The 144179-nt window shown below is 42.1% G+C and overlaps 4 protein-coding genes across 10 annotated transcripts; all 4 read right to left on the bottom strand.

Annotated features, from left to right (window-relative positions):
• Window positions 1–33803: 33803 nt before the first annotated feature.
• LOC118370574 (cytosolic non-specific dipeptidase-like) lies at window positions 33804–40445 on the bottom strand. The gene is made up of 3 exons (XM_035755624.2): window positions 40259–40445; window positions 36746–36893; window positions 33804–34667 (listed from the first exon to the last, which is right to left on the bottom strand). Exons 1-3 carry the CDS (start codon window positions 40443–40445, stop codon window positions 34601–34603), a joined length of 402 nt encoding a protein of 133 aa, XP_035611517.2. The 3' UTR covers window positions 33804–34600.
• An 8796-nt stretch (window positions 40446–49241) lies between these two features.
• Window positions 49242–54438, bottom strand: LOC127909056 (zona pellucida sperm-binding protein 4-like). Its single transcript, XM_052468935.1, has 12 exons — window positions 54033–54438; window positions 53840–53958; window positions 53528–53744; window positions 51721–51843; window positions 51470–51642; window positions 51282–51378; window positions 50827–50973; window positions 50526–50703; window positions 49824–49959; window positions 49588–49667; window positions 49375–49431; window positions 49242–49278 (listed from the first exon to the last, which is right to left on the bottom strand). Exons 1-12 carry the CDS (start codon window positions 54376–54378, stop codon window positions 49242–49244), a joined length of 1710 nt encoding a protein of 569 aa, XP_052324895.1. The 5' UTR covers window positions 54379–54438.
• Window positions 54439–67295: 12857 nt separating this feature from the next.
• On the bottom strand, window positions 67296–113761 carry LOC127909361 (zona pellucida sperm-binding protein 4-like). Of its 7 annotated transcripts, none has more exons than XM_052470317.1 (12): window positions 113375–113761; window positions 113182–113300; window positions 112870–113086; window positions 111104–111226; window positions 110853–111025; window positions 110663–110760; window positions 110207–110355; window positions 109906–110083; window positions 67929–68064; window positions 67696–67775; window positions 67484–67540; window positions 67296–67391 (listed from the first exon to the last, which is right to left on the bottom strand). In XM_052470317.1, exons 1-12 carry the CDS (start codon window positions 113718–113720, stop codon window positions 67355–67357), a joined length of 1713 nt encoding a protein of 570 aa, XP_052326277.1. In that variant the 5' UTR covers window positions 113721–113761; the 3' UTR covers window positions 67296–67354. The 7 variants fall into 7 exon arrangements, with proteins under 7 accessions (XP_052326277.1, XP_052326276.1, XP_052326280.1 ...); XM_052470316.1 differs by lacking the exon at window positions 109906–110083 and adding an exon at window positions 68631–68808; XM_052470320.1 differs by lacking the exons at window positions 109906–110083; window positions 110207–110355 and adding exons at window positions 68631–68808; window positions 68932–69080.
• Window positions 87710–92914, bottom strand: LOC118397674 (zona pellucida sperm-binding protein 4-like). The gene is made up of 12 exons (XM_052470322.1): window positions 92517–92914; window positions 92324–92442; window positions 92011–92227; window positions 90261–90383; window positions 90010–90182; window positions 89820–89917; window positions 89355–89503; window positions 89054–89231; window positions 88358–88493; window positions 88122–88201; window positions 87901–87957; window positions 87710–87805 (listed from the first exon to the last, which is right to left on the bottom strand). Exons 1-12 carry the CDS (start codon window positions 92860–92862, stop codon window positions 87769–87771), a joined length of 1713 nt encoding a protein of 570 aa, XP_052326282.1. The 5' UTR covers window positions 92863–92914; the 3' UTR covers window positions 87710–87768.
• Window positions 113762–144179: the final 30418 nt, after the last annotated feature.

The following is a 144179-nucleotide window of genomic DNA, read 5'->3' as shown; positions in this document are numbered from 1 at the left end:
CAGTATTATTTATTTTTTAACTCGAGATAATAACAATAATGAAAAGGAACAATATTGTTTAAAAAAAATCGAAACAGTCCTGTGTGTGTGTTTTGTTCTGGCCAGTGTCGTCAAGGCTACATCTCAGGCACAGAGAGGGAGAGAGAAAGAGAGGTCAAAGTTCAGTTGGGAGATAAATGGAACACTGTGAAAATCGAGCCAGGAATCTGTCTCACTGATCGAGACAGACAGACAGACTGAAAGTATTTCACGTTCACATTTACCATTTATAGAAACCTTTATCCACGTCACACATAATGTATTGGTGGTTTCAGAGTTTGTGCTGCTTTCAAGTGATGCATGTGAAGAGTAGTGTTGAAAATCATTGCACCCACTCTTTACCAATATATCAGACCATACATTTACAAGCACATTTAATAAAACAGTTTTTTAAACACATATACAGGAACATTTCTGTTCAGATGCTATGCTCGTATATGATGTTCAGTATTATGAATAGAGAATGTAAATATCCTGATACTCACATTATCAATGTATGTATCCAACCTTTTTTTTTAGGTCATGGGTCACAGAAATATGCACAAAAAACAAACATCAACACCTCAAGAAGGGTTCTGACAAATCTATTACATAGAACGCATATCAGATTGTGAGAAATAGTATATCCCTATGTTTGAGTCATCCTGTGAAATGCATACTGTCCAATGGATTTCCCTATAAGCCCATGGTCATGTGTTTCATTTATTTAATTGATTGAATGGTTAATTAAAATGAAGGGGGAGCATAGACAGTCATCTGTACTTTAACTACAGTCCAGACCTCTCAAGTCCGTTAGGTAGGGTCTATTAAACTATACAAGCTCCCGAGTGGCGCAGCCGTCTAAGGCACCGCATCTCACTGCTAGCGGCGTCACTACAGACCCTTGTTCGATCCCGGGCTGTATCACAACTGGACATGATCGGGAGTCCCATAGGGCGGAGCACAATTGGCTCAGCATCGTCAGGGTTTGGCCGGGGTAAGCCATCATTGTAAAATAAGAATTTGTTCTTAACTGACTTGCCTAGTTAAATAAAGGTTAAACATGTACATACACATCATTATCATCCCTGCTAATTCTACCCACCTACTCCTGTTTATTAGGCTAGCATTGGGGACTTCTTATGGTTTGGTCTTTGTCCTTATCGTAATTGCCCTCTCAGCATGGCTGTCCTCGTCTATGACAGCTAGTGGGCACTAGGCTACACCAGCGGAGGTCTCTAGGGGAGACCCAGACAGTGCGTGACCACCTCCACCACCCCACCAGGGACCCCGCAGCAGCTCCACCGTGGCCCAGTAAGAGTAGTGTCGGGAGGGACTCGAGACACCCTTGCTCCCGCTCTCCTGGATCTCTCTGGTTCATCAAACTACATTAGGAGATGGACTCTGGTGCAATGGTGTTAATCAGGGTGGATCTCAGTTTTAATTTATTTAAATGCATAAACCCCCCCAAAAAGTGTTTTCTATGCAGAAAATTATATTATATTCTAATCAATCAAATGAAATGAATTAGAAGAATGGGAATGACACCAAATGTCTTAAAATTATATTTATTTAAGTAATTACACATCTTAATTAATCTTTGCAGACTATTTCCAATTTCCACTGAAATATGTTATTCCCTTTTAGCTTATTCTTAAATGTATATATTTTCTAATTATATAATATGTAATTTCTGCTTTACCACTCTTAAATGTGCTTTTAAATGTGTGATGTCGATAGCTGTATAAAACTACTGTGAAAGTACCATTTTAGAGCACAGAAACACATATTGTAAAATAGACATCTAAGAAGACCTGATGTATGGTGTGTGTTTATTCAAAGTTTTATTTCCAATGTGTTCTATGTGAACTGTATTATCAAATCAGAATTCCCTCCAAGGGACAGACATAGACAGGTACTTGGGAAAGTAGCACGTACGTTTAAATTCCCCATGCTGCTTGAAAAGTCACTGGCGCCATCTACTGAGCACATTTGTCCAAATAAAATCCAATAACATCAAATCCACCACAACTTTCCTTAATTGGGAAATAATTGCATCTCTTTCTAAGGAGATCTCATTGCCATCCCCTTAACACTTATTTAACTTTTCCTTTTCCTTGAGAGAAAATAAAGGGGGGACTTAAATTAAGCCATGCTCTTGAAAGATGTTATTTTTCTGTGGCAAAAGAACATACATTTGTGCAAATACTGTGTCTCAATTAAGGAGAGGGAAGACAAAACTTGACCAATTATCCCATGGAAGAGTGGGAGTCTCTTGGGTTTGGGGGAAGCAGTGCTTCTCCACTTTCCACCAAAGTGTTATGGTGTGTTAACGCCTCAGCTACTGAACACATTGTAGGCCTAGGAGAGGAGCAAGGGGCCAGTGGAAGTGTGAAAGGAGGCCTAGTTTATGTGTGCTGGCTAGTATAGAAGCAGGTCATGCCAGGAATAAAACAGTAAAACTGTGTGGTAGAATGTTAGCCTTTCTGCTTTTCACGGCAAGTTTGAGAGCTTCTTGTGTTAATTAACCAAATTGCTTAAAAACATAAGCTGACCAGCGGAATTTATATTTAAGAATATGTTTAGATGTGAAGCAACATATCTTTTTTTTTTTTTTTTGTAATGTTTTTTTTTTCGCCCAATATTCTTTATTTTAGATTACCTCATACAATTAGAATGATTGTGAAGAACTACACAATTACAGCAGTTTTCTATTTTCAATGCACAATGTCCAATTGGCACTGGGGCTTGATGACAGAGTCTGGTCAGTCCTTTATAGCATTTAAACAGTCTTCTACATTTGTGTCTGCAAGAGGATTAAGGGTTGGGGTCCATGTTTTTAGTCCTAACTACCCATCTGAAGAGAGGACTCAAGCCTGCAGTTCAAAAATGGATTTAATCTATGTGGGTAAATGTAATCTTGACATATTTACAACTAAAACATCTACGGTATCAGACAACATAACTTTGCTTCTACATACATTTCCATCCCGATCATTTGGCTTTTGGAATAGATAAGGAATCAACCCACAACCACATACTACATTTTCTCTTCTTCACGCAAAGTGTCATTTAAAAAAATCTATTCTACTCCTCAACTGTTCAAGAGTCAGTGTGTGATGTAAGGAGGCAGTTTAGCAGAGTTAGGAGGTGTCCCCTCTCTAGTCTGCCTTGAATAACACAAAGTCATCTTTTTAAGGCTGTATCTGAGCTTTATCTTAGTCTGCTCATATCTATGCCCCAAGGGGCTTGTTTGTCCTTCGACCATACCCTTTGCCTCTGTCATATTCAGCTCCCCCATATTCTCTGGACCCTCTGATTCAAGAGGGCAGTGGTTCTATTGTATGTGGTCTTGGGCTGCAACAAAAGCCTGCACAACCAGTAGTACTCCAGGAGAAGGGTTGTCCACCCCTGATCAAGCCAATTTTATTTTTTTATTTAACCTTTATTTAACCTGGTAGGCTAGTTGAGAACACATTCTCATTTACAACTGCGACCTGGCCAAGATAAAGCATAGCAGTGTGAACAGACAACAACACAGAGTTACACATGGAGTAAACAATAAACAAGTCAATAACACAGTAGAAAAAAAGAGTCTATATACATTGTGTGCAAAAGGCATGAGGAGGTAGGCGAATAATTACAATTTATGCAGATTAACACTGGAGTGATAAATGATCAGATGGTCATGTGCAGGTAGAGATACTGGTGTGCAAAAGAGCAGAACAGTAAATAAAAAAAACAGTATGGGGATGAGGTAGGTAAAATGGGTGGGCTATTTACCGATGGACTATGTACAGCTGCAGCGATCTGTTAGCTGCTCAGATAGCAGATGTTTAAAGTTGGCGAGGGAGAGAAAAGTCTCCAACTTCAGCAATTTTTGAAATTCGTTCCAGTCACAGGCAGCAGAGAACTGGAAGGAAAGGCGGCCAAATTAGGTGTTGGCTTTAGGGATGATCAGTGAGATACACCTGCTGGAGCGCGTGCTAAGGGTGGGTGTTGCCATCGTGACCAGTGAACTGAGAGAAGGTGGAGCTTTACCTAGCATGGACTTGTAGATGACCTGGAGCCAGTGGGTCTGGTGACGAATATGTAGCGAGGACCAGCTGACTAGAGCATACAGGTCGCAGTGGTGGGTGGTATACGGTGCTTTAGTAACAAAACGGATGGCACTGTGAAAAACTGCATCCAGTTTGCTGAGTAGAGTATTGGAAGCTATTTTAGATGACATCGCCGAAGTCGAGGATCGGTAGGATAGTCAGTTTTACTAGGCTAAGTTTGGCGGCGTGAGTGAAGGAGGCTTTGTTGCGGAATAGAAAGCCAACTCTAGATTTGATTTTCGATTGGAGATGTTTGATATGAGTCTGGAAGGAGAGTTTACAGTCTAGCCAGACACCTAGGTACGTATAGATGTCCACATATTCTAGGTCGGAACCATCCAGGGTGGTGATGCTAGTCGGGCGTGCGGGTGCAGGCAGCGAACGATTGAAAAGCATGCATTTGGTTTTACTACCGTTTAAGAGCAGTTGGAGGCCACGGAAGGAGTGTTGTATGGCATTGAAGCTCGTTTGGAGGTTAGATAGCACAGTATCCAAGGGCCAGAAGTATACAGAATGGTGTTGCCTGCGTAGAGGTGGATCAGAGAATCGCCTGCAGCAAGAGCAACATCATTGATATATACAGAGAAAAGAGTCGGCCCGAGAATTGAACCCTGTGGCTCCCCCATAGAGACTGCCAGAGGACCGGACAACGAGCCCTCCGATTTGACACACTGAACTCATTATAAACAAGGCAGTCATTATAAAAACCGAGGCTACTGAGTCTGCCGATAAGAATATGGTGATTGACAGAGTCGAAAGCCTTGGCCAGGTAGATGAAGACAGCTGCACAGTACTGCACAATTTAAGCACTAACACCACTGAAGTAGAGTATATAAACCAGAGGGATAATGAAAGGGCTAGCATTATCAGTGGAGGAGGAGCAAGGTCCTTGGTCAAAAAGCTTTATTTTCATGTCATCTGACTAAGGCACTATTTCCAATTCCCAAGTGCCAGTGCCATTTAGCAAATTCCAGGCATTTACATTTGTTGGATGACATGAAAATAGAGCTCTTTTCCCACACTCACCAGTGGTGGGTTTGGCAGCAAAATTAAAGTGCATGAGCAGAAAATTACCCCATAACTACTGTAAAATATGGTGGTGGATCTTTGATGTTATGGGCCTATTTTGCTTCCACTGGTCATGGGGCTCTTGTTAAGGTCAATGGCATCATTAACTTTACCCAGTACCAGGACATTTTATCCAAAAACCTGGTTGACTCGGCCAGGAAGCTGAAACTAGTCTGCAAGTGGATTTTCCAGCGAGTCAATACGGAACATTTCAATAACTTTCTTCAAGTGCAGTTGTTTCTTCAAGTGCCTCATCGACTGGGAGGGGTACGGCCCAAGTTCTTCAAGTTTCTTCAAGTGCAGTTGCAAAAACCATCAAGCTCTATGATGAAACTGGCTCTCATGAGGACCGCCATAAGAATGGAAGACCCAGAGTTACTTTGTGCAGAGGGTAAGTTCATTAGAGTTAATTGCACCTCAGAAATTGCAGCCCGAATAAATTGTCACAGAGTTCAAGTAACAGACACATCTCAACATCAACTGTTCAGAGGATACTGTGTGAATCAGGCCTTCATGGTCGAATTGCTGCAAAGAAACCACTACTCAAGGACACCAATATGAAGAAGAGATTTGCTTGGGCCATGAAACGTGAGCAATGGACATTAGACCGGTGGAAATCTGTCCTTTGGTCTGATGAGTCCAAATTGTAGATTTTTGGTTCCAACCGCCGTGTCTTTGTGAAACGCAGAGTAGGTGAACGGATGATCTCTGTGTAGTTCCCACCGTGAAACATTGAGGAGGAGGTGTGATGGTGTGGGGGTGCTTTGCTGGTGACTCTGTCAGTGATTTATTGTGAATTCAAGCCACACTTAACCAGCATAGCTACCATAGCATTCTGCAGCAATACGACATCCAATCTGGTTTGCAATTAGTACCATTTGTTTTTCAACAGGACAATGACCCAACACACCTTCAGGCTGTGTCAGGGCTATTTGACCAAAAAGGAGAGTGATGCTGCTGCATATTACCTGGCCTCCACAATCACCTGACCTCCACCCAATTGAGATGGTTTGGGATGAGTCTGACTGCAGAGTGAAGGAAAAGCAGCCAACAAGTGCTCAGCATATGTGGGACCTCCTTCAAGACTGTTGGAAAAGCATTCAAGGTGAAGCTGGTTGAGAGAATGCCAAGAGTGTGCAAAGCTGTCATCAAGGCAAAGGGTTTGTTCAACACTTGTTTGGTTACTACATGATTCCAAATGTGTTATTTCATAGTTTTGATGTCTTCGCTATTATTTTACAATGTACAAATTAAAGTAATGGCATGTCGTTTCTCTTTGCTTATTTGAGCTGTTCTTGCCATAATATGGACTTGGTCTCTTATTAAATAGGGCTATATTCTGTATACAACCCCTACCGTATCACAACACAACTGATTGACTCAAACGCATTAAGGAGGAAAGAAATTCCACAAATTAACTTTAACCTGTTTGGGATAGGGGGCAGCATTTTCATTTGGATGAAAAGCATGCCCAGACTAAATTGCCTGCTACTCAGTCCCACTTGCTAATATATGCATATTATTAGTAGATTTGGATTGAAAACATTCTGAAGTTTCTAAAACAGTTTGAATGATGTATGTGAGTTTAACAGAACTCATGTGTCTATGGGGTCATATTTATCGAACAAATCAAACATTTATTGTGGAACTGGGATTCCTGGGAGTGCATTCTGATGAAGATCATCAAAGTGAATATTTTTTATGCTATTTCTGACTTCTGTTGACTCCAACATGGCGGATATCTGTATGGCTTGATTTGTTGTCTGAGAGCCGTATTCAGATTATTGCATGGTTTGCTTTTTCACTAAAGTTTTTTTGAAATCTGACACAGCAGTTGTATTAACCTCTTGAAGCTATGGGGGCGCTATTTCATTATTGGATTAAAAAAAACGTGTCTGTTTTAAGTGCAATATTTTGTCACAAAAAGATGCTCGACTATGCATATAATTGACAGCTTTGGAAAGAAAACACTCTGACGTTTCCAAAACTACAAAGATATTATCTGTGAGTGCCACAGAACTCATGCTACAGGCAAAACCAAGATGAAACTTCAAACAGGAAATGAGCAGAATTTTTTAGGCTCTGTTTTCCATTGTCTGTGAATGTGCCCTGAACGAACCTACGCTTTCTGACGTTTGCCCAAGGTGTCTGCAGCATTGTGACGTATTTGTAGGCATATCATTGGAAGATTGGCCATAAGAGACTACATTTACCAGGTGTCCGCCCGGTGTCCTTTGTCGAAATTGCTGCGTAATCTCCAAGCTGCACGCATTCATCCATGTGATTCAGGGGAGAGAGGAGACTTCCACGAAGGATATATCATTGAAGAGATATGTGAAAAACACCTTGAGGATTGATTCTAAACAACGTTTTCCATGTTTCAGTCGATATTATGGAGTTAATTTGGAAAAAAGTTTGGCGTTTTGATGACTGAATTATTATTATTTTTTGGGTAACCAAACATGACGCACAAAATGGAGCGATTTCTCCTAAACAAATCATCTTTCAGGAAAAACTGAACATTTGCTATCTAACTGAGAGTCTCCTCATTGAAAACATCTGAAGTGCTTCAAAGGTAAATTATTTTATTTGAATGCTTTTTCTGTTTTTTGTGAAAATGTTGCCTGCTGTATGCTAATGCTAAATGCTACGCTAGCTATCAATACTGTTACACAAATGCTTGTTTTGCTATGGTTGAGAAGCATATTTTTGAAAATCTGAGATGACAGTGTTGTTAACAAAAGGCTAAGCTTGAGAGCTAGCACATTTATTTCATTTCATTTGCGATTTTCATGAATAGTTAACGTTGTGTTATGCTAATGAGCTTGCGAATAGAATTACACTCCTGGATACAGGTTTTTCTCGTAGCTAAACGTGATGAACAAAACGGAGCGATTTCTCCTAAACAAATAATCTTTCAGGAAAAACTGAACATTTTCTATCTAACTGAGAGTCTCCTCATTGAAAACATCCGAAGTGCTTCAAAAGGTAAATGATTTTATTTGAATGCTTTTCTGGTTTTTGTGAAAATGTTGCCTGCTGAATGCTAATGCTAAATGCTACGCTAGCTATCAATACTGTTACACAAATGCTTGTTTTGCTATGGTTGAGAAGCATATTTTGAAAATCTGAGATGACAGTGTTGTTAACAAAAGGCTAAGCTTGAGAGCTAGCATATTTATTTCATTTCATTTGCGATTTTCATGAATAGTTAACGTTTCGTTATGGTAATGGAATTGAGGCTGTAGTCATGATCCCGGATCCGGGATGGCTCGACGCAAGAAGTTAAGGAGAAGTATATCTGTAATTCTGTGAATTGTATCTTATATTAAAGTTTATGATTACTATTTCTGTACATCAATGTGGCTCTCTGCAAAAATCACCAGATGTTTTGAAAGCAAAACATTATTGAACGTAACGCGCCAATGTAAATTGAGATTTTTGGATATAAATATGCACTTTATTGAACAAAACACACATGTATGGTGTAACATGTAGTCCTATGAGTGTCATCTGATGAAGATCATCAAAGGTTAGTGATTCGTTTGATCTCTATTTCTGCTTTTTTGTCTCTTTGGCTGGAAAAAATGGCTGTGTGTGTTTTTGTGACTTGGCTCTGACCTAACATAATCATATGTTGTGCTTTCACTGTAAAGCCTTTTTGAAATCGGACACGATGGGTAGATTAACAAGAAGTGCATCTTTAATTTGTTGTATTGCACTTGTTAATGTGAATTTAAAATGTAAATGACTTAAATGTTAATGTATTAAAGTTACATATTTCAAAAAAATATTTTTGAATTTCGCACTCTGCCTTTTCAGCGGAATGTTGTCGAGCATAAATTAACTTTTAACAAGGCACACCTGTTAATTGAAACGCATTTCAGGTGACTAACTCATGATGTCAGGGATCACCCGGTACTGCTGCTCATTCCGTTCACCAGCTCCGGAGGTCTACGTCACCGGCCTTCTAGGAGTCACTGAATTGGATTCATTACCACCAACCCCGGACTGTCTTGTCTCATTCCTACCTACCTCTCTGATTTGGTCCTGCCGTACATACCTACACGTACGCTACGGTCACAAGACGCAGGCCTCCTAATTGTCCCTAGAATTTCTAAGCAAACAGCTGGAGGCAGGGCTTTCTCCTATAGAGCTCCATTTTTATGGAACGGTCTGCCTACCCATGTCAGAGACGCAAACTCGGTCTCAACCTTTAAGTCTTTACTGAAGACTCATCTCTTCAGTGGGTCATATGATTGAGTGTAGTCTGGCCCAGGAGTGGGAAGGTGAACGGAAAGGCTCTGGAGCAACGAACCGCCCTTGCTGTCTCTGCCTGGCCGGTTCCCCTCTTTCCACTGGGATTCTCTGCCTCTAACCCTGTTACGAGGGCTGAGTCACTGGTTTTCTGGGGCTCTCTCATGCCGTCCCTGGGGGGGGTGCGTCACCTGGGTGGGTTGATTCACTGTTGTGGCCAGCCTGTCTGGGTTGGCGCCCCCCTTGGGTTGTACCGTGGCGGAGATCTTTGTGGGCTATACTCGGCCTTGTCTCAGGATGGTAAGTTGGTGGTTGAAGATATCCCTCTAGTGGTGTGGGGGCTGTGCTTTGGCAAAGTGGGTGGGGTTATATCCTTCCTGTTTGGCCCTGTCCGGGGTGTCCTCGGATGGGGCCACAGTGTCTCCTGACCCCTCCTGTCTCAGCCTCCAGTATTTATGCTGCAGTAGTTTATGTGTCGGGGGCTAGGGTCAGTTTGTTATATCTGGAGTACTTCTCCTGTCCTATTCGGTGTCCTGTGTGAATCTAAGTGTGCGTTCTCTAATTCTCTCCTTCTCTTTTTCTTTCTCTCTCTCGGAGGACCTGAGCCCTAGGACCATGCCCCAGGACTACCTGACATGATGACTCCTTGCTGTCCCCAGTCCACCTGACTGTGCTGCTGCTCCAGTTTCAACTGTTCTGCCTTATTATTATTCGACCATGCTGGTCATTTATGAACATCTTGGTCATGTTCTGTTATAATCTCTACCCGGCACAGCCAGAAGAGGACTGGCCACCCCACATAGCCCGGTTCCTCTCTAGGTTTCTTCCTAGGTTTTGGCCTTTCTAGGGAGTTTTTCCTAGCCACCGTGCTTTTACACCTGCATTGTTTGCTGTTTGGGGTTTTAGGCTGGGTTTCTGTACAGCACTTTGAGATATCAGCTGATGTACGAAGGGCTATATAAATACATTTGATTTGATTTGATTTGATTATGGACACCTGGCTCCCATTCCCCTTGATTAGTATGTGTATATGTGTGCCCTCTGTTCCCCATTGTCCTTGCCGATTATTTTCCCATGTCCGTTGATCTTGTGAGTACCTGTGCTCTGTTGTATCGGCTTTCGTGCTGTGTGTTACTGTGCGCTTATTATTACAGGTCTCATCATGTGTATTATTTAGAGGTTTACACCTCGCTGTTTTGTTTGGGTATATATATATACACACACACATTTACGTCGGGCTTCGTCCCACACACATATGTAACGTGTGTGTGTATATATATATGTGTGTGTGTATATATATATGTGTGTGTGTGTGTGTGTGTGTGTGTGTATATATATATATACACATACATACACACTCGTTTACATCGGGCTTCGTCCCCGCCGTTTTCATGGCATAGTTTATTTTTGGGTGGAGAAAGAAAAACCCCTATTGGGTATTCCTGCGCCGGTCTCTTATTATTATACAGCATGACAGAATAATCAACCCATCTAAGTGGAGACAGCGGGGAAGGCTGAGCTGGCGACCATCGTAGAGACAGTCCAGCATCACGAGGACTGTCTCTCCAAACCCGGCAGTGCTTTGGACAGCGTGCTGACAACCATCCTGCGTTTGGAGGGTAATGTGCAGTCCCTCCAGTCTCCATCACCGGTTCCGGCACCAACCCCCACACTACCACTACCTGCCTCCGTCCCATCTGAGCCGGTCCATGAAATACCCCTGTCCCTCCCCGAGGGCTTTGGCAGAGCTCAAGTGAGATGCAAGGGATTATTTCTGAAATGTGACCCGTACCTTGCGTGGAGCCCCAGATCGAGGGAGATTATCAGTGGTCTTGTATGTCTTCCATTTCCTAATAATTGCTCCCACAGTTGATTTCTTCAAACCAAGCTGCTTACCTATTGCAGATTCAGTCTTCCCAGCCTGGTGCAGGTCTACAATTTTGTTTCTGATGTCCTTTGACAGCTCTTTGGTCTTGGCCATAGTGGAGTTTGGAGTGTGACTGTTTGAGGTTGTGGACAGGTGTCTTTTATACTGATAACAAGTTCAAACAGGTGCCATTAATACAGGTAACGAGTGGAGGACAGAGGAGCCTCTTAAAGAAGAAGTTACAGGTCTGTCAGAGCCAGAAATATTGCTTGTTTGTAGGTGACCAAATACTTATTTTCCACCATAATTTGCAAATAAATGAACGTGATTTTCTGGAATTTTTTTCTCATTTTGTCTGTCATAGTTGAAGTGTACCTATGATAAATTACAGGCCTCATCTTTTTAAGTGGGAGAACTTGCACAATTGGTGGCTGACTAAATACTTTTTTGCCCCACTGTATATCTATATATTGTTTTGGGCTTCGTCCCCATCGTTTTCATGACGTACTTTATTTAAGGATGGAGACATTTTTAAAAACTATTACGTATTTGTGCACCAGTCTCCTATCCTTATACAGTGTGACACTGTTTAATAGAATGCCAAGAGTGTGCAAAACTGTCAAGGCAACAGGTGGCTACTTTGAAGAATCTCAAATATAAAATATATTTTCATTTGAACACTTCTTTTGGTTACTACATGATTCTGTGTGTGTTATTTCATAGTTTTGATTTCTTCACTTTCATTCTACAATATAGAATAGTAAAAAATAAACTGGAATCAGTAGGTGTCCAAACTTTTGATGCATTTATTTTTTAGTTCAGTATAATATGAGCACTCTATGGAGCGATTTGATTCTTGGGAGCAGGATCTCTGTTTTAAACTACAGACCCCCACAATTGTCATGGGACTCATCTGATGGTTACACGGTACCGGTAAAAAGAAACAAAGTATGGAAGTAGTTTTGTGCCAACAAATAAAAGGGGTTAAATATTTGTCCAAAAAAACATATTTCCTGAGCTTTTTTATATCTCCTAGACACTTCACACTTTTGAACAGTAAACATCCAGGATTATTGCTTTATTACACTACATGCTCGCAGAAACCTGGCCACCCACTTTCCTTCATGATACCCCATGATCATCCCTGCAAAGCCACCAGAAAATCCTGTCGGGCGGCAGGAAGTCTATTAAAAACTGCCAAAAGATACTAGGCCATTCTTGACAGCTCCTTTGCCTGTATGTCTGCAACTCTGTGTGCTGGCTGCTTTCCTGGCCTCGGTGTAGCGAGCCTTTTTAAATGGCCCCTGTGAATTCTAAAGAGGTCCTCCGCACTTGCCGTGCACTGGTATAAGATTGCCCCCCATGGCAGCTTGCTGAATGGATGCCTCTCTGTGTTAAGACAGACAGTATGGTTTCCGATTGGCTATTTGTCACCTGGATAGACACGTCATAACCTCTCTCCCCAGTGTCTTTGTCCTTATGTAAGTCTGTCTGACTCGGTCTTGAGATCTTTTGTCCCTTTCTGGCACTCTGTGGGTGTCTCTCTCGATCTACATTGGAGAATTGAATGCACACATTACGTACCTTGCATTTCTCTCCCACTAAATCATTCCCTTTTTCCACTTTGGTGAGCTTTTATTCCGCCATCAAATATGCATCCCATTAACTAAGTTAAATTACTCCCTGACTGCAGAACATTCTGTGCCGATAACTGTCAACACAAAATGCATGGCTGTGAACTTCTAACGAAGCGGGGCATCTCTTAAAACGTTGAGTTACAGCCTTCAAGAGCTCCGGGTCTATGGGCGAGCGTTCACCCACACTCCTATCCCATCCTCTCAACCAAGGCCTGGAATTAAGTGGAGGTTTCTTTTTCCTGTGCTTTTTTAACAAGACTGAACAATGGGCTGACATGCGCACCTGACAGGCAAGCAGTGCAATTTTAATTACATACCTTCCCCTCATCTTATAATTGCTGTTGTTAATCAGTCATTAACTTCTTCCTCCCCCTTCGGGGTTCACTTCCTCAATCTCCCCACCACACATTTCAGCGCAATACATTTCATTGCTCTTCCCCAGCCCCACTGCATCATTTCATATATTTTTTAAAGCTGTCATCTTTTCTTTTTTCACCCCCCAAACAGGGGGACTTTTGTTATTTGTTCTCTGAGGGGTTGACAGTAACAGGATTTTAATCATAACTTGCATTTAAACGATCCATCTCGGTTCTATCAAGACGGAAAGTAATTCAAGAAGGCGCGATAAGGGCGCAGGATGGGAGTCATTGTGCCCGGGTGATTGGCTAACATAAGTGCTGAATGATTCCACACAATGGTGATAGAGCTATAGGGGTCGTCTTCTCCCCACCCCTCCCACTCTTCTCTCCATAATTCCAACCTGTCCCGCACACAAGGAAACTCGATATGAGCGAGGATGCACCCGCGACAGACAGTTTATTTGTTTCTCAAAAAATCCCCCCACCACTAACACCCCCCCCCGTTGAAAAGAAACAGATGTTCTTTGGGAGCTGTCTCCAAGCAAGGCAAAACACTATTTACCTTATTCAGGGGATTCTTCACACTATATGATCAATGTGGCTGTAACGATCTAGCGTAACAGCGTATATGATTGTTCAACTGCCTCTTCTACTGACTGAGGCCCGTGCTTTTTGTGGCAAAGGTACTACTGCCTCCAGGTAGTGCTCAAGAAAAAGGTACTGCTAGGTAACACTTAACACCTGTAACGAGTGTTTAATACTTTTTACACAGATAACACTAAATTAACATGAGTTAATGCTGACATGAGTAACTCAACTCAAAAGTACACTGAGTGTACAAAACATTAGAAACACCTGCTCTTTCCATGACATAGACTGACCAGGTGAAAGTCATGATCCTTTATTGATGTCGCTTGTTAAATCCACTTTAATCCATGTAGATGAAGGGGAGGAGACAGGTTAAAGAAGGATTTTTAAGCCTTGAGACAATTGAGACATGGATTGTGTATGTATGTGCCATTCAGATGGTGAATGGTGAAGACAAAAGATGTCTTTGAACGGCGTATGGTAGTTGGTGCCAAGTGCACCAGTTTGAGTTTGTCAAGAACTGCAACACTGCTGGGTTTTTCACACTCAACAGTTTCCTGTGTGTATCAAGAATGGTCCACAACCCAAAGGACATCCAGCCAATTTGACACAACTGTGGGAAGCATTGGAGTCGACATGGGCCAGCATCTCAATGGAAAGATTTTAACACCTTGTAGAGTCCATGCCCCGATGAATTGAGGCTGTTCTGAGGGCTTAAGGGGGAGTGAAACTCAATATTTGGAAGGTGTTCCTAATGTTTTGTACAGTCAGTGATATATATATATATAACTACTCGAACATCCTGACATCCTGTTATGCAAATCACAAGTATTACTAAACAACACAGACTTAGAGAGAGAGGACATTAGTCATGGAGTGGTGGTGCTACAGATGGAGAGAGGAAACTTGAACTTCAAAGTCTACAAGAGTGAGTTGGCAAACTACAGCCAATAAACCAAAATGTTATTTTTGCTACGTTTAAAGTAAGGGTAATTTGAAGCGTGTATTAGTCTCGCCACTGTGATCCAAGAGTTACTTGAAGATAAATCAATGAAAATATCAACTTCCTTCTTGCTTTGCTTTAGTTCCACATTCTTTGAAATGCATTAACTCAGTTAAAGGATACAGATTAAAAATGTTATGAAACACACAAAGATATTTAGACTTTAATTTAACCCTGCGGCCCAATCCCAGACATCAAAGATTAGCTAGGAACACTAGAATAGAACTTTGTTGTCCATGTGCTATATGGACAATGTAATAACTCTTCAAGGAAAAAACTTTGAGGGGAACCAGGCTCAGAGGGAAGACCCATCCTCTTCTGGCTGTACCAGATTAAAGTTCAGAGTAACTTAGGATGTGAAATCCAGGTAACAGGAGGCAGGCAGTTGAACTATTAGGTCTGACTGAGAGTGAGTCACTGGTGTGTTAAGAGCGAAGTCATCCAGACTTCTCGAAGAGTGGCACACTCCATTACTTTAAATGCATTATGCATATTGTAATGGGATGAGCGAAAAACACGGCATTGTCACAGTGCCCCATCTTTCAGAACACATACTGTAGTGTTACAGAGAGAGGTTTGAAGCAATGTGCCATAACGTGTGGGGCCAATGTGCTTAATGTAGAAAGCTTCATAACCTATTACAATGGTTCCCAAAGTGAGGTCCATGGAGGTACTGCAGGGGGTCTGCAGCCAGATCACACAATTCATTTTATTTTTTATTTATAAAATAACATGTATTTATTTATTTTGTATTAATATTGCTAGCAACAGTTTAAACATATTTTTGACCAGGGATCTGTGGGAAAAGTTTAGAGGGTGCAATACAAAACAATGTAATATGCATCCATGGTTTATGTTCCCTTAGATGCACATGGATTTGGGAGGCTCATGGGGATATTGGTATCCACCGTCCTCCATCAATTATACTTTTTATCCAACTAAATTGTCCTTATATTCACTAAACAGTTGTTTTGAAAAGAAATGCAATGTAATTTCAGCTTTAAAACTGAAAAATTCTCTCTCTACCCCTTGGCAAAATGTGTAGAATTGCTAAAGCAAAATTGTGCTTTAAAACTGCAAAAATGTTCTCTCTGATGCCAGGAGGGAAAACTTAATGTTCTTTCCCAGGGGCCGAGACTTTATTAGAAGTAAAACGGTTTCTATGCTATTTTTAATCGCACTCTAAATGAGATGTGTTCTAATATTATGAGAGGGGCCCTGATTAATTTTGTATCACGAAAGGGGCCCCGACATAAAAGAGTTTGGGAATCCCTGACTTATTCCTTAGAGCTTGTCACGGGTGTCGTTGGAAGTAGACCAAAGTGCAGCGTGGTGAGCATACATTTTATTTTATTTGAAAACAACAAACGAAAGAAACAACCATGAAGCTATAGTGCCACAAACAAAGTTAACTACCCACACTGAAAGGAGGGAAAAAGGGCTACCTAAATATGATTCCCAATCAGAGACAACGATAGACAGCTGTCCCTGATTGAGAACTATACCCGGCCAAAACATAGAAATAAAGAAACCTAGAAAACAAAAAATAGAATGCCCACCCCACATCACACCCTGACCTAACCAAATAGAGAAATCAATCAATCAATCAAATTTATTTATAAAGCCCTTCTTACAGCAGCTGATGTCACAAAGTGCTGTACAGAAACCCAGCCTAAAACCCCAAACAGCAAGCAATGCAGATGTAGAAGCACGGTGGCTAAGAAAAACTCCCTAAAAAGGCCAGAACCTAGGAAGAAACCTAGAGAGGAACCAGGCTGAGGGGTGGCCAGTCCTCTTCTGGCTGTGCTGAGTGGAGATTATAACAGAACATGGCCAAGATGTTCAAATGTTCATAAATGACCAGTAGGGTCAAATAATAATAATCACAGTGGTTGTAGAGGGTGCCGGTCAGCACCTCAGGAGTAAATGTCAGTTGGCTTTTCATAGCCGATCATTCAGAGTATCTCTACCGCTCTTGGTGTCTCTAGAGAGTTGAAAACAGCAGGTCTGAGACAGGTAGCACGTCCGGTGAACAGGTCAGGGTTCCATAGCCATAGGCAGAACAGTTCAAACTGGAGCAGCAGCACGACCAGGTGGACTGGGGACAGCAAGGAGTCATCAGGTCAGGTAGTCCTAAGGCATGGTCCTATGTCTCAGGTCCTCGTTTATTCCTTGTCCATTTTCACACACTTTAGTTTGTTTCAGAAATAAAAAGGCTCTCTAAAGTCAGGGCGTGACAGAGCTGGCATTAGCTATGACATTACCATGAGACTAAATAACCCTATGGAGCTAAAGTCAAACAAGTACAGAAACACATATTATTGACTTGATCTTTACTGATTAGAATTTGATTTAGACCATCATTACAGATGGTGTACCACACATTCAGGGGTTAAAGTTTGGCAAGAGTTTTCTTTCTGTCATTCTATGACTAACAAAAAATCTTTAAAATATATATATCAACCTTAACTTCCCTTTTCACATCACACACTCGTCACGCCCTACCACAAACGTTCAATTACAATCAGTGAGCTTAGCTGATTCGCTGAGAGAACAGTAGTTAGCATGTGCCAAGTACAGTATGTGTCCCATGTGAGAGACGCTTTTGTGGCTAATGGAGTGATGGTGATTGGCGGCCACCTGTACTGTAAGTGCAGCAGGGGGGAAACGAATGGTGTTCTAGTTCTGAAGGAAAGTCTTCTAGGGTGCCCATGCAGGATTTCAGGAAAGGGAAAATACAGTAGGTTTGGAAAAATGTCCCCTGCTCAGTTTAGAGTTAGATGAAAGTTTGGTAACAGAGTTAGATGATATGAGAGTGAAAATTCTCTCTCTCTCTCCAAACTAAATCTGCATTCTATTCCAAGCTTGCAACATTTGGCTCTTGAGGAATCATACAGCGAGATACAGACAATGTTTAATTGTAACAGAAACTGTTTTATCATTGTGTAAGTTAACCTACTTTACATGTCGTCCTAGGGGGGACACAGACAAGAGCACCAGGGGCTGTGACTTATTGGGATGTCAAACAGTTGAATATAATGGATGCAAGCAGGAAAACCCATATGGTGAGTTATCATTGGAGCAGTTACGAGGGCATAAATTATTACGAGATACACTTTTCTCCCGTTCTCCCAAGAACTGCGATGAATATCAAAGCTACATCAAATTGTTCACACGATATAAGAGAAATGTTCAATGTACTGCTCCAGGGCATAATGCTGAGTTAGGCCAAGGGAAAAGTTCAGTGATTGTGAGATAATTTGAATTCTAACAAATCTTATAGCTCAATCGTATTTCCTCCAATTGGATAATAAAGAAGCTGAATAAGACAAATGGAAGGACTTATTTGTATTGCAGCCAGGAGGGGTCTTTTGTAGAGGACCTATCTTAGATAATGCATGCCACAAAGCTTATCATAATAATGACTTATTTATGCGATCTTCAATCAAATGAGTGTATGGTAAGGCATTCAAATGAGTATTTTGTCTTCATCATATAATGTTTCTCAAACATTAACACACTTACCCAAGTGTCTAACAACTCTTCACAAAATGTAACATATGATACCATATCACAAGCTGACAAAATATTTGCCCTGTCCTGAAATAACACCATGTTTGGTGCACGCAGGGGCACTTTTTCATTACCAATAGCATGTGTCTCATCTCTCTTTTTAAAACACGAGCAAGTGTCATCTGTTTCGGTCCTAATGAGCAAAAATGAAACGATCCCTTCCAAAGCCAAAAGTTAAAGCGTTATTAAAAACAGATGAGTAGGTTTACTAGTCAGAATGTAACCTCGTTTGTATGGATAAATTAATTATGTAAAAAAGGGTCTCATCTCCTTGCTGGATAAAAGTACATATTTAATATCTCCTTTAAAATATTCTGCAAAATGTAGCATTTTTAAGTATTTCCCAAGCCAAGGAATTTTGCTATTTTTAACAATTTGGTTCATGTGCTTGATTGACTTTGGATGTTGTTGGCTTTCAAAAATTCTGTGTTCGACAAAAACCTTGCTTGTTGTACTGTAACCCAGAAATAAACGGCAATAAGAGGCATTAATAATGCAGTCTGTTTCATGTTCATCCTTAAGCAGGATTCCAATGATACCGCTAATGCACATAATGATTAAGTGTAATTCCAATACCGAATGTGTTGTTCAAAATCTAACAGCCAATAATTTCATCTATTATATTTTGCCATTTAATTGCATGCTACCGACATCCTTTGACACACCATGAGGCCATAATTTACAATTAAATGGGCGCCGAGGATCATGGGAATGACATTTATAATCGTCTAACGGGGAGATTATAATGTAAAAATAGCCCGAAAGTAAAAATAGTTTCTGCTGTACTTTAAACTAGATTTCATTTGAGGATTATAAAATGGTACAGTGGAAGGTCCAAACAATATAGGCTGAGTTAAGTGGCGACTGCTCTGGGAGAAGAAGCTAGTGAGATGTGGCCCTTTGCTGTCAGGACTACGCTTCTCACACAGACACACACACACATTACAGACAATGCAGAATTGACGGTTTAATCTGAACAGGGCAAAGAAGAAGGGAGATATCAAATGCAGGCTTGAGTTGAGACGTACATCCTTTAGGCTTTAAAGATGCAGGGATATCACAATACATTTGAGATTAAGAGAGAGAAAAAAAAAAGACTATAAATTCATACGTTTAGAGAAAGTTTAAGAGTTGCATGGGGTCGTTAAGGCGCCCACTACATCCAACAACTCCCATGTTGGAGAGAGAGAGAGAGAGAGAGAGTAGAAGAAGAAGCCAAATGCAAATGAGAACTTCAATGACTCTACGAGGCTGTTTACGTGTGGTGTGTCCATATTAAACCAATGTTTCACAGAATTTCAAGACCTGATACATAATTTAACGAGTGCAGAGAAACACAGCGAGTGGGGAGGATCATTTGGGCTGCTGAGTACTCATGATGGAAGAGAAAAGAAATGTTCTCATTAAGTGGCTTTGGTCCAGTGTGAGTGGCCGTGCACCGTTGGAAGAGCCGTGCAAAAATCCCCATGCAGGCTTGTGTTTTCCCCCATTAAAGATGAAGGATAGGTTTAATATTTGCCTGCTGGCAGTTTGCTGTAGGTCGTCCCGCCAACTGTTTCTGCTACTTCTGCAGGTCATGTTGTTTTCAGCAACTTTATGGGCCTTTGATCAGACTCATATTTTGGAGAGATTTAATGAAAGGGAGAGTCATTCAATTCAGTGACACAAAATTCACTGGTCGACTTAGCCGTGGCAACCACAGCTAACACGGTTACTGTATTAACTGTCCTGGCATAGCTGTAGTGTGCTGGGCTTCGATCTGTGCTGGTTTGATTCAAGCTACCTGGGGTGGCAGGTAGCCTAGTGGTTAGAGTGTTGGGCCAATGTTGCTAGATCGAATCCCAGAGCTGACAAGGTAAAAATCTGTTGTTCTGCCCCTGAACAAGGCAGTTAACCCACTGTTCCTTGGCCGTCATTGTAAATACGAATTTGTTCTTACAACTGAATTGTCTAGTTAAATAAAGGTAAAATAAAAAAATACATTTACTGCATTGGTGTCAGAAGTGGAATATACATTACCGGTCAAAAGTTTCAGGACATGTACTCATTCAAGGATATTTCTTTATTTTTGGAACCATATAGTAACCAAAAAAAGTGTATTTTTATAAATATATTTGATATTCTTCAAATAACCACCCTTTGTCTTGATGACAGCTTTCCACACGCTTGGCATTCTATCAACCAGCTTCATGAGGTTGCATTTCAGTTAACAGGTGTGCCTTGTGAAAAGTTAATTTGTGGAATTTCTTTCCTTCTTAATGCATTTGAGCCAATCAGTTGTGTTGTGACAAGGTAGGGGGTATACAGAAGATAGCCCTATTTGATAAAATACCAAGTCCATATTACAGCAAGAACAGCTCAAATAAGCAAAGAGAAACAACAGTACATCATTACTTTAAGACATGAAGGTCAGTTAATAGAGAGAATTTTGAGAAGTTTCTTCAAGTGCAGTCGCAAAAACCATCAAGCCTATGATGAAACTGGCTCCATGAGGACCGCCACAGGAATGGAAGACCCACAGTTACCTCTGCTGCAGAGGATAAGTTCATTAGAGTTACCAGCCTCATGAATTTCAGCCCAAATAAATGCTTCACAGACTTCAAGTAACAGAAACATCTCAACATCAACTGTTCAGAGGAAACTGTGTGAATCAGGCCTTCATGGTTGAATTGCTGCAAAGAAACCACTACTAAATGACCCCAATAAAAAGAAGAGACCTGCTTGGGCCAAGAAACACGAGCAATGGACATTAGACTCAAGGGCGGTTAGAGCGGTTAGTGGTTAGAGCGTTGGGCCAGTAACCGAAAGATTGTTAGATCATATCCCCGAGCTGACAAGGTAAAAATCTGTCATTCTGCCCCTTAACAAGGCAGTTAGCCCACTGTTCCTAGGCCGTCATTGTAAATAAGAATTTGTTCTTAACTGACTTGCCTAGTTAAAAAAAAATAAAAAAATAGACCGGTGGAAATTTGTCTTTTGGTCTGGAGTCCAAATTTGCGATTTTTGGTTCTAACCACTGTGTCTTTGTGAGACGTGGTGTGGGTAAACGGATGATCTCCGCGTGTATTTCCCACCGGAAAACATGGAGGAGGAGGAGGAGTGATGTGGGGGTGCTTTTTTGGGGACACTGTCTGTGATGCATTCTGCAGCGATGCACCATTCCATCTGGTTTGGGCTTAGTGAGACTATCATTTGTTTTTCAACAGGACAATAACCCAAAACACACATCCAGGCTGTGTAAGGGCTATTTGACCAAGAAGGAGAGTGATGGAGTACTGCATCAGATGACCTGGCATCCACAATCCCCCGAACTTAACCCAATTGAGATGATTTGGGATGAGTCGGACCGCAGAGTGAAGGAAAAGCAGCCACCAGGTGCTCAGCATAAGTGCTCAGACTGTTGGAAAAGCATTCCAGGTGAAGATGGTTGAGAGAATGCCAAGAGTGTGCAAAGCTGTCATCAATGCAAAGGGGGAAGAATCTCAAATGTAAATATATTTTGATTTGTTGAACACTTTTTTGGTTACTTACATGATTCCATGTGTGTTATTTCGTAGTTTTGATGTCTTCACTATTATTCTACAATGTAGAAAATAGTACAAATAAAATTCTTGAATGAGTAGGTGTCCTAAAACTTTTGACCGGTTGTGTATTTAGCCTATTATTGTTAGAATTGGAATACCAGAGATGTTTCTATAGTATGTTCATGTCAGACGTGGGACAGTAAAAACGTCGCAACATTGGTGATAGAAATGGTATACTAACGTGGGATCAGAAGCATGCCTAAGAGGTCACTTGTGATAGGCTACATCAGATGAGGAAATGAAAATGTAAAAGAATGAAGGGATATGAACAGGTATATTTGATTGAAATACTCGTCACCTTTTTGAATCGCCACACCACATGGGGAATGATTGCACCACTCTTGATTTTCTGCCACAGAAATCAAGAAGCTCAGACGCTGAGAAGAAAAAAATCAAACATGAATTGGGTATATTTGAGTGGATATTAAATGTTATAACCAGGGGGAAAATCTCATGTTTGTAGGAAATACATCAGTTTCATTTGAGCCAAAGCTTGTCATGACAAGTGTTTGTCTACATTGACCTGATTTTACACTAGCACAACATCACTGTTTTCGTATTTTAGTTTCTAAACTGTGAGAAATTTGTCATATTCTCTTGATAACCCACACCAGTTACATTTTTGGCTGTTGTCAAATCCAACCACCATAGATTGTGTTGTGATTAGGGAACAGCTTTATCCCACAGATGGAGTACACTGATAAAGTCAGTACTAGTATAATCTGAAGCACATCAGCACCATACAATGGCCACCCATAGTCCTCCTCACTTTGATCTCCATTTTCTGCAGTTCATTAGTTGCCAGCTTCTCCAACTCAAGCCTGACCCAAATAAAGACTCCGACCTTTTGTCTTCTTCGCAGTTAGTCAGTCACTGGATGCTGCCTTTTATGAGAAGGGGGAGCATATGCCCAGTTATTGCACAAGTGATATGGTTCTACCAAGCTTCTGTTTTATTGAAACTGGTGGCATTGCTTTGCCTTTTCTAACTTGTGAACATTGTGATTGACTTGTGGAATGTAATTGTGTCTCTTCACCTACTGACACTGTATCTCAACTTAAGTTGTTGTTCAGCTCGTCCTCAATTCGTTGGGAGATCTGTCAGCTGCTTTTCAAATCTGATTTACCATTACTTAAATCTGCACTGCAATAAGAAAGTGAGCACCCTGACACTGATTTGGTAAATAGCTGAAGGATGGGGCTGGAGAAATGTAATGACTCTCAAATGCATAGACAGAGCTGTTGATGCAAGGATAGACCATCCCATGAGATCAAAATGATAGTTTTGAACCTTGTTTTGAGACTATATAGTGTATGTTACAAGTATATTGTTTACAATCAAAGGAGTAAAACAAGCCTATATTTTCACTACTGATGGGGTAAGATGATTGAACTAGGCACACTATTGCTTTCATTTATAAGTTACATTCTCCAAGAATCAATGGCTATATCAACCTGTCAAACTACATTATACAGTACTAATGAAGCAAAAGTAAATATCACACAAATTCTGCAGAGTTGAGTGATGTAGTAGGAAGGGACTTACAATAACCTCTCAGTTTAAAACTGAAGATAGTGACAATGAACACCCCTTACTCGTAGCGGACGTCTTCAGTGTTCTCCTCCTCTTCCTCGCATCCTCCACCTCTTCTCCGCCTCGCTCTCTAACTCTGCAAAGGCAGAATGCAAAAGGTCAGGATGGTGAGCATTAATCAGGTTTCCCACACCACTCCCCTCCGTAATTAAGACACTAATCACTCTGGTTTGGTTGTAGAGGTTTACGCCTAATTATTGTCATTAATAAATCAGATAGCCGGCGGCCTGTCAGGATGAGAGGGAGTGCGTTCCGAGCATGCCATCCATCACCAGGGGCAAAGAGACTCATTATCAGGCCACTGTCAGCTATCTGCTACTGGGTTAGCATGGCTAAGGATAAACCACAGGCCTAAGAGTGTCATGGCTGCCAACTAGTCTAGCCTAGCTCCTTGCTATTTGGGTAGTATGGCTAAAGATGAACCACAGGCCTGAGGATGTCATTGCTGCTAACTAGCCTGGAGCCCAGCTACTTGTTATTGGTGGTAGCATGGCTAAGGATGAACCACAGGGCTGAGAGGGTCATTGCTGCTTACTAGCAGCAAATCCTCAGACTGTACTAGCTTGGCATGACTAGACTCAGCTCTTGTCATTAGACTACAGAACCTAATAGGGCTAGGCGGAACTGACAATGTTAGCAAAGCCAGACTAGTCAATCATTAGCGGGCTATATGGCAAAGCATGATTGGGGCCTGCATAATACCAGTTTAGTTAAGGTGCTACACGAAAAGCAAAAATGTTTTAACAACAACGCAGACAATGCTAGGAGACATGCTGGAAGACAAACTCTTTCTGAGGAGAGCTGCGAGCATAGTGGACTGCTAATACATTTATGTACTGCGAGTACTTACTGCAAGTATGGAATGTGACAAATCAGATCCTGAAGCTCTAACCGAGAATGAATGGCAACTGTTGCCAGGACAACCACCTCTCCCTCAGTGTGAGCAAGACAAAGGAGCTGATCGTGGACTACAGGAAAAGGAGGGCCGAACAGGCCCCCATTAACATTGACAGGGCTGTCGAGAGTTTCAAGTTCCTTGGTGTCCACATCACCAACAAACTATCATGGTGCAAACACACCAAGACAGTCGTGAAGAGGTCACGACAACAACTTTTCCCCCTCGGGAGACTGAAAAGATTTAGCATGGGTCCTCAGATCCTCAAAAAGTCCTATAGCTGCACCATTGCCTGGTATGGCAACTGCTCGACATCCGACCGTAAGGCTCTACAGAGAGTAGTCCATGCAGCCCAGTATATCACTGGGGCCAAGCTTCCTGCCACCTAGGACCTATATAATACACTGTGTCAGAGGAAGGCTCCAGTCATCCATGTCATAGACTGTTTTCTCTGCTGCCGCATGGCAGGCAGTACCAGAGCACCAAGTCTAGAACCAAAAGGCTCCTTAACAGCTTCTACCCCTAAGCCATAAGACTGCTGAACAATGAATCAAATGGCCACCCAGACTATTTTAGCTACATTGAACCCCTCCCACCCCCCTTTTTTAATACTGCTGCTACTCGCTGTATATTATCTATACATAGTCACTTTACCCCTACCTACATGTACAAATGATCTCGACTAACCTGTACCCCCGCACATTGACTCGGTATTCGGCACGTGACAAATAGAATTTGATTAGAAGGGTCTAGAAAACCGGGTGTGTGTTTCACAGTTGAGTGGTGGGATCTGGAATACTGATCTATCTTCATTGTCAGATACTCCGACACACACATGCACACAGGCGCGCGCACACACACACACAGCGGGTCTAGCCCCCAGCATACGTCCCATGCTGGGACGCCTGCTTTCATTACACACGCCAAAGGGAGAGAGAGGAAAAGAAAGAGTAGAGAGAGACATTACAGCTCAGCCATCACATCTCATCAAATTAAGGAACTCCAATCCACTTAAATGAGTTCCGTGAAACTGAGATTGACCATTAATGCAGTGTCATGTTAAATTAATACTGTCATCTAAATTGGTGGTATGAATCTTTTAGGTTTGAAATTAGACCAAGAATGACTTATTCATTGCCTCGATTCCCCTCGGATGTAATCTCCATTAAATAGAAGTCCCTGCGTGCCATCTCGCCTACACAGATTGATACTAAGAGTGTTTAGAAGCAGCCAGTTCAAGATATTTGGTGGTTACACACTGAAAACCAAAACAGTAGATTATGTCAAATAAAATATCTTTGTGACCCCTAAAAGAAAGAAAAGAAAGAAACAGGGCATCAAAAAAAACAGCCAAATAGATACACCCCCCCCCCCCCTAATACCACCCAAGCCTTAAAGCGCATGCATCTCAGACTTGTATTTTTGCATATCTGTTATGTGCACATGCTCCAGTTCAGGGTGTAGCTACTTGCTAGCTCCACACTAACTAGCTCTGGTCCAGCGCTAGTGCGGACCAGAGCTACTAACTACACCCTGAACCAGAGCTAGCTAGTGTGGACCAGAGCTAGACCAGAGTTTTTATTTTTATTTTATTTCACCTTTATTTAACCAGGTAGGCTAGTTGAGAACATGTTCTCATTTACAACTGCGACCTGGCCAAGATAAGGCATAGCAGTGTGAACAGACAACAACACAGAGTTACACATGGAGTAAACAATAAACAAGTCAATAACACAGTAGAAAAAGAGTCTATATACATTGTGTGCAAAAGGCATGAGGAGGTAGGCAAATAATTACAATTTAGCAGATTAACACTGGAGTGATAAATGATCAGATGGTCATGTGCAGGTAGAGATACTGGTGTGCAAAAGAGCAGAAAAGTAAATAAATAAATACAGTATGGGGATGAGGTAGGTAAAATGGGTGGGCTATTTACCAATGGACTATGTACAGCTGCAGCGATCGGTTAGCTGCTCAGATAGCAGATGTTTAAAGTTGGTGAGGGAGATAAAAGTCTCCAACTTCAGCGATTTATGAAATTCGTTCCAGTCACAGGCAGCAGAGAACTGGGACCAGAGCTAGTTAGCTTCTAGCTATGCCCTGGACCAGAGTTAGTTCAGGCCAGAGCTGCTACCTATGCCCTGGACCAGAGCTAGTAACAAATTATAGCTCTGGTCCAGGGCATTAGAGCACTGCATGTGCACATACCAACTGTGACATAAAAATACAGTCTAAGACACAAGCGCATGCGCTTTGAGTTAGGCAGACCAGGTGGCCTGAGCACACAATCTGCAGCTGGATGCTTCTCATTGTTTGTGGGTGTTTGGGGTAGTTTGTGGGTGTTTGGGGTAGTTTGTGGGTGTTTGGGGTACCTGTTTGGGGTTGTTTGTGAGTGTTTGGGGTACCTGTTTGTGGGTGTATGGGGTACCTGTTTGTGGGTGTTTGGGGTACCTGTTTGTGGGTGTTTGGGGTACCTGTTTGTGGGTGTTTGGGGTACCTGTTTGTGGGTGTTTGGGGTACCTGTTTGGGGTTGTTTGTGGTCGATTGTTTGGGGATACTAGTAGGACCCATACATTGCAAATGTTTGTTAGCCTAAAACTAAGCATTGTGGTTTAATGTGGAAAGTAATAAAATCACGTTATGACATACAGTATGTGTACATAAAATATACAGTCAACCCTCAAGCCAAAGATGCATGTAAATAATTCACCACATAAATTCCAGTTTGCATTTTTTTTTTAATTAAAATTTAAAAGCATTTTGGCAACAGTCTGCTAGCCAATGCTCCCTCTCAAATGAGGCTTAAGATGTAACCTTTCCTATATCAGAGGAAGAATAATGGTGTATGAACACTTAACCTGTCCAAGTGTCTTGAATAGCATCTCTAATTGGCGCAGAGCTATTTTGTTTTAGATCCAACTGAATATATATTTAATGGAAAGCACACACACACACACACACACACACACACACACACACACACACACACACACACACACACACACACACACACACACACACACACACACACACACACACACACACACACACAAGTTAACTGTACTCAGCCTTCTGCATTGATTATTTAGAATTATTAGACTCTCTTTTGGGGATTTGGTATGCTTTTAGTGAGCTTTAACCCATTTACATGACTTATTGACTATAATTACAGCGAATTCTTAACGTAATGGACACATCAATTACACGTTGAACGTCTTGACTAGACATTACTTAGGGAATCCTAAATCCCTGACCATTAGTTTGGAAGCATTAATCTAGTTAATTTCCTTTCTTTAACTTTCATAACAAAACACTTTTACTGAAAAACATATACAAATAACTGAATTCTTATCAACAAAGGATATTTTAAACATATCAAGTAAGAATGACATTTTGTAATGAACCTGGTGTTGACAAAACAGACTAAACAGATTACCACTACCCCGCACTATCATTTTTCACATCTATGGGTCAGGCTGCCTTTGTTAAAGGGTGACCATTGTCATTAAAGGAGGGTGATGATGGTACTGTGGGGTTTCTAAACATATTTTAGGAGTTCTCACATGAATTGTAAACATTTTCATGGGTATGGGGAGGGGGGTCAACTAACTGTAAATATTGGCTACAGAGTAGTTCAATCTTAAAATAAAATGTAGGCAACTTGCATCACAACTTACATCACATTCCACAAATTAAATAGCATTGATCTAGATCAGTGGTTCCCAACCCTTTTCGGTTCCTGTACCACCAAGTATATTTTGCTTTACCCAGAGTACCCTTGAAGTACCCCCTCAAGTGCATTTTACCAGTATGCCTATAGTCTCATGAGTTTTTAAGTACTCCCTGTGGATAGGCCAAGAACCCCCAGGGTTCCTAGTACCCCTGGTTGGGAAACACTGACCTAGACAAGATTGCCTAGACTGGTAGGCCAATTGTTTTGAACACCAATTGGTGTAGCAATACCAATTCAATACTCGTACCAGCGGCCTACTCAAAATATTCCTGAAGTTTATTGTTCAGCTACTGATTGGGTCACAACACAACCCCTGGTAAACTCAAGGAAAACACACGGTTGTGTGTCACCCTCTGGTGCCCATAATGCATGACATCTAGTGGAAGCCCTAGGACGTGAATCTTCATTCATATCCCAATGGGATTTCAATAGGGAATGGGTTGAAAATATACCAACCTCAGATTTCTCACTTCCTGCTGGGCTGTTTTTGCTACATCTTCCAAATGCATATCCACGATAGTACCATAATTAGCCTACATGGGTACTTTGCAACCAGCGTTGGACAGTGTACTAACACAAAGTCATCTCTCATTAAACCATCAATTGCAACCAATACAATCTCGCCCTCTGGTGGTTATCATCGGTTTAAAGTACACCTTTTTTAGCAGACCAACAGTAGATTTAAAGAGTTACTGCCTTTAAAAAGCAACTAATCCCTTTTATTTAATGGCCAGTGGCAACGATGTAAGTCAGAAACAGTTATTCTAGAGTCTAAATTGACTACCAGGTGTAAATAGGATCATTTTGGTCATAAAGTCAGTCTCGTCTAAAAGGGAGTTTGGAACATCTGTGCGCCACATCGGGTAAATTAAGGCTGGGTTATGATTTGATGATGTCCATTTGCCCAGTAACATAGGGTGAAGAACTGCGGTGATTGTGCTCTATCCAATAGCATAGACAGTGAGACTGACTTTAGTGCAGTAGACAAATACTGCACCAAACATATTAGTTAGATGTAAAATTGTGCAAGTAAAACATACTAGGCCAAAACGGTGTACAGTATCAATACACCCAATCAATAAAGAGATACAGGCGTCCTTCCTCTCACCATGAGGCCAATGGTGAGTTTAAAACAGTCACAGAGTGTAATGGCTGTGATAGTTTTCTCCTAAGGTTGAATCAACAACATTGCAGTTACTGCACAATACTCACCTAACTGACAGAGTGACAAAAAGGAAGCCTGTACAGAATATTCCAAAACATACATCCTGTTTGCCATAATGCACTAAAGTAAAACTGCAAGAAATGTGGCAAATAAATTAACTTTATGTCCTGAAAACAAAGCGCTATGTTTGGGGAAAATCCAACAACACATCATTGAGTACCACTCTTCATATTTTCAAGCATGGTGGTGGCTGCATCATTTTATGGGTATACTCACCATCAGCAAGGACTAGGGAGTTTAGGACAAAAATAATCAGAATAGAGCTAAGCACAGGCTAAATCCTGGAGGAAAACCTGGTTCAGTCTGCTTTCCAACACACTGGGGGACAAATGCACTTTTCAGCAGGACAAATGCTTACGAAGACAACATTGAATTGTCCTGAGTGGCCTAGTTAGTTGACTTAAAATTAGCTTCAAAATATTTGTCAGGACTTGAAAATGGCTGTCTAGCAATGATCAACAACTAACTTGACAGTGCTTGAAGAATTTAAAAATAATAATGTGCCAATATTGTACAATACAGTTCCGCAAAGCCCTTAGAGACTTACCCAGAAAGACTCACAGCTGTAATTGCTGCCAAATGTGATTCTAATGTATTGACTCTTATGTAAATTTCACATTTCTGTGATCAAGGGGTATTGTATGCAGTCATTGTAAATAAGAATTTGTTCTTAACTGACTTGCCTAGTTAAATAAAAGTTCAATAAAAACATGTAAAATTAAAGAAATTGTGTGTAGATGGACAAGAAAATCAGATATTTAATCAATTTTGAAATCATGCTGTAACAACAAAATGTGAAATACGTCAAGGGGGTATGAATGCTTTCTGAAGGCGCTGCATTTTATTACCGGAAAACTCATGTTTGTGTAGCCAAATCTAATTACAGCTGGCCTAGAAAGCATGGGGGGATATCCCTTCACTGATCATATTTGAAATGTGTAACTAAATCAACCCAATTGTGAATGAGTTATGTACTTTTTTTATCAAATGTAGCCTAATAAAAGTTATTTCAAATGGCACATTATTTTACCATTTAAGATTAAACATTTGACTGAAGTATAGGCCTATTACTCATATTCTTATGCTGCATACATCTACTAGTATTTTACATTCATCAGTTATGGATGTTCCTGGTAGGTTGTTATTTCATTGGGGGCGGGAATAAACCTAGATAAAGAAAATTGCAGCGGTCTAGTATCAACATGAGATCAGCTAAATCACTGGTTGAGTCTTCTGGGTTTTACATTGCAATCGACTAATTTAGTACAACATTCATGTTCTCTCCCGTTAGTAGCGTTTTAAGAAAACCAGTGCTATGCGCATGCTCCCGGGCACGTTCAGCTTCTCCGTTGCAAGCGAACACATCTGAATAGTAATGTCTATGGCAATGCCACAAACGCAGGAGGCCTTGGGGAAGTGAGGACCTTGGTTCTCTTAGTTATACAAATATCATGACAGGTACTTCATTTTTTTCATTCTAAAACACTAGTTGGTAGAAATTGCCCCAAACCACTGGTCCAGGATCAGATTTCTCTCTACCTCCTAGTGGTCAAGGATGGGATTTGGGGCTGGTTAATCTGATCCTAGATTTGCAGGAGAAACTTCTATTTTAAGAAAAAAACGTGTGTTATGTTGCATCAACTTGGATAACTGATTGGATTATCCTACGTTTTTTTTTCTTCACCCAACGTTGAATTTAATTCCAATGATTTCACATTATTCGAAACTCTCACCCAAATGCAAATCAAAACAAAGACCTTGAAATGACATCTATGCCCAGTGGGATGCATCTGACCACCTGTCTACAACAGGACAACCCCACTGGTTACATGTCATTCCACTGGTCAGACACACACAGTGGTGTAAAGTACTTAAGTAAAAATACTTTAAAAAGTACTACTTAAGTCGTTTTTGGAGGTATCTGTACTTTACTGTTAATATTTTTGCAAACTTTACTTTACTACATTCTTAATTTTGGGGCTGCAATCCCGTTAACGGGATGGTATGACACCAGCCAGTGAAAGTGAAGGGCGCCAAATTCAAAACAACATAAATCTCATAATTACAATTCCTCAAACATACATGTATATGATACTGTTTTAAAGGTAATCTTGTTGTTAATCCCAACGCAGTGTCCGATTTCAAATATGTTTTTCAGTGAAAGCACCACAAACGATTATGTTAGGTCACCACCAAGCCAGAGAAAAAAAGACAGCCATTTTTCCAACCAAAGACAGGAGTCACAAAAAGCAGAGATATAAATTAATCCCTAACCTTTGATCTTCATTAGATGACACTCATAGGACTTCATGTTACACAATACATGTGTTGTTTGATAAAGTTCATATTTATATAAAAAAATCTGAGTTTACATTGGCGCATGACGTTCACTAGTTCCAAAAACATCCAGTGATTTTGCATAGCCACATCGATTCAACAGAAATACTCATCATAAATGTAGATGATAATAGAAGTTATACACATGGAATTACAGAAACTCTGCAACCGCTGTGTCAGATTTCAAAACTTTACGGAAAAAGCAAACCATGCAATCTGAGAGGGCGCTCAGAACAATAGTCAAATTAGCCGCCATGTTGGAGTCAACAGAAACCAGAAATTACATAAATATTCCCTTACCTTTGATTATCTTCATCAGAATGCACTCCCAGGAATCCCAAGTCCACAATAAATGCTTGATTTGTTCGATAATGTCCATTATTTATGTCCAATTAGCTACTTTTGTTAGCGCGTTTGATATCTTCGGACAAAAACTTCAAAAGGTTATATTACAGGTTGAAGAAACATTCCAAACTAAGTACAGAATCAATCATTAGGATGTTTTTATCAAAAATCTTCAATAAAGTTCCAACCGGAGAGTTCCTTTGTCTTGAGGAACGGAACGCAGGAAGATATCATGTGGTATGTGCATGACCGGGAAATGGCTCTCTGCCAGTAGTCTGACTCATTTCCCTCTTATTCAGTCCCATAACACAGTAGAAGCCTCATTCAAATGTTCATAGATGGTTGACATCTAGTGGAAGCCCTAGGACGTGAATCTTCATTCATATCCCAATGGGATTTCAATAGGGAATGGGTTGAAAATATACCAACCTCAGATTTCTCACTTCCTGTTTGGATTTCTTCAGGTTTTTGCCTGCCATATGAGTTCTGTTATACTCACCGACATCATTCAAACAGTTTTGGAAACTTGTGTTTTCTATCAAATACTACTAATAATATGCATATATTAGCAACAGACTGAGGAGCAGGCCGTTTACTCTGGACACCTTTCATCCAAGCTACTCAATAGTGCCCCTGCAGCCATAAGAAGTTAAAGACAATAATGTACTTTTGTATTCCATACATCTTCCCTGACACCCAAAAGTACTCGTTACATTTTGACAGGAAAAGGGTCCAATTCACACACTTATCAAGAGAACATCCCTGGTCATCCCTACTGCCTCTGATCTGGAGGACTCATTAAACACAAATGCTTCGTTTGTAAATTATGTCTGAGTGTTGGAGTGTACCCCTGACTAACCGTCAACAAAAAAAAAATGATGTTTGCATAATATAAGGAATTGGAAATGGTACATACTTTAACTTTTGATACTTAAGTACATTTGAGCAATTCAGTTTACTTTTGATACTTAAGTATAATTAAAACCAAATACTTTTAGACTTTCACTCAAGTAGTATTTTCCTGGGTGACTCACTTTTACTTGGGTCATTTGCTATTAACGTATCTTTAATTTTACTCAAGTATGATAATTGAGTACTTTTTCCACCCCTGCACGCACACACAAAATCAACCAAGGGCACATCCTGTAGCTTGGGTAGGAACATCAACCACATTGTCACTCCTAGGTTCAAACCTTAACCGATCCCTCCACTGTCCTTAGGCCCCTGTTGACTCCCCGTCATGATGACTGTCAAATAAAGGGCCAAAAGGAGGAGTGATCGGTTTGGGATTGAGCCTCAGCCCACTGGACAGACATTTCATTGATATGACGTGGAAACGTTAATTTAAAAAAAAAAAAGAATCACTCTCCCTGAAGCTAGGCTAGTGCGCAAAACCTGCAAATTCAGACAAACAAAAAGGTGTAATGGGTTCACACTCAAAAAACAACGTTGGCTCAACCAGTGTGCCAAGTGGGAAGGGTCATTGTCACATTACACTTGTAAAACCGTAGAAAATAAAGCCGAAATCACATTTGAAACGTATTGATTCGGTTCTCTTTGGCATGATGTGGGAATTCAAGATATTGAAGAATGATAAAAGACAGACTCATGTTATGATTTATTGAATATATTGGCTTGTGACAAGGGAGAAATTAGTTGCATACAAGTCAAGTCAAGCGCCAGTTAAGAGAACCCTGAATGGATAAATCAAGAAGCAATTTTGTATACTGTAATATTCAACATTATGCAAAAGTATTGAGTTATTGTCATCACTTCAAACACTTCCAAATGCATCCAATATCTGCAGATGTCTATGGCTATGTCCTGTGTGTATTTCTCTGTTCTACTCATGTTAAGACATGCAGTGTTCTGCTTCATAAATGATTACCCATAATATTTATAACAGGAATAAAATAGGAGTTGAAGATGGTGTACTTTTTCCCATAAGTTGGAGGTTTCCCAAACAAGCTAACATCTTAAGATAGAAAATAGTCAGGTATAAAATAATCTCCAAGTCCCCCAAATGGAGGAAATGAGTGTGTATTCTGTAGGTGTACTGTTGTCTGTTAGCACATTCATAAATACACCACAACATGGACGTGTAATGGGGTATACTGTTCACGCTTCCTTCGAGTTTGGTTTAGATCTTGTCTAGAACACTCCGATTCAGTAGATGACGCTATACGATGGCGCATCTACAGTACAATAATCAATACTTATATTATTTTCCTCTACTTATCTTCTTGATGGAAGACAAAATTACAAATGACTAAGGAAGATCTTCAAGGCTCCATTTTGCTGTACAGCAGCAGCAGTTCATGGAAAACATTATGCAACTTGCATTGGATAGAAAACTAAACAGTTCGGTCCACAGTTCGAGGTAGAAGGACACATCTCACTCAGGTCTGGCTAGTTCATTTACTCCAACAGGGAGACCTCGTGGAAGTATGCGCCGAGCATCTTGATGCCCTGGATGTAGTTTGTCCTGAAAGTAAAACAGACATATATTCATATACATTTACATAGATGTGTACATCACTGAATTAAACAAGACATACCATTGATCCAGTGTTTTCCACAACCACATGGACTAGCCAGCCAAATTGAAAATGTATTAAAAAGCTGTGTAATATAATTTAGCAATGCAAGTCATTACTCTATTCTTTAGAATTGCATTGTATTAATTGCATACATTTTTGTTTCTAAAGTATGTCATTGAGAAGCTTTGAAAAAAGGACACTGCCCCTTCAAAACAAACGTTCCAAACGAGACATCGAAATGGCTACAATAGGCTAGCCAAGAGGAACGGCAGCCAGCATATTGCTAGTATGTCCACTATTGAAGGTTTACTTTTGTAAATCACTTTCCTTGAAAGAAATAAGTTCAGCGAGAATGTTGATAGGGGCTTCTTTTGGCTCTGGACAGCTTGTGTGTGCTATGGGAATGCATCAACTCATGTACTGCTCCAGAAGTTGTGATTGCGGCAGCGTGGTGGTGCTTGATTGATCGGCCTATCATATTGCTCAAATACAAATAGCATGACATATACTCATGTAGTCTTCTAATGGTAGACTGCGACAGAGCAGGAAAATGTTGAACTGGAATTCAAAAATGCGCTGAAAAGTTACTGATGAGATCTACTGGACGGACATGGTTTTTACTGGACCCAAGCCAGAGTTAAAATGTGGAGCCCTGCACGCGATAGAAAATAAGTGAATGTGCCAGAAAACAATAGACTAAGTGGATTTTGACTCATCATTACCACGTTATACGGGCCTTGCAAATTCATGACCGTATAAAAAAATGTGACTGCAACCACAGTGTACACAACATACACACCCAGGTACCAAGAGGCGGGACAGACAGCAGACTCAAACCAGCAGTGTTGCCCTGTCATTCTTCACTTTGACAAGCACCGGTCTGATCGATAGATCACAAGAAGATACATATCTTTCATTGTAGAGGGATAAGGCTCGGCAGACATTGATTAGAGAATTAAAAAGTAGCCTAGTTAATTTGAGTGGAAAATGTATCTGGCTGAAAACGAGTCTGTAAATCATCTGAATAAGCCGACGATAGTGGAAAACACTGTAGATTACATGGAGATGCTAATAACAATAATATTTAGGTGGGTGCTTATATTTCACACATGTACAAGTGCGTATTTTAATGGGAAATGTGTTTTTGCATATTCCAAATCCCCCTGAGACACCCTCAGAAAGTAGGGTCATGGCCAGGAGAAATGTGGGTTAAGTGCCTTGCTCAAGGGCACGTTGGCAGATGTTTTACCTCGTTGGCTCTGGGATTTGAACTAGCAACCTTTCGGTTACTGGCTCAATGCTCTATATCAAATCAAAGTATTAGTATGTACATGTAGGTATGGTTAAAGTGACTATGCATATATGATGAACAGAGAGTAGCAGTAGCGTAAAAAGAGGGGTTGTCGGGTGGTGGGGACAATGCAAATAGTCCGGGTAACCATTTGGTTATCTGTTAAGGAGTCTTATGGCTTGGGGGTAACATAATTTTTTTTGTCCTATTCTTGGCACTCAGGTACCGCTTGCCATGCAGTAGTAGAGAAAACAGTCTATGACTGGGGTTGCTGGGGTCTTTGGCAATTTTTAGGGCCTTCCTCCGACACCGCCGGGGGTAGAGGTCCTTGATGGCAGGCAGCTTTGCCCCAGTGATGTACTGGGCCGTACGCACTACCCTCTGAAGTGCCTTGCGGTCGGAGGCCGAGCAATTGCCATACCAGGCAGTGATGCAACCGGTCAGGATGGCTAGGCTACCTAGTGCTTATAGTTCTGATACGTTGTTGAGGTTTATAGAAATGTGTTGACAATAGAGCAGTGTTCTTAAATACAGTTCCTGGGGGAATCACCAGGTGAGCAAGTTTGTGTTGCAGCCCAGCAGTGACACACCTGATTTAACTGAGTTAAGTGTTAGTTATGGCTCAGAGTCAAGTCCAGGACCTCAGCGTGTGGTGTATGCGTGTCAAATCTTGCACGTTGTCCCATGGTAAACATTCCAGACATAGAAAAAAATGCATTTGTGGAAGTCTACCTGTTGAATTTCTCGTTCTGGGAGTGTGCTCCGTCGTCAGACGAGCCCATGGGCAGCAGCATGACGTTGCGGCCGATGGCTTCCTGGAAGGTCAGGGTGGCTGGGATGCTGCAGCCTTCCCGCGTCAGGTCAGGCTCCACACCGAAAACTGTGGAAAAGAGGGAAAGACAGACATTATTGCTCAACATGTTATTATAAATATTTAAGTAAGACCAGTGTGTGTGAGAGAGAGAGAGAGAGAGAGTTTGCCTGTGTCCACACACCGGTCTTCATGGCCTTTCTACCAGCCATGTAATGGGGATGGTTAAAGTCGGACACCCAGGCTTCGGCCCCGTGTACACCTTGAGCTTGTTGGGACTCTAGTTCAGCAAACTTCTTATCCAGGTGGCCAGTAACGTTGATGGGAGAGATATATATATATATATTAAACATGTTTTGACCTTCATATTAAAGTCTCATTGAGATAAAATATTATATAAACAGTAATGAAAAGAAAATACACATTCAGATTGGGGCGGCAGGTAGCCTAGTGGATAGAGTGTTGGGCCAGTAACCCAAAGTTTGCTGAATCGAATACCTGAGCTGACAAGGTAAAAAAAAAAAAATCAGTAATTCTGCCCCTGAACAAGGCAGTTAACCCACTGTTCCTAGGCCATCGTTGAAAATAAGAATTTGTTCTTAACTGACTTGCCTACTAAATAAAAAATGTAAAAAAAATGGAATCGGGAATTTCTGTGTATGGCAAATGTGCTGAGCGATCAATGCTTTTTGAAGATGGTTCGATTATATTATATAAAAAAACAAAAAAACTACAATTTTTTTTCAAGATTAAATGAACTGTGGGTTGAATGCTAACAGAATAAAAAATATATATTTTTAAAAGTCCCATGATGGTAGTGAATGCCCGTTACTGCCTTAAGTCAAAGACTTACAGTTGAAGTTTATATAAACTTAGGTCGAAGTCATTAACTAATTTTTCAACCACTCCACATATATTTCTTGTTAAAAAAGTTTGGCAAGTCGGTTAGAACATCTACTTTGTGCATGACAAGTAATTTCGCCAACAATTGTTTACAGACAGATTACTTCACTGTGTCACAATTCCAGTCGGTCAGAACTTTACATACACTAAGTTGACTGTACCTTTAAACAGCTTGGAAAATTCCAGAAAATTATGTCATGGCTTTAGAAGCTTCTGATCGGCTAATTGACATAATTTGCGTCAATTGGAGGTGTACCTGTGGATGTATTTCAAGGCCACCTTCAAACTCAGTGCCTCGGAGACACCTGAAACCCCACCTCTTTAAGGAATACCTAGGATAGGATAAAGTAATCCTTCTCCCCCTTAAAAGATTTAGATGCACTATTGTAAAGTGGCTGTTCCACTGGATGTCATAAGGTGAATGCACCAATTTGTAAGTCGCTCTGGATAAGAGCGTCTGCTAAATGACTTAAATGTAAATGTAAATGTAGTGCCTCTTTGCTTGACATCATGGGAAAATCAAAAGAAATCAGCCAAGACCTCAGAATGTTTTTGTTGTTGACCTCCACAAGTCTGGTTCATCCTTGGGAGCAATTTCCAAACGCCTGAAGGTACCACATTCATCTGTACAAACAATAGTATGCAAGTATAAACACCATGGGATCATGCAGCCATCATACAGATCAGGTAGGAGATGCGTTCGGTCTTCTAGAGATGAACGTACTTTGGTGCGAAAAGTACAAATCAATCCCAGAACAGCAAAGGACCTTGTGAAGATGCTGGAGGAAACAGTTACAAAAGTATCTATATCCACAGTAAAACGAGCTCATCCAGGATGGCACATCAATACGAGCTGTGGAAAGAAGGTTTGCTGTGTCTGTCAGCGTATTGTCCAGAGCATGGAGGCGCTACCAGGAGACAGGCCAGTACATCAGGAGACGTGGAGGAGGCCGTAGGAGGGCAACAACCCAGCAGCAGGACCGCTACCTCTGCCTTTGTGCAAGGAGGGGCAGGAGGAGCACTGCCAGAGCCCTGCAAAATGACCTCAGGCATGCCACAAATGTGCATGTGTCTGCTCAAATGGTCAGAAACAGACTCCATGAGGGTGGTATGAGGGCCCGACGTCCACAGGTGAGGGTTGTGCTTACAGCCCAACACCGTGCAGGACGTTTGGCATTTGCCAGAGAACACCAAGATTGGCAAATTCGCCACTGGTGCCCTGTGCTCTTCACAGATGAAAGCAGGCGAGATGAGATCCTCAGACCCCTTGTGAGACCATATGCTGGTGCGGTTGGCCCTGGGTTCCTCCTTATGCAAGACAATGCTAGACCTCATGTGGCTAGAGTGTGTCAGCAGTTCCTGCAAGAGGAATGCATTGATGCTATGGACTGGCCCGCCCGTTCCCCAGACCTGATTCCAATCGAGCACATCTGGGACATCATGTCTTGCTCCATCCACCAACGCCACGTTGCACCACAGACTGTCCAGGAGTTGGCGGATGCTTTAGTCCAGGTCTGGGAGGAGATCCCTCAGGAGACCATCCGCCACCTCATCAGGAGCATGCCCAGGTGTTGTAGGGAGGTCATACAGGCACGGAGGCCACACACTACTGAGCCTCATTTTGACTTGTTTAAGGACATTACATCAAAGTTGGATCAGCCTGTAGTGTGGTTTTCCACTTTAATTTTGAGTGTGACTCCAAATCCAGACCTCCATGGGTTGATACATTTGATAATTTGTGTGATTTTGTTGTCAGCACATTCAACTATGTAATGAAAAAAGTATTCAATAAGAGTATTTCATTCATACAGATGAACAAGGGGCAGATTGACATGTGTTATTTTAGTGTTCCCTTTATTTTTTTGAGCAGTGTTTATATATATATTTTTTTATCTTACCTTTATAGGCAAGTCAGTTAAGAACAAATTCTTATTTTCAATGACAGCCGAGGAACAGTGGGTTAACTGCCTTGTTCAGGGGCAGATTGACAGATTTGTACCTTGTCAGCTCAGTGATTCGAACTTGCAACCTTTCAGCTGCTAGTCCAACGCTCGGACCACTAGGCTACCCTGCCGCCCCATTTTACAGACAGGTGATTGATTGCTGGACCATTGAGGAAAGCTTAAATTATGGGCAAGCCATGCCTTCATAGCTCTTTTACACCTTGCATACATTGTGTCCTGTAGCTTTCAAAGACAAGCAAAATTATTAAAAGGTGTGCCACACACACACAACTGCAGTCTGTTAGCAGATTTGATTTTTGATTCAGTAATCATACAGCATGATGTCATGTCGGAATGGTTTTTGATAAAAATAAAATAAAACAATGCGATAAGCCTATATTTCACAAGTAAAGAACCAACAGAAATCATGACACCTATAAGCTGATGCAAGGAGAAATGCAAATCAGAAACATACTTCCCCCCCAAAAAAGAGAACACTGAATCATCAAGTCCAAATCTCAATGTTGGCATGGATTTTGATATTTCAGCACTGTTCTCTTTTAGGTGCTTTGAAATAGCTGCTCTCACCATCTTTCTCCACCAGTGTGAAGGGCTCTGTGTCCCAACCGTCGCCGATTGCGGCTGGCTTAGACATCCAGGTGGCCGTAGATGCACACTGTCTTCTTGCCCGGGTCAGAGCCCAAGCAGACAAGGACGATGGGGGGCAAGGGGATCTCCTCTCCAGAGGGAAGCTGAAGGGGACAAATATAAACATGGGGTCCTTCTGTAGCTCAGTTGGTAGAGCATGGCGCTTGTAACGCCAGGGTAGTGGGTTCAATCCCCGGGACCACCCATACGTAGAATGTATGCACACATGACTGTAAGTCGCTTTGGATAAAAGCGTCTGCTAAATGGCATATATTACATATATTACATAAAAAGGGTTTCATTCTCAAAGGTGTAAAAATCCATATTTTCATCTTCTCCTTCATTGCACCGACATGAAAGAAATGACCAGGTAAAAGAAGGGAAGGAGACAGATGTTCAAGAACCAGTGATACAGCAACACCGTCAGGGTTGAAGGAGATGAAGGGGGTCTGAGTCCAGTCAGAGGATCGGCAGCAGTGTTCTTTCCTGGAAGCCTCTCATGCTCCACAGGGGTGAAGAGGACTAAGTGAGTAAAGACCCTAGGGTAAATGATTTACATCAATGAAAGTCAAGGGAGCAGTTGCATTTCATTTGATGGGCTGCAGTTTAATTCAAAATGTTAGTGCTGTGATAAAGTATTTGCCCCTTTATCCATTCTCTACTTTTGAATATTTTTGATAATGAATGTTAGATCTTCAACCAAAACCTAATATTGGATAAAGGAAACCTGAGTGAACAAATAACAATTACATACTTATTTCATTTATTTCATAAACAAAGTTATGCAACACCCACGCCCCTGTGTGAAAAAGTAATTGGCCCATTACACTCAATACCTGGTTGTGCCCCACCTTCAGCTGGAATGACGCCAACAAAACTCTTCCTGTAGTTGTTGATCAATCTCTCGTCGTTGTGGAGGAATTTTGTCCCACTCTTCCAAGCAGAACTGCTTTAACTCAGCGACATTTGTAGGTTTTCAAGCATGAACTGCTCGTTTCAAATCCTGCCACAACATCTCAATTGAGATTAGGTCTGGACATTGACTAGGCCATTCCAAAACTTTACATTTGTTGCATTTTAGCCATTTTCATGTTGACTTGATTGTCTTGTCTTGCTGCATGACACAGCTGCACTTCAGCTCACAGACAGATGGCCTGATATTCTCCTGTAGAATTATCTGATACAGAGAAGAATTCATGGTTCCTTCTATTAAGGCAAGTTGTTCAGGTCCTGAGGCAGCACAGCATCCCCAAACCATCACACTACCACCAGCATGCTTGACTGTTGGTATAAGGTTCTTATTTTGGAATGCAGTGTTTGGTTATCGCCAGGCATAATGGGACCCATGTCAGTGTTTGAAACAATCTATGCAGACAATATAGCTGGGAAACAAGTACTGATTGATACAAATGATAACGCCACATATTGAAAATACAAGTAAGACCAAGTAGCCCTAAAGTGCAACACTAATAGATAACAAATATCTATACAAAAACAAATCTCTTCATGCTTTCTGCTCATGTTTAATGTTGCTTAAAGCCTATCTATTCAAAGCTGTGCTTGTAGTGATGTGTCAAGATGCAGTCAGTGGTAGTGGCTGTTCTCCACACAGAATGTTGACTGTGGCACACAATTCATACCTAGACCATAACATATAATCTACCCCTTCCTGATTTAAGAACCAAGAAGAAAAATTCTTTAAAGGCCCACTGCAGTCAACAACTTTATTTTCCTGTGATTTTTATGTGTTTACACACTGAGGTTGGAATAATACTGTGAAAATGTGAAAATTATGATATTGCCATTTTCGTGTAAGAGCGGTTTGAAAAGACCGCCTGAAATTTCGTCCCGTTCTGGTGGGATGGAGATTTGACCTGCCAGGTGACATCACCACTACTTAATAGACCAATAAGAATGAGAGGGTTCCAAACCGCTCTGCCAACAACTTGTTTCCAGGTTTCTCCTCCCCAATCAGACCGCTTCCAGACAGTTTTAGCAAAATTCTTGCTTGAGAAATTGCTCTTTACTAAATATTCCATGTTTGTTTATTTTAATTGAAAACCATTACAGAAAGGTACTTAATTGTTACCCAGAAATGATTTGATATGGAGATAAAAACAGATGCATTGGACCTTGGGTTGGCTAAGTGCTTTGCTCAAGGTCAGGAGATAAGGCTACAGCTATCTCTTATTTCCAGACTTCTCGCTGCCTAGTGGTTAGAACATTGGGCAAGTAACCGAAAGGTTGCTGGATCGAATCCCTGTGCTGACAAGGTAAAAATCTGTCATTCTGCCCCTGAGCAAGGCAGTTAACCCACTGTTCCCCAAAATCAAATCAGTTCATATAGCCCTTTGTACATCATCTGATATCTGAAAGTGCTGTACAGAAACCCAGCCTAAAACCCCAAACAGCAAGCAATGCAGGTGTAGAAGCACAGTGGTTAGGAAAAACTCCCTAGAAAGGCCAAAACCTAAGAAGAAACCTAGAGAGGAACCAGGCTATGAGGGGCGGCCAGTCCTCTTCTGGCTGTGCCGGGTGGAGATTATAACAGAACATGGCCAAAATGTTCATAAATAACCAGCATGGTCAAATAATAATAATAATAATCACAGTAGTTGTCGAGCGTGCAGCAAGTCAGCACCTCCGGAGTAAATGTGAGTTGGCTTTTCATTGCCGATCATTAAAAGTATCTCTACCACTCCTGCTGTCTCTAAAGAGTTGAAAACAGCAGGTCTGGGAGAGGTAGCATGTCCGGTGAACAGGTCAGGAGGAGTGCCTTAATCAACATCCTGATGGTTGTCCAGGTCACTCTATGCATGAATTTCCACAACAATTTACAGGGGAGGCAGGTAGCCTAGTGGTTAGAGCTTTGGGCCAGTAACCGAAAACATGCTGAATCTAATTCCCAAGCTGAACAAGGCAGTTAACCCACTGTTCCATGTGTTCTTAATCTTGGAACCACCCATCCCGTATCCGGGATAATTGTCATCAGATACGCTAAATAGCATAGCGCAACGGTCAAATAATCTTACTAGAAAATATTAATATTCATGAAATCACAAGTGAAATATAGCGAAACACAGCTTAGCCTTTTGTTAATCACCCTGTCGTCTCAGATTTTGAAATTATGCTTTACAGCGAAAACAATACAAGCGCTTGGGTAAGTTTATCGCTATATAACAAAACATTACGTACACCTAGCGGCAGGTAACTTGGTCAAGAAAATCAGAAAAGCAATCAAATTAATCGTTTACCTTTGATGATCTTCAGATGTTTTCACTCACGAGACTCCCAGTTAGACTGCAAATGTTGCTTTTGTTCCATAAAATATATTTTTATATCCAAATACCTCCGTTAGTTTGATGCGTTATGCCCAGGAATCCACCGGAAAGTGGTCACGACAACACAGACAAAAATTCCAAAGTCTATCCATAATATCGACAGAAACATGGCAAACGTTTTTTATAATCAATCCTCAAGGTGTTTTTCAAATATCTATTCGATATTATAACAACCAGGACAGTTTCACTACGACCGGGAGGAAAAATGGCTGCCTCTCTGTTTTGCGCAAATATCACACTGAGAGCCAACAACTGACCACTTACGCAATGTGGACGTTTACACATTCTTACAAATAAAGGCCTGAAACTACATCTAAAGACTGTAGACACCTTAGGGAAGCCACAGAAAAAGGAATCTGGTTGATATCCCTGCCAATGGTCAATAGGGATGCATAGGAACATAGAGCTTTCAAAATAAGAGTCACTTCCTGATTGGATTTCTCAGGCTTTCACCTGCAATATCAGTTCTGTTATACTCAGACAATATTTTCACAGTTTCGGAAACTTGTGTTTTCTATCCTAAGCTGTCAATTATATGCATATTCTAGCATCTGGTCCTGAGAAATAGGCTGTTTACTTCGGGAACGTTATTTTTCCAAAGATAAATAGTGCCCCCTAGCATCAAGAGATTAACTGAATTGCCAAGTTAAAAGGTTCAATTTTTAAAAAAATGTAACTAATAGGACACATTCAGATCGGTATTTGTTTAGTGATGGGGGGGGAGGAAATTGTTACATATTGGGATATTTTTTGCACAAGTTGACTATACCTGCATCCAAATGCCAGTATTTTCCCTTCATAGCTGGTTCTCCATCTTTTTAAATATGGAGCAAATTTGTTTTTTAGCACCATGACTGATCAGAACTAGTTCTCGTGGCTCGCTCGTCCCTCTGCAGCAGACATATGGTGAGCAATATGCTTGGAACGTCAAATACCAATATAAATCACAGTATCGAATAGCAATACATATATAACCGTGAGAATCGCAATACATATCGTATTGACACCTAAGTATAGTTATAATATATTGTGAGGTCCCTGCTCTATACTTGTTCTTCAAGTGTATTAATAGGAAAACCCACAAGCACATGACTGTTATTGTGGCAAGGAAGTGAAGTCTTAGGCACTCAATCTAATCCAAATACCCTGGGGTCCTATTTTATGTGCTGGTGTTTGTTACCCAGCCTGGTCTAATAGACCAGATGAAGCATAACATATATGAATTGTAATTTGTAACATACACGAAATGGGTGATGGACATCCACAAATTAATACATACCATACAAAACGTAACATATCATACTATATAAAGTTCCGGATTTATGCACAGAATAACATGAAATGCTCTGAGACTAGGTTGAGCTACCATGTCAGTTCTTGCTACTCTTGTGACCTAAAAGGGTTGGAGAAGTGAAAGCAATAGCCTAGGCATGTCAGGCTAGGATTTTATCAAGTCCTTCTGAATCTGAGATGGAACAAAAGTCGCAGAAAATTGAGGTTGTGGTGGCAGCTACATTTGGGTGTGGGAGAACAGTTACAGGGTGTGTTAAGTGGTGATGTCCCATCCTTTCAGGTTGTTGGCATGAAGTAGGAATAAATAGTGGAGTAGGGTAGTGTTATTTTTAGTTTGTGAGTTGTGTTATGGTAGGGTATTTGTTTATTTATTCTTTCAAGCATAGTATAAGGGAGTTGTTCTCCAGTCTAGTAGGAGGCTGTAATGCAACATATTGGATGCCAACCACTGTTAAAAACTCATGAAAGAACAATTTGGGTAAACCTGAAAGAACTGTCCTGACAATGGTTAAGTGGTTTCTCTCATCAACACAAACTCGATGATGGAGCATCTATTATCTACATGGTGACATTCAACCATACGTGTCAACCAGAATATAGCAAAGAGGATTCAAAACAAGGAGATGAATTTAACGAACGTTAGAAACTCAGCTCCAGCCGATGCCAGCATCAGGAGTAAACTGGACACGACATTTAACGCTTTTTTCTTTATATAAACTAGTTCATTGCATCTGCCGTGGAGCCCAGTTTCATAATATTACCACCTGTTTGCCGTAATTTTAGTTATGGTGAAAAAAAAAGCCTTATTTTAGTGCATTTTTCACCCTGCCAGCTCCTATTGGTTCATTTGAGCACCAACTTGCCTTCTGAACAACGTTCTATTCCCAGCCCACTGTTGTCACAATGCCCGCTTCGCTATTGTTGGTAATAAGATATGTCCTCGTTAGACTTTTGCTTAACTCAAGTATCGTATTAACAAAGTTACAGCTAGTCTGTGAGCACGCCACTGTTCGCCTAGGTACACATTATGACCAATAGTGCTAATGATAGCTGGTTCATGGCCATTAAAAAAAATTCTGGTCATGGTTAACCATATTTACTTTCAGAAAAGGTGTAAACCTAAACAAAACGCATGTCCCTGTCCTTTTACAAGATGTAGCCGATTTAAACTGCCAGGAGATGTTTGGGTTTTGGACAATTTGATGTTTCTAAATAGCTGCTGGTTAATTTGATGTGGGTCAAACCCTAATTCGTGGGTAGGGTAGCCTAGAACACCTGTTGTAATGTTAGGAAATACCATTATAGTACAACAGCATTTTGATGATATGGGGGTAATCAAAAATAATTGCATAGGTTAACATGTTTAGTTATTTTATATGTATAATTGCAAGGCAGAACACCTGATAAACAAGCTTCATTTACATTTTTTAAATGTGGTTTGAACTGGGTGTGACCAAGTAACCTATGTGAAAGTCCAGCAAATGGCTGGGATAGGTGGGGCAGGTTTGAGACTGATCTCAGGAATTAATAAGAAAATTAGTTTCTCAGCTGCTTCACTGTCTTTATGTGAATTAACTTATTTGCTAAATATTTCCAATAGATGGCAGCATAAGACCACGAAGCATCAGTTATAGGCTTTGCAGCAATGTGATTGACATAAAATAGCATGCAACCAAAGACTGTCCCATGATTTTCTAAAATGGTCACTCACTACTTTACAGGTAACTATCTCTTATTAGGCCCGTGTTGCTTTTGGGAGAGAAGGAGAAAAAAACCCAGCCAAATAGACAGGTGGGCTAACAACCCTAGTAGACATGCATGATAAACAAACGTGCTTCTTTTAACAATAAAACTGGCCTTCTTTAGAGTAGTTGAGGATCTGGAGCATCAGCATTTGTGGATTCGATTACAGCCTCAAAATGTCCAGAGACAAAGAGCTTTTCTGAAACTCGTCAGTATTGTTCTGAGAAATTGCCAAGAAACTGAAGAGCTCATACAACGCTGTGTACTACTCCCTTCATAGAACAGCAAACTGTCTAACCAGAATAGAAAGAGTGGGAGGGCCCGGTCAACAAGTACATTAGTGTGTCTAGTTTGAGAGAGAGAGAGAGACACCTCAAGACAACTTCATTCAATATTACCTGCAAAAGTCTGAACGCCAACAGTGAGGCGACTCCGGGGTGCTGGCCTTCAAGGCAGAGTTCTTTTGCCCATCTTAATCTTTATTGGCCAGTTAGAGATATGGCTCTCTTTGCAACTCTGCCTAAAAGGCCAGCATCCCGCAGGCGCCTCTCCACCGACATTGAGACCCGTGTTGTACAGGTACTATTTAATGAAGCTGCCAGTTGAGGATATGTGAGGCTTCTGTTTTTGGCATTAATACATGTCACAGTTTGCAAATGTAAAATATTGAGTTTAAAGCCCCATACAAACACGGTCTCTTGGTTTAAGGCAGTAGCCTTCATTTCTCAGAACAAGAAGACTGGCGAGTTTGTGAAGAAAGGTCTTTGACATTGAGCCTGTAATCAAACCCACAAATGCTGACGCTCAACTAGTCTAAAGGCCAGTTTTAGTGAATCTTTAAATCAGAACAGTTTGCAATTGTTAGCACAGCTGAAAGGGTTTAATGATCAAGTAGCTGATCCAAGTTTAGCATTTAAAAAAACGCTAACGTGCCTCTAGATATTCTATAAATAAAAAAAAAAGCCATTTCCAGCAGTCATTTACAAAGTCTACACTGTATTTCAACGGACAAGTGCTTTGCTTTAAAAAACGTGGACAATTAAGTGACCCCAAACTTGCCACCCTGGCATCTTTTTCTGTCAATGCGATTTGGAAATGTGAAGCTGAAACAAATGAATTTCCACAGGCAAAACGGACTATTTCATAAAAATGTGCTTTGGTCTTCATCTAAGGCTAGCAGTGTGGTTAAATCAAGTCGCTTGAAGAAATGGGCAGGGTTTGTGACTGAGGTAACCTAAATCACCCCATTTGCAGGTTCACAAGCACCTCTGCCATATGCACAAATGTCCCAATGCTGAGGGAGTGAAAGTTATTACTTATGTAGGGGGGCTAATTAGTCAATGACCAAGCAAGGCTGCAGGCTCAAGCAAAGCGCTATCCCAACACTCATCCCAATATGTTTGGAGTTTGACAATATTCATACAAAATAATTGAAAGGTGTGCATAATTACGACACATGCGTGTCTGAGACTTCACACAAATTCTCCCAATTTTATATGTGTTCCAAGCTATAAACAAGTTACAAATTGGGGTGCATGAATTGCATCATCGAAGTCCAGTATTCCCAAGTTCATCGTTTAGTGATCACCGCGCCACTGAAAGTCAACTTCGGAATTGTCAGCAACACATGACAACGGCAATTTAGTAGGGTCTGGTTTTGGGACTCATCGTGAGCTTCTTGGTCCATTTGAAGTATTGTTTGTGTGCAGGTGTGACGCAACGTCACCAGGGGTGTCTTCCTTTAGACAAATAGCATCCCAAAACAAGCTTTTACTCAACCTGAAAAAAGTTAGAACCAGAATCGTCGATTGGACAAAGACAGGTTCGCCCCTCCTAGTGAATACACCCCTGAATGTCCAATAGATGGTTATTTGCTAATGTTATACATTGAGTAAATGGTTTGTTGCTAAACATTTCACAACTGTTTGCTAAGGTCTTTGTATAATGACTACACCCCAAGCCAGCAAGGGCTGTCAAAAGCTACTGAAGTTAAATGAACATGAGCTGACGGGAGGCACTGCCTTGGACAGGTCCTCGTTTCCCCAAAACATCTTAAGGCTAAATGTATTAGTATCCTATGGTTAATGTGAATTTAGTCTTAAGCTGCTTTCAGGAAACCGTATCCAGAGAGTCACTAAGCACAGAAAACCCAGACCGGGAATGATTAGCATTGTTGACAGTGCCTTGGTATAATGTCCTTGAAAACAGACAAATCCCTCAAGGCTGCGTCAAAATGCACACAGAAGTCTGTCACCAAACAGCCAAGTCAACACAAGACATACATTTGTGATGACACCTGCCATATGCACAATTTTACCAAAGCTGAATGACAAGGGTGTAGAGGCTACAGTAATTAGTTACGTGGCCCAAGTCAGGTACGCTGCAGAGCAAACCAGTATACCAGAAACTGTTAGTGTACAATTTCACAAAATAGGTTAAAAAGCAGACCTAAGTCTCATTACAATAAATACAACTCAGTTAAATAGGCAAGATTTAAAAAAATATTTAATATGCATTAGTCAAATTACCACATTTCTTTAGCATGTTCAAGCATCAGATGTGTCACCCTGTAGATTGTCAGACCTGGAAAAACAAAAACAGGCGTGAAAGCTAGAAGTGCTCCTATTTAATTAAGCAAGTTACTTTCAAATCTGGGAACAAAAGATATGCAAGACTCACCTTTTATTTAAAGCAGCACTCTTCTCAGTTATTTTATCTAGAGCACATGTAGTAGATCTGGTGGGGAGAAATTAAGTGAGATTAAATTCTAACTAAACAATTAATGTGACAAAATGTAAAGAAATGAAGGCCAACTACAGTTCACTTTTCTGGTACATCAGTCACAATACACCAATCCAGGGAATCAAGATGCAAGTCCCCAGTCTTCCTCACCTCCTAATTCCATCAAAACAGCGCTCTTCACACGTTTTTTCTGTGGGCATACACACTTCAGTAGAGCACATGAAGTAGATCTGTTGAGGAGGAATGAAGTGAGATTCAATACCAACTAAACATGTTTGACTTTGTGCAGCTCAAAAATATAAAAGTTGCACACAATAGAAAGAGCTTTTTGAAAGCCTCATTCACCAATCAAGGTGTGAATCCCAGTCCACATTCTGCTTCCTCACCTCCTCATCCAGATACTTGTTGGTCTGTTGATCCATGAACTGGAATGCTTGGACCATGAAGCGACGCTGGTGGCGGTTCTGGGGCAGGTTGCTGAATTTAAGGATGGAGACATTGGGGTCCTGAGGGTTGGCACACCTAGAAGTGAGAAATTGATAGAGAACTCAATGACAACTTCCTCTTGGCAGCGCAAGGCCCTCAAACTAGAAGGCTCTGGAACTCATAGGGTAAGAGTTGAATACCCTTGGTATAAGGAGTTGTCACAAAATGGCTGTCATGCTTTGGCTACGGAAAGGGCAAAGTTTAGACACAAAGGGATCCTTTAGGATTTTGGCAATGAGGCCCTTTATCTACTTTTGATAGAGATGAACTTATATAACATTTGTCTGCCCCTATAGCCAATATGAAGGAAGTGATTGATAGTGTCATTAGCCAAAGCTAGCAGATACCTAGTCTTCATTGTGCCAAATCTGGTTAGAAAATTCTGCATACAAAAACTGCATACAGACAAACGGAGCCACAAATTGGCCCGACTCTGGGTAAGTACATAAAGGGACTCATTGCCAAAATTAAGAGAACATTGGAGTCCATCCATCTCAGCCTCTAATAAAAGCCAATGGCTGTTCAAGAGCAAGGTTGCCCACCAATATGTAATCTACAGTACGTTAGGCAAATCAGTCACACAAAGTCATTGCAGTGCTTACCCTTCGTGAATGAGCACCAGAACGTTCTTAGCAGAGCGGGGATAAGCCAGACAGTAGTTGACCAAAAGCGTCGCCTCTGGATTTGGAGAAGTCAGACGAACTTCTAGATACACAAGTTTACCCAGGAAGAGACGCAGGGGCTGATGGTGCCGTTTGAGGTACTTGGTATAGGTTTTGTCTGGTGGCGTAGGTAAAAGAGCAATTTAAGCATTGGGCTTGTCAGCAATATAAAGTATCCGCAACAAATGGGACAGTAACCATTATGTTCTGGCCATTGCGTGTTTACATGTCAGCCAGATACCTTCAGCAATCCTGAGTTCGACACCAAACAGTCCCTTGGATGTCACCTTTGAAGGGAATGTTACACTGGGGCTTTTCACCATGTAGCCCACACTTGCCACTGTTGGCACGGTACCCAGCGTTTTAGGGTAGCGGCACTCAACCATGACTCTAGAGACGAACATAAGGGGGGACTAGTCAATCTCAGCAGGTGCATTTAATGATTCCTCAATTAGTGAGATTAAATTACATTCTGAAAGTGCCAAGTACTCGTGGCATTTGCAACAGCAATGTTTGATGTTATACACTTCGAGCTTCTTAACTGGTGAATCAGCTCAATATATAGGAACACTAGGACAGAGCAAAGACAGAAATCTAGAAGGTGTAGACAGAGATGTTCATTAAACACCAAACTGAAGAACCTGTCCAATAAGCAATGCCCATTTTGTTTGTTGCAAAATGTGACATCTGAATTACCTGCGGGGTTGTCTCTGGATATTACGCCATACTTCAGGTTAAGGGTTCGAACGGCCGTCTGTACCTCTGCTGTGTAGATCACGGTATTGCCAATTTCCTAATTAAGATCAAAACAAAAAGTAATTGTGTGGATCAACAAGAACCGCACCAGGAGGATTCCAGAAGCCGTAATATTCTTGTCCACTTACATATGAGCGAGTTCCACATTCAGTGACTGAGAACTTGAAGACGACAAACTTATCAGTGACAATGACCGGGCCACAGCGAGACTTCCCAGCAACCACAGGTTTGGTGGGAGTCACAGGGAAAGTAGTGAGGTTATGGTGAACGGCAAAGATAAACTGATGGTCTGCAGTGCACTCTGGGGAGGGAGAGCGGTACACATCAGTCCTCACTATTCAAAGCCAAACATCATCTTGCCCCGTGAAAGAGTATTTACCATCCATCGGGTAGAAGCAGGCGGAAGTTGCCGAATCCACACAGCAACCCATCACCAAACACTGGGAAGACGAGATTCCAGTGAAACCACAAGCCAAGTGCTGGTTCTGGGGAATACTGCAGCCTGAAATACAAAAAAAACATTGGAAGTAAGGATCAGTAGCCAATGAAATATACTTCAGAAAAAAAAGTTACATGTAGTGTCAGTCCCATGTTTCATGAGCTGAAAGCACACACACAATTGTTCCATTTGTGAAGAAAGCTAATTCTGTGCACAATTGTGTTTACATCCCTGTTAGTCATTATTTATCATTTGCCAAGATATTTCATCCACCTGAGGCACAGCAAGAAGTTTATTGGGTTGTGCCGTGGCAGAGATCTTTGTAGCCTATACTCGGCCTTGTCTCAGGATGGTAAGTTGGTGGTTGAAGATATCCCTCGTGGTGTGGGGGCTGTGCTTTGGCAAAGTGGGTAGGGTTATATCCTTCCAGTTTGGCCCTGTCCGGGGTGTCATCGAATGGGGCCAGTGTCTCCTGACCCCTCCTGTCTCAGCCTCCAGTATTTATGCTGCAGTAGTGTGTGTCGGGGGCTAGGGTCAGTTTGCTATATCTGGAGTACTTCTCCTGTCCTATCCAGTGTCCTGTGTGAATGTAAGTATGCTCTCTTTCTCAGGACCCGAGTCCTAGGACCATGCCTCAGGTCATCCTGACGTGACTCTTGCTGTCCCCAGTCCACCTGGCCGTGCTGCTGCTCCAGTTGCAACTGTTCTGCCTGTGATTATTATTTGACCATGCTGGTCATTTATGAACATCTTGGCCATGTTCTGTTATAATCTCCACCCGGCACAGCCAGAAGAGGACTAGCCACCCCACATAGCCTGGCTACTCTCTAGGTTTTGGCCATTCCAGGGAATTTTTCCTAGCCACTGTGCTGCTACACCTGTACTGCTTGCTGCTTGGGGACTTAGGCTGGGTTTCTGTACAGCACTTTGATATATCAGATGATGTACGAAGGGCTATATAAATACATTTGATTTATTAAATAGCATGATCGATATACAGGTGCACCTTGTGCTGGGTACAAAAAAATGTGCAGTTCTGTCACAACACAATGCCACAGCTGTCTCATGTTCAGGGAGCATGCAATTGGCATGCTGACTGCAGAAATGTTCATTACTCTATCATAAGCCACCTCAATTTTAAAGAATTAGGCAGTGTGCAAACCAGCCTCACAACTGCAGACCAGGTTTAACCATGCCAGCCCAGGACCTCCACATCCAGCTTCTTTACCTGTGGGATCGTATGAGACCAGCCACCCAGACAGCTGATGAAAGTAAGGAGTATTTGTAAAAAGCCCTGGTGGGTAAAAACCTTCCTCAGAGTCACTGGAGAGGCAGGCTCAGCCAGTGGGCCTATACCCTCCCATTGGCTGTGCCCCTGTCCAGTCACGTGCAATCCATAGACTAGGTAGGACCTAAAGTACATCAATTTCAATTGACTGATCACCATATGAACTGTAACTCAGTAAAGTCGGTGCATTTGTTTGTTCACTAATAGCTATAAACTCAATGACCAGTGGATAGAAGTCCATCTGAGCACTGGAGTAGATACCAGTTTCAATAGCACCTCTGAACTGGTCAAAATGACCAGGTCTCCAAAAAGCATATCAAGAACAAGTTAATTAGAATGTTCTTAGGAGCATTGTTAAAAATGTCACAAAATGCTCCTTTACCGACTGCCTCAGACCACAATAACAGCATATATTGATGCTTATCCAAAGAAATACAATAAACATTTCATGAGACTCACCAGGATATTTGGTGGTATTTTGAGCGCTGGGATTGCGAGGGGTGGGATTAAGACACTTTGAAGGAGGCCCACCACGGGCATTGCGAAGACCATTAGAGAGGGGCAGGTGGTCGGTTGAGGACAACGAGGATTTGGGGCTAGCCGCACAGGACACTGTAGAAACATTCATTATGCCAGCTTCATTGACATACAACACCATCAAGGTGTACCGCCCAGCCTGCAGTCAGTGTGGCAAAAAATGTACAAGCATTCCAATGACACATTTACACCATTTAAATGTATAATTTAAAATTGGAAAGGCAAAAACCCTACTTGACGACTAATGAGGCAGCCTGAAAAGCGGACAGTTAAGGCGTTCTGATATTGTCCTCGATTTAAGGAGTATCCACACGATTCCGGGGCGTCAAGAACAGAGAGCATACTGTTGGGTCCTGTAGGGACATTTAAAAAGTGAGCAAAGTAGCCAAATTGCATTTGATGATCTTTAAACCTATAAATAACTTACCCAAAATCTTGACTTCACTCATTGGACCAGCTGGCAGTGTTACTTTAAACTCATCCTCACCGCACAGAACCGCTAAACTGACTGGGGCAGCTTCGGTAACGGATACCCACTTTTTTGCATCTGATACCTCCTCGAATTGCACCTGGAATCCACGGTCGGCGTTAAGATCGACATTGGCGGGGTCTCCAAGTTGCACTACTGCCTTGTCTTTGGTATAATTCTCCTCTGTGTCAAGGTTGTGGTGGGCAAAGGTTGCCTCTTCGGAAACGCGCTCCCATCCCGCTGCAGGCAATGCAAAGCAAAGCCAAACCGGGAAAAAAAGCAGTGCGCTCCTTTGCCAAGTCATGGTTTCATACAATGCCTCACCGAATGCTGAAAAAACGGTATGACAGCTGAGGTATCTCCTAGGTATATATAGGAAGTATTTGAAATTGGCTGCACCTTTCTACCAATTGGAACAACGTTACTCTCCATCAAAACATACGTTCTCACAAGGTAAACGGTAACATCTGGAGTAAATAATCTATTACCTGCCACTATGTTTGCGTTTACACAGGCAGCTCAATTCTGATAATTTTTCCACTGATCACATGAGATATTTTCAAATCAAAATATTTTTCAGAGCTGATCTGATTGGTCAAAAGATCAATTAGTAAAGAAAGATCAGAATTTGGCTGCCCAGGGCCCAGTTCGAATAATAGGTTTGAGTGCTTTAGAGCAGCATTCTTTCTTCCTCCCTCTGAATAGTAATAATAAACAATGATCCTAACGTGATTAGACAGGTGAATGCAAGGGATAGCGCCATCCCAAAGCTTTCACTGTCCAGGATTGTCTGTACAGTGCCATGTATATTTTTAATATTGAATGTTTTCAGATCTTCAACCAAAACCTAATATTAGATCAAGGGAACCCGATGGAAAAAATAACACAACAATTACATACTTATTTCATTTATTTCATAAACAAAGTTATTCAACACCCAACGCCCTTGTGTAAAAATGTAATTGACCCCTTACACTCAATAACTGGTTGTGCCCCACCTTCAGCTGGAATGACTCCAACAAAACGCTTCCTGTAGTTGTTGATCAGTCTCTCACGTCGCTTTAGAGGAATTTTGCTGCTGCAGCTCAGTGACATTTGAAGGTTTTCAAGAATGAACTGCTCATTTCAAGAACTGGCACAATATTTCAATTGGGATAAGGTCTGGACTTGTACTTGGCCATTCCAATATTCAAATTTGTTGCTTTTTAGCCATTTTCATTTAGATTTGATTGTGTGTTTTGGAGAATGGCCTTCCTTGCATGACCCAGCTACGCTTCAGTTTCAGCTCACAGACAGATGGCCTGACATTCTCCAGCAGAATGATATGATACAGAGCAGAATTCATGGTTCCTTCTATTAAGGCTAGTCGTCCCGGTCCGAAGGCAGCAAAGCATCCCTAAACCATCACACCACCACCATACCACCACCATGCTTGACTGTTGGTATGAGGTTCTTACTGTAGAATGCATTGTTTGGTTTTCACCACATATAATGTACACTGCCTTCGGAAAGTATTCAGACCCCTTGACTTTTCCACATTTAGTTAGGTTACAGTTTTTATCATCATTCTACATACATTACCCCATAATGACAAAGCAAAAACTGAATTTTAGAAACATTTACACAAGTATTCAGGCCATTTACAAAGTATTTTCACAAATCACCTTTGGCAGCAATTACAGCCTCAAATGTTCTTAGGTATGACGCTAAAAGCTTTGCACACCTGTATTGGGGAGTTTCTCCCATTCTTCTCTGCAGATCCTCTCAAGCGCTATCAGGTTGGATGGGAAGCGTTGCGGCACAAATTTTCAGGTCTCTCCAGAGATGTTCAATCAGGTTCAAGTCCGGTCTCTGGCTGGGCCACTCAAGGACATTCAGACGTGTCACGAATCCACTCCTGCGTTGTCTTAGCTGTGTTCTTAGGGTCGTTGTGAACCTTGACCCCAGTCTGAGGTCCTGAGAGCTCTGAAGCAGGTTTTCATCAAGGATCTCCCTGCACTTTGCTCCGTTCATCTTTGCCTCAATCCTGACTAGTCTCCCAATCTCGACTGCTGATGAATATCCCCACAGCATGATGCTGCCACCACCATGCTTCACTGTAACGATGTTGCCAGAGAATCTTGTTTCTCATGGTCTGAAAGTCTTTTGGTGCCTTTTGGCAAACTCCAAGCATGCTGTCATGTGCCTTTTACTGCAGTGTGGCTTCTGTCTGGCCTCACTAACATAAAGGCCTGATTGGTGGAATGCTGTAGAGATGTGTGTCCTTCTGGAAGGTTCTACAACCTCCACAGAGGAACTCTAGAGCTCTGTCAGAGTGACCATCGGGTTCATGGTCACCTCCCTGACCAAGGCCCTTCTCCCCCGATTGCTGTTTGGCTGAGCGGCAAGCTCTCGGAAGAGTCTTGGTGGTTCCAGACTTCTTCCATTTAAGAATGATAGAGGCCACTGTGTTCTTGGGGACCTTCAATGCTGCAGAAATGTTTTAGTACCCTTCCCCAGATCTGTCTCTCGACACAATCCTGTCTCAGAGCTCTAAGGAGAATTCCTTCGACCTCATGGTTTAGTTTTTGCTCTGACATGCATTGTAAACTGTGGAACCTTATATAGAATCTTGTCCAATCAATTGCATTTCACACAGGTTGTCTCCAATCAATTTGTAGAAACATTTCTGTCACGCCCTGGTCTAAGTATTTTGTGTTTTTCTTCATGTATTGGGTCAGGCCAGGGTGTGGCATGGAGTTTTTGTATTGTGGTGTGGTTTGTCTTGGGGTTTTGGTGTGTATGGATTTGGGATTGTAGCTAGTGGGGTTATCTAGCAAAGTCTATGGCTGTCTGGAGTGGTTCTCAATCAGAGGCAGGTGCTTATCGTTGTCTCTGATTGGGAACCATATTTAGGCAGCCATATTCTTTGAGTTTGTCGTGGGTGATTGTCCTTAGTGTCCTTAGTCTGTGTTAGTTTGCACCAGTTAAGGCTGTTTCGGTTTTCACTACGTTTATTGTTTTGTAGAGTTTGTGTTTTGGATTCGTGTTACGTTGTGTAAATAAACATGGATCACAATATACGCGCTGCAGTTTGGTCCGACTCTCCTTCACCATTAGAAAACCGTGACAATTTCAAGGATGATCAATGGAAACAGGATGCACCTGAACTCAATTTTGAGTCTCAAAGCAAAGGGTCTGAATACTTATGCAAATGTGATATTTTTATTTTATACATTCGTGACCAAAAGTTGAGAATGACACAAATATACATTTTCACAAAATCTGTTGCCTCAGTTTGTATGATGGCAATTTGCATATACTCCAGAATGTTATGAAGAGTGATTAGATGAATTGCAATTAATTGCAAAGTCCCTCTTTGCCATGCAAATGAACTGAATCCCCCAAAACATTTCCAATGCATTTCAGCCCTGCTGCCAAAGGACCAGCTGACATCATGCCAGCGATTCTCTCGTTAACCTGTTACTCCTACCCCCTACTTTTTCGAACATTCTGTTAAAAATCGCGCAAAATTTCAGCGCCCTGCTACTCATGCCAGGAATATAGTATATGCATATGATTAGTATGTGTGGATAGAAAACACTCAGACGTTTATAAAAATGGTTAAATCAGGGCTGTGACTATAACAGAACGTGCGTTTCATCGAAAAGCGCAGGAAAATTTGATCACTGAAAATGCGAAAATATATCCATGCGCTACTAGAACCCATTGTTGAATGTGAACCACATTAAATGGGGCCGAGGTTGCAATACCTACAGCTTCCACACGATGTCAACAGTCTTGTCATTTGCCTACGATTTGTTTCTTGGTCAAACGGACACAAGGTAGCGCCTTTCTTCCGGTCTCCGACCGGATATTTTGGTTGAGATTTACCCGGACATAATTTCCAAACGTACAGCTATAGAATATACATCGCCCCATGATCAATTTGATTATTAACGTTTACTAATACCTAAAATTGGATTACAAAAGTATTTCGAAGTGTTTTGTGAAAGTTTATTGTCGACTTTTTTAATTTAAAAAAATGACGTTGTCACGCCTTGGTCTTAGGATTTTGTGTTTTCTTTAATTATTTGTTCAGGCCAGGGTGTGACATGGGGTTATTGTATTGTCGTATTGGGGTTTTTGTAGGCATTGGGATTGTGGTTGATTAGGGGTGTGTCTAGTATAGGCTTGGCTGCCTGAGGCGGTTCTCAATCAGAGTCAGGTGATTCTCGTTGACTCTAATTGGGAACCGTATTTAGGTAGCCTGGGTTTCACTGTGTATTTCGTGGGTGATTGTTCCTGTCTCTGTGTAGTTTCACCAGATAGGCTGTAATTATGTTTCACGTTCCGTTTTGTTGTTTTGTATTTGTATAAGTTATTTCATGTACCGCGATTCATTCATTAAAGACATGAGTAACCACCACGCTGCATTTCGGTCCGACTCTCTTTCAACAAACGAAGAACGCCGTTACAGTTATGTTATAAAACGCAATTTTTTTCCTTGATCAGTCTTCATAGATGATATCTAGGCTATATATGGACCGATTTAATCGAAAAAAAGACCCAATAGTGATGTTTATGGGACATCTAGGAGTGCCAACAAAGAAGATGGTCAAAAGTAATGAATGTTTTATGTTTTATTTGTGCGTTTTGTGTAGCGCCGACTATGCTAATTATTTTGTTTACGTCCCCTGCGGGTCTTTTGGGGTGTTACATGCTATCAGATAATAGCTTCTCATGCTTTCGCCGAAAAGTATTTAAAAAATCTGACTTGTTGCCTGGATTCACAACGAGTGTAGCTTTAATTCAGTACCCTGCATGTGTATTTTAATGAACGTTTGAGTTTTAACGAGTGCTATTAGCATTTAGCGTAGCGCATTTGCATTTCCAGATGTCTAGATGGGACGCCTGCGTGTCGGGTAGGAGCAAGAGGTTAACACAGGTGTGAGTGTTGACGAGGACAGGGCAGGAGATCACTCTGTCATGCTGATGGAGTTCTAATAACAGACTGGAAGCTTCAAAAGGAGGGTGGTGCTTGGAATCAATGTTCTTCCTCTGTTAATCATGGTTACCTGCAAGGAAACACCTGCCGTCATCATTGCTTTGCACAAAAGGGCTTCACAGGCGAGGATATTGCTGCCAGTAAGATTGCACCTAATTCAACCATTTATCGGATCATCAAGAACTTCAAGGAGAGCGGTTCAATTGTTTTGAAGAATGCTTCAGGGAGCCCAAGAAAGTCCAGCAAGCAAAAGGACCGTCTCCTAAAGTTGATTCAGCTGCGGGATCGGGGCACCACCAGTACAGAGCTTGCTCAGGAATGGCAGCAGGCAGGTGTGAGTGCATCTGCACGCACAGTGAGGCAAAGACTTTTGGAGGACGGCCTGGTGTCAAGAAGGGCTACAAAGAAGCCACTTCTCTCCAGGAAAAACATCAGGAACAGACTGATATTCTGCAAAAGGTACAGAGATTGGACTGCTGAGGACTGGGGTAAAGTCATTTTCTCTGACAAATCCCCTTAAGGGCATCTGGAAAAAAGCTTGCCCACAGAAGACAAGGTGAGCGCTACTATCAGTCCTGTGTCATGCCAACATATCCTCCGAGAGCATCTTCTCCCAACCATCCAGGAACAGTTTGGTGACGAACAATGCCTTTTCCAGTATGATGGAGCACCTTGCCATAAGGAAAAGGTGATAATTAAGCGGCTCGGGGAACAAAACATTGATATTTTGGGTCCATGGCCAGGATACTCCCCAGACCTTAATCCCATTGAGAACTTGTGGTCAATCCTCAAGAGGCGGGTGGTCAAACAAAAATCCACAAATTCTGACAAACTTCAAGCATTGATTATGCAAGAATTGGCTGCCATCAGTCAGGATGTGGCCCAGAAGTTAATTGACAGCATGCCAGGGCAAATTTCAGAGGTCTTGAAAAAGAAGGGTCAAAACTGCAAATATTGACTCTTTGCATCAACTTCATGTAATTGTCAAGAAAAGCCTTTGATACTTATGAAGTGCTTGTCATTATACTTCAGCATCCGATAGTAACATCTGTCAAAAATATCTAAAGACACTGAAGCAGCAAACTTTGTAGAAATAAATATGTGTCATTCTCAATTTTGGCCACGACTGTACATTTGCAATAATTAAACGGTTTTGATTTGTCATTATGGGCTATTGTGTGTAGATCAATGAGAAACCTCCCTCCTGTCCAGCGTTGCAGCGCTCCCTCCTGTCCAGCGCTGCCTCCCTCCTGTCCAGCGCTGCCGGAGCCTTCCTCTCCAGCGCTGCCGGAGCCTTCCTCTCCAGCGCTGCCGGAGCCTTCCTCTCCAGCGCTGCCGGAGCCTTCCTCTCCAGCGCTGCCGGAGCCTTCCTCTCCAGCGCTGCCGGAGCCTTCCTCTCCAGCGCTGCCGGAGCCTTCCTCTCCAGCGCTGCCGGAGCCTTCCTCTCCAGCGCTGCCGGAGCCTCCCTCCTGTCCAGCGCTGCCGGAGCCTCACTCCTGTCCAGCGCTCCCTCACTCCTGTCCAGCGCTGCCGGAGCCTCCCGCCTGTCCAGCGCTGCCGGAGCCTCCCGCCTGTCCAGCGCTGCCGGAGCCTCCCGCCTGTCCAGCGCTGCCGGAGCCTCCCGCCTGTCCAGCGCTGCCGGAGCCTCCCGCCTGTCCAGCGCTGCCGGAGCCCCTCAGCCCGGAGGCGCCGGAGCCCCTCAGCCCGGAGGCGCCAGAGCCCCTCAGCCCAGAGGCGCCAGAACTGCCAGAGCCCCCGCTCCTCTGTCCCGAGCTGCCAGAGCCCCCGCCCCTCTGTCCCGAGCTGCCAGAGGCCCCACCCCTCTGTCCCGAGCTGCCAGAATTTCCTCCCCTCTGTCCCGAGCTGCCACCCCTTTGTCCCGAGCTGCCGCCCCTCTGTCCAGTGGGGTCATTTAGTAGGGTCGCTGTGGTTAGGAGGCCACGGAAGCGGACAAGGTGGTGGACTAAGACTACGGTGAAGTGGGGGCCACGTCCAGCACCAGAGCCGCCACCGTGGACAGATGCCCACCCAGACCCTCCCCAATAGGTTTTGCGGCCGGAGTCCGCACCTGGGGGGGGGTTTCTTTGTATGTTTGTATGTTTTGTTTGGTTAGGGTGTGATCTGAGTGGGCATTCTGTTACATGACTAGTTTGTCTATTTCTATGTTTGGCCTGATATGGTTCTCAATCAGAGGCAGGTGTTAGTCATTGTCTCTGATTGGGAACCATATTTAGGTAGCCTGTTTGGTGTTGGGGTTTGTGGGTGATTGTTCCTGTCTCTGTGTTTGCACCAGATAGGGCTGTTTTGGGTTTTCACATTTCTTGTTTTGTTAGTTTGTTCATGTGTCTTTATAAATTAAACATGAATAGAAACCACGCTGCATTTTGGTCCGCCTCTCCTTCACCGCAAGAAAACCGTTACACTGTCAAAAATTTCTAGACACTGAAGCAGCAAACTTTGTGGAAATAAATGTGTCATTCTCAATTTTGGGGAATTTTGATTTGTCATTATGAGCTATTGTGTGTAGATTGATGAGGAACAATGTTATTTGATCAATTTTAGAATAAGGCTGTAATGTAACTTTATATACATTTTGAAGATCCTTAGGGACCTTAATTGAGTGACGAGTTTCCTCTTGATTTTGTTAAGGACAACATCCTCTGTGGGGACATGAGTTTTGAGATGGAACATCAGTGTAATGTAAACCACCACTGTCCCAAATCTTTGAAAAAATGGAGTTTGTCAATTTGAGATTGTTTAAAAAATAAAAATATTTGCAATGATTTTATGACAACCTTCCAGATGTTGACCTAGTTGTCACTTTTGTAGGAAAATATGTTGGACATTTTCAGATTTGTGGAAGGAATCCTCCCTCTCGGTGTAGCTGTTGTGGAAACTAACTGTTAATGTTGGATTTGCTGAAGAGGAGGTTGGGGTGGTATGGTCATTTGCTGTTGTAGGTTTTAGATAAACTCTCAGGTGTTTGTTGTAGTTGTTTGAGAGAAGGTTGTTGGAGTGTCAGAGAGAGTATTAGATTTCTCAATTTGCCATATAGTTGCCAGTGTAAACTTTGCATTGGATGAAGTTGTTGAGGCAGTTTTTGTGAACACTTGAGGAGCATTTGACGTCAATGTCAACACTTCAGTTGTGGTGCTGATAGTAGCTGTATTGCGTGTGGCTGTGGAACTGCCAATTGTACTCGGAAATGTTGATCTTGTTGAAGAGTATTTGTTGTCCCCTGCTGTTATAATTCCAGATGTTGGCCTCGTTGTCAATGTTGTAGGAACATATGTTGTGAGAGTTTGTGGAGGTGGAAGCCCTAACTTTGGTTGTTCTTACTACTGGAGCAGTAGAGGAAATTATGGTATATGTTTCAGCAGGGTTTGGAAAATTTGCCTGTGCAATGATGGTTGTTAGTAGATCAGAACTAGTTCTCATGGCTCGCTCGTCCCTCTGCAGCAGACATATGGTGAGCAATATGCTTGGAACGTCAAATACCAATATAAATCACAGTATCGAATAGCAATACATATAGAACCGTGAGAATCGCAATACATATCGTATTGACACCTAAGTATAGTTATAATATATTGTGAGGTCCCTGCTCTATACTTGTTCTTCAAGTGTATTAATAGGAAAACCCACAAGCACATGACTGTTATTGTGGCAAGGAAGTGAAGTCTTAGGCACTCAATCTAATCCAAATACCCTGGGGTCCTATTTTATGTGCTGGTGTTTGCTACCCAGCCTGGTCTAATAGGCCAGATGAAGCATAACATATATGAATTGTAATTTGTAACATACACGAAATGGGTGATGGACATCCACAAATTAATACATACCATACAAAACGTAACATATCATACTATATAAAGTTCCGGATTTATGCACAGAATAACATGAAATGCTCTGAGACTAGGTTGAGCTACCATGTCAGTTCTTGCTACTCTTGTGACCTAAAAGGGTTGGAGAAGTGAAAGCAATAGCCTAGGCATGTCAGGCTAGGATTTTATCAAGTCCTTCTGAATCTGAGATGGAACAAAAGTCGCAGAAAATTGAGGTTGTGGTGGCAGCTACATTTGGGTGTGGGAGAAGAGTTACAGGGTGTGTTAAGTGGTGATGTCCCATCCTTTCAGGTTGTTGGCATGAAGTAGGAATAAATAGTGGAGTAGGGTAGTGTTATTTTTAGTTTGTGAGTTGTGTTATGGTAGGGTATTTGTTTATTTATTCTTTCAAGCATAGTATAAGGGAGTTGTTCTCCAGTCTAGTAGGAGGCTGTAATGCAACATATTGGATGCCAACCACTGTTAAAAACTCATGAAAGAACAATTTGGGTAAACCTGAAAGAACTGTCCTGACAATGGTTTCAAGTGGTTTCTCTCATCAACACAAATTCAATGATGGAGCATCTATTATCTACAAGGTGACATTCAACCATACGTGTCAACCAGAATATAGCAAAGAGGATTCAAAACAAGGAGATGAATTTAACGAACGTTAGAAACTCGGCTCCAGCCGATGCCAGCATCAGGAGTAAACTGGACACATGACATTTAACGCTTTTTTCCTGATATAAACTAGTTCATTGCATCTGCCGTGGAGCCCAGTTTCATAATATTACCATCTGTTTGCCGTAATTTGAGTTATTGTTGAAAAAAAGGCCTTATTTTAGTGCATTTTTCACCCTGCCAGCTCCTATTGGTTCATTTGAGCACCAACTTGCCTTCTGAACAACATTCTATTCCCAGCCAACTGTTCTGTCACAATGCCCGCTTCGCTATCGTTGGTAATAAGATATGCCCTCGTTAGACTCTTTTGCGTAACTCAAGTAACGTATTAACAAAGTAACAGCTAGTTAGTTGGTGAGCACGTTCACTGTTCACCTAGGTACACATTATGACCAATAGTGCTAATGATGGCTGGTTCATGGCCATTAAAACATTAAACTTTTTCTGGTCATGGATAACCATACTTACTTTCAGAAAAGGTGTAAACCTAAACAAAACGCATGTCCCTGTCCTTTTACAAGATGTAGCCGATTTAAACTGCCAGGAGATGTTTGGGTTTTGGACAATTTGATGTTTCTAAATAGCTGCTGGTTAATTTGATGTGGGTCAAACCCCAATTCGTGGGTAGGGTAGCCTAGAACACCTGTTGTAATGTTAGTAAATACCATTATAGTACAACAGCATTTTGATGATGGGGGGGGGTTAATCAAAAATAATTGCATAGGTTAACATGTTTAGTTATTTTATATGTATAATTGCAAGGCAGAACACCTGATAAACAAGCTTCATTTACATTTTTTAAATGTGGTTTGAACTGGGTGTGACCAAGTAACCTATGTGAAAGTCCAGCAAATGGCTGGGATAGGTGGGGCAGGTTTGAGACTGATCTCAGGAATTAATAAGAAAATTAGTTTCTCAGCTGCTTCACTGTCTTTATGTGAATTAACTTATTTGCTAAATATTTCCAATAGATGGCAGCATAAGACCACGCAACATCAGTTATAGGCTTTGCAGCAATATGAGTGACATAAAATAGCATGCAACCAAAGACTGTCCCATGATTTTCTAAAATGGTCACTCACTACTTTACAGGTAACTATCTCTTATTAGGCCCGTGTTGCTTTTGGTAGAGAAGATGGAGAAAAAAAACAGCCAAATAGACAGGTGGGCTAACAACCCTAGTAGACATGCATTATAAACAAACTTGCTTCTTTTAACAATAAAACTGGCCTTCTTTAGAGTAGTTGAGGATCTGGAGCATCAGCATTTGTGGGTTCGATTACAGCCTCAAAATGTCCAGAGACAAAGAGCTTTTCTGAAACTCGTCAGTCTATTCTTCTGAGAAATTGCCAAGAAACTGAAGAGCTCATACAACGCTGTGTACTACTCCCTTCATAGAACAGCAAACTGTCTAACCAGAATAGAAAGAGTGGGAGGCCCCGGTCAACAAGTACATTAGTGTGTCTAGTTTGAGAGAGAGAAACACTCAAGTCAACTGGCAGCTTCATTCAATATTACCTGCAAAAGTCTGAACGCCAACAGTGAGGTGACTCCGGGGTGCTGGCCTTCAAGGCAGAGTTCTTTTTTGTGCAGTTCTTTTGCCCATCTTAATCTTTATTGCCCAGTTAGAAAGTTGCAAAGAGAGCCATCTCTGCCTAAAAGGCCAGCATCCCGCAGTCGCCTCTCCACCGACATTGAGACCCGTGTTTTGCAGGTACTATTTAATGAAGCTGCCAGTTGAGGATATGTGAGGCTTCTGTTTTTGGCATTAATACATGTCACATAGTTTGCAAATGTAAAACATTGAGTTTAAAGCCCCATACAAACACGGTCTCTTGGTTTAAGGCAGTAGCCTTCATTTCTCAGAACAAGAAGACTGGCGAGTTTGTGTAGAAAGGTCTTTGACATTGAGCCTGTAACCAAACCCACAAATGCTGACACTCAACTAGTCTAAAGGCCAGTTTTAGTGCATCTTTAAATCAGAACAGTTTGCAATTGTTAGCACAGCTGAAAGGGTTTAATGATCAAGTAGCTGATCCAAGTTTAGCATTTAAAAAAAAAAAACGCTAATGTGCCTCTACATATTCTATTAATTTAAAAAAGCTGTTTCCAGCAACAGTCATTTACAACGTCTACACTGTATTTCAACAGACAAGTGCTTTGCTTTAAAAAACGTGGACAATTAAGTGACCCCAAACTTCTGAATGGTAGTATACATTTAAAATATGTTGGTAGTTGAGGGGTTATAGTTACGAGAGGAAAGACTAGATTGTAAACTGATTCAAATTCAAAAACGCCACCCTGGCATCTTTTGCTGTCGATATGATTTGGAAATGTGAAGCTGAAACACAAATCAATTTCCACAGGCAAAATGGGCTATTTCATAAAATGTGCTTTGGTCTTCATTTAAGGCTAGCAGTGTGGTTAAATCAAGTCGCTTGAAGAAACGGGCAGGGTTTGTGACTGGGGAAACCTAAATCACCCCATTTGCAGGTTCACAAGCACCTCTGCCATATGCACAAATGTCCCAATGCTGAGGGAGTGAAAGTTATTACTTATGTAGGGGGATAATTAGTCAATGACCAAGCAAGGCTGCAGGCTCAAGCAAAGCGCTATCCCAACACTCATCCCAATATGTTTGGAGTTTGACAATATTCATAAAAAATAATTGAAAGGTGTGCATAATTACGACACATGCGTGTCTGAGACTTCACACAAATTCTCCCAATTTTAGATGTGTTCCAAGCTATAAACAAGTTACAAATTGGGGTGCATGAATTGCATCATTGAAGTCTGTGTATTCCCAAGTTCATCGTTTAGTGATCACCGCGCCACTGAAAGTCAACTTCGGAATTGTCAGCAACACATGACAACGGCAATTTAGTAGGGTCTGGTTTTGGGACTCATCGTGAGCTTCTTGGTCCATTAGAAGTATTGTTTGTGTGCAGGTGTGACGCAACGTCACCAGGGGTGTCTTCCTTTTAGACAAATAGCATCCCAAAACAAGCGTTTACTCAACCTGAAAAAGTTAGAACCAGAATTGTCGATTGGACAAAGTCATGTTCGCCCCTCCTAGTGAATACACCCCTGAATGTCCAATAGATGGTTATTTGCTAATGTTATACATTGAGTAAATGGTTTGTTGCTAAACATTTCACAACTGTTTGCTAAAGTCTTTGTATAATGAATACACCCCAATCCAGCAAGGGCTGTCAAAAGCTACTGGAAGTTAAATGAACATGAGCTGACGGGAGGCACTGCCTTGGACAGGTCCTCGTTTCCCCAAAACATCTTAAGGCTAAATGTATTAGTATCCTATGGTTAATGTGAATTTAGTCTTAAGCTGCTTTCAGGAAACCGTATCCAGAGAGTCACTAAGCACAGAAAACCCAGACCGGGAATGATTAGCATTGTTGACAGTGCCTTGGTATAATGTCCTTGAAAACAGACAAATCCCTCCAGGCTGCGTCAAAATGCACACAGAAGTCTGTCACCAAACAGCCAAGTCAACACAAGACATACATTTGTGATGACACCTGCCATACGCACAATTTTACCAAAGCTGACAATTACAAGGGTGTAGAGGCTACAGTAATTAGTTACGTGGCCCAAGTCAGGTACGCTGCAGAGCAAACCAGTATACCAGAAACTGTTAGTGTACAATTTCACAAAATGGGTTAAAAGCAGACTTGAGTCTCATTAATAAATACAACTCAGTTAAATAGGCAAGATTTAAAAAAATATTTAATATGCATTAGTCAAATTACCACATTTCTTTAGCATGTTCAAGCATCAGATTTGTCACCCTGTAGATTGTCAGACCTGGGAAAACAAAAACAGGCGTGAAAGCTAGAAGTGCTCCTATTTAAGAAAGTTACTTTCAAATCTGGGAACAAAAGATATGCAAGACTCACCTTTTATTTAAAGCAGCACTCTTCTCAGTTATTTTATCTAGAGCACATGTAGTAGATCTGGTGGGAGAAATTAAGTGAGATTAAATACTAACTAAACAATTAATGTGACAAAATGTAAAGAAATGAAAGCCAACTACAGTTCACTTTTCTGGTACATCAGTCACAATACACCAATCCAGGGAATCAAGATGCAAGTCCCCAGTCTTCCTCACCTCCTAATTCCATCAAAACAGCGCTCTTCACACATTTTTTCTGTGGGCATACACACTTCAGTAGAGCACATGAAGTAGATCTGTGAGGAGGAATGAAGTGAGATTCAATACCAACTAAACATGTTTGACTGTGCAGCTCAAAAATATAAAAGTTGCACACAATAGAAAGAGCTTTTTGAAAGCCTCATTCACCAATCAAGGTGTGAATCCCAGTCCACATTCTGCTTCCTCACCTCCTCATCCAGATACTTGTTGGTCTGTTGATCCATGAACTGGAATGCTTGGACCATGAAGCGACGCTGGTGGCGGTTCTGGGGCAGGTTGCTGAATTTAAGGATGGAGACATTGGGGTCCTGAGGGTTGGCACACCTAGAAGTGAGAAATTGATAGAGAACTCAATGACAACTTCCTCTTGGCAGCGCAAGGCCCTCAAACTAGAAGGCTCTGGAACTCATAGGGTAAGAGTTGAATACCCTTGGTATAAGGAGTTGTCACAAAATGGCTGTCATGCTTTGGCTACGGAAAGGGCAAAGTTCAGACACAAAGGGATCCTTTAGGATTTTGGCAATGAGGCCCTTTATCTACTTTTGATAGAGATGAACTTAAATACCATTTGTCTGCCCCTATGGCCAATATGAAGAAAGTGATTGATAGTGTCATTAGCCAAAGCTAGCAGATACCTAGTCTTCATTGTGCCAAATCTGGTTAGAAAATTCTGCATACAAAAACTGCATACAGACAAACGGAGCCACAAATTGGCCCGACTCTGGGTAAGTACATAAAGGGACTCATTGCCAAAATTAAGAGAACATTGGAGTCCATCCATCTCAGCCTCTAATAAAAGCCAATGGCTGTTCAAGAGCAAGGTTGCCCACCAATATGTAATCTACAGTACGTTAGGCAAATCAGTCACACAAAGTCATTGCAGTGCTTACCCTTCGTGAATGAGCACCAGAACGTTCTTGGCAGAGCGGGGATAAGCCAGACAGTAGTTGACCAAAAGTGTCGCCTCTGGATTTGGAGAAGTCAGACGAACTTCTAGATACACAAGTTTACCCAGGAAGAGACGCAGGGGCTGATGGTGCCGTTTGAGGTACTTGGTATAGGTTTTGTCTGGTGGCGTAGGTAAAAGAGCAATTTAAGCATTGGGCTTGTCAGCAATATAAAGTATCCGCAACAAATGGGACAGTAACCATTATGTTCTGGCCATTGCGTGTTTACATGTCAGCCAGATACCTTCAGCAATCCTGAGTTCGACACCAAACAGTCCCTTGGATGTCACCTTTGAAGGGAATGTTACACTGGGGCTTTTCACCATGTAGCCCACACTTGCCACTGTTGGCACGGTACCCAGCGTTTTAGGGTAGCGGCACTCAACCATGACTCTAGAGACGAACATAAGGGGGGACTAGTCAATCTCAGCAGGTGCATTTAATGATTCCTCAATTAGTGAGATTAAATTACATTCTGAAAGTGCCAAGTATTCGTGGCATTTGCAACAGCAATGTTTGAAGTTACACTTAGAGCTTCTTAACTGGTGAATCAGCTCAATATATAGGAACACTAGGACAGAGGAATATAGCAAAGACAGAAATCTAGAAGGTGTAGACATTGAGATGTTCATTAAACACCAAACTGAAGAACCTGTCCAATAAGCAATGCCCATTTTGTTTGTTGCAAAATGTGACATCTTAATTACCTGCGGGGTTGTCTCTGGATATTACGCCATACTTCAGGTTAAGGGTTCGAACGGCCGTCTGTACCTCTGCTGTGTAGATCACGGTATTGCCAATTTCCTAATTAAGATCAAAACAATAAAGTAATTGTGTGGATCAACAAGAACCGCACCAGGAGGATTCCAGAAGCCGTAATATTCTTGTCCACTTACATATGAGCGAGTTCCACATTCAGTGACTGAGAACTTGAAGACGACAAACTTATCAGTGACAATGACCGGGCCACAGCGAGACTTCCCAGCAACCACAGGTTTGGTGGGAGTCACAGGGAAAGTAGTGAGGTTATGGTGAACGGCAAAGATAAACTGATGGTCTGCAGTGCACTCTGGGGAGGGAGAGCGGTACACATCAGTCCTCACTATTCAAAGCCAAACATCATCTTGCCCCGTGAAAGAGTATTTACCATCCATCGGGTAGAAGCAGGCGGAAGTTGCCGAATCCACACAGCAACCCATCACCAAACACTGGGAAGACGAGATTCCAGTGAAACCACAAGCCAAGTGCTGGTTCTGGGGAATACTGCAGCCTAAAATACAAAAACATTGAAAGTAAGGATCAGTAGCCAATGAATTATACTTCAGAAAAAAAGTTACATGTAGTGTCAGTCCCATGTTTCATGAGCTGAAAGCACACACACAATTGTTCCATTTGTGAAGAAAGCTAATTCTGTGCACAATTGTGTTTACATCCCTGTTAGTCATTATTTATCCTTTGCCAAGAGCAAGAAGCTTATTGGGTTGTGCCGTGGCAGAGATCTTTGTGGCCTATACTCGGCCTTGTCTCAGGATGGTAAGTTGGTGGTTGAAGATATCCCTCGTGGTGTGGGGACTGTGCTTTGGCAAAGTGGGTAGGGTTATATCCTTCCAGTTTGGCCCTGTCCGGCGGTGTCATCGGATGGGGCCAGTGTCTCCTGACCCCTCCTGTCTCAGCCTCCAGTATTTATGCTGCAGTAGTGTGTGTCGGGGGCTAGGGTCAGTTTGCTATATCTGGAGTACTTCTCCTGTCCTATCCAGTGTCCTGTGTGAATGTAAGTATACTCTTTCTCAGGACCTGAGTCCTAGGACCATGCCTCAAGACTACCTGACATGACTCCTTGCTGCTGCTCCAGTTGCAACTGTTCTGCCTGTGATTATTATTTGACCATGCTGGTCATTTATGAACATCTTGGCCATGTTCTGTTATAATCTCCACCGGGCACAGCCAGAAGAGGACTAGCCACCCCACATAGCCTGGCTACTCTCTAGGTTTTGGGAATTTTTCCTAGCCACTGTGCTGCTACACCTGTATTGCTTGCTGCTTGGGGTTTTAGGCTGGGTTTCTGTACAGCACTTTGATATATCAGATGATGTACGAAGGGCTATATAAATACATTTGATTTACTAAATAGCATGATCGATATACAGGTGCACCTTGTGCTGGGTACAAAAAAATGTGTAGTTCTGTCACAACACAATGCCACAGATGTCTCATGTTCAGGGAGCATGCAATTGGCATGCTGACTGCAGAAATGTTCATTACTCTATCATAAGCCACCTCCATTTTAAAGAATTAGGCAGTGTGCAAACCAGCCTCACAACTGCAGACCAGGTTTAACCATGCCAGCCCAGGACCTCCACATCCAGCTTCTTTACCTGTGGGATCGTATGAGACCAGCCACCCAGACAGCTGATGAAAGTAAGGAGTATTTGTAAGAAAGCACTGGTGGGTAAAAACCTTCCTCAGAGTCACTGGAGAGCTAGGCTCAGCCAGTGGGCCTATATCCTCCCATTGGCTGTGCCCCTGTCCAGTCACGTGCAATCCATAGACTAGGACCTAAAGTACAGCAATTTCAATTGACTGATCACAATATGAACTGTAACTCAGTAAAGTCGGTGCATGTATGTTTGTTCACTAATAGCTATAAACTCAATGACCAGTGGATAGAAGGCCATCTGAGCACTGGAGTAGGTACCAGTTTCAATAGCACCTCTGAACTGGTCAAAATGACCAGGTCTCCAAAAAGCATATCAAGAACAAGTTAATTTGAATGTTCTTAGGAGCATTGTTAAAAATGTCACAAAATGCTCCTTTACCGACTGCCTCAGACCACAATAACAGCATATATTGATGCTTATCCAAAGAAATACAATAAACATTTCATGAGACTCACCAGGATATTTGGTGGCATTTTGAGCGCTGGGATTGCGAGGGGTGGGATTAAGACACTTTGAAGGAGGCCCTCCATGGGCATTGCGAAGACCATTAGAGAGGGGCAGGTGGTCGGTTGAGGACAACGAGGATTTGGGGCTAGCCGCACAGGACACTGTAGAAACATCCATTATGCCAGCTTCATTGACATACAACACCATCAAGGTGTACCGCCCAGCCTGCAGTCAGTGTGGCAAAAAATGTACAAGCATTCCAATGACACATTTACACCATTTAAATGTATCATTTAAAATTGGAAAGGCAAAACCCTACTTGACGACTAATGAGGCAGCCTGAAAAGCGGACAGTTAAGGCGTTCTGATATTGTCCTCGATTTAAGGAGTATCCACAGGATTCCGGGGCGTCAAGAACAGAGAGCATACTGTTGGGTCCTGTAGAGAATTTAAAAAGTGAGCAAAGTAGCCAAATTTCATTTGATGATCTTTAAACCTATAAATAACTTACCCAAAATCTTGACTTCACTCATTGGACCAGCTGGCAGTGTTACTTTAAACTCATCCTCACCGCACAGAACCGCTAAACTGACTGGGGCAGCTTCGGTAACGGATACCCACTTTTTGCATCTGATACCTCCTCGAATTGCACCTGGAATCCACGGTCGGTGTTAAGATCGACATTGGCGGTGTCTCCAAGTTGCACTACAGCCTTGTCTTTGGTATAATTCTCCTCTGTGTCAAGGTTGTGGTGGGCAAAGGTTGCCTCTTCGGAAACGCGCTCCCATCCCGCTGCAGGCAATGCAAAGCAAAGCCAAACCGGGAAAAAAAGCAGTGCGCTCCTTTGCCAAGTCATGGTTTCATACAATGCCTCACCGAATGCTGAAAAAACGGTATGACAGCTGAGGTATCTCCAAGATATATATAGGAAGTATTTGCAATTGGCTGCACCTTTCTACCAATTGGAACAACGTTACTCTCCATCAGAATATACGTTCTCACAAGGTAAACGGTAACATCTGGAGTAAATAATCTATTACCTGCCACTATGTTTGCGTTTACACAGGCAGCTCAATTCTGATAATTATTCCACTGATCACATTAGATATTTTAAAATCAAAATATTTTTCAGAGCTGATCTGATTGGTCAAAAGATCAATTAGTAAAAAAAGATCAGAATTTGGCTGCCCAGGGCCCAGTTCGAATATTAGGTTTGAGTGCTTCAGAGCGGCATTCTTTCTTCCTCCCTCTGAATAGTAATAATACACAATGATCCTAACGTGATTAGACAGGTGAATGCAAGGGATAGCGCCATCCCAAAGCTTTCACTGTCCAGGATTGTCTGTACAGTGCCATGCATATTTTTGATATTGAATGTTTTCAGATCTTCAACCAAAACCTAATATTAGATAAAGGGAACCCGATGGAAAAAATAACACAATTACATACTTATTTCATTTATTTCATAAACAAAGTTATGCAACACCCAACGCCCTTGTGTAAAAATGTAATTGACCCCTTACACTCAATAACTGGTTGTGCCCCACCTTCAGCTGGAGTGACTCCAACAAAACGCTTCCTGTAGTTGTTGATCAGTCTCTTACGTCGCTTTAGAGGAATTTTGCTGCTGCAGCTCAGTGACATTTGAAGGTTTTCAAGAATTAACTGCTCATTTCAAGAACTGGCACAATATTTCAATTGGGATAAGGTCTGGACTTGTACTCGGCCATTCCAATATTCAAATTTGTTGCTTTTTAGCCATTTTCATTTAGATTTGATTGTGTGTTTTGGAGAATGGCCTTCCTTGCATGACACAGCTACGCTTCAGTTTCAGCTCACAGACAGATGGCCTGACATTCTCCTGCAGAATGATATGATACAGAGCAGAATTCATGGTTCCTTCTATTAAGGCTAGTCGTCCCGGTCCGAAGGCAGCAAAGCATCCCTAAACAATCACACCACCACCATACCACCACCGTGCTTGACTGTTGGTATGAGGTTCTTACTGTAGAATGCATTGTTTGGTTTTCGCCACATATAATGTACACTGCCTTCGGAAAGTATTCAGACCCCTTGACTTTTTCCACATTTTGTTAGGTTACAGTTTTTATCATCATTCTACACACATTACCCCATAATGACAAAGCAAAAACTGAATTTTAGAAACATTTACACAAGTATTCAGGCCATTTACAAAGTATTTTCACAAATCACCTTTGGCAGCAATTACAGCCTCAAATGTTCTTAGGTATGACGCTAAAAGCTTTGCACACCTGTATTGGGGAGTTTCTCCCATTCTTCTCTGCAGATCCTCTCAAGCGCTATCAGGTTGGATGGGAAGCGTTGCGGCACAAATTTTCAGGTCTCTCCAGAGATGTTCAATCAGGTTCAAGTCCGGTCTCTGGCTGGGCCACTCAAGGACATTCAGACGTGTCACGAATCCACTCCTGCGTTGTCTTAGCTGTGTGCTTAGGGTCGTTGTGAACCTTGACCCCAGTCTGAGGTCCTGAGAGCTCTGAAGCAGGTTTTCATCAAGGATCTCCCTGCACTTTGCTCCATTCATCTTTGCCTCAATCCTGACTAGTCTCCCAATCTCGACTGCTGATGAATATCCCCACAGCATGATGCTGCCACCACCATGCTTCACTGTAACGATGTTGCCAGAGAATCTTGTTTCTCATGGTCTGAAAGTCTTTTGGTGCCTTTTGGCAAACTCCAAGCATGCTGTCATGTGCCTTTTACTGCAGTGTGGCTTCTGTCTGGCCTCACTAACATAAAGGCCTGATTGGTGGAATGCTGTAGAGATGTGTGTCCTTCTGGAAGGTTCTACCACCTCCACAGAGGAACTCTAGAGCTCTGTCAGAGTGACCATCGGGTTCATGGTCACCTCCCTGACCAAGGCCCTTCTCCCCCGATTGCTGTTTGGCTGAGCGGCAAGCTCTCGGAAGAGTCTTGGTGGTTCCAGACTTCTTCCATTTAAGAATGATAGAGGCCACTGTGTTCTTGGGGACCTTCAATGCTGCAGAAATGTTTTAGTACCCTTCCCCAGATCTGTCTCTCGACACAATCCTGTCTCAGAGCTCTAAGGAGAATTCCTTCGACCTCATGGTTTAGTTTTTGCTCTGACATGCATTGTAAACTGTGGAACCTTATATAGAATCTTGTCCAATCAATTGCATTTCACACAGGTTGTCTCCAATCAATTTGTAGAAACATTTCTGTCACGCCCTGGTCTAAGTATTTTGTGTTTTTCTTCATGTATTGGGTCAGGCCAGGGTGTGGCATGGAGTTTTTGTATTGTGGTGTGGTTTGTCTTGGGGTTTTGGTGTGTATGGATTTGGGATTGTAGCTAGTGGGGTTATCTAGCAAAGTCTATGGCTGTCTGGAGTGGTTCTCAATCAGAGGCAGGTGCTTATCGTTGTCTCTGATTGGGAACCATATTTAGCAGCCATATTCTTTGAGTTTGTTGTGGGTGATTGTCCTTAGTCTGTGTTAGTTTGCACCAGTTAAGGCTGTTTCGGTTTTCACTACGTTTATTGTTTTGTAGAGTTTGTGTTTTGGATTCGTGTTACGTTGTGTAAATAAACATGGATCACAATATACGCGCTGCAGTTTGGTCCGACTCTCCTTCACCATTAGAAAACCGTGACAATTTCAAGGATGATCAATGGAAACAGGATGCACCTGAACTCAATTTTGAGTCTCAAAGCAAAGGGTCTGAATACTTATGCAAATGTGATATTTTTTATTTTATACATTCGTGACCAAAAGTTGAGAATGACACAAATATACATTTTCACAAAATCTGTTGCCTCAGTTTGTATGATGGCAATTTGCATATACTCCAGAATGTTATGAAGAGTGATTAGATGAATTGCAATTAATTGCAAAGTCCCTCTTTGCCATGCATATGAACTGAATCCCCCAAAAACATTTCCAATGCATTTCAGCCCTGCCGCCAAAGGACCAGCTGACATCATGCCAGCGATTCTCTCGTTAACCTGTTACTCCTACCCCCTACTTTTTCGAACATTCTGTTAAAAATCGCGCAACATTTCAGCGCCCTGCTACTCATGCCAGGAATATAGTATATGCATATGATTAGTATGTGTGGATAGAAAACACTCAGACGTTTATAAAAATGGTTAAATCAGGGCTGTGACTATAACAGAACGTGCGTTTCATCGAAAAGCGCAGGAAAATTTGATCACTGAAAATGCGAAAATATATCCATGCGCTACTAGAACCCATTGTTGAATGTGAACCACATTAAATGGGGCCGAGGTTGCAATACCTACAGCTTCCACACGATGTCAACAGTCTTGTCATTTGCCTACGATTTGTTTCTTGGTCAAACGGACACAAGGTAGCGCCTTTCTTCCGGTCTCCGACCGGATATTTTGGTTGAGATTTACCCGGACATAATTTCCAAACGTACAGCTATAGAATATACATCGCCTCGTGATCAATTTGCTTATTAACGTTTACTAATACCTAAAGTTGCATTACAAAAGTATTTCAAAGTGTTTTGTGAAAGTTTATCGTCAACTTTTTTAATTTTAAAAAAGGACGTTACTGTCACGCCTTGGTCTTAGTATTTTGTGTTTTCTTTAATTATTTGTTCAGGCCAGGGTGTGACATGGGGTTATTGTATTGTCGTATTGGGGTTTTTGTAGGCATTGGGATTGTGGTTGATTAGGGGTTTGTCTCGTATAGGCTTGGCTGCCTGAGGCGGTTCTCAATCAGAGTCAGGTGATTCTTGTTGTCTCTGATGGGGAATCGTATTTAGGTAGCCTGGGTTTCACTTTGTATTTCGTGGGTGATTGTTTCTGTCTCTGTGTAGTTTCACCAGATAGGCTGTAATTAGGTTTCACGTTCCCGTTTTGTTGTTTTGTATTTGTATCAGTTATTTCATGTACCGCGATTCATTCATTAAAGACATGAGTAACCACCACGCTGCATTTCGGTCCGACTCTCTTTCAACAAACAGGCTATATATGGACCGATTTAATCGAAAAAAGACCCAATAGTGATGTTTATGGGACATCTAGGAGTGCCAACAAAGAAGATGGTCAAAAGTAATGAATGTTTTATATTTTATTTGTGCGTTTTGTGTAGCGCCGACTATGCAAATTATTTTGTTTACGTCCCCTGCGGGTCTTTTGGGGTGTTACATGCTATCAGATAATAGCTTCTCATGCTTTCGCCGAAAAGCATTTAAAAAATCTGACTTGTTGCCTGGATTCACAACGAGTGTAGCTTTAATTCAGTACCCTGCATGTGTATTTTAATGAACGTTTGAGTTTTAACGAGTGCTATTAGCATTTAGCGTAGCACATTTGCATTTCCAGATGTCTAGATGGGACGCCTGCGTGTCGGGTAGGAGCAAGAGGTTAACACAGGTGTGAGTGTTGACGAGGACAAGGCTGGAGATCACTCTGTCATGCTTATTGAGTTCGAATAACAGACTTGAAGCTTCAAAAGGAGGGTGGTGCTTGGAATCAATGTTCTTCCTCTGTTAATCATGGTTACCTGCAAGGAAACACCTGCGTCATCATTGCTTTGCACAAAAAGGGCTTCACAGGCGAGGATATTGCTGCCAGTAAGATTGCACCTAATTCAACCATTTATCGGATCATCAAGAACTTCAAGGAGAGCGGTTCAATTGTTTTGAAGAAGGCTTCAGGGAGCCCAAGAAAGTCCAGCAAGCAAAAGGACCGTCTCCTAAAGTTGATTCAGCTGCGGGATCGGGGCACCACCAGTACAGAGCTTGCTCAGGAATGGCAGCAGGCAGGTGTGAGTGCATCTGCACGCACAGTGAGGCAAAGACTTTTGGAGGACGGCCTGGTGTCAAGAAGGGCTACAAAGAAGCCACTTCTCTCCAGGAAAAACATCAGGAACAGACTGATATTCTGCAAAAGGTACAGAGATTGGACTGCTGAGGACTGGGGTAAAGTCATTTTCTCTGACAAATCCCCTTAAGGGCATCTGGAAAAAAGCTTGCCCCACAGAGAAGACAAGGTGAGCGCTACTATCAGTCCTGTGTCATGCCAACATATCCTCCGAGAGCATCTTCTCCCAACCATCCAGGAACAGTTTGGTGACGAACAATGCCTTTTCCAGTATGATGGAGCACCTTGCCATAAGGAAAAGGTGATAATTAAGCGGCTCGGGGAACAAAACATTGATATTTTGGGTCCATGGCCAGGATACTCCCCAGACCTTAATCCCATTGAGAACTTGTGGTCAATCCTCAAGAGGCGGGTGGTCAAACAAAAATCCACAAATTCTGACAAACTTCAAGCATTGATTATGCAAGAATTGGCTGCATCAGTCAGGATGTGGCCAGGGTTAAATTGACAATGATATACCAGGGCAAATTTCAGGGTCTTGAAAAAGAAGGATCAAAACTGCAAATATTGACTCTTTGCATCAACTAATGTAATTGTCAATAAAAGCCTTTGATACTTATGAGTGTAATATTATGCTTCAGCGTCCGATGGTAAGCATCTGTCAAAAATAATCTACAAAGACACTGGGCAGCAAACTTTGTAGGGAAATAAATATGTGTCATTCTCAATTTTGGCCACGACTGTACATTTGCAATAATTAAACGTTTTTGATTTGTCATTATGGGCTATTGTGTGTAGATCAATGTGAGAAACCTCTCCCTCCTGTCCAGCGTTGAACTCCTCCTGTCAGCGCTGCGGAGCCTCCACTCCTGTCCAGCGCTGCCGAGGAGCCACTCCCTCCTGTCCAGCGCTGCCCGAACCTCACTCCTGAATCCAGCGCTGCCGGAGCCTCACTCCTAACCAGCGCTGACCTCCCTCCTGTCCAGCTGCGAGACACCTCACTCCTGTCCAGCGCTGCCGGGCCTCCTGTCAGCGCTGCCGGAGACCTCACTCCTGTCCAGGCGCTGCCGGAGTCTCACTCCTGTCAGCGCTGCGGAACCTCCCTCCTCTCCAGCGCTGCTGGACCTCCTCTGTCAGGCGCTGCCGGAACCTCACTCCGCAATCCAGGCGCTGCCGGACTCTCACTCTGTCCAGCTGCCAGGACCTCACTCCTGTCAGGCCTGTCCAGCGCTGCCGGAGCCTCCCGCCTGTCCAGCGCTGCCGGAGCCTCCCGCCTGTCCAGCGCTGCCGGAGCCACTCAGCCCAGAGGCGCCGGAGCCCCTCAGCCCGGAGGCGCCAGAGCCCCTCAGCCCAGAGGCGCCAGAACTGCCAGAGCCCCCGCTCCTCTGTCCCGAGCTGCCAGAGCCCCCGCCCCTCTGTCCCGAGCTGCCAGAGGCCCCACCCCTCTGTCCCGAGCTGCCAGAATTTCCTCCCCTCTGTCCCGAGCTGCCACCCCTTTGTCCCGAGCTGCCGCCCCTCTGTCCAGTGGGGTCATTTAGTAGGGTCGCTGTGGTTAGGAGGCCACGGAAGCGGACAAGGTGGTGGACTAAGACTATGGTGAAGTGGGGGCCACGTCCAGCACCAGAGCCGCCACCGTGGACAGATGCCCACCCAGACCCTCCCCAATAGGTTTTGCGGCCGGAGTCCGCACCTGGGGGGTTTCTTTGTATGTTTGTATGTTTTGTTTGGTTAGGGTGTGATCTGAGTGGGCATTCTATGTTACATGACTAGTTTGTCTATTTCTATGTTTGGCCTGATATGGTTCTCAATCAGAGGCAGGTGTTAGTCATTGTCTCTGATTGGGAACCATATTTAGGTAGCCTGTTTGGTGTTGGGGTTTGTGGGTGATTGTTCCTGTCTCTGTGTTTGCACCAGATAGGGCTGTTTTGGGTTTTCACATTTCTTGTTTTGTTAGTTTGTTCATGTGTCTTTATAAATTAAACATGAATAGAAACCACGCTGCATTTTGGTCCGCCTCTCCTTCACCGCAAGAAAACCGTTACACTGTCAAAAATTTCTAGACACTGAAGCAGCAAACTTTGTGGAAATAAATGTGTCATTCTCAATTTTGGGGAATTTTGATTTGTCATTATGAGCTATTGTGTGTAGATTGATGAGGAACAATGTTATTTGATCAATTTTAGAATAAGGCTGTAATGTAACTTTATATACATTTTGAAGATCCTTAGGGACCTTAATTGAGTGGCAGGTTTCTCTTGATTGTGTTAAGGACAACATCCTCTGTGGGGACATGAGTTTTGAGATGGAACATCAGTGTAATGTAAACCACCACTGTCCCAAATCTTTGAAAAAATGGAGTTTGTCAATTTGAGATTGTTTAAAAAATAAAAATATTTGCAATGATTTTATGACAACCTTCCAGATGTTGACCTAGTTGTCACTTTTGTAGGAAAATATGTTGGACATTTTCAGATTTGTGGAAGGAATCCTCCCTCTCGGTGTAGCTGTTGTGGAAACTAACTGTTAATGTTGGATTTGCTGAAGAGGAGGTTGGGGTGGTATGGTCATTTGCTGTTGTAGGTTTTAGATAAACTCTCAGGTGTTTGTTGTAGTTGTTTGAGAGAAGGTTGTTGGAGTGTCAGAGAGAGTATTAGATTTCTCAATTTGCCATATAGTTGCCAGTGTAAACTTTGCATTGGATGAAGTTGTTGAGGCAGTTGCAAATGTGATATTTTTTATTTTATACAGTCGTGACCAAAAGTTGAGAATGACACAAATATACATTTTCACAAAATCTGTTGCCTCAGTTTGTATGGCGGCAGTTTGCATATACTCCAGAATGTTATGAAGAGTGATCAGATGAATTGCAATTAATTGCAAAGTCCCTCTTTGCCATGCAAATGAAGTGAATCCCCCAAAAACATTTCCAATGCATTTCAGCCCTGCCGCCAAAGGACCAACTGACATCATGCCAGCGATTCTCTCGTTAACACAGGTGTGAGTGTTGATGAGGACAAGGCTGGAGATCACTCTGTCATGCTTATTGAGTTCGAATAACAGACTAGAAGCTTCAAAAGGAGGGTGGTGCTTGGAATCAATGTTCTTCCTCTGTTAATCATGGCTACCTGCAAGGAAACACGTGCCGTCATCATTGCTTTGCACAAAAAGGGCTTCACAGGCAAGAATATTGCTGCCAGTAAGATTGCACCTAAAACAACCATTTATCGGATCATCAAGAACTTCAAGGAGAGCGGTTCAATTGTTTTGAAGAAGGCTTCAGGGAGCCCAAGAAAGTCAAGCAAGCGCAAGGACCGTCTCCTAAAGTTGATTCAGCTGCGGGATCGGGGCACCACCAGTGCAGAGCTTGCTCAGGAATGGCAGCAGGCAGGTGTGAGTGCATCTGCACGCACAGTGAGGCAAAGACTTCTGGAGGATGGCCTGGTGTCAAGAAGGGCAGCAAAGAAGCCACTTCTCTCCAGGAAAAACATCAGGGACAGACTGATATTCTGCAAAAGGTACAGAGATTGGACTGCTGAGGACTGGGGTAAAGTCATTTTCTCTGATGAATCCCCTTTGGGGTATCTGGAAAAAAGCTTGCCGTCAGAAGACAAGGTGAGCGCTACTATCAGTCCTGTGTCATGCCAACAGTAAAGCATCATGAGACCATTCATGTGTGGGGTTGTTTCTCAGCCAAGGGAATGGTCTCACTCACAATTTTGCCTAAGAACACAGCCATGAATAAAGAATGGTACCAACATATCCTCCGAGAGCATCTTCTCCCAACCATCCAGGAACAGTTTGGTGACGAACAATGCCTTTTCCAGTATGATGGAGCACCTTGCCATAAGGAAAAGGTGATAATTAAGCGGCTCGGGAACAAAACATCGATATTTTGGGTCCATGGCCAGGATACTCCCCAGACCTTAATCCCATTGAGAACTTGTGGTCAATCCTCAAGAGGTGGGTGGCCAAACAAAAATCCACAAATTCTGACAAACTTCAAGCATTGATTATGCAAGAATTGGCTGCCATCTGTCAGGATGTGGCCCAGAAGTTAATTGACAGCATGCCAGGGCAGATTTCAGAGGTCTTGAAAAAGAAGGGTCAAAACCGCAAATATTGACTCTTTGCATCAACTTCATGTAATTGTCAATAAAAGCCTTTGATACTTATGAAGTGCTTGTAATTATACTTCAGCATTCCATAGTAACATCTGTCAAAAATATCTAAAGACACTGAAGCAGCAAACTTTGTGGAAATAAATATGTGTCATTCTCAATTTTGGCAGTGATGGTGTGATAACTGTTACAGACTTTGTTATTGTTGTAACAGTTGTAATATTTGTTGTGGTGATAGGAAACATTGTTTTTGTTGGAGCTGCTGTTGTCACATAAGAAAATGTAGATGTCTAGTAGATGTCGGAGTACTTTATACACTGGAGGAAGTTGTTGAACCAGTCATGAGAACTAAAGCAGCATTTGGTGTTGTTGTCGGCCCTTCAGTTCCTGTACTGAAAGTAGTTGCGTTTGATGTGGTTGTTGATCTTTCAAAGGTTGATATACAGTGAGCACCATACTTCATTGAAGAGTGACCATTTTTATTGTTATTTTGGTTCTGTACTCTAGCACTTTGAGTTTGAAAGGATACAATAACAATGAAGGTGAGGTGCAAACTGTCAGATTTAATTTTAGAGTATTTTTATACATATTGGAGGAACCGTTAAGAAATGACAGCACCTTTTGTTCATGGTCCCCGCATTTTATGGTACTACAAGTATTTGTTGAATTGGCTTCACAGATGTGTGTCGTTAGGCAGGTGTATTCATTTGTGTCGTTAGTGAATGCAGGAGAGCTGTTGATGAACAGTATTGATTCTAGACTTTGCTATTGCCTTTAGAGGTTGTTGTTGGGGTGTGACAACATGAGGAAGACAGCAGGTCTTCAGGTGTCGATGCAAATAAACTGTCCGTCATAAGGCTCAGAAATGAAACTCAATCAATCGGGAACATTGCAAAAACCCTGGGCATGCCCAAGTTAACAGTTTGGTTCATCATTAACAAGAAAAAAACAACCGGTGAACTCAATTATGTCAAAGAACCCAGTAGACTGAGGAAGACCACTGCAGTGGATGACCGGAGAGTACTCTCTATGGTGAAGAAAACCCCCCTGACAACACCCCAACAGATCAAAAACACTCTGCTGGGTGCAGGTGTAAATGTGTCAAAGTCTACCATACGTAGAAGACTACACCAGCAGGACCACAGAGGGTACACTACAAGATACAAACCACTGATAAGCCTGAAGAACAGAAAGGCGAGATTACAGTTTGCTAAAAAGCACCTACAAAGCACCTAAAAGAGCCCCATGAAGTATTGTGGACAGATGAGACAAAGATTAACATGTACCAGAAAGAGGAAAGTGTGGGGAAAAAAAAGACATGCCCACGATCCAAAGCATACCGCCCACGATCCAAAGCATACCACCTCACCCGTGAAACATGGTGGAGGGGGTGTTATGGCTTGGGCCTGTATGGCTGCCAGTGGAACAGGCTCACTACAGAAATATTTTATCTGCTCAGATAAAACCAAATGCCTCCAAACTCATTGAACGGCACTTCAGCATGTAACAAGACAATAACCCTAGGGGGGGAGGGGGGGGGGGACCATGTACAAAATCTTCTATAATTTCTAAACGGTTCATCCGATATGTATGAAAATACCCTCAAATTAAATCTGACAGTTTGCACTTCACCCTCATTGTTATTGTATCCTTTCAAACTCAAAGTGCTAGAGTATAGAACCAAAATAACAAAAACAAGGTCACTGTCCAATGAATTATGGTGCGCACTGTAGTTGAGCCAGTATTTGTTGTGAGCTGAGTTACTTCTGCTGTTGTACTTCCAGATGTTGACCTAGTTGTCACTTTTGTAGGAAAATATGTTGGACATTTTCAGATTTGTGGAAGGAATCCTCCCTCTCGGTGTAGCTGTTGTGGAAACTAACTGTTAATGTTGGATTTGCTGAAGAGGTTGGGGTGGTATGGTCATTTGCTGTTGTAGGTTTTAGATAAACTCTCAGGTGTTTGTTGTAGTTGTTTGAGAGAAGGTTGTTGGAGTGTCAGAGAGAGTATTAGATTTCTCAATTTGCCATATAGTTGCCAGTGTAAACTTAGCATTGGATGAAGTTGTTGAGGCAGTTTTTGTGAACACTTGAGGAGCATTTGACGTCAATGTCAACACTTCAGTTGTGGTGCTGATAGTAGCTGTATTGCGTGTGGCTGTGGAACTGCCAATTGTACTCGGAAATGTTGATCTTGTTGAAGAGTATTTGTTGTCCCCTGCTGTTATAATTCCAGATGTTGGCCTCGTTGTCAATGTTGTAGGAACATATGTTGTGAGAGTTTGTGGAGGTGGAAGCCCTAACTTTGGTTGTTCTTACTACTGGAGCAGTAGAGGAAATTATGGTATATGTTTCAGCAGGGTTTGTAGAAGAACATTTGCCTGTGCAATGATGGTTGTTAGTAGATCAGAACTAGTTCTCATGGCTCGCTCGTCCCTCTGCAGCAGACATAATATGGTGAGCAATATGCTTGGAACGTCAAATACCAATATAAATCACAGTATCGAATAGCAATACATATAGAACCGTGAGAATCGCAATACATATCGTATTGACACCTAAGTATAGTTATAATATATTGTGAGGTCCCTGCTCTATACTTGTTCTTCAAGTTTATTAATAGGAAAACCCACAAGCACATGACTGTTATTGTGGCAAGGAAGTGAAGTCTTAGGCACTCAATCTAATCCAAATACCCTGGGGTCCTATTTTATGTGCTGGTGTTTGTTACCCAGCCTGGTCTAATAGACCAGATGAAGCACAACATATATGAATTGTAATTTGTAACATGTACGAAATGGGTGATGGACATCCACAAATTAATACATACCATACAAAACGTAACATATCATACTATATAAAGTTCCGGATTTATGCACAGAATAACATGATCTTGATCCAAATCAGTCAGGTTTCAAGACTAGTCATTCAACTGAGACTGCGCTTCTCTGTATCACGGAGGCGCTCCGCACTGCTAAAGCTAACTCTCTCTCCTCTGCTCTCATCCTTCTAGACCTATCGGCTGCCTTCGATACTGTGAACCATCAGATCCTCCTCTCCACCCTCTCCGAGTTGGGCATCTCCGGCGCGGCCCACGCTTGGATTGCGTCCTACCTGACAGGTCGCTCCTACCAGGTGGTGTGGCGAGAATCTGTCTCCTCATCACGCGCTCTCACCACTGGTGTCCCCCAGGGCTCTGTTCTAGGCCCTCTCCTATTTTTGCTATACACCAAGTCACTTGGCTCTGTCATAACCTCACATGGTCTCTCCTATCATTGCTATGCAGACGACACACAATTAATCTTCTCCTTTCCCCCTTCTGATGACCAGGTGGCGAATCGCATCTCTGCATGTCTGGCAGACATATCAGTGTGGATGACGGATCACCACCTCAAGCTGAACCTCGGCAAGACGGAGCTGCTCTTCCTCCCGGGAAGGACTGCCCGTTCCATGATCTCGCCATCACGGTTGACAACTCCATTGTGTCCTCCTCCCAGAGCGCTAAGAACCTTGGCGTGATCCTGGACAACACCCTGTCGTTCTCAACTAACATCAAGGCGGTGGCCCGTTCCTGTAGGTTCATGCTCTACAACATCCGCAGAGTACGACCCTGCCTCACACAGGAAGCGGCGCAGGTCCTAATCCAGGCACTTGTCATCTCCCGTCTGGATTACTGCAACTCGCTGTTGGCTGGGCTCCCTGCCTGTGCCATTAAACCCCTACAACTCATCCAGAACGCCGCAGCCCGTCTGGTGTTCAACCTTCCCAAGTTCTCTCACGTCACCCCGCTCCTCCGCTCTCTCCACTGGCTTCCAGCTCGCATCCGCTACAAGACCATGGTGCTTGCCTACGGAGCTGTGAGGGGAACAGCACCTCAGTACCTCCAGGCTCTGATCAGGCCCTACACCCAAACAAGGGCACTGCGTTCATCCACCTCTGGCCTGCTCGCCTCCCTACCACTGAGGAAGTACAGTTCCCGCTCAGCCCAGTCAAAACTGTTCGCTGCTCTGGCCCCCCAATGGTGGAACAAACTCCCTCACGACGCCAGGACAGCGGAGTCAATCACCACCTTCCGGAGACACCTGAAACCCCACCTATTTAAGGAATACCTTCTGTAGCTCAGTTGGTAGAGCATGGCGCTTGTAACGCCAGGGTAGTGGGTTCGATCCCCGGGACCACCCATACGTAGAATGTATGCACACATGACTGTAAGTCGCTTTGGATAAAAGCGTCTGCTAAATGGCATATATTATTACCTAGGATAGGATAAGTAAACCTTCTCTTGGTTTAAAGCAGTAGCCTTCATTTCTCAGAACAAGAAGACTGGAGAGTTTGTGAAGAAAGGTCTTTGACATTGAGCCTGTAATCAAACCCACAAATGCTGACGCTCAACTAGTCTAAAGGCCAGTTTTAGTTAATCTTTAAATCAGAACAGTTTGCAATTGTTAGCACAGCTGAAAGGGTTTAATGATCAAGTAGCTGATCCAAATTTAGCATTTTAAAAAACGTTAACGTGCCTCTAGATATTCTATTAATTTAAAAAAGCCGTTTCCAGCAGTCATTTACAAAGTCTACACTGTATTTCAACGGACAAGTGCTTTGCTTTAAAAAAAACGTGGACAATTAAGTGACCCCAAACTTCTGAATGGTAGTATACATTTAAAATATGTTGGTAGTTGAGGGGTTATAGTTACGAGAGGAAAGACTAGATTGTAAACGGATTAAAATTCAAAAACGCCACCCTGGCATCTTTTGCTGTCGATACGATTTGGAAATGTGAAGCTGAAACACAAATCAATTTCCACAGGCAAAAATGGGCTATTTCATAAAATGTGCTTTGGTCTTCATCTAAGGCTAGCAGTGTGGTTAAATCAAGTCGCTTGAAGAAATGGGCAGGGTTTGTGACTGAGGTAACCTAAATCGCCCCATTTGCAGGTTCACAAGCACCTCTGCCATATGCACAAATGTCCCAATGCTGAGGGAGTGAAAGTTATTACTTATGTAGGGGGCTAATTAGTCAATGACCAAGCAAGGCTGCAGGCTCAAGCAAAGCGCTATCCCAACACTCATCCCAATATGTTTGGAGTTTGACAATATTCATACAAAATAATTGAAAGTTGTGCATAATGACAAAACATGCGTGTCTAAGACTTCACACAAATTCTCCCAATTTTAGATGTCTTCCAAGCTATAAACAAGTTACAAATTGGGGTGCATGAATTGCATCATTGAAGTCTGTGTATTCCCAAGTTCATCGTTTAGTGATCACCGCGCCACTGAAAGTCAACTTCGGAATTGTCAGCAACACATGACAACGGCAATTTAGTAGGGTCTGGTTTTGGGACTCATCGTGAGCTTCTTGGTCCATTTGAAGTATTGTTTGTGTGCAGGTGTGAGGCAACGTCACCAGGGGTGTCTTCCTTTAGACAAATAGCATCCCAAAACAAGTGTTTACTCAACCTGAAAAAGTTAGAACCAGAATTGTCGATTGGACAAAGACAGGTTCGCCCCTCCTAGTGAATACACCCCTGAATGTCCAATAGATGGTTATTTGCTAATGTTATACATTGAGTAAATGGTTTGTTGCTAAACATTTCACAACTGTTTGCTAAGGTCTTTGTATAATGACTACACCCCAATCCAGCAAGGGCTGTCAAAAGCTACTGAAGTTAAATGAACATTAGCTGACGGGAGGCACTGCCTTGGACAGGTCCTCATTTCCCCAAAACATCTTAAGGCTAAATGTATTAGTATCCTATGGTTAATGTGAATTTAGTCTTAAGCTGCTTTCAGGAAACCGTATCCAGAGAGTCACTAAGCACAGAAAACCCAGACCGGGAATGATTAGCATTGTTGACAGTGCCTTGGTATAATGTCCTTGAAAACAGACAAATCCCTCAAGGCTGCGTCAAAATGCACACAGAAGTCTGTCACCAAACAGCCAAGTCACCACAAGACATACATTTGTGATGACACCTGCCATACGCACAATTTTACCAAAGCTGAATGACAAGGGTGTAGAGGCTACAGTAATTAGTTACGTGGCCCAAGTCAGGTACGCTGCAGAGCAAACCAGTATACCAGAAACTGTTAGTGTACAATTTCACAAAATAGGTTATAAAGCAGACCTAACACTCATTACAAATAAATACAACTCAGTTAAATAGGCAAGATTTAAAAAAATATTTAATATGCATTAGTCAAATTACCACATTTCTTTAGCATGTTCAAGCATCAGATTTGTCACCCTGTAGATTGTCAGACCTGGAAAACAAAAACAGGCGTGAAAGCTAGAAGTGCTCCTATTTAATTAAGCAAGTTACTTTCAAATCTGGGAACAAAAGATATGCAAGACTCACCTTTTATTTAAAGCAGCACTCTTCTCAGTTATTTTATCTACAGCACATGTAGTAGATCTGGTGGGGAGAAATTAAGTGAGATTAAATTCTAACTAAACAATTAATGTGACAAAATGTAAAGAAATGAAGGCCAACTACAGTTCACTTTTCTGGTACATCAGTCACCATGTGACAATACACCAATCCAGGGAATCAAGATGCAAGTCCCCAGTCTTCCTCACCTCCTAATTCCATCAAAACAGCGCTCTTCACACGTTTTTTCTGTGGGCATACACACTTCAGTAGAGCACATGAAGTAGATCTGTTGAGGAGGAATGAAGTGAGATTCAATACCAACTAAACATGTTTGACTTTGTGCAGCTCAAAAATATAAAAGTTGCACACAATAGAAAGAGCTTTTTGAAAGCCTCATTCACCAATCAAGGTGTGAATCCCAGTCCACATTCTGCTTCCTCACCTCCTCATCCAGATACTTGTTGGTCTGTTGATCCATGAACTGGAATGCTTGGACCATGAAGCGACGCTGGTGGCGGTTCTGGGGCAGGTTGCTGAATTTAAGGATGGAGACATTGGGGTCCTGAGGGTTGGCACACCTAGAAGTGAGAAATTGATAGAGAACTCAATGACAACTTCCTCTTGGCAGCACAAGGCCCTCAAACTAGAAGGCTCTGGAACTCATAGGGTAAGAGTTGAATACCCTTGGTATAAGGAGTTGTCACAAAATGGCTGTCATGCTTTGGCTACGGAAAGGGCAAAGTTTAGACACAAAGGGATCCTTTAGGATTTTGGCAATGAGGCCCTTTATCTACTTTTGATAGAGATGAACTTATATACCATTTGTCTGCCCCTATGGCCAATATGAAGGAAGTGATTGATAGTGTCATTAGCCAAAGCTAGCAGATACCTAGTCTTCACTGTGCCAAATCTGGTTAGAGAATTCCTTCAACTGCATACAGACAAACGGAGCCACAAATTGACCCGACTCTGGGTAAGTACATAAAGGGACTCATTGCCAAAATTAAGAGAACATTGGAGTCCATCCATCTCAGCCTCTAATAAAAGCCAATGGCTGTTCAAGAGCAAGGTTGCCCACCAATATGTAATCTACAGTACGTTAGGCAAATCAGTCACACCAAGTCATTGCAGTGCTTACCCTTCGTGAATGAGCACCAGAACGTTCTTGGCAGAGCGGGGATAAGCCAGACAGTAGTTGACCAAAAGTGTCGCCTCTGGATTTGGAGAAGTCAGACGAACTTCTAGATACACAAGTTTACCCAGGAAGAGACGCAGGGGCTGATGGTGCCGTTTGAGGTACTTGGTATAGGTTTTGTCTGGTGGGGTAGGTAAAAGAGCAATTTAAGCATTGGGCTTGTCAGCAATATAAAGTATCCGCAACAAATGGGACAGTAACCATTATGTTCTGGCCATTGCGTGTTTACATGTCAGCCAGATACCTTCAGCAATCCTGAGTTCGACACCAAACAGTCCCTTGGATGTCACCTTTGAAGGGAATGTTACACTGGGGCTTTTCACCATGTAGCCCACACTCGCCACTGTTGGCACGGTACCCAGCGTTTTAGGGTAGCGGCACTCAACCATGACTCTAGAGACGAACATAAGGGGGGACTAGTCAAACTCAGCAGGTACATTTAATGATTCCTCAATTAGTGAGATCAAATTACATTCTGAAAGTGCCAAGTATTCGTGGCATTTGCAACAGCAATGTTTGAAGTTATACACTTAGAGCTTCTTAACTGGTGAATCAGCTCAATATATAGGAACACTAGGACAGAGGAATATAGCAAAGACAGAAATCTAGAAGGTGTAGACATTGAGATGTTCATTAAACACCAAACTGAAGAACCTGTCCAATAAGGAATGCCCATTTTGTTTGTTGCAAAATGTGACATCTGAATTACCTGCGGGGGTTGTCTCTGGATATTACGCCATACTTCAGGTTAAGGGTTCGAACGGCCGTCTGTACCTCTGCTGTGTAGATCACGGTATTGCCAATTTCCTAATTAAGATCAAAACAATAAAGTAATTGTGTGGATCAACAAGAACCGCACCAGGAGGATTCCAGAAGCCGTAATATTCTTGTCCACTTACATATGAGCGAGTTCCACATTCAGTGACTGAGAACTTGAAGACGACAAACTTATCAGTGACAATGACCGGGCCACAGCGAGACTTCCCAGCAACCACAGGTTTGGTGGGAGTCACAGGGAAAGTAGTGAGGTTATGGTGAACGGCAAAGATAAACTGATGGTCTGCAGTGCACTCTGGGGAGGGAGAGCGGTACACATCAGTCCTCACTATTCAAAGCCAAACATCATCTTGCCCCGTGAAAGAGTATTTACCATCCATCGGGTAGAAGCAGGCGGAAGTTGCCGAATCCACACAGCAACCCATCACCAAACACTGGGAAGACGAGATTCCAGTGAAACCACAAGCCAAGTGCTGGTTCTGGGGAATACTGCAGCCTGAAATACAAAAAAACATTGGAAGTAAGGATCAGTAGCCAATGAATTATACTTCAGAAAAAAAAGTTACATGTAGTGTCAGTCCCATGTTTCATGAGCTGAAAGCACACACACAATTGTTCCATTTGTGAAGAAAGCTAATTCTGTGCACAATTGTGTTTACATCCCTGTTAGTCATTATTTATCCTTTGCCAAGAGCAAGAAGCTTATTGGGTTGTGCCGTGGCAGAGATCTTTGTGGCCTATACTCGGCCTTGTCTCAGGATGGTAAGTTGGTGGTTGAAGATATCCCTCGTGGTGTGGGGACTGTGCTTTGGCAAAGTGGGTAGGGTTATATCCTTCCAGTTTGGCCCTGTCCGGCGGTGTCATCGGATGGGGCCAGTGTCTCCTGACCCCTCCTGTCTCAGCCTCCAGTATTTATGCTGCAGTAGTGTGTCGGGGGCTAGGGTCAGTTTGCTATATCTGGAGTACTTCTCCTGTCCTATCCGGTGTCCTGTGTGAATGTAAGTATACTCTCTTTCTCAGGACCTGAGTCCTAGGACCATGCCTCAAGACTACCTGACATGACTCCTTGCTGCTGCTCCAGTTGCAACTGTTCTGCCTGTGATTATTATTTGACCATGCTGGTCATTTATGAACATCTTGGCCATGTTCTGTTATAATCTCCACCGGGCACAGCCAGAAGAGGACTAGCCACCCGACATAGCCTGGCTACTCTCTAGGTTTTGGGAATTTTTCCTAGCCACTGTGCTGCTACACCTGTATTGCTTGCTGCTTGGGGTTTTAGGCTGGGTTTCTGTACAGCACTTTGATATATCAGATGATGTACGAAGGGCTATATAAATACATTTGATTTACTAAATACCATGATCGATATACAGGTGCACCTTGTGCTGGGTACAAAAAAAATGTGTAGTTCTGTCACAACACAATGCCACAGATGTCTCATGTTCAGGGAGCATGCAATTGGCATGCTGACTGCAGAAATGTTCATTACTCTATCATAAGCCACCTCCATTTTAAAGAATTAGGCAGTGTGCAAACCAGCCTCACAACTGCAGACCAGGTTTAACCATGCCTGCCCAGGACCTCCACATCCAGCTTCTTTACCTGTGGGATCGTATGAGACCAGCCACCCAGACAGCTGATGAAAGTAAGGAGTATTTGTAAGAAAGCACTGGTGGGTAAAAACCTTCCTCAGAGTCACTGGAGAGCTAGGCTCAGCCAGTGGGCCTATATCCTCCCATTGGCTGTGCCCCTGTCCAGTCACGTGCAATCCATAGACTAGGACCTAAAGTACAGCAATTTCAATTGACTGATCACCATATGAACTGTAACTCAGTAAAGTCGGTGCATGTATGTTTGTTCACTAATAGCTATAAACTCAATGACCAGTGGATAGAAGTCCATCTGAGCACTGGAGTAGGTACCAGTTTCAATAGCACCTCTGAACTGGTCAAAATGACCAGGTCTCCAAAAAGCATATCAAGAACAAGTTAATTAGAATGTTCTTAGGAGCATTGTTAAAAATGTCACAAAATGCTCCTTTACCGACTGCCTCAGACCACAATAACAGCATATATTGATGCTTATCCAAAGAAATACAATAAACATTTCATGAGACTCACCAGGATATTTGGTGGCATTTTGAGCGCTGGGATTGCGAGGGGTGGGATTAAGACACTTTGAAGGAGGCCCTCCATGGGCATTGCGAAGACCATTAGAGAGGGGCAGGTGGTCGGTTGAGGACAACGAGGATTTGGGGCTAGCCGCACAGGACACTGTAGAAACATCCATTATGCCAGCTTCATTGACATACAACACCATCAAGGTGTACCGCCCAGCCTGCAGTCAGTGTGGCAAAAAATGTACAAGCATTCCAATGACACATTTACACCATTTAAAATGTATAATTTAAAATTGGAAAGGCAAAAACCCTACTTGACGACTAATGAGGCAGCCTGAAAAGCGGACAGTTAAGGCGTTCTGATATTGTCCTCGATTTAAGGAGTATCCACACGATTCCGGGGCGTCAAGAACAGAGAGTATACTGTTGGGTCCTGTAGAGAAATTTAAAAAGTGAGCAAAGTAGCCAAATTTCATTTGATGATCTTTAAACCTATAAATAACTTACCCAAAATCTTGACTTCACTCATTGGACCAGCTGGCAGTGTTACTTTAAACTCATCCTCACCGCACAGAACCGCTAAACTGACTGGGGCAGCTTCGGTAACGGATACCCACTTTTTTGCATCTGATACCTCCTCGAATTGCACCTGGAATCCACGGTCGGAGTTAAGATCGACATTGGCGGGGTCTCCAAGTTGCACTACAGCCTTGTCTTTGGTATAATTCTCCTCTGTGTCAAGGTTGTGGTGGGCAAAGGTTGCCTCTTCGGAAACGCGCTCCCATCCCGCTGCAGGCAATGCAAAGCAAAGCCAAACCGGGAAAAAAAGCAGTGCGCTCCTTTGCCAAGTCATGGTTTCATACAATGCCTCACCGAATGCTGAAAAACGGTATGACAGCTGAGGTATCTCCAAGGTATATATAGGAAGTATTTGCAATTGGCTGCACCTTTCTACCAATTGGAACAACGTTACTCTCCATGAGAATATACGTTCTCACAAGGTAAACGGTAACATCTGGAGTAAATAATCTATTACCTGCCACTATGTTTGCGTTTACACAGACAGCTCAATTCTGATAATTATTCCACTGATCACATTAGACATTTTCAAATCAAAATATTTTTCAGAGCTGATCTGATTGGTCAAAAGATAAATTAGTAAAAAAATATCAGAATTTGGCTGCCCAGGGCCCAGTTCGAATATTAGGTTTGAGTGCTTTAGAGCAGCATTCTTTCTTCCTCCCTCTGAATAGTAATAATACACAATGATCCTAACGTGATTAGACAGGTGAATGCAAGGGATAGCGCCATCCCAAAGCTTTCACTGTCCAGGATTGTCTGTACAGTGCCATGCATATTTTTGATATTGAATGTTATCAGATCTTCAACCAAAACCTAATATTAGATCAAGGGAACCCGATGGAAAAAATAACACAACAATTACATACTTATTTCATTTATTTCATAAACAAAGTTATGCAACACCCAACGCCCTTGTGTAAAAATGTAATTGACCCCTTACACTCAATAACTGGTTGTGCCTCACCTTCAGCTGGAATGACTCCAACAAAACGCTTCCTGTAGTTGTTGATCAGTCTCTCACTTCGCTTTAGAGGAATTTTGCTGCTGCAGCTCAGTGACATTTGAAGGTTTTCAAGAATGAACTGCTCATTTCAAGAACTGGCACAATATTTCAATTGGGATAAGGTCTGGACTTTTACTCCGCCATTCCAATATTCAAATTTGTTGCTTTTTAGGCATTTCCATGTAGATTTGATTGTGTGTTTTGGAGAATGGCCTTGCTTGCATGACCCAGCTGCGCTTCAGTTTCAGCTCACAGACAGATGGCCTGACATTCTCCAGCAGAATGATATGATACAGAGCAGAATTCATGGTTCCTTCTATTAAGGCTAGTCGTCCCGGTCCGAAGGCAGCAAAGCATCCCTAAACAATCACACCACCACCATACCACCACCATGCTTGACTGTTGGTATGAGGTTCTTACTGTAGAATGCAGTGTTTGGTTTTCGCCACATATAATGTACACTGCCTTCGGTAAGTATTCAGACCCCTTGAATTTTTCCACATTTTGTTAGGTTACAGTTATCATCATTCTACACACATTACCCCATAATGACAAAGCAAAAACTGAATTTTGGAAACATTTACACAAGTATTCAGACCATTTACAAAGTACTTTCACAAAGCACCTTTGGCAGCAATTACAGCCTCAAGTTTTCTTAGGTATGACACTAAAAGCTTTGCACACCTGTATTGGGGAGTTTCTCCCATTCTTCTCTGCAGATCCTCTCAAGCGCTGTCAGGTTGGATGGGAAGCGTTGCTGCACAAATTTTCAGGTCTCTCCAGAGATGTTCAATCAGGTTCAAGTCCGGTCTCTGGCTGGGCCACTCAAGGACATTCAGACGTGTCACGAATCCACTCCTGCGTTGTCTTAGCTGTGTGCTTAGGGTCGTTGTGAACCTTGACCCCAGTCTGAGGTCGTGAGAGCTCTGAAGCAGGTTTTCATCAAGGATCTATCTGCACTTTGCTCCGTTCATCTTTGCCTCAATTCCGACTAGTCTCCCAGTCTCTACTGCTGATGAACATCCACACACCATGCTTCACTGTAACGATGTTACTTATACTTATGCAAATGTGATATTTTTTATTTTATACAGTCGTGACCAAAAGTTGAGAATGACACAAATATACATTTTCACAAAATCTGTTGCCTCAGTTTGTATGGCGGCAGTTTGCATATACTCCAGAATGTTATGAAGAGTGATCAGATGAATTGCAATTAATTGCAAAGTCCCTCTTTGCCATGCAAATGAAGTGAATCCCCCAAAAACATTTCCAATGCATTTCAGCCCTGCCGCCAAAGGACCAACTGACATCATGCCAGCGATTCTCTCGTTAACACAGGTGTGAGTGTTGATGAGGACAAGGCTGGAGATCACTCTGTCATGCTTATTGAGTTCGAATAACAGACTAGAAGCTTCAAAAGGAGGGTGGTGCTTGGAATCAATGTTCTTCCTCTGTTAATCATGGCTACCTGCAAGGAAACACGTGCCGTCATCATTGCTTTGCACAAAAAGGGCTTCACAGGCAAGAATATTGCTGCCAGTAAGATTGCACCTAAAACAACCATTTATCGGATCATCAAGAACTTCAAGGAGAGCGGTTCAATTGTTTTGAAGAAGGCTTCAGGGAGCCCAAGAAAGTCAAGCAAGCGCAAGGACCGTCTCCTAAAGTTGATTCAGCTGCGGGATCGGGGCACCACCAGTGCAGAGCTTGCTCAGGAATGGCAGCAGGCAGGTGTGAGTGCATCTGCACGCACAGTGAGGCAAAGACTTCTGGAGGATGGCCTGGTGTCAAGAAGGGCAGCAAAGAAGCCACTTCTCTCCAGGAAAAACATCAGGGACAGACTGATATTCTGCAAAAGGTACAGAGATTGGACTGCTGAGGACTGGGGTAAAGTCATTTTCTCTGATGAATCCCCTTTGGGGTATCTGGAAAAAAGCTTGCCGTCAGAAGACAAGGTGAGCGCTACTATCAGTCCTGTGTCATGCCAACAGTAAAGCATCATGAGACCATTCATGTGTGGGGTTGTTTCTCAGCCAAGGGAATGGTCTCACTCACAATTTTGCCTAAGAACACAGCCATGAATAAAGAATGGTACCAACATATCCTCCGAGAGCATCTTCTCCCAACCATCCAGGAACAGTTTGGTGACGAACAATGCCTTTTCCAGTATGATGGAGCACCTTGCCATAAGGAAAAGGTGATAATTAAGCGGCTCGGGGAACAAAACATCGATATTTTGGGTCCATGGCCAGGATACTCCCCAGACCTTAATCCCATTGAGAACTTGTGGTCAATCCTCAAGAGGTGGGTGGCCAAACAAAAATCCACAAATTCTGACAAACTTCAAGCATTGATTATGCAAGAATTGGCTGCCATCTGTCAGGATGTGGCCCAGAAGTTAATTGACAGCATGCCAGGGCAGATTTCAGAGGTCTTGAAAAAGAAGGGTCAAAACCGCAAATATTGACTCTTTGCATCAACTTCATGTAATTGTCAATAAAAGCCTTTGATACTTATGAAGTGCTTGTAATTATACTTCAGCATTCCATAGTAACATCTGTCAAAAATATCTAAAGACACTGAAGCAGCAAACTTTGTGGAAATAAATATGTGTCATTCTCAATTTCGGCCACGACTGTACATTTGCAAGAATTAAACGGTTTTTGATTTGTCATTATGGGCTATTGTGTGTAGATCAATGAGAAACCTCCCTTCTGTCCAGCGCTGCCGGAGCCTCCCTCCTGTCCAGCGCTGCCGGAGCCTCCCTCCTCTCCAGCGCTGCCGGAGCCTCCCTCCTGTCCAGAGCTGCCGGAGCCTCCCTCCTGTCCAGCGCTGCCGGAGCCTCCCGCCTGGCCAGCGCTGCCGGAGCCTCCCGCCTGTCCAGCGCTGCCGGAGCCTCCCGCCTGTCCAGCGCTGCCGGAGCCTCCCGCCCGTCCAGCGCTGCCGTAGCCCCCCGCCTGACCGGCGCTGCCGGAGCCCCTCTGCGCAGAGGAGCCGAAGCCCCTCAGCGCCGAGGCGCCGGAGCCCCTCAGCGCAGAGGCGCCGGAGCCCCTCAGCCCAGAGGCCCCGGAGCCCCTCAGCCCAGAGGCGCCGGAGCCCCTCAGCCCAGAGGCGCCGGAGCCCCTCAGCGCAGAGGCGCCGGAGCCCCTCAGCCCAGAGGCGCCAGAGCTGCCAGAGCCCCCTCCCCTCTGTCCCGAGCTGCCAGAGCCCCCGCCCCTCTGTCCCGAGCTGTCAGAGCCCCCGCCCCTCTGTCCCGAGCTGCCAGAGCTTCCGCCCCTCTGTCCCGAGCTGCCGCCCCTCTGTCCAGTGGGGTCATTTAGTAGGGTCGCCGTGGTTAGGAGCCCACGGAAGCGGACAAGGTGGTGGACTAAGACTATGGTGAAGTGGGGGCAACGTCCAGCACCAGAGCCGCCACTGTGGACAGATGCCCACCCAGACCCTCCCCAATAGGTTCAGGTTTTGCGGTTGGAGGGGGGTACTGTCACACCCTGACCGTAGTTTGCTTTGTATGTTTGTATGTTTTATTTGGTCAGGGTGTGATCTGAGTGGGCATTCTATGTTACATGTCTAGTTTGTCTATTTCTATGTTTGGCCTGATATGGTTCTTAATCAGAGGCAGGTGTTAGTCATTGTCTCTGATTGGGAACCATATTTATGTAGCCTGTTTGGTGTTGGGGTTTGTGGGTGATTGTTCCTGTCTCTGTGTTTGCTCCAGATTGGGCTGTTTTGGGTTTTCACATTTCTTGTTTTGTTAGTTTGTTCATGTGTCTTTATAAATTAAACATGAATAGAAACCACGCTGCATTTTGGTCTGCCTCTCCTTCACCGCAAGAAAACCGTTACACTGTCAAAAATATCTAAAGACACTGAAGCAGCAAACTTTGTGGAAATAAATATGTGTCATTCTCAATTTCGGCCACGACTGTACATTTGCAAGAATTAAACGGTTTTTGATTTGTCGTTATGGGCTATTGTGTGTATATTTATGAGGAACAATTTTATTTGATCAATTTTAGAATATGGCTGTAATGTAACAAAATGTGGAAAAAGGGAAGAAGTCTGAATAATTTCCCGAATGCACTTTATATACATTTTGAAAATCCTTAGGGTCCTTAATTGAGTGACGAGTTGCCTCTTGATTTTGTTAAGGACAACATCCTCTGTGGGGACATGAGTTTTGAGATGGAACATCAGTGTAATGTAAACTACCACTGTCCCAAATCTTCGAAAAAATGGAGGACGTCAATTTGAGATTGTTTGTTTAAAAAATATATATTATATATTTGCAATGATTTTATGACAAAAGTTTATGACAAACTTCCAACAAACTTCCAGCATTTGGTGTGGTTGTCGGCCCTTCAGTTCTTGTACTGAAAGTAGTTGCGTTTGATGTGATTGTTGATCTTTCAAAGGTTGATATACAGTGAGCACCATAATTCATTGAAGAGTGACCATTTTTATTGTTATTTTGGTTCTATACTCTAGCACTTTGGGTTTGAAATGATACAATAACAATGAAGGTGAGGTGCAAACTGTCAGCTTTAATTTTAGAGTATTTTCATACATATCGGATGAACCGTTTAGAAATTATAGAAGATTTTGTACATGGTCCCCCCCATTTTCGGGCATCAAAAAACATTGGACAGTTTAACATAATGTAGAATAAAGTAATCATTGTAGTTACATTTGCAGTTGTTGCCGAGGTAGGAGCTAAAGTACTGGTCGTCATAATATGAACTGCAGTTGTCGTAGTAGAAGCTACAGTTGTGGTTGTCATAATAGGTGCAGCAGGCATTGTTGTGGTAGTACAGGTATTGTTGTGGAGCTACAGTTGTTGTTGCATATGTAGGAGTCGCAGTCATTGTAGTGGTAGTAGTCGCTGCAGTTGTTGTCGTACTAGGATCTGCAGAAGTGGTTGTGGTAGTAGGAGCTGCAGTTGTATTTTTTGTTGTATGAGCTACAGTTGTCGTAGAAAGGATGCAATGTGGTTATCGTAGTAGGAGGACCTGCATTTGTAATAATTGTTATAGGAGCGGAAGTAGAAGTTACATTAGTAGGAGCTGCAGTTGTTGTTTTGGTAGTAGAAACTGTGGTAGAGGTTGTTGTAGTGGGAGCTGCAGTCATTGTTGTGGTAGTAGGAGCTGGGACCGAGAGACTGAAAAACAGCTTCTATCTCAAGGCCATCAGACTGTTAAACAGCCACCACTAACATTGAGTGGCTGCTGCCAATACACTGTCATTGACACTGACCCAACTCCAGCCACTTTAATAATGGGAATTGATGGGAAATGATGTAAATATATCACTAGCCACTTTTAACAATGCTACCTTATATAATGTTACTTACCCTACATTATTCATCTCATATGCATACGTATATACTGTACTCTACATAATCGACTGCATCCTTATGTAATACATGTATCACTAGCCACTTTAACTATGCCACTTTGTTTACTTTGTCTACATACTCATCTCATATGTATATACTGTACTCGATACCATCTACTGTATGCTGCTCTGTACCATCACTCATTCATATATCCTTATGTACATATTCCTTATCCCCTTACACTGTGTATAAGACAGTAGTTTTGGAATTGTTAGTTAGATTACTTGTTGGTTATCACTGCATTGTCGGAACTAGAAGCACAAGCATTTCGCTACACTCGCATTAACATCTGCTAACCATGTGTATGTGACAAATAAAATTTGATTTGATTTGAAGTGGTGGCCGTCTTACAAGTGGTTGTCGTAATAGGAGTGGTGTTTGTTGTTGATAGAGCTGCTGTTCTTATGATAGTAGGAGCTGCAGTTGTTGTAGGAGCTGTTGTCATTGTTTTGGTAGTAGGAGCAGCATTTGTCATTGCAGGAGCTGCAGACATTGTTGTGATAGTAAAGGCTGCAGTTGTCATAGGAGCTGCAGTTGTTGTGGTACTAGAAGCTGCAGTTGTGGTTGATGGAGCTGCAGTCGTTATCGTGGTAGTAGGATCTACAGTTGTGCTTGTCATTGTAGGAGCTGCAGTCGTGGTAGTAGGACCTGCAGTTGTGGTCATTTGTTTTAGGAGCTGCAGTTGTTGTCGTAGAAGAGGCTTCAGTTATAGTTGTCATATATATTTTAATTGTTTTATTTATTTAACTAGGCAAGTCAGTTAAGAACAAATTCTTATTTAGAATGGCGGCCTACACCGGCCAAATCCGGACGACGCTGGGCCAAATGTGCGTCGCCCTGTGGGACTCCCAATCACAGCCGGTTGTGATACAGCCTGGATTCGAACCAGGGCATCTGTAGTGACTCCTCAAGCACTGAGGACCTGCAATGGTTATTCTTGTTTTAGGAGCTACAGCCGTTGTTGTCGTAGTAGCTGTCTGTCTCTCCGATATTTGCAACATTGTTTCAGTATTCAAATTCCATCTCCTGCTGTCCCATAGTAATGAACCAGTCGGGATGAGACAGACATGCAGGCAGGATTTCTCAACCAGTCAAAATCTTGAATCAGCTGGCATCTTTTTTATGGATATATACAAACAAATTGAAATGGAAAAAAGTCAAATTAAACACAGCTAATTTGCAGTCTTTCCAGCTTCAGTTTGAAGTGATTGTGTTACTGTAGGTGTGTTGTTGGCTAGCTCCTCTGACATGACTGTAGGTTAGCCATAGTTGGCTAGCTTGCAAGCAAGGGATAAGAACATTGCCAGACAGTATGGCAATGGAACATTTAGAATGAACGACTGGGTAAAGTCCATAGATACAGAACAAAAACACTGAATGGCTAGGTTGCGTCTCTAGCAGCCCTATATTTGTGTCGGGATGTTAAATGACGAGACAGAGGCACTGATGCGAGTAACCAGTCTTTTTCAGTACAGCCGGGTGTCTCAAGCACACTGGTAAAAACACTGGAGTTGCAGTAATTAACATTTACCAACAGATGGCATCACTGTGCCATCTTACACCCATAACATCTTCCCTTTTATAAAATAGGACAGAAGCTGTCAATTCACTAACAAAACAGACCATAGTAATAATTTCCAACATGAACAGTTTAGGTTTTTTTTTTCTTCTCTTCAAGTAACAACTTTATCAAAATGTGTTGTCACTTCACTTTTATCACGGTCTGTCAACAATCCCTAATCGGAAACTTACAAATTAATTATTTTTGATGGCTGGGACAGACGCCCGCAGCATGAAAAGACAGGGGGCTTGTCTGCGAGGACTGCAGATTCTCGCACAGGCGTGTCACCTGACTGTCTAAGGGGAGTATTGATGGGCGAGGGAGCGGCCGACCTGTGATCCCCTGGCTCTTCGCCCACTGCCTCATGCCCCATGTGACCATCAGAGTTCTGAGTAGTAGTTGTAGGAGGACCTGCATTTGTGGTAATTGTTATAGGAGCGGAAGTAGAAGTAACATTAGTAGGAGCTGCAGTTGTCATTGTAGGAGTTGTTTTGGTAGTAGAAACTGTGGTAGAGGTTGTTGTAGTTGGAGCTGCAGTCATTGTTGTGGTAGTAGAAGCTGCAATTGTGATATACCAGCAGGTATATCTCAATGGTCACCCCCAAAGCCAATTCTTCCTTTGACCGCCTCTCCTTCCAATTCTATGCTGCCAATGACTGGAACGAACTGCTGGAGACTTACCTCCCTCACAAGCTTTAAGCACCAGCTGTCAGAGCAACTCACAGAACCTGTACATGCCTTCATAGCTCTTTTACACCTTCCATACCGTGTGTCCTGTAGCTTTCATAGAGCAGCGAAATTATTAAAAGGTGTGTCACACACAACTGCAGTCTGTTGGCAGATTGGATTTTTGATTCAGTAACCATGCAGCATGACGTCATGTAGGAATAGTTTTTGATAAAAAAATATAAAATTATAAAACTAGAACAATGACATAAGCCTATATTTCACAAGTCAAGAACCAACAGACACCTATAAACTGATGCAAGGAGAAATGCAAATCAGAAACATACTTCCCCCAAAAAAAGAGAACACTGAATCATCAAGTCCAAATCTCAATGTTGGCATGGATTTTGATATTTCAGCACTGTTCTCTTTTAGGTGCTTTGAAATAGCTGCTCTCACCATCTTTCTCCACCAGTGTGAAGGGCTCTGTGTCCCAACCGTCGCCGATTGCGGCTGGCTTGGACATCCAGGTGGCCGTAGATGCACACTGTCTTCTTGCCCGGGTCAGAGCCCAAGCAGACAAGGACGATGGGGGGCAAGGGGATCTCCTCTCCAGAGGGAAGCTGAAGGGGACAAATATAAAAAGGGTTTAATTCTCAAAGGTGTAAAAATCCATATTTTCATCTTCTCCTTCATTGCACCGACATGAAAGAAATGACCAGGTAAAAGAAGGGAAGGAGACAGATGTTCAAGAACCAGTGATACAGCAACGCCGTCAGGGTTGAAGGAGATGAAGGGGGTCTGAGTCCAGTCAGAGGATCGGCAGTAGTGTTCTTTCCTGGAAGCCTCTCATGCTCCACAGGGGTGAAGAGGACTAAGTGAGTGAAGACCCTAGGGTAAATGATTTACATCAATGAAAGTCAAGGGAGCAGTTGGATTTCATTTGATGGGCTGCAGTTTAATTCAAAATGTTAGTGCTGTGATAAAGTATTTGCCCCTTTATTCATTCTCTACTTTTGAATATTTTTGATAATGAATGTTAGATCTTGAACCAAAACCTAATATTGGATAAAGGAAACCTGAGTGAACAAATAACAATTACATACTTATTTCATTTATTTCATAAACAAAGTTATGCAACACCCACGCCCCTGTGTGAAAAAGTAATTGGCCCATTACACTCAATACCTGGTTGTGCCCCACCTTCAGCTGGAATGACGCCAACAAAACTCTTCCTGTAGTTGTTGATCAATCTCTCGTCGTTGTGGAGGAATTTTGTCCCACTCTTCCAAGCAGAACTGCTTTAACTCAGCGACATTTGTAGGTTTTCAAGCATGAACTGCTCGTTTCAAGTCCTGCCACAACATCTCAATTGAGATTAGGTCTGGACATTGACTAGGCCATTCCAAAACCTTACATTTGTTGCATTTTAGCCATTTTCATGTTGACTTGATTGTCTTGTCTTGCTGCATGACACAGCTGCACTTCAGCTCACAGACAGATGGCCTGATATTCTCCTGTAGAATTATCTGATACAGAGAAGAATTCATGGTTCCTTCTATTAAGGCAAGTTGTTCAGGTCCTGAGGCAGCACAGCATCCCCAAACCATCACACTACCACCAGCATGCTTGACTGTTGGTATAAGGTTCTTATTTTGGAATGTAGTGTTTGGTTATCGCCAGGCATAATGGGACCCATGTCGGTGTTTGAAACAATCTATGCAGACAATATAGCTGGGAAACAAGTACTGATTGAAACAAATGATAACGCCACATATTTAAAATACAAGTAAGACCAAGTAGTCCTAAAGTGCAACACTAATACATAACAAATATCTATACAAAAATAAATCTCTTCATGCTTTCTGCTCATGTTTAATGTTGCTTAAAGCCTATCTATTCAAAGCTGTGCTTGTAGTCATGTGTCAAGATGCAGTCAGTGGTAGTGGCTGTTCTCCACACAGAATGTTGACTGTGGCACACAATTCATACCTCGACCATAACATATAATCTACCCCTTTCTGATTTAAGAACCAAGAAGAAAAATTCTTAAAAGGCCCACTGCAGTAAACAACTTTATTTTTATGTGTTTACACACTATGAGGTTGGAATAATACTGTGAAAATTATGACATTGCCCTTTTCGTGTAAGAGCGGTTTGAAAAGACCGCCTGAAATTTCAGCCCGTTCTGGTGGGATGGAGATTTGACCTGCCATGTGACATCACCACTACTTAATAGACCAATAAGAATGAGAGGGTTCCAAACCACTCTGCCAACAACTTGTTTCCAGGTTTCTCCTCCCCAATCAGACCGCTTCCAGACAGTTTTAGCAAAATTCTTGCTTGAGAAATTGCTCTTTACTAAATATTCCATGTTTGTTTATTTTAATTGAAAACCATTACAGAAAGGTACTTAATTGTTACCCAGAAATGATTTGATATGGAGATAAAAACAGATGCATTGGACCTTGGGTTGGCTAAGTGCTTTGCTCAAGGTCAGGAGATAAGGCTACAGCTATCTCTTATTTCCAGGCTTCTCGCTGCCTAGTGGTTAGAACATTGGGCAAGTAACCGAAAGGTTGCTGGATCGAATCCCTGTGCTGACAAGGTAAAAATCTGTCATTCTGCCCCTGAGCAAGGCAGTTAACCCACTGTTCCCCAAAATAAAATCAGTTCATATAGCCCTTTGTACATCATCTGATATCTGAAAGTGCTGTACAGAAACCCAGCCTAAAACCCCAAACAGCAAGCAATGCAGGTGTAGAAGCACAGTGGTTAGGAAAAACTCCCTAGAAAGGCCAAAACCTAAGAAGAAACCTAGAGAGGAACCAGGCTATGAGGGGCGGCCAGTCCTCTTCTGGCTGTGCCGGGTGGAGATTATAACAGAACATGGCCAAAATGTTCATAAATAACCAGCATGGTCAAATAATAATAATCACAGTAGTTGTCGAGGGTGCAGCAAGTCAGCACCTCCGGAGTAAATGTGAGTTGGCTTTTCATTGCCGATCATTAAAAGTATCTCTACCACTCCTGCGGTCTCTAAAGAGTTGAAAACAGCAGGTCTGGGACAGGTAGCATGTCCGGTGAACAGGTCAGGAGGAGTGCCTTAATCAACATCCTGATGGTTGTCCAGGTCACTCTATGCATGAATTTCCACAACAATTTACAGGGGAGGCAGGTAGCCTAGTGGTTAGAGCTTTGGGCCAGTAACCGAAAACATGCTGAATCTAATTCCCAAGCTGAACAAGGCAGTTAACCCACTGTTCCATGTGTTCTTAATCTTGGAACCACCCATCCCGTATCCGGGATAATTGTCATCAACTACGCTAAATAGCATAGCATAGCGCAACGGTCAAATACGTCGGTCCTTCTGTAGCTCAGTTGGTAGAGCATGGCGCTTGTAACGCCAGGGTAGTGGGTTCGATCCCCGGGACCACCCATACGTAGAATGTATGCACACATGACTGTAAGTCGCTTTGGATAAAAGCGTCTGCTAAATGGCATATATTATTATTATTATTATATTATTATTATCTTACTAGAAAATATTAATATTCATGAAATCACAAGTGAAATATAGCGAAACACAGCTTAGCCTTTTGTTAATCACCCTGTCGTCTCAGATTTTGAAATTATGCTTTACAGCGAAAACAATACAAGCGCTTGGGTAAGTTTATCGCTATATAACAAAACATTACGTACACCTAGCGGCAGGTAACTTGGTCAAGAAAATCAGAAAAGCAATCAAATTAATCGTTTACCTTTGATGATCTTCAGATGTTTTCACTCACGAGACTCCCAGTTAGACTGCAAATGTTGCTTTTGTTCCATAAAATATATTTTTTATATCCAAATACCTCCGTTAGTTTGATGCGTTATGCCCAGGAATCCACCGGAAAGTGGTCACGACAACGCAGACAAAAATTCCAAATTCTATCCATAATATCGACAGAAACATGGCAAACGTTTTTTATAATCAATCCTCAAGGTGTTAAATATCTATTCGATATAACAACCAGGACAGTTGGCTTTTCACTATGACCGGGAGGAAAAATGGCTGCCTCTGTTTTGCGCAAATATCACACTGAGAGCCAACAACTGACCACTTACGCAATGTGGACGTTTACACATTCTTAAAAATAAAGGCCTGAAACTACGTCTAACGACTGTAGACACCTTAGGGAAGCCACAGAAAAAGGAATATGGTTGATATCCCTGTCAATGGTCAATAGGGATGCATAGGAACATAGAGCTTTCAAAATAAGAGTCACTTCCTGATTGGATTTCTTAGGCTTTCACCTGCAATATCAGTTCTGTTATACTCAGACAATATTTTTACAATTTCGGAAACTTGCGTTTTCTATCCTAAGCTGTCAATTAAATGCATATTCTAGCATCTGGTCCTGAGAAATAGGCCGTTGAGGTTTGAACTGGGTGTGACCTAGTAACCTATGTGAAAGTCCAGCAATTGGCTGGGATAGGTGGGGCAGGTTTGAGACTGATCTCAGGAATTAATAAGAAAATTTGTTTCTCAGCTGCTTCACTGTCTTTATGTGAATTAACTTATTTGCTAAATATTTCCAATAGATGGCAGCATAAGACCATGCAGCATCAGTTATAGGCTTTGCAGCAATATGATTGACATAAAATAGCATGCAACCAAAGACTGTCCCATGATTTTCTAAAATGGTCACTCACTACTTTACAGGTAACCATCTCTTATTAGGCCAGTGTTGCTTTGGGAGAGAAGGAGAAAAAAACCCAGCCAAATAGACAGGTGGGCTAACAACCCTAGTAGACATGCATTATAAACAAACTTGCTTCTTTTAACAATAAAACTGGCCTTCTTTAGAGTAGTTGAGGATCTGGAGCATCAGCATTTGTGGGTTCGATTACAGCCTCAAAATGTCCAGAGACAAAGAGCTTTTCTGAAACTCGTCAGTCTATTCTTGTTCTGAGAAATTGCCAAGAAACTGAAGAGCTCATACAACGCTGTGTACTACTCCCTTCATAGAACAGCAAACTGTCTAACCAGAATAGAAAGAGTGGGAGGCCCCGGTCAACAAGTACATTAGTGTGTCTAGTTTGAGAGAGAGACATCTCAAGCCAACTGGCAGCTTCATTCATTATTACCTGCAAAAGTCTGAACGCCAACAGTGAGGCGACTCCGGGGTGCTGGCCTTCAAGGCAGAGTTCTTTTGTGCAGTGTGTTCTTTTGCCCATCTTAATCTTTATTGGCCAGTTAGAGATATGGCTCTCTTTGCAACTCTGCCTAAAAGGCCAGCATCCCGCAGTCGCCTCTCCACCGACATTGAGACCCTTGTTCTGCAGGTACTATTTAATGAAGCTGCCAGTTGAGGATATGTGAGGCTTCTGTTTTTGGCATTAATACATGTCACAGTTTGCAAATGTAAAACATTGAGTTTAAAGCCCCATACAAACACGGTCTCTTGGTTCAAGGCAGTAGCCTTCATTTCTCAGAACAAGAAGACTGGCGAGTTTGTGAAGAAAGGTCTTTGAGCCTGTAATCAAACCCACAAATGCTGACGCACTAAAACTGACCTTTAGACTAGTTGAGCATCTTTAAATTAGAACAGTTTGCAATTGCTAGCACTGCTGAAAGGGTTTAATGATCAAGTAGCTGATCCAAGTTAAGCATTTAAAAAAAAAAAAAAAACGCTAACGTGCCTCTAGATATTCTATTAATTTAAAAAAAGCCGTTCCAGCAACAGTCATTTACAACGTCTACACTATTTCAACAGACAAGTGCTTTGCTTTAAAAAACGTGGACAATTAAGTGACCCCAAACTTCTGAATGGTAGTATACATTTAAAATATGTTGCTAGTTGAGGGGTTATAGATAGTTACGAGAGGAAAGACTAGATTGTAAACTGATTCAAATTCAAAAACGCCACCCTGGCATCTTTTGCTGTCGATACGATTTGGAAATGTGAAGCTGAAACACAAATCAATTTCCACAGGCAAAATGGGCTATTTCATAAAATGTGCTTTGGTCTTCATCTAAGGCTAACAGTGTGGTTAAATCAAGTCGCTTGAAGAAACGGGCAGGGTTTGTGACTGAGGTAACCTAAATCGCCCCATTTGCAGGTTCACAAGCACCTCTGCCATATGCACAAATGTCTCAATGCTGAGGGAGTGAAAGTTATTACTTATGTAGGGGGGCTAATTAGTCAATGACCAAGCAAGGCTGCAGGCTCAAGCAAAGCGCTATCCCAACACTCATCCCAATACGTTTAGAGTTTGACAATATTCATACAAAATAATTGAAAGGTGTGCATAATTACGACACATGCGTGTCTGAGACTTCACACAAATTCTCCCAATTTTAGATGTCTTCCAAGCTATAAACAAGTTACAAATTGGGGTGCATGAATTGCATCATTGAAGTCCAGTATTCCCAAGTTCATCGTTTAGTGATCACCGCGCCACTGAAAGTCAACTTCGGAATTGTCAGCAACACATGACAACGGCAATTTAGTAGGGTCTGGTTTTGGGACTCATCGTGAGCTTCTTGGTCCATTTGAAGTATTGTTTGTGTGCAGGTGTGAGGCAACGTCACCAGGGGTGTCTTCCTTTAGACAAATAGCATCCCAAAACAAGTGTTTACTCAACCTGAAAAAGTTAGAACCAGAATTGTCGATTGGACAAAGACAGGTTCGCCCCTCCTAGTGAATACACCCCTGAATGTCCAATAGATGGTTATTGGTTATTTGCTAATGTTATACATTGAGTAAATGGTTTGTTGCTAAACATTACACAACTGTTTGCTAAGGTCTTTGTATAATGACTACACCGCAATCCAGCAAGGGCTGTCAAAAGCTACTGAAGTTAAATGAACATGAGCTGACGGGAGGCACTGCCTTGGACAGGTCCTCGTTTCCCCAAAACATCTTAAGGCTAAATGTATTAGTATCCTATGGTTAATGTGAATTTAGTCTTAAGCTGCTTTCAGGAAACCGTATCCAGAGAGTCACTAAGCACAGAAAACCCAGACCGGGAATGATTAGCATTGTTGACAGTGCCTTGGTATAATGTCCTTGAAAACAGACAAATCCCTCAAGGCTGCGTCAAAATGCACACAGAAGTCTGTCACCAAACAGCCAAGTCACCACAAGACATACATTTGTGATGACACCTGCCATACGCACAATTTTACCAAAGCTGAATGACAAGGGTGTAGAGGCTACAGTAATTAGTTACGTGGCCCAAGTCAGGTACGCTGCAGAGCAAACCAGTATACCAGAAACTGTTAGTGTACAATTTCACAAAATAGGTTAAAAAGCAGACCTAAGTCTCATAACAATAAATACAACTCAGTTAAATAGGCAAGATTTAAAAATATATTTAATATGCATTAGTCAAATTACCACATTTCTTTAGCATGTTCAAGCATCAGATTTGTCACCCTGTAGATTGTCAGACCTGGAAAAACAAAAAACAGGCGTGAAAGCTAGAAGTGCTCCTATTTAATTAAGCAAGTTACTTTCAAATCTGGGAACAAAAGATATGCAAGACTCACCTTTTATTTAAAGCAGCACTCTTCTCAGTTATTTTATCTAGAGCACATGTAGTAGATCTGGTGGGAGAAATTAAGTGAGATTAAATACTAACTAAACAATTAATGTGACAAAATGTAAAGAAATGAAGGCCAACTACAGTTCACTTTTCTGGTACATCAGTCACCATGTGACAATACACCAATCCAGGGAATCAAGATGCAAGTCCCCAGTCTTCCTCACCTCCTAATTCCATCAAAACAGCGCTCTTCACAAGTTTTTTCTGTGGGCATACACACTTCAGTAGAGCACATGAAGTAGATCTGTGAGGAGGAATGAAGTGAGATTCAATACCAACTAAACATGTTTGACTTTGTGCAGCTCAAATATAAAAGTTGCACACAATAGAAAGAGCTTTTTGAAAGCCTCATTCACCAATCAAGGTGTGAAACCCAGTCCATATTCTGCTTCCTCACCTCCTCATCCAGATACTTGTTGGTCTGTTGATCCATGAACTGGAATGCTTGGACCATGAAGCGACGCTGGTGGCGGTTCTGGGGCAGGTTGCTGAATTTAAGGATGGAGACATTGGGGTCCTGAGGGTTGGCACACCTAGAAATGAGAAATTGATAGAGAACTCAATGACAACTTCCTCTTGGCAGCGCAAGGCCCTCAAACTAGAAGGCTCTGGAACTCATAGGGTAAGAGTTGAATACCCTTGGTATAAGGAGTTGTCACAAAATGGCTGTCATGCTTTGGCTACGGAAAGGGCAAAGTTTAGACACAAAGGGATCCTTTAGGATTTTGGCAAAGAGGCCCTTTATCTACTTTTGATAGAGATGAACTTAAATACCATTTGTCTGCCCCTATGGCCAATATGAAGGAAGTGATTGATAGTGTCATTAGCCAAAGCTAGCAGATACCTAGTCTTCACTGTGCCAAATCTGGTTAGAGAATTCCTTCAACTGCATACAGACAAACGGAGCCACAAATTGACCCGACTCTGGGTAAGTACATAAAGGGACTCATTGCCAAAATTAAGAGAACATTGGAGTCCATCCATCTCAGCCTCTAATAAAAGCCAATGGCTGTTCAAGAGCAAGGTTGCCCACAAATATGTAATCTACAGTACGTTAGGCAAATCAGTCACACCAAGTCATTGCAGTGCTTACCCTTCGTGAATGAGCACCAGAACATTCTTGGCAGAGCGGGGATAAGCCAGACAGTAGTTGACCAAAAGTGTCGCCTCTGGATTTGGAGAAGTCAGACGAACTTCTAGATACACAAGTTTACCCAGGAAGAGACGCAGGGGCTGATGGTGCCGTTTGAGGTACTTGGTATAGGTTTTGTCTGGTGGGGGAGGTAAAAGAGCAATTTAAGCATTGGGCTTGTCAGCAATATAAAGTATCCGCAACAAGTGGGACAGTAACCATTATGTTCTGACCATTGCGTGTTTACATGTCAGCCAGATACCTTCAGCAATCCTGAGTTCGACACCAAACAGTCCCTTGGATGTCACCTTTGAAGGGAATGTTACACTGGGGCTTTTCACCATGTAGCCCACACTCGCCACTGTTGGCACGGTACCCAGCGTTTTAGGGTAGCGGCACTCAACCATGACTCTAGAGACGAACATAGGGGGGACTAGTCAATCTCAGCAGGTGCATTTAATGATTCCTCAATTAGTGAGATTAAATTACATTCTGAAAGTGCCAAGTACTCGTGGCATTTGCAACAGCAATGTTTGAAGTTATACACTTCGAGCTTCTTAACTGGTGAATCAGCTCAATATATAGGAACACTAGGACAGAGCAAAGACAGAAATCTAGAAGGTGTAGACATTGAGATGTTCATTAAACACCAAACTGAAGAACCTGTCCAATAAGGAATGCCCATTTTGTTTGTTGCAAAATGTGACATCTGAATTACCTGCGGGGGTTGTCTCTGGATATTACGCCATACTTCAGGTTAAGGGTTCGAACGGCCGTCTGTACCTCTGCTGTGTAGATCACGGTATTGCCAATTTCCTAATTAAGATCAAAACAATAAAGTAATTGTGTGGATCAACAAGAACCGCACCAGGAGGATTCCAGAAGCCGTAATATTCTTGTCCACTTACATATGAGCGAGTTCCACATTCAGTGACTGAGAACTTGAAGACGACAAACTTATCAGTGACAATGACCGGGCCACAGCGAGACTTCCCAGCAACCACAGGTTTGGTGGGAGTCACAGGGAAAGTAGTGAGGTTATGGTGAACGGCAAAGATAAACTGATGGTCTGCAGTGCACTCTGGGGAGGGAGAGCGGTACACATCAGTCCTCACTATTCAAAGCCAAACATCATCTTGCCCCGTGAAAGAGTATTTACCATCCATCGGGTAGAAGCAGGCGGAAGTTGCCGAATCCACACAGCAACCCATCACCAAACACTGGGAAGACGAGATTCCAGTGAAACCACAAGCCAAGTGCTGGTTCTGGGGAATACTGCAGCCTGAAATACAAAAAAACATTGGAAGTAAGGATCAGTAGCCAATGAATTATACTTCAGAAAAAAAAGTTACATGTAGTGTCAGTCCCATGTTTCATGAGCTGAAAGCACACACACAATTGTTCCATTTGTGAAGAAAGCTAATTCTGTGCACAATTGTGTTTACATCCCTGTTAGTCATTATTTATCATTTGCCAAGATATTTCATCCACCTGAGGCACAGCAAGAAGTTTATTGGGTTGTGCCGTGGCAGAGATCTTTGTAGCCTATACTCGGCCTTGTCTCAGGATGGTAAGTTGGTGGTTGAAGATATCCCTCGTGGTGTGGGGACTGTGCTTTGGCAAAGTGGGTAGGGTTATATCCTTCCAGTTTGGCCCTGTCCGGCGGTGTCATCGGATGGGGCCAGTGTCTCCTGACCCCTCCTGTCTCAGCCTCCAGTATTTATGCTGCAGTAGTGTGTGTCGGGGGCTAGGGTCAGTTTGCTATATCTGGAGTACTTCTCCTGTCCTATCCGGTGTCCTGTGTGAATGTAAGTATACTCTCTTTCTCAGGACCTGAGTCCTAGGACCATGCCTCAAGACTACCTGACATGACTCCTTGCTGCTGCTCCAGTTGCAACTGTTCTGCCTGTGATTATTATTTGACCATGCTGGTCATTTATGAACATCTTGGCCATGTTCTGTTATAATCTCCACCCGGCACAGCCAGAAGAGGACTAGCCACCCCACATAGCCTGGCTACTCTCTAGGTTTTGGGAATTTTTCCTAGCCACTGTGCTGCTACACCTGTATTGCTTGCTGCTTGGGGTTTTAGGCTGAGTTTCTGTACAGCACTTTGATATAGCAGATGATGTACGAAGGGCTATATAAATACATTTAATTTATTAAATAGCATGATCGATACAGGTGCACCTTGTGCTGGGTACAAAAAAAATGTGCAGTTCTGTCACAATGCCACAGATGTCTCATGTTCAAGAGCATGCAATTGGCATGCTGACTGCAGAAGTGTTCATTACTCTATCATAAGCCACCTCCATTTTAAAGAATTAGGCAGTGTGCAAACCAGCCTCACAACTGCAGACCAGGTTTAACCATGCCAGCCCAGGACCTCCACATCCAGCTTCTTTACCTGTGGGATCGTATGAGACCAGCCACCCAGACAGCTGATGAAAGTAATGAGTATTTGTAATAAAGCCCTGGTGGGGAAAAACCTTCCTCAGATACACTGGAGAGCCAGGCCCAGCCAGTGGGCCTATACCCTCCCATTGGCTGTGCCCCTGCCCAGTCACATGCAATCCATAGACTAGGACCTAAAGTACATCAATTTCAATTGACTGATCACCATATGAACTGTAACTCAGTAAAGTCGGTGCATTTATGTTTGTTCACTAATAGCTATAAACTCAATGACCAGTGGATAGAAGTCCATCTGAGCACTGGAGTAGATACCAGTTTCAATAGCACCTCTGAACTGGTCAAAATGACCAGGTCTCCAAAAAGCATATCAAGAACAAGTTAATTAGAATGTTCTTAGGAGCATTGTTAAAAATGTCACAAAATGCTCCTTTACCGACTGCCTCAGACCACAATAACAGCATATATTGATGCTTATCCAAAGAAATACAATAAACATTTCATGAGACTCACCAGGATATTTGGTGGCATTTTGAGCGCTGGGATTGCGAGGGGTGGGATTAAGACACTTTGAAGGAGGCCCTCCATGGGCATTGCGAAGACCATTAGAGAGGGGCAGGTGGTCGGTTGAGGACAACGAGGATTTGGGGCTAGCCGCACAGGACACTGTAGAAACATCCATTATGCCAGCTTCATTGACATACAACACCATCAAGGTGTACCGCCCAGCCTGCAGTGAGTGTGGCAAAAAATGTACAAGCATTCCAATGACACATTTACACCATTTAAATGTATCATTTAAAATTGGAAAGGCAAAAACCCTACTTGACGACTAATGAGGCAGCCTGAAAAGCGGACAGTTAAGGCGTTCTGATATTGTCCTCGATTTAAGGAGTATCCACACGATTCCGGGGCGTCAAGAACAGAGAGCATACTGTTGGGTCCTGTAGAGAAATTTAAAAAGTGAGCAAAGTAGCCAAATTGCATTTGATGATCTTTAAACCTATAAATAACTTACCCAAAATCTTGACTTCACTCATTGGACCAGCTGGCAGTGTTACTTTAAACTCATCCTCACCGCACAGAACCGCTAAACTGACTGGGGCAGCTTCGGTAACGGATACCCACTTTTTTGCATCTGATACCTCCTCGAATTGCACCTGGAATCCACGTTCGGCGTTAAGATCGACATTGGCGGGGTCTCCAAGTTGCACTACAGCCTTGTCTTTCGTATAATTCTCCTCCGTGTCAAGGTTGTGGTGGGCAAAGGTTGCCTCTTCGGAAACGAACTCCCATCCCGCTGCAGGCAATGCAAAGCAAAGCCAAACCGGGAAAAAAAGCAGTGCGCTCCTTTGCCAAGTCATGGTTTCATACAATGCCTCACCGAATGCTGAAAAAACGGTATGACAGCTGAGGTATCTCCTAGGTATATATAGGAAGTATTTGAAATTGGCTGCACCTTTCTACCAATTGGAACAACGTTACTCTCCATCAAAACATACGTTCTCACAAGGTAAACGGTAACATCTGGAGTAAATAATCTATTACCTGCCACTATGTTTGCGTTTACACAGGCAGCTCAATTCTGATAATTATTCCACTGATCACATTAGATATTTTAAAATCAAAATATTTTTCAGAGCTGATCTGATTGGTCAAAAGATCAATTAGTAAAAAAGATCAGAATTTGGCTGCCCAGGGCCCAGTTCGAATATTAGGTTTGAGTGCTTTAGAGCAGCATTCTTTCTTCCTCCCTCTGAATAGTAATAATAAACAATGATCCTAACGTGATTAGACAGGTGAATGCAAGGGATAGCGCCATCCCAAAGCTTTCACTGTCCAGGATTGTCTGTACAGTGCCATGTATATTTTTAATATTGAATGTTTTCAGATCTTCAACCAAAACCTAATATTAGATCAAGGGAACCCGATGGAAAAAATAACACAACAATTACATACTTATTTAATTTATTTCATAAACAAAGTTATGCAACACCCAACGCCCTTGTGTAAAAATGTAATTGACCCCTTACACTCAATAACTGGTTGTGCCCCACCTTCAGCTGGAATGACTCCAACAAAACGCTTCCTGTAGTTGTTGATCAGTCTCTCACGTCGCTTTAGAGGAATTTTGCTGCTGCAGCTCAGTGACATTTGAAGGTTTTCAAGAATGAACTGCTCATTTCAAGAACTGGCACAATATTTCAATTGGGATAAGGTCTGAACTTGTACTCGGCCATTCCAAAATTCAAATTAGTTGCATTTTAGCCATTTTCATTTAGATTTGATTGTGTGTTTTGGAGAATGGCCTTCCTTGCATGACCCAGCTACGCTTCAGTTTCAGCTCACAGACAGATGGCCTGACATTCTCCTGCAGAATGATATGATACAGAGCAGAATTCATGGTTCCTTCTATTAAGGCTAGTCGTCCCGGTCCGAAGGCAGCAAAGCATCCCTAAACCATCACACCACCACCATACCACCACCATGCTTGACTGTTGGTATGAGGTTCTTACTGTAGAATGCATTGTTTGGTTTTCACCACATATAATGTACACTGCCTTCAGAAAGTATTCAGACCCCTTGACTTTTCCACATTTTGTTAGGTTACAGTTTTTATCATCATTCTACACACATTACCCCATAATGACAAAGCAAAAACTGAATTTTAGAAACATTTACACAAGTATTCAGACCATTTACAAAGTATTTTCACAAAGCACCTTTGGCAGCAATTACAGCCTCAAATTTTCTTAGGTATGACGCTAAAAGCTTTGCACACCTGTATTGGGGAGTTTCTCCCATTCTTCTCTGCAGATCCTCTCAAGCGCTATCAGGTTGGATGGGAAGCGTTGCTGCACAAATTTTCAGGTCTCTCCAGAGATGTTCAATCAGGTTCAAGTCCGGTCTCTGGCTGGGCCACTCAAGGACATTCAGACGTGTCACGAATCCACTCCTGCGTTGTCTTAGCTGTGTGCTTAGGGTCGTTGTGAACCTTGACCCCAGTCTGAGGTCCTGAGAGCTCTGAAGCAGGTTTTCATCAAGGATCTCCCTGCACTTTGCTCCGTTCATCTTTGCCTCAATCCTGACTAGTCTCCCAATCTCGACTGCTGATGAATATCCCCAAAGCATGATGCTGCCACCACCATGCTTCACTGTAACGATGTTGCCAGAGAATCTTGTTTCTCATGGTCTGAAAGTCTTTTGGTGCCTTTTGGCAAACTCCAAGCGTGCTGTCATGTGCCTTTTACTGCAGTGTGGCTTCTGTCTGGCCTCACTAACATATAGGCCTGATTGGTGGAATGCTGTAGAGATGTGTGTCCTTCTGGAAGGTTCTACCACCTCCACAGAGGAACTCTAGAGCTCTGTCAGAGTGACCATCGGGTTCTTGGTCACCTCCCTGACCAAGGCCCTTCTCCCCCGATTGCTGTTTGGCTGAGCGGCAAGCTCTCGGAAGAGTCTTGGTGGTTCCAAACTTCTTCCATTTAAGAATGATAGAGGCCACTGTGTTCTTGGGGACCTTCAATGCTGCAGAAATGTTTTAGTACCCTTCCCCAGATCTGTCCCTCGACACAATCCTGTCTCAGAGCTCTAAGGACAATTCCTTCGACCTCATGGTTTAGTTTTTGCTCTGACATGCATTGTAAACTGTGGAACCTTATATAGACAGGTATGTGTGCCTTTCCAAATCTTGTCCAATCAATTGCATTTCCCACAGGTTGTCTCCAATCAAGTTGTAGAAACATTTCTGTCACGCCCTGTTCTAAGTATTTTGTGTTTTTCTTCATGTATTGGGTCAGGCCAGGGTGTGGCATTGAGTTTTTGTATTGTGGTGTGGTTTGTCTTGGGGTTTTGGTGTGTATGGATTTGGGATTGTAGCTAGTGGGGTTATCTAGCAAAGTCTATGGCTGTCTGGAGTGGTTCTCAATCAGAGGCAGGTGCTTATTGTTGTCTCTGATTGGGAACCATATTTAGGCAGCCATATTCTTTGAGTTTGTCGTGGGTGACTGTCCTTAGTGTCTTGATGTCCTTAGTCTGTGTTAGTTTGCACCAGTTAAGGCTGTTTCGGTTTTCACTACGTTTATTGTTTTGTAGAGTTTGTGTTTTGGATTCGTGTTACGTTGTGTAAATAAACATGAATCACAATATACGCGCTGCAGTTTGGTCCGACTCTCCTTCACCATTAGAAAACCGTGACAATTTCAAGGATGATCAATAGAAACAGGATGCACCTGAACTCAATTTTGAGTCTCAAAGCAAAGGGTCTGAATACTTATGCAAATGTCATATTTTTTTATTTTATACAGTCGTGGCCAAATGTTGAGAATGACACAAATATACATTTTCACAAAATCTGTTGCCTCAGTTTGTATGATGGCAATTTGCATATACTCCAGAATGTTATGAAGAGTGATCAGATGAATTGCAATTAATTGCAAAGTCCCTCTTTGCCATGCAAATGAACTGAATCCCCCAAAAACATTTCCAATGCATTTCAGCCCTGCCGCCAAAGGACCAGCTGACATCATGCCAGCGATTCTCTCGTTAACCTGTTACTCCTACCCCCTACTTTTTCGAACATTCTGTTAAAAATCACGCAACATTTCAGCGCCCTGCTACTCATGCCAGGAATATAGTGTATGCATATGATTAGTATGTGTGGATAGAAAACACTCAGACGTTTATAAAACTGGTTAAATCACGGCTGTGACTATAACAGAACGTGCGTTTCATCGAAAAGCGCAGGAAAATCTGATCACTGAAAATGCGAAAATATATCCATGCGCTACTAGAACCCATTATTGAATGTGAACCACATTAAATGGGGCCGAGGTTGCAATACCTACAGCTTCCACACAATGTCAACAGTCTTGTCATTTGCCTACGATTTGTTTCTTGGTCAAACAGACACAAGGTAGCGTCTTTCTTCCGGTCTCCGACCGGATATTTTGGTTGAGATTTACCCGGACATTATTTCCAGACGTACAGCTATAGAATATACATCGCCTCGTGATCAATTTGATTGCTTATTAACATTTACTAATACCTAAAGTTGCATTACAAAAGTATTTCGAAGTGTTTTGTGAAAGTTTATCGTCAACTTTTTTAATTTTAAAAAAGGACGTTACTGTCACGCCTTGGTCTTAGTATTTTGTGTTTTCTTTAATTATTTGTTCAGGCCAGGGTGTGACATGGGGTTATTGTATTGTCGTATTGGGGTTTTTGTAGGCATTGGGATTGTGTTTGATTAGGGGTGTGTCTCGTATAGGCTTGGCTGCCTGAGGCGGTTCTCAATCAGAGTCAGGTGATTCTTGTTGTCTCTGATGGGGAATCGTATTTAGGTAGCCTGGGTTTCACTTTGTATTTCGTGGGTGATTGTTCCTGTCTCTGTGTAGTTTCACCAGATAGGCTGTAATTAGGTTTCACGTTCCGTTTTGTTGTTTTGTATTTGTATCAGTTATTTCATGTACCGCGATTCATTCATTAAAGACATGAGTAACCACCACGCTGCATTTCGGTCCGACTGTCTTTCAACAAACTAAGAACGGCGTTACAGTTACGTTATAAAACGCTATTTTCTTTCCTTGATCACAGTCTTCATATATCGATATCTAGGCTATATCTGGACCGATTTAATCGAAAAAAAAGACCCAATAGTGATGTTTATGGGACATTTAGGAGTGCCAACAAAGAAGATGGCCAAAGGTAATGAATGTTTTATATTTTATTTGTGCGTTTTGTGTAGCGCCGACTATGCTAATTATTTTGTTTACGTCCCCTGCGGGTCTTTTGGTGTGTTACATGCTATCAGATAATAGCTTCTCATGCTTTCGCCGAAAAGCATTTTAAAAATCTGACTTGTTGCCTGGATTCACAACGAGTGTAGCTTTAATTCAGTACCCTGCATGGGTATTTTAATGAATGTTTGAGTTTTAACGAGTGCTATTAGCATTTAGCGTAGCGCATTTGCATTTCCAGATGTCTAGATGGGACGCCTGCGTGTCGGGTAGGAGCAAGATGTTAACACAGGTGTGAGTGTTGACGAGGACAAGGCTGGAGATCACTCTATCATGCTTATTGAGTTCGAATAACAGACTAGAAGCTTCAAAAGGAGGATGGTGCTTGGAATCAATGTTCTTCCTCTGTTAATCATGGTTACCTGCAAGGAAACACCTGCCGTCATCATTGCTTTGCACAAAAAGGGCTTCACAGGCGAGGATATTGCTGCCAGTAAGATTGCACCTAATTCAACCATATATCGGATCATTGAGAACTTCAAGGAGAGCGGTTCAATTGTTTTGAAGAAGGCTTCAGGGAGCCCAAGAAAGTCCAGCAAGCGCAAGGACCGTCTCCTAAAGTTGATTCAGCTGCGGGATCGGGGCACCACCAGTACAGAGCTTGCTCAGGAATGGCAGCAGGCAGGTGTGAGTGCATCTGCACGCACAGTGAGGCAAAGACTTTTGGAGGACGGTCTGGTGTCAAGAAGGGCAACAAAGAAGCCACTTCTCTCCAGGAAAAACATCAGGGACAGACTGATATTCTGCAAAAGGTACAGAGATTGGACTGCTGAGGACTGGGGGAAAAGTCATTTTCTCTGACGAATCCCCTTTGGGGCATCTGCAAAAAATCTTGCCGTCAGAAGACAAGGTGAGCGCTACTATCAGTCCTGTGTCATGCCAACATATCCTCCGAGAGCATCTTCTCCCAACCATCCAGGAACAGTTTTGTGATGAACAATGCCTTTTCCAATATGATGGAGCACCTTGCCATAAGGAAAAGGTGATAATTAAGCGGCTCGGGGAACAAAACATCGATATTTTGGGTCCATGGCCAGGATACTCCCCAGACCTTAATCCCATTGAGAACTTGTGGGCAATCCTCAAGAGGCGGGTGGCCAAACAAAAATCAACAAATTCTGACAAACTTCAAGCATTGTTTATGCAAGAATTGGCTGCCATCAGTCAGGATGTGGCCCAGAAGTTAATTGACAGCATGCCAGGGCAGATTTCAGAGGTCTTGAAAAAGAAGGGTCAAAACTGCAAATATTGACTCTTTGCATCAACTTCATGTAATTGTCAATAAAAGCCTTTGATACTTATGAAGTGCTTGTAATTATACTTCAGCATTCGATAGTAACATCTGTCAAAAATATCTAAAGACACTGAAGCAGCAAACTTTGTGGAAATAAATATGTGTCATTCTCAATTTTGGGGGATTTTGATTTGTCATTGTGGGCTATTGTGTGTAGATTGATGAGGAACAATTTTATTTGATCAATTTTAGAATAAGGCTGTAATGTAACAAAATGTGGAAAAAGGGAAGAAGTCTGAATAATTTCCCGAATGCACTTTATATACATTTTGAAGGTCCTTAGGGTCCTTAATTGAGTGACGAGTTGCCTCTTGATTTTGTTAAGGACAACATCCTCTGTGGGGACATGAGTTTTGAGATGGAACATCAGTGTAATGTAAACCACCACTGTCCCAAATCTTTGAAAAAATGGAGGATGTCAATTTGAGATTGTTTAAAAAATAAAAATATTTGCAATGATTTTATGACAACCTTCCAACACCAGAACAGCAAGGAAAATCATCCATCTTCACCAGCTCACCATCTCTACCCTATTAATATGAATTCATGCTTATAATTGTTTTCATCTTGTTTACCTAGTGACTGGACTTGCAGACTCTAGTGTGGTTACAGGCGATTCTGCAGTTAAAGTGGTTTTGTCATAAAGTGTTGTTGGAGATTTTGTAATGGTTGTAGGCATCGTAGCTGATTTAGTTGAGGTTGGAATTTCAGTCCGGAAGGTTACACCTCCAGTACTTGATAGTGAATGTGTTCTTGTGGTTGTCATGTTCAGTGATGGTGTGATAACTGTTACAGACTTTGTTATTGTTGTAACAGTTGTAATATTTGTTGTGGTGATAGGAAACATTGTTTTTGTTGGAGCTGCTGTTGTCACATAAGAAAATGTAGATGTCTAGTAGATGTCAGAGTACTTTATACACTGGAGGAAGTTGTTGAACCAGTCATGAGAACTAAAGCAGCATTTGGTGTTGTTGTCGGCCCTTCAGTTCCTGTACTGAAAGTAGTTGCGTTTGATGTGGTTGTTGATCTTTCAAAGGTTGATATACAGTGAGTACCATAATTCATTGAAGAGTGACCATTTTTATTGTTATTTTGGTTCTTTACTCGAGCACTCTGAGTTTGAAAGGATACAATAACAATGATGGTGAAATGCAGACTGTCAGCTTTAATTTTAGAGTATTTCTTTCCATATCGGAGGAACCGTGAAAGTGCTTTCTGGACCGTTTTTCGAAATTGTTTAGATTTTTTTGTCAATTAATCATGTGTAAGAACTGTAGAATATACTTTTGTCAACTTTTATTATCATAATTATTATTATTTTTTTTAACTTGTGCATAAGGCATGTGTTTTGTCCATTTGCAATATGATTTCATAGGAAGTCAAGTCACTTTTTTTGGGCCAAATGCCATAAGAAATGTCCAAATGCAATATGAAAGATTTGAAAATGCCAAATCATGATGTTATGTTCATTTGCCATGTACCATCATGAATTTGTCATGCTCAAAAATCCTGCAGAAATGCTAAATTGACTCACCAGATGAACACAGGATGGCTGGGCAGTGATTCTGGTTCCTCTACATCGCTCGTTAGGGTTGATTTCAGAATGTCACTTTGGTGATGGTACCTCACTGTTTAAACATATTGCAAATGGACAATAGTCACCAGCAAGTCACTGTCCATCAGTCAATTAGATATCATTCTGACATCAAACTGATACAAACTGACACCAAACCCACTTTTTCCAACTTGTTTAGTAGCCAACTATCACATACTACAGAGCTGGCCCAAAATTCTCCATGCCTTCTGTTCAAACCATAATAAAAACGTAAAACACGTAGTTACGTTCCAGCTGTGGGTCCAGTTCTGATGTTATGTGATGGCCTAGCTGGGGTCACCCCGAATCCCAAGTTTCGGCTCGATAGGTCATTTGGTGCCCGAGCAAGACCCTTATTGGGGCTGAAAATCCACTTTTTTCCATGCCTTGCTACGGGGTCCTTGAATGAGCTATCGGACAGAAACGTTGGGGTCCGTCTATATGGGCCGAGACTAGTCTTGCGACTCTGGGACATTTCTAAATGTCATTTTCGTGATGCAAAAATGAATTGAAGTCATTGCAAATGTACGAGGCTATTTCTCAGTCCGAGAACCTTCTAGAGCCAAGTAACTCACCACGCACTATCGACCTGAGGTCTAGAACAGGTTTCTAAAGTTTCAGAACTCTAGGTCTGACGGTTCTTTTTTAGCTCGAACAAAGCTAACTATTGCAGGCACTGTTTGTCTCTACGCACCCCAATACGTCCCACCTTCCAAGCTGTGTGTGTGTGTGATTTAGTTTTTCTTAGAAATTTTATGGGAGAAATGACTGATTTACAGTTCATGGGGGTTGCCTAATCACACATATGAAGTTTTGGAAAGATCTGACTTTTTTAACCCTTCGAAACAGCCCCTATGACACCAATTATGGCACTTCCGGTTGGCACAGGAAGCTATACGTAAACACATATCCTCATTGGGGTATGCCTTTACAGAATCCTGAGTTTTAAGTCTTTACGTTAAGAACTGACTGATTTACACAGGGTTGAATGCACTATTTATCACAAACTGCTGGTTGGGTATGGAAAAACATGTTTAGGGTGATTTTAACCACTTCCGGTTGCTTCTGGAAGCTTAGAATCAACACAGGTAGACCTCATAGTGTCCTGATGGACTGTCATTGAAGACAGGTTCATAAGGCACTCATAACCCACATAGGCTTCAGGTTGACTTTAGAGGAGCAGGCAATGTATTCCTATGGGGAGAGATGTCATTGTAATTTGTGAGATCAAAAAACCCTGTTTTACTGTTAAGGGTTAATGCCACATGGTCAAGGTTAGGCTTGCACAGATCGGGAGGACCTCAGAATCGTACCTGAGGTCGAATTGTGCTTCTCACCCTAACGGTTCTCTCACTGTCACCCAAAAGCATATTACATTTAGGGCCAGGCTTCATTTTGGGCCTACTTTTTTAAAGGTCGCTGCACTCAGAGCGAGCTACGGTCAAGCGGGGCATCTCGTTGAACTCGGCACGGCCTAGAGAATATGGAAATGCCATTGCAGGCTCTGTGTCTTTAAGCACCGCACTTTGTCAATCCATCCTTGCTGTGTGTGTGTGTGTGTGTGTGTGTGTGTGTGTGTGTGTGTGTGTGTGTGTGTGTGTGTGTGTGTGTGTGTGTGTGTGTGTGTGTGTGTGTGTGTGTGTGTGTGTGTGTGTGTGTGTGTGTGTGTGTGTGTGAGAGAGAGAGAGAGAGAGAGAGAGAGAGAGAGAGAGAGAGAGAGAGAGAGAGAGAGAGAGAGAGAGAGAGCTTTTCTTTGACATCTGTTGGGAGAAATGACTGACTTACAGTTCATGGGGGTTGCCTAATCACACATATGAAGTTTTTGAAAATATCTGACCTCACTAACCCTTTGAAACAGCATCTATGACACCATTTTAAGGCACTTCCGGTTTACACAGGAAGCTGAACGTGAACACATATCCTCCTTGGCGTAGGCAATTATAGAATTTTGAGTTTTAAGTCTTTATGTTAAGAACTGACTTATTTACGGAGGGTTTAGTGAGTGTGTGTTATTTCAGAAAATCACAAAAAATCACAGAAATCTCACAGAGCTCCGAAGCACACTTTAAAACGTTGTTTGTGAGTGATTGTTTGTTTGTAATACGGTCCGTTATTGTGGGCTCGATTTATTGTGTTGTATTTGTGAATATTTGAGTAAATTATGTTTATTACTCATATCTGCTGTCCTGCGCCTGACTCCTCTACACCAGCTACACACAGGCACTATTACAATAGTAGCTGTTCTGTTACCTTGCTAAGCTGCTGTTAGGTTCAGGTTGTGTTTGTATGCGTGTCTGCATTCAGTTCCCATTATAGTCTTTAAAGTGGCAGCCACTACCTCAATTTCCTTTTCCAGATGTTCCGTGGCTAGTGCATAGTCCTCCCATTCACCTCTAAACGTATCACAGTTCGTGTTTCAATCTCCGCTGAGTTTCATAACGGCGGGAGGGGTAATGTTCGCTGCCATGTCTAACCGGTGCTAACAACACTGAAGCTAACTACTAACTAGCAAACTCATTCTAGCTAAGGTCAATTCCGACTAAATTTGACTGAAATTAGCATTATTTTGTAAACCAGAACAGGTGACTCTTAATTTGTGGAAATCATGGTTAGTTAACTTCATATCTAGACCTAGGTAGGTTTAACCCACTTCTGACACCATTTTTGAATGTTGAATGATGAGACAGAGGCATTGATGCGAGAAACCATTCTTGTTCAGTACTGTACATTGCAATACATCCAGGTATCTCAAGCACACTGGTAAAAACACTGGAGTTGCAGTAATTAACATTTACCAACAGATGGCATCACTGTGCCATTTTACACCCATAACAAATGCAGCTACTTTGCTGTTATTCTGGCTGTTATTTTTGGCATGACTGAAGGTTAGCCAAAGTTGGATAGCTAGCAAGCAAGGGATAAGAACGTTGCCAGCCAGTATGGCAATGGAATATTTAGAAAGAACGACTGGGTCACGTCCATAGATACAGAACAATGTCGTTAATTATTTTTGTTCTGTATCTATCTCCAGCAACCCTAGATTTGTGTCGGGACTATATATTGAGGATGGAAGAAATAGTATGAATAAATAAATCCAAACATTTTTTTAAATAAAAATGTCAATATTTATTTGAATATGTTGGTAACCCGTTGTATAAATGTGATAACAACACCCGTGCCTGATCAGCCTAGTTTGGATCTCTTTATTCTTTAAGAGTCGTTTAAAGAATTTGCCTGCCATTTACTCTGACACAAATGTGTTTTCGCACAAGGTCTCACTATTACATTGTCCAAAATGTTATGATATGTTTTCAATTACACTACAAAAATAGTCCTTAATTACTCTTTTTTTATTGTAAAAACAAACAGAACATACCCAAGATTAAAATTTGCTCTCAAAGTCTGTGTGTTCATTTTGACAGCTTATGTGGGTGTTCTCTGGATAGAAAGAAAACATAGGTTTGATAGACAGGTCTGTAAGGAATTTAATAAACTTTGGGCTGTTGCGTTCTAAGGAAATAATCAGCAACGCAGGGCTGAGATGCCGACCTGACACAACACCATTATACCTCCATACAGTTCATTATTACTGTAGAATTTCACAGGCCAGAGTTGATTATCCTGTTTATAACACAGCTACTTCAAATTATTTCTGAACACACATTTGTGTCTGTCTCCCATGAACATTCTCAGTAACTCTTGATGGGTTCTACCATTTATGTTTTACCAATCTACTAGAATAATAAGACTAACCAATACCAAAACAGTAGGGTTCCTGCACCATTGTGCTTGGAAGCATAATTAATCCACGATTAAAAATGGTATTCTAAAACATTTCAGATTATTGACTTCTAGACTGTGGAGCCCTTGACTAATTAGATGAGCTATGTGCAGGTGGTTATGGCCTGAGGGTGCTTCAGGGAAAGCCGGAAATCTCCATTTGCACTGACACCGTGCATTAATCTGAAGTTAAACATACCTCGGCCACAATCTGAAGTTAAACCTACCTAGGTCTAGATCTGAAGTTAAACCTACCTAGGTCTAGATCTGAAGTTAAATATACCTAGGTCTAGATCTGGGGTTAAACCTACCTAAGTCTAGATCTGAAGTTAAACTCTCTGAACCACCCATCCTGGATCCGGTATAATTGTCAACAGCAACGCTGAATAGCATAGTGCCACAGTCAAATAATATTACTAGAAAATATTCATATTCATGAAATCACAAGTGCAATATAGGAAAACACAGCTTAGCCTTTTGTTAACCTCTTGAAACTAGGGGGCACTATTTTTAATTTTTGAAAAATAATGTCCCAAAGGAAACCGCCTATTTCTCAGGAACAGATGCTAGAAATGCATATAATTGACAGATTAGGATAGAAAACACTCTCAAGTTTCCAAAACTGTAAAAATATTGTCTGTGAGTATAACAGAACTGATATTGCAGGTGAAATCCTGAGAAAAATCCAATCAGGACTCTTATTTTGAAACCCCTGTCTTTCTATGCATCCCTATTGCCCATTGAAAGGGATATCAACGAGATTCCTTTTTCTGTTTATCCAAACATAAAAATAGTGCCCCCTAGCTTCAAGAGGTTAAACCTACCTACGTCTATGTCTGGAGTACTGCTGTTTTTCTGTTCTACCTGAGAATGAATTTCATCACCTGTTTCCCAGGTCTAAATAATTACTTTATTCCCTAGAGGGGAATAATGAAAATCAGCAGTGGAACTAGCTTCAATGTCCAGATTTGAATTCACCTGGGGCCTCATTTATTAAACTGTGCAGAGGATTCACGTCAAAAGGTGGCATACGGACGAAACACATAAAGCGCTTACGCACAAAAATATTTTTTATTCATAACACAGTGCACACGCAGATCCCACTCCGGTATCCCTTTATTTTACATTTTTTAAATGTTACCTTTATTTTACTAGGCAAGTCAGTTAACCCATAAAAATGTACAATCTTTTAATTTCATGCACACCGTGTGGTCTCCTGTCCATCACCACATGAGGAGCAAAGCCCATTTTGAGCAAAAAACTCAACCCTGTCACACTCAACCCCATCATATTTCATTGTAATGGGGTTGTAAACCTGTGACAGGGTTGAGTTATTTACTTAATTTATGAATATTGAATCTAAACAAATGAATTATTCAATATATTATACATTGTATATTGTTTATATTCACTTATGAAACATGCTGTAAGTGTTCCATGTGAGCAAAACTGTAATGGATTTCTTCTGGGGAAAGAGAGGCGGACCAAAATGCAGCGTGGTTAGTTTTGTGCATCTTTAATAAAGATGAAAGTACAACAATCTACAAAACAAGAACCGTGAAAAAACCAAAACAGTCCTATCTGGTGCCACAAACACAGGAACAATCACCCACAAGAGACCTAAAGAATATGGCTGCCTGAATATGGTTCCCAATCAGAGACAACGATAAACACCTGATTGAGAACCACTCTAGGCAACCATAGACTTACCTTGAGTACTACTCTAAACACAATCCCATACCTACAAACAACCCCAGACAAAACAAACCACATAAATCCCCATGTCACACCCTGCCCTCACCAAAATACTAACGAAAACACAGAATACTAAGGCCAGGGCGTGACAAAAACATATATTTTAAGGCAGGTAGCCTAGTGGTTCTTAACTTTAGTTGTTCTTTTAAGTCACTCTAGATCCTAAATTACTCAAGGATTGTAGTGTATACTTTAATATATTCTAAGAATCTTTTATTTAACATTATCCATTGAAACATCTAGGAAATGATGGCACCCACATCAGCAGCAGAAAAACAAAGACAGTGTCAAGCATGTCGAAATGCTGAACCAGAAAAAAGAGAACAATACCTCGAGAGAGAGCGTCAGAGATGAAATGTTGAGGCAGGGAAAAAGAAAAATATCAGTGATTTAACACACAGCACTTCAGTTTCAGGCAGAAGGTCCTGGCTGCTACAGAATAGCCAGCCAATGAGGAAAATCCACAACCTGTGGACAAAATCCATGTTTTCTTGGGCAGTGTGTAGTGGAATACGAGGATGACCTTTATCCAAGCATCATCCTCAGCACGGATAACAATTAGTGTACAAGTGAAATGTATGCATCATGAAGGACCAAACAGATTTTTCTGGCCTTCTCGAGACGACATCCACAGGTATCAGTTTGATTAAGTCCTTGAGATGATTCCACCCCCACAGTGTTTGACATCCCGCCACGTAGAGGTTGAGAGAGATGTGTGGGCCAGACACTCAGCAAGAAAACCATGAATGAACGAATATGGTGCTCCTGAGGGGAAGGATAGTCATGCTGACAATAGTGCTGTTCTAGCATTCTAAATGCCCTTGGAAAATGTCCCTACAGTTTGATGACACGTTGAACTTTTCTGATGAAACCTGTTGAATGTTTTTAATTCCCCTAATGCCTGATTTGTTTCCATATTTACTGCAGTTTGGTTAATAAATCTTGGATGGATTTTGATAGCAAACTAAACTAGTTTATATGTAAAGTGATGTGTCTCTTCAACCCCGTTACAGTATTCAACCCTGTCACCCTAGTCTCAACCCCGTCACATGACAATATTTTTTAAATAAATAGCAAAAATGAATCAACATGAATTTAATGTTTTCTGAGCTCAGTGTGAATTGTTAAGGACAATCCCAAGAAGATTATATTTGTTAAAAGTCTGAATTGAAAGCATTTTTTTATTTAAATAAGCCCGCTGACACATAATGTGTCTATTTCAGGGTTTAATATAGCAATATTTTCTATTTCTAATAATACAATTGGTTTGGGGGACACATGAGCATTAGGTAGCATTATCTTTTATAATCATATTCAGAGAACTTCCATATCGCCTGTGACGGGGTTGAAGATACATGTTGTCCATATCAGACAAAAATGGACATTTGATGCCTGGAGGTGGGAAAATATGTTTTCTTGAAAGTTTAATATGTACTTAATGTTGTGGGGCGTCATCTCGGCGCCGCCATGGATCGCGTCGTCCAGACGATGGACCACTGGGAGAGACAGAGTCCCTCCAGCGCCCCCACCAGCACAACAGGGGTCTCCACTACTCACTCCTTCAGCACCCAGTTCCAGTGGGATTCGTCTCGCACTTCCAAGGGAGTATGATGGGACGGCCGCACGCTGCCAGGGTTTCCTGCTGCAGCTGGATTTATACCTGGCGACCGTTCATCCGGCTCTCTCGGGCAGTGAGAGGGTGTGCGCCCTCGTCTCGTGCCTCTCGGGGAAAGCTCTGGAGTGGGCCAACGCTGTGTAGAGAGGAGATACGGCGCTGGACCACTTTGAGGATTTCACCCGTCGCTTCCGGGCCGTCTTCGACCATGCGACCGTCAGTAGAGCGGTGAATGTCTCTTCCACCTGAGGCAGGGTACAGGGAGCACCCAGGAGTTCGCAATGGACTTTCAGACCCTGGCCGCCGGGATGGAACGACAGGTCCATCGTCTGATCGACCACTATCGCTGCAGTTTGCGCGAGGACGTCCTTCGGGAGTTGGCCTTCAGGGACACCACCCTCACCTTTGACCAGCTGGTGGACCTGTCCATTCGGCTGGATAACCCGCTGGCTATCCGCGGACATCCAGAACGAGATCTGTCGGTTCCATCCCCCAGCACTACTGCTCCAATATCCATGGAGCTGGGAGGTGCTGTGCTCAGGGAGACCGGAGGAGGTTCCTTCACATACACCATCTGTGGCAGCAGAGGTCACACTGCCAGTCGGTGTCGGGGTGGTTCCTCTGGGGGTCGAGGCAGCAGGCAGGGCACCCTGGCATCACCCAACGTGAGCCGTCATCATTCTCACCCAGAGCCCTCTGTTGCACACCTGTTTTTGCATGTTACTTTTCCCAGCATAAGGCGTTTGTCGATTCAGGCGCGGCTGGGAATTTCATAGACAGATCATTCACCCATAGTTTAGGGATCTCCATTGTTCCAGTGGCTATGCCCTTCCCATTTCACGCCTTAGACAGTCGACCAATAGGGTCAGGGTTAATTAGGGAGGCCACCTCTCCTGGGCATGGTGAAGCAGGGGGGTCACAACGAGACAATGTCTCTTCCTCATTGACTCTTCTGCGTTTCCCGCAGTGCTAGGCCTACCCTGGTTAGCTTGTTATGACCCCACTGTTTCATGGCAACGGATGGCTCTCATGGGGTGGTCGCTCTAGGCTTAGTCTTGGTAGTCTTGACAGTTCAATATTTTTTCAATCTCCCAATGATGGAGACCACTGTGCTCTTGGAAACTTTCAACAATCTAGAAATTGTTTTATACCCAATCAAAGTTTGTCACGTGCACCAAATACAACAAGTTCACCTTACAAGCCCTGACCAACAGTGCAATTTTAAAGTAAAAAATAGATATTAGGTAAATAATAGATAAGTAAAGAAAAATAAGGGGAAAACCCCCCAGTAGAATGACAGTGAAAAAAACAGTAGTGAGGCTATATACAGGTGGTACCGGTACAGAGTCAATGTGAGGGGGCACCGATTAGTCAGGCTAATTCCCCAGATATCTCTCGGAGATCTACAGGCAGTTCCTTGGACTTCATGGTATAGTTTCTGGTCTGACATGCACTGTCAAATGTGGTTCAGACAGCTCAAGAGTTATGCTTAGATATGCAGAAAAATAAACACAACAATTAAGCATAAAATTATGGCTCTAGATTGCAGGAAAAGGTTGTTTCAGGTGTTTGAAAAAGTATCAATTCTCCAACTTCTCCACAGCCATCCTCACGTACTTTGTGCCCCCTCAGATTTTTGGGGTGGATGACACCCCTGATGACAAATGCCTGAATTTAGTTGAAAAATTAAAAAAAAAAAAAAAATTAATCACAACAAGCCCCAAAATTATGGAAAGTGCATCAGAATTGCTCAAATTAACTGACTGGAGAAAAAGCTTTTATTTTTTGAGGGATGCTATTAAATCAGCAGCGCTACTGCTGAACCTGTAGCTAAAACGGGTGCACTGCTTTGCTATGTAAAAAACCTGCGCTACAACAGAATTTGAAAGGCAATGTTCCCACGTTTGCAGAGACTGCATTCACAGTAAACACTGTGTAATCGGAAATTACCTTTACATTTCAATCGCGCTAGAGTGCTGATCTTCAGCGGTATGGATTGAAACGATCACCCAATGTTTTGTTGTTTTAAAAAAAATGTAATTAAGTTCAAATACCGATCAATTATAATACCTAGCATATTACACATTTAGTCATGACAGAATGCATTTGAAACTTCACGAACAGAATACATTTTGTTCAGCTGAAAGACAATGCCCCGAGCTTACCCATGATATTGCACAACAATTTAAGTCAATGAGTCACTTTTTTAGTCACAGTATGATTTGTTTGGGCTTAAAGTAGGAAATCTGCCATGGGAACTTTTGTGTCAGTGCCATGTGTTTCCCCTATGAGATGACGTGCAAATGCTTTTCAGACTAAGTCTATTTTTAGGGCTGGGATTTATTTTAATGTTAGCAGCCACCACCAGCATGGCATCGTTTATTAATAACAAACACCAGAAAAGTTCTTCCACTTCACGAGTCGCGACTGAGCTGAGCCAAACACCCTTTCGATGTGCACTTAGGTGCCTGAGCCTTGGAGCAAATTAAGGCGGGGTGCAATTCTCCACTTTTTAGCAGATAATTATCATAATACAATTTCTTAAAGCAATGATTTCTTCAAGCAATGAAACTGCTATGAAGTTGTCGGTCATCAAAGGTTAGCGTTGAAACTGATTGAATCTAGGCCGAGGTGTTGCCCCTGCCCTGCCCAGACAAAAAAGGCCATTGCAATTGGTAGAAACCAGGGGCCAGCAAGATTTACTGGACAATGAGCCAGTTCCGATTACCAAGAGCAATTCTCTTGGATCTCTGTGTTGCAGTGGGCCAAGCTTTACAGAGAAGCACCTGCAGAAATCAAGCGGTGCCTGTCCCACTTCAACTCCTTAGCAACCTTGTTAATAGCATCGATGGTGTCTCTTTGTGTTTGCAGGACTGCATCTGTGACGACATGGCTGCTGGAGGGTTGTGACTCACGAGGTGCAGCGGAGACTGGGTGCACTCAGCTCCTGCTCAGCTGCAGCACCACTGACCCCGCTGGAACACGCAACGACAAAAAAAATGACAATGTCAAGCTCCGGTGTCCACAGACAAACACTTTGTCTGTGAAAGGCTATGCAACTTTTGACCTCCACTTTTATGTGGGACCACTTTTTTATTTCTGAGAGGATCCGACCGTCTGAGCCAGCATTCACAGCGTCTGCCACATTTTGCCACTCTAAAGACTTTTTGGCATTTGTAATGCCCACACGGTGTCCACCAAACAATATTTTTTCCTGCTTCAACCTCCCCTACAAGAACATCCATTTCACAATGGGTGAAATTTATTTTTTTACCCTTTGTCGGGATTTGCCGTCATTGTCGTCATGCAGTCAGTATGGGTGAATATTAATTAGGGGCGTTTCACTGACTATTTATATGCAACTATGGGCATTAAAAGGGTGGGACAAGACACTTCGTCACCTGCGGCAAATTTCAAGTTTATTGTGGCAGCGTAGCCTAGTGGTTAGAGTGTTGGACTAGTAACCAAAAGGTTGCAAGTTCAAATCCCTGAGCTGACAAGGTACAAATATGTCGTTCTGCCCCTGAACAGGCAGTTAACCCACTGTTCCTAGGCCGTCATTGAAAATAAGAATTTGTTCTTAACTTCTTGACGCTACCAATCCCTCTAGCGGTATAATTTCCATCTGCAACCATTGAATAGCATAGCGCAACAGTCAAATAATATTACTAGAATATATTCATATTCATGAAATCACAAGTGCAATACTTTGAAACACAGCTTAGCCTTTTGTTAATCACCCTGTCGTCTCAGATTTTGAAATTATTCTTTACAGTGAAAGCAATCCAAGCGTTTGTGTAAATTTATCGATAGCCTAGCATAGCATTATGTACACTTAGCATTAGGAAGCTTGGTCACGAAAATCAGAAAAGCAATCAAATTAACCGTTTACCTTTGATGATCTTCGGATGTTTTCACTCACGAGACTTCCAGTTACACAGCAAATAATCATTTTGTTCCATAAAGATTATTTTTATACCCAAAATACTGAGTAGAGTTTAGGAAAGGCATGTATAGGAAATCTTTAATTTCCTAAATCGTGATTGGGCCGTAATTGATTTTAATTAAAAAAAAAAAAATTACTAACCCATTAGCAATATTTGAGTAATTTACTTAAATTACATTTACATTTTACATTTACATTTACATTTAAGTCATTTAGCAGACGCTTTTATCCAGAGCGACTTAAAAATTGGTGCATTCACCTTATGACATCCAGTGGAACAGTCACTTTACAATAGTGCATCTATCAACGAACATCAAGGCGGTGGCCCGTTCCTGTAGGTTCATGCTCTACAACATCCGCAGAGTACGACCCTGCCTCACACAGGAAGCAGCGCAGGTCCTAATCCAGGCACTTGTCATCTCCCGTCTGGATTACTGCAACTCGCTGTTGGCTGGGCTCCCTGCCTGTGCCATTAAACCCCTACAACTCATCCAGAACGCCGCAGCCCGTCTGGTGTTCAACCTTCCCAAGTTCTCTCACGTCACCCCGCTCCTCCGCTCTCTCCACTGGCTTCCAGTTGAAGCTCGCATCCGCTACAAGACCATGGTGCTTGCCTACGGAGCTGTGAGGGGAACGGCACCTCAGTACCTCCAGGCTCTGATCAGGCCCTACACCCAAACAAGGGCACTGCGTTCATCCACCTCTGGCCTGCTCGCCTCCCTACCACTGAGGAAGTACAGTTCCCGCTCAGCCCAGTCAAAACTGTTCGCTGCTCTGGCCCCCAATGGTGGAACAAACTCCCTCACGACGCCAGGACAGCGGAGTCAATCACCACCTTCCGGAGACACCTGAAACCCCACCTCTTTAAGGAATACCTAGGATAGGATAAAGTAATCCTTCTCACCCCCCTTAAAAGATTTAGATGCACTATTGTAAAGTGGCTGTTCCACTGGATGTCATAAGGTGAATGCACCAATTTGTAAGTCGCTCTGGATAAGAGCGTCTGCTAAATGACTTAAATGTAAATGTAAATATATTTGGTTTGTCTCTATGAAATGCGGAGGCTGCGTTACAACTTTCTATAGCTATGGAGACAAAAAATGTGTTATTCTGTCAATATCAACTGACTTGAACATTTCAACAGGCTATTAAACAACATACAGTTCCTTCAGATAGTTCACAGCCCTTTACTTGATCCACATTTTGTTGTGTTGTACCCTGGATTAAAAATGGATACATGTTTTGTGTCACTGGCCTACACACCACACCCCATAATGTCAAAGTGGAATTCTGATTTAGAAATGGTTAAAAATGAATTTGAAATGAAAAGCTGAAATCTCTTGAGTCAATAAGTATTCAACCCCTTCGTTATGGCAAGCCAAAATAAGTTCAGGGGTACAAATGTGCTTAACAAATCGCATAAGTTGCCTGGACTCACTCTGTGTGCAATGACTACCTCATCTCTGTACCCCACACACAATCTGAAAGGTTCCTCAGTCGAGCAATGAATTCCAAACACTGATTCAACGACAAAAAACAGGGGGGGTTTTCCAATGCCTCACAAATAAAGGCACCTATTGGTAAATGGGTAAAAACATATATATTCATTTGAGCACAGGCACTACAAAGATACAGGCATCATTCCTAACTCAGTTGTCAGAGAAGAAGGAAATCTCTCAGGAATTTCACCATGAGGTCAATGGTGATTTTAAAATAGTTACCGAGTTTAATGGGTGTGATGATAGGAGAGAATCCCTAACAATACTAACCTAAATGACTGAGTGTAAATAAGGAAGCCTGTGCAAATTGAGCTCAGGTGCATCCTGTTTCCATTGATCATCTTTGACATGTTTTGGCATGAGTCCACCTGTGGTAAATTCAATTGATTGGACATGATTTGGAAAGGCACACACCTGTCTAAATAAGGTCGAGGCACCGATATGGGGAAGGGTACCAAAAATGTCTGTAGATTTGAATGTCCCCAAGAACACAGTGGCCTGCATCATTCTTAAATGGATGAAGTGTGGAACCACCAAGACTCTTCCTTGAGCTGGCCGCCCGGCCAAAATGAGCAATCGGGAGAGAGGGGCCTTGGTCAGGGAGGTGACCAAGAACCCAATGGTTACTCTGACAGAGCTCCAGAGTTCCTTATTCATACAGGTTTTTCTCATTGAGATAAAATCTATTTTTCAAGAGAGACCTGGTCCAACAGCAGCAGGGGGAACAACGTTTCAGAAAAAACAACTTACATACACTGACACAACATTGAACAAAACTATAGACTTATACAGTACAACAATTACATATTACTTAAAGAAACACAAATGTCATAACTAAAAAAACAGCTGTACTAAAGACAATTACACTCTTCCATGATATTTACATTAACCAGCTGTTTAAACTCCAGGACCACAGAGCTGAGTAACTAAAACTATTCCTACCATGACCTGTTCTAATTCTTGGTACTGTTAAAAGCAAATGAGAATGAGAACGTAATTTATATTTATTCACTGACCAGATTAAAAAAGACCAGTGTAAATCAGTGTATACCAGTGTTTAAGCCTATGCTAGGTCAATGACGACAAGCCAATGGCACTGTAGAGATCACAATGATGTATTAGACGTTTTTGATAGGTTCATTACCGGAGCCCCGCATGATATACTGAATCAAGTGCTCTCCGTGTAGTGGTTGAGGCCTGCATATACATAACATCACTAAAATCTAAAACCGCCAGTAATGTACATCGTACCAGCTCCTTCCTGGCCTCCAGAGAAAAATAAGCCTTATGTCGGTAATAAAAACCTATTCTCAGCTTGAGCTTCCTTATCAAGTTCTCCATATGAACAGTGAAGCTCGGCTTGTCATCCAACCACACCCCCAAATATTTGTACACTTGAGAAGATCTGCAGAGAAGAATGGGAGAAACTCCCCAAATACAGGTGTGCCAAGCTTGTAGCATCATAACCAAGACGACTCAAGGCTGTAATCGATGCCAAAGGTGCTTCAGCAAAGTACTGAGGAAAGGTTCTGAATACTTATGTAAATGGGATATTTCAGTTAATTTTATTAGATTTTTTGCAACATTTTTGAAAAACATGTTTTGCTTTGTCGTTATGGGGTATTGTGTGTAGATTGATGAGGGGGGGAAACGATTGAATCAATTTCAGAATAAGGCTGAAACGCAACAAAATGTGGAAAAAAGTCAAGGGGTCTGAATGCAATTGTCACGTTCGTTGTATGGATGAGACCAAGGCGCAGTGTGAGATGAATAGATCTTCTTTAATAGACGAAGAACACTTAAACAAACCGACCATGAAGCTATACAGTGGGGCAAAAAAGTATTTAGTCAGCCACCAATTGTGCAAGTTCTCCCACTTAAAAAGACGAGAGGCCTGTCATTTTCATCATAGGTACACTTCAACTATGACAGACAAAATGAGAAAAAATTCCAGAAAATCACATTGTAGGATTTTTAATGAATTTATTAGCAAATTATGGTGGAAAATAAGTATTTGGTCAATAGCAAAAGTTTATCTCAATACTTTGTTATATACCCTTTGTTGGCAATGACAGAGGTCAAACGTTTTCTGTAAGTCTTCACAAGGTTTTCACACACTGTTGCTGGTATTTTTGCCCATTCCTCCATGCAGATCTCCTCTAGAGCAGTGATGTTTTGGGGCTGTTGCTGGGAAACACGGACTTTCAACTCCCTGCATATTTTTTATGGGGTTGAGATCTGGAGACTGGCTAGGCCACTCCAGGACCTTGAAATGCTTCTTACGAAGCCACTCCATCCTTGCCCGGGTGGTGTGTTTGGGATCATTGTCATGCTGAAAGACCCAGCCACGTTTCATCTTCAATGCCCTTGCTGATGGAAGGAGGTTTTCACTCAAAATCTCACGATACATGGCCCCATTCATTCTTTCCTTTACACGGATCAGTCGTCCTGGTCCCTTTGCAGAAAAACAGCCCCAAAGCATGATGTTTCCACCCCCATGCTTCACAGTAGGTATGGTGTTCTTTGGATGCAACTCAGCATTCTTTGTCCTTCAAACACGACAAGTTGAGTTTTTACCAAAAAGTTATATTTTGGTTTCATCTGACCATATGACATTCTCCCAATCTTCTTCTGGATCATCCAAATGCTCTCTAGCAAACTTCAGACGGGCCTGGACATGTACTGGATAAAGCAGGGGGACACGTCTGGCACTGCAGGATTTGAGTCCCTGTCGGCGTAGTGTGTTACTGATGGTAGGCTTTGCTACTTTGGTCCCAGTTCTCTGCAGGTCATTCACTAGGTCCCCCCGTGTGGTTCTGGGATTTTTGCTCACCGTTCTTGTGATCATTTTGACCCCACGGGGTGAGATCTTGCGTGGAGCCCCAGATCGAGGGAGATTATCAGTGGTCTTGTATGTCTTCCATTTCCTAATAATTGCTCCCACAGTTAATTTCTTCAAACCAAGCTGCTTACCTATTGCAGATTCAGTCTTCCCAGCCTGGTGCAGGTCTACAATTTTGTTTCTGGTGTCCTTTGACAGCTCTTTGTTCTTGGCCATAGTGGAGTTTGGAGTGTGACTGTTTGAGGTTGTGGACAGGTGTCTTTTATACTGATAACAAGTTCAAACAGGTGCCATTAATACAGGTAACGAGTGGAGCACAGAGGATCCTCTTAAAGAAGAAGTTATAGGTCTGTGAGAGATAGAAATCTTGCTTGTTTGTAGGTGACCAAATACTTATTTTCCACCATAATTTGTAAATAAATTCATTAAAAATCCTACAATGTGATTTTCTGGATTGTTTTTTCTAATTTTGTCTGTCATAGTTGAAGTGTACCTATGATGAAAATTACAGTCCTCTCTCATCTTATTAAGTGGGAGAACTTGCACAATTGGTGGCTGACTAAATACTTTTTTTGCCCCACTGCATATGATAAGTGCAGACACAGGCAACTAACACAGACAATGACCCACAAAATAACCCAAGGAATATGGCTGCCTAAATATGGTTCCCAATCAGAGACAATGATAAACAGGTGCCTCTAATTGAGAACCAATCTAAGCAACCATAGACATATAAATACCTAGACTAGTAAAACCATAGACTTACAAAAAACCCTAGACAATACTAAACACATATATGACCCTTTTCACATCCTGACCTAACCAAAATATTAAAGAAAACAAAGTAAACTAAGGTCAGGGCGTGACAGCAACGATACTTTTGGGGCGTTCACATGCAATTGCAGTTATCGGAAGTCCGTAGTTCCGCCTGGGAAGTTTCACTTGATTGACGCTCCAATGTGTAATTACATGTGGAAACCGGGAATGTTTGTTTTCACCACTGAACTGTTACCTTTTAAACCAAAAGATGACAACAAATCAATATTTGACCATTACTAACTTCAATCAATATGGATAGTGTAGCTAGTTTGACCACGTTGTCAATGTTAAGCAAGCTAGCTAACTTCATTATTAGTTAGCTTATCAAGCAATCTAAAATCTTATTAGTTTTAAGATTTGTTCCAACCTTAAAAGCACTTGAACACAATCATGTACGACATCCCACTACCCAGTTTCCCACTTCCCACGAGCATGTGAATGCCACATAAATCCTCCCATCTCCAGAATTTTAATCTAGCATAAATCTATGTTTGGATATTGTCTCCGTTAAATGAGATAAGTGATAAGGAAAATGTATTCAATTGATTAAACCCATAAGCATTCATGTGATGTAAAAAACTGTGATGTAAAAACTCTGTAGCCCTTACAGGGAAACAATCTGAAGACATTCCGCTCTGAAGAGAAACACAACAATGTCACTTGACAATGTCATTATCATGTGTGAAAAAATGTATTGAAGTCCTGGATTGTCTTGGATTGAAAGTTTGATCGAGATGAAATCTTTGTTTACACAGTTTGTGCATACTGTATCTAATTAAATGTTATTTTAAATGTCAGTATGTCTCTGAGAGTGTTGACCTAAGTTCTTTCTCACGGATTTATAAAGCATGTAAGGCCTTATTATCCAGTAGAGCTATCACTTTAATAGGACAAAACCTTTTCACATTTCTGCAACGACCTACCTCTGAAAGAAAACACCCAAACTGGCCCCACCCAAACTCTCTGGCTCTCCTTTAAGCATTGGGGGGGAAATATTGTTAATCCATCTTTGATTTATATCTGTAATAGAGAAGCAAGCTAACATAGTCAAAATGTTGGGGTAAGTTGAGCCAATGATTGAGCCAATGGCAAGTTGAGGAAATTGAATTGTTTACTTCCTAGGCGTAATGCAAGGCATTATAGCTGGAATATAAGGTAACAACAGGGCCTGGCCGTTGTTAAAAGCATTTTTCTTAAGTACAAAGTGTTTTTTAGTTGTTAAGACTGAGTTAAAAGAGTGGTTGTGTTGAATTGTGTTTTGGAAATAAAAATAGAAATGGTTTTAAAAGGGTAGTGGTAATATTTCATTCAGTACACACATTTGCAGATGGCTTAACTTACACTCTCCCATGGTTCAATACCACTTTTTTTGGACAAGCTATGTTTTCAAAATGTTTACAGAAATTCAGATCATTTCCAGGGATACATAACATCCTGAAATACATAAAATGACAAACGAGTTTGTGGTTCTCATAGTAGAGTACCAGTCAAAAGTTTGGACAAAGGTACTCTTTCAATGGTCTTTCTTTATTTGTACTATTTTCTACATTGTAAGATAATAGTGAAGATATCAAAACTATGAAATAACACATATGGAATCATGTGGTAACCACAAAAGTGTTAAACAAATCAAAATATATTTTATATTTGAGATTCTTCAAAGTAGCCACCCTTTGCCTTGATGACAGTTTTGCACAGTCTTGGCATTCTCTCAACCAGCTTCATGAGGTAGTCACCTGGAATGCATTTCAATTAACAGGTGTGCCTTGTTAAAACTTCATTTGTGGTATTTCTTTAAAAAAATATTTTTGTATATGTATTTAATTTTATTGAATATCCAAAACATACAGTATACTTGCAGTGAAGCCGCTCAACAACTACACCGCACCAGTCATCCAACAGACTCCCATTCAGAGCGACACACAGAAGCATCAAGGGTCAATGCCCTGCTCAAGGTTACATCAACAGATCTCCCACAAGGCCATACAATGGGGACCCGAACACTCCAAGATCCCTCCCACAGTCGCGCCCCAATAAAAAATATATATTTTTTATTAAAATAATTTTTATTTTTTCCCTATGTTTTGATCACGCAGACATAAGCACAGTTGACACCATCGAGGTGCGGATGTTTACTTTCTACACAAGTTGTTTTTTTCCAGTTTCGTCCGACGATCAGATTGTAGTGGTAAAATAAAAAGGGTTACTTTTTTTTTTAACCATAACTCCAGTCAAAACAGGCTCTGCGAACGTTCGATTCCATCACTTTGCTATGGGCTCGCGCTAGCGTTCCAGTTTAGCCAACATACTTAAGCCGTTTTTTCAGCCTTGGGTGAATTTTGACTCGTTCTATTGTCGTAATGACAGTGTAGCTAACTGTCAGCCAACATAACGTGTAAGATAACTTATTTGAAAAGTCATTAATTTATTACATTGAGTGGGAAGCTACCCCTAGGTCGTTAGGGCAAATCTGGTCTACGATAGGAGGGGTTTTTCCCACACCTAGCTCAGCTATTAGACTATTCTTTAGTAAAGGTTGAATAGTCTATTGGTCAGCTATTAGCGCCCCTCCCCAACCTGCAAAAAATTGTTGTTCCAATCTCATTCCTTTCCCTCTTCCACCGAATGGCTTGCTTTTGGGGACGTGCTGGCAGGATATGGCGGCATATTCGGTGTGCGTCAAGAATTCTGCATACAGTAGCACGTTTGTATGAAGGTGTGGTTATTCACAGGCAAATTTTTATATGCTATGGAGGTACATTTGTGTCTTTTTGTCGAGAGCAAAGCCTTTTTTATTTTTCATCAAAAATAATTGTTCTGAAAGCAACTTTTTCTGACACAAAGGAAGTCAAAGCGGACACCTATGAAGATGGCATCTCAGGTAAGCAGTACTGGGCTGTATTGAAGTATCCTAAAAATGACATCTGCTACTTTAGATTGAACGGTCATATCTCAGTTATTGTTTCATATCTATAAAAAAAGCTGTTTTCTTTACTTTCAGAGACCGAGCAGATCAAGGGGTCGAAAATGTAGATATTGCCAGATGTTCACTGTCTGAGGAACAGGCCGTAGAATCGTTATTGCTGGAAAAAGTGTCCATAATCAGAGGTAATTAAACTTTTCTGTGTTATTTTCTCCATCTCGGCCTGTCTTGTTGTATATGGAACCTGTCTCACATGCATTAATTTAAAAAACCTTATGATGTCAGCTGCTAATTTTCACATTTTTACCCCATTAACACAGCCATTTTCACTGGACTATATGTTACTATCTTTTGCTGCCAAGTCATGATTTCCCTGGTGGTGTGGTGGTGTGGTGGTGAGACACATAGCCCTCTATATTTACATGTTTCAGGTACTCCATTAGTCTGTGTCACATACAGTATCTTCTATTGACATTATCTTCTATTGACATTATCTTCTATTGTTTGTCCTCATGTGTCTGTTTTTCAGCATAAAGTACTCTGTAGCCACTAAGTGCGGACACCAGGTGAGACCACACACACACAATAACAGTCTCTCTTCTTCACTTCATCCCTCTCCCCCTTCTCCCTAAATCCTGTAGGTTATATCAGCTGTTTTGGTGAAACCCTCCCGCATCTGAACTGGCTGACACAGAGGGCACAGCATGATCATAGGTGAGATGTCACTTGGTTGGGTCAACAGGAAGTATTATTAAAGAGATGCTTTACATTGAAATAATAATAAATTATAAAAAGAACCATGCTTAACCATGCTCTCTCTATTCATCTGTCCCTCGTCTGCAGGTGTGTTTTCATGTGAGAGAGGAAGCCAGTCCCGTCATCGATCCCTCACCAGCTCCCGAAGCTGGTTAGGAGACACCGCAATTATGATGAACTGAGAGAATATTAGGGTAGCACTGTAATTCATGAATCATATGCTGTCGGCCACTGTTCTTACCTCTTTCCCTTTTTGTCTTCTACACCTCTCTCCCCACCTTGTCTTTCTTCCTCGTTTTATAATGCACACCACATGTGCATTGAAGTACAGTTTGAACTTGTATTCATAATATAATATTACAATTATCGTAATTATAATGCATTTATGTATTTATAACACCTGGATAATGAACTTCTTTCAATAAAGCATTTCACATTCTCCACTGGTTGAAATTAAGTATCTTATTGAAATACTATCCTGTGTCCTCAGATTAATGCAGATGAAGGGAGTTAGATATGCATAGTTTTTTTTCTGTATATATGAATTACATATCAATCATGTTTCTAGTCTATTGCATAGGTACAATGTGTAATCATTGATGTCCCAGGAGCAGGAGTGTTAAACACTGTTAAAGTTTCTAATTGTAATACATACATGCAGACACAGCATCATTCAAATAATGGAGTTTGATATGACTGAAAAAATGTCTGAGATTCATACCTGAACCACACCTTTATTTGCCAAGGAAGAGTACATGATCAGTGAATATATTCAATGTACAAGCTACAATGTGGGAATCTCATGCGTGGTAATAACTACAGTACATGTGTATATAGGACTTGCATCCTTGACAATAAAGTTATTATATTCTACTGTGTAAACGTTTTGCTTCCGTCCCTCTCCTGGGCTCGAACCAGGGACCCTCTGCACACACATCGACAACAGCCACCCTCGAAGCATCGTTACAACTACCTCAAGGTCTCAGAGCGAGTGACGTCACCGATTGAAACGCTATTAGCTCACACCCCTCTAACTAGCTAGCCATTTCACACCGGTTACACATAGGCTTCATTAACACCATTCAGACTTGAAGTTGATACAACAACTATGATAGCTGAGGTTCATAGCTAGGTTCTGAACTAATATTCATACCAAACGTTTCAGGGTCCATACACAACAGTTATTTTTATTCTCCACTACACAATAAGCAAGTAAATAGTTAGCTATGTTACTTCAGCTGCATTGCAAGGCAAGCTTACATAATTGTACATTCAATTTGCAGTAAATGCTTTAGCTAGTTAGATTCTTTACATCCACTGTTTCACAAGACGACAGCCTGATTAGCTGGTTTTCCCAGGAGTCCCTTAAAACATTAAACAACACTAATGACAAATTCATTCTCCTAACACTAGCTAGCTGGCTAATGTTAGCTAGTCAGATAACTAGCTAAATAGCGATTTTCGTAAATGAACTTGATGACAAAAAAAATATGCACAAACATTTGTCTCTACATTAACTAAACTATTTTTGCTTGACTCGTTATGACGTTAAAACAACTTACATTTGGTTCCTCCGTAATGTTTTGTCAGCCATCTTTGTTGAAGAACGCCACCAGGCACGAGTGGCTCACGTCAAAATTCGTCATTGGCACTCGATATGATTGGTCATATAAAATCCTTGGGACCAAATGCATAATGATTGCTCTAACTCCCCCTTGTGGTGGTCTGGAGCAATGAAGCCGTGACGCTGGGTACCTCTAAATCCCGCGGTGCAAGCTCGCAACTTTTAAAGGAGGAATCATTGCACATAGGCATACAGAGGCCCATTATCAGCAACCATCACTCCAGTGTTCCAATGGCACGTTGTGTTAGCTAATCCAAGTTTATCATTTTAAAAGGCTAATTGATTATTAGAAAACCCTTTTCAATTATGTTAGCACAGCTGAAAACTGTTGTTTTGATTAAAGAAGCAATAAAACTGGCCTCCTGAAACTCGTCAGTCTATACTTGTATTGAAAAATAAAGGCTATTCCATGTGAGAAATTGCCAAGAAACTGAAGATCTCGTACAACACTGTGTACTACTCCCTACACAGAACGGCGCAAACTGGCTTTAACCAGAATAGAAATAGGAGTGGGAGGCCCCGGTGCACAACTGAGCAAGAGGACAAGTACATTAGAGTGACTAGTTTGAGAAACAGACGCCTCACAAGTCCTCAACTGGCAGCTTCATTAAATAGTACCCGCAAAACACCAGTCTCAACGTCAACAGTGAAGAGGTGACCCCCGGCATGCTGGCCTTATAGGCAGAGTTGCAAAGAAAAAGTCATATCTCAGACTGGCCAATGAAAAGAAAAGATTAAGATGGGCTAAAGAACACAGACACTGGACAGAAATATGGCTTTTTCTTTGCAACTCTGCCTAGAAGGCCAACATCCCGGAGTGACCCCAACATTTTGAACGGTAGTGTATATCATTCAAATATGCAGTGATGTTTAACCCACAGTTTCAATCTATCTAATCAAATAGAATCCACAGATTGTGAGTTGAAGATAAATAATTTTACTAAGAGTATTAGTATATTAATAATTGACTGACCCGGTCTCTCCAGATCTCCCGTCAGTACTATTTCTAGGGTCAATTTTAGATCAATGTTATGCATTTTCAGACATTCCTGAACCTGAGACCAGAAATGGGCTACCCCAATAACAAAACAAATGGTTTATTGATTCTGTATCCTCACAACAAAATCTGCAGAGCTTCAATGATTTTATTTAATTTGACCTTTATTTAACCAGGCAAGTCAGTTATGAACAAATTTCTATTTTCAATGATGGCCTAGGAACAGTGGGTTAACTGCCTGTTCAGGGGCAGAACGACAGATTTGTACCTTGTCAGCTCAGGGATTCAAACTTGCAACCTTTCGGTTACTAGTCCAACGCTCTAACCACTAGGCTACCCTGCCGCCCCATTTTATGCCCCAAATATTCAAAATGTTGTTGATTTCAATAATTCTATATAATCATTTTATCTGAAAAGCACAAATTCTTGAATCCTGCGTCGTTTTATATATCAATTCTTAAACCCTGTACCGTGGAATCGGTACATCAAAAATCTCTTCCTAACTATTTTGCAATCTGTATGGCACAGTTGTCAACATCCTGGACCTCAAATTAAAATGGTATACTTCCTATTTATGCTAT

The sequence above is a fragment of the Oncorhynchus keta genome, chromosome 19 (genome assembly GCF_023373465.1).
Source record: "Oncorhynchus keta strain PuntledgeMale-10-30-2019 chromosome 19, Oket_V2, whole genome shotgun sequence".
NCBI lineage: Eukaryota > Metazoa > Chordata > Actinopteri > Salmoniformes > Salmonidae > Oncorhynchus > Oncorhynchus keta.
This window is presented reverse-complemented; position numbering and strand designations above follow the sequence as displayed.

What these genes read in the sequence shown, in the direction of transcription:
- LOC127909361 (XM_052470317.1), bottom strand. Translation starts at nt 113,720, where the DNA reads ATGACTTGGCAAAGGAGCGCACTGCTTTTTTTCCCGGTTTGGCTTTGC. An exon ending in CTGGTGCTCATTCACGAAGG is followed by an intron (nt 68,065 to 109,905) that starts GTAAGCACTGCA and finishes TCTCACTTCTAG; the next exon opens with GTGTGCCAACCCTCAGGACC. An exon ending in AGTGCTGCTTTAAATAAAAG is followed by an intron (nt 67,392 to 67,483) that starts GTGAGTCTTGCA and finishes TTGTTTTCCCAG; the next exon opens with GTCTGACAATCTACAGGGTG.
- LOC118370574 (XM_035755624.2), bottom strand. Translation starts at nt 40,445, where the DNA reads ATGTTTATATTTGTCCCCTTCAGCTTCCCTCTGGAGAGGAGATCCCCT. An exon ending in CACACTGGTGGAGAAAGATG is followed by an intron (nt 36,894 to 40,258) that starts GTGAGAGCAGCT and finishes TCTTTTCCACAG; the next exon opens with TTTTCGGTGTGGAGCCTGAC. An exon ending in CAGAACGAGAAATTCAACAG is followed by an intron (nt 34,668 to 36,745) that starts GTAGACTTCCAC and finishes TTTTACTTTCAG; the next exon opens with GACAAACTACATCCAGGGCA.
- LOC127909056 (XM_052468935.1), bottom strand. Translation starts at nt 54,378, where the DNA reads ATGACTTGGCAAAGGAGCGCACTGCTTTTTTTCCCGGTTTGGCTTTGC. An exon ending in GAGTGAAGTCAAGATTTTGG is followed by an intron (nt 53,959 to 54,032) that starts GTAAGTTATTTA and finishes ATGTCCCTACAG; the next exon opens with GACCCAACAGTATGCTCTCT. An exon ending in ATCCAGAGACAACCCCGCAG is followed by an intron (nt 50,974 to 51,281) that starts GTAATTCAGATG and finishes TCGTCTCTAGAG; the next exon opens with TCATGGTTGAGTGCCGCTAC.
- LOC118397674 (XM_052470322.1), bottom strand. Translation starts at nt 92,862, where the DNA reads ATGACTTGGCAAAGGAGCGCACTGCTTTTTTTCCCGGTTTGGCTTTGC. An exon ending in TCCAGAGACAACCCCCGCAG is followed by an intron (nt 89,504 to 89,819) that starts GTAATTCAGATG and finishes GTTCGTCTCTAG; the next exon opens with AGTCATGGTTGAGTGCCGCT. An exon ending in CGAACTCAGGATTGCTGAAG is followed by an intron (nt 89,232 to 89,354) that starts GTATCTGGCTGA and finishes CTACCCCACCAG; the next exon opens with ACAAAACCTATACCAAGTAC.